Consider the following 142,629-nt stretch of genomic DNA (forward strand, 5'->3'; position numbering starts at 1 on the left):
TTCCCTGCCATGACAGACTGTGGTGGTTTGAAAGAAAATGGCCCTCAAAGGGACTGGCACTATTAGGAGGCGTGGCCTTGATGGAGGAAGTGAGTCACTGTGGAGTTTGAGGTTTCTTCTGCTCAAGTTTCCCTCTGTGTGACAGTCAGTCTACTTCCTGTTGCCTGCAAGATGCCGCACTCTCAGCTCCAGCACCACATCCGCCTGCAAGCTGCTACACTCCCCATCATGATGATAATGGACTGAGCCACCCCAATTAAATTTATAAGAGCTGCCATGGTCATGGTGTCCCTTCACAGCAATGAAAACCCTAACTTAAGACAGACTGTGCCCTCAAGCTGTCAGTCAAGACAGGCAATTCCTTTCTTCAGTTGCTTCTGTCAGACATTTTGTCACAGCAATGGGAAATAACTAACTCTGCAAGAATACACTGCTGCAACTCTTCTGTGGTGCATAGCAGGGCTGTGGATGAGCATTTACTAAGTTCACAGATGGTAGCTCTGGTAGAAGTGGTGTGAGCTGGGATGGCAAATGTACATCCAGAGCAAGTGTTAACTCCAGAAAGAATAAAGCATTGCCATAATGAAAGTGGGCCAAGGTAATCAACCTTACACTAGGGAGCTGGCCGAACCCCAAGCAATGGTAGAGAGACTTCTGTTGGCAGATGAGGTCCCCAGCAGTGGCTGTAGTCAGGTCAGCCTTGCTGAGTGGCGAGTCCATGAGTAACCTCCACTGTCACCACAGCCACTTTGTCCGTGAGCCATCTGCCTGCAGGAATGCCGACAAGAGGCTATCTGTTGTATGTGCATGGCATGGGTGTACACAGAGCAGAGGTAATCCTACATACTACACATTATTACATCCTATACACTCGATTATTTCAGTCTTACTTTATCCTTGGGTGGGAATTTACAAGGCATTCACACTCATGCTAGCTTCCTATATTGTCCTCAGATTTTGTCATTAGTATTCAGTTGTGTTTCTTCTAGGGCCTGGACTATCCAGTCAAATGAGGATTTGATAATGGTCCATTTTTCTATGCACCTCCTTTCAAGTGAGGTGAAGCTGGAACATGGTCCCAGGTTCTACCCTCTGGGAGAATGGCCATCTTTCAGGGCTGTCACAGAGGAAGGCTATGGCTGTGCATCTTCAGGTGATAAAAACCTGCCCAGGGTCAGGAATGTGTAAATCAAGCCTGAGAGTTGCCTTCTCCAGTGAACGGATCTCAGGGAATTCCCTATGAAGGCATGCTTTGGAGTAGAGCCAATGTAATAGACAATGCTGTGTCTTATGCAGTAACAAAATACCACAGATTGAGAGTTTATAATCAAGTTTCTTCTTGTATTCACTGTTGCAGAGTATTTGTTTACAGTGTGAAGATATGTCTTTGCCAAGGTGCCTTCTGATTGGTTTAATAAATTGGCCAATAGCTAGGCAGGAAGAAGTTAAGCGGGACTTCCAGGGACAGAGAGACCTTGAAACAAAAGGTGGGGGTCACCAGCCAGACACAGGGAAGCAGGATGTGCAGTATGGAGTAAAGGTAACGGATCCACATAAAAGAACGTAGTTTAAAAATATAAGGGTTAATTTAGAAGTTAGAAGAACTAGTTGGGAACAAGCCCTATGCTAAGCTCAAGCTTTCATAATTAATAATAAGTCTCCGTGTCATTATTTGTGAGCTGGAGGCCCAAAGAAAAATCTGTCTACAATTCACCCAAAGGCAATCCTAATAACTAAGCCATGAATGGCACTGATACATTCACGATGGGAACATTCTCAGGCCCTACCTCCCAAGACACTTACAGAGGAAGAACTTGACAGCATGAGCTTTAAAGGGGACATTCAAACCACAGCAAGCAGGAATGGGGGCATGAGCAATCTAGGCATTCAGCATAGGATCTCAAAGAAACTCACCTCCTTAGGCAAGGTTTGAAGTCGCCAACTTCCTTAGACTCTACCTATATGACCTTTCTCGGTATTTCTATTCTATTTGACTTTTTTTTTTTTTTTCCCAAATGCAGGGAATTGAGTCCAGAGTCTCACCTGTGTTAAACACACACTTGTGTACATCTAACTTTCAACAGACGAGACCCCCACAAAGCTGGCAATCCAATGTTTTCAATGACCCCAAAGAGAGGGTTTCAAGCTTACCTGTTCAGTTGTAGGTTTTCTTCTGGTTTTTCAGTTTCTTGTAGCCTTTGATATCCCAAAACTAGCTCTGTAGACCAGGCTGGACTCAATTCATAGAGATCTGCCTGCCTCTGCCTCAGGAGTGCGCCCCTACCGCCCAACATTTTATTTTAATTGTGTGTGTGTGTGTGTGTGTGTGTGTGTGTGTGTGTGTGTGTGTGTGTAGGTACCCACACAGGCCAGAGGTGATGGACCCCCTGAAGTTACTGGTAGTTGTGAGCATTCCTGACATAGATGCTGGGAATTGAACTCTGGTGTAGATCGAATTCTAATTGGTCTTAATGAGAAAAACCTGAAGTCAGATATTGGGGTAACTGCTGAAAGATCAGAGAAGTAAAGCAGCCAGCCACCAAGGTTCTTACCTCTGAAATCCTCAGAGTGAAAACAGGTGAGCTCCTGTCTCTGTCCACCTTACATTCCTCACTCCATCCAGCCATGTCACTTCCTGATTCCTCCTTCCTAGTGGTGGGATCAAAGGCCTGAGATCCCAAGTGCTGGGATTAAAGGTGTATGCCATCACTGCCTGGCCTCTATGGCAAGCTTTATTTGTTAGAGCATTAACACAATTTCACCACTCTGGTCCTTCTGGAAGAGCCAGCCATACATGCTCTTAACTGCTGAGCCATCTCTCCAGCCTAAGGGGATTTAAGCACAGGATAGGCCCTCAGAGAAAGGAAAACACACAGCTAGGGCTGCATGAGGGATCCTCAGGAGTTGCTTCTTTCCTTTAACAACAATACAAAGCAACGGCAGCAGAGAAAGGGAATGAATATGCAGGCTGGATCCAGTTAGGCTTCTAATGGTCCCTCCAAGGGGCACAAGAGACTTAAGGACAGTGAGCCCCAGGGAGAGGAGTCTGGCCACGGCACTCGGATAACATTGCTGGGATCTGTGAGGAAGCCCTCATGTTCCCCAGGCAGAGCGTGTTTGCTGTCCAAGATTGTCATGGAAGTTACCTGATCACTTACTCAGAACTCAAGTTCTCATCTTCTCATCTTCATTTTAAAGGAAGGTAGAAACCATTTGACCAAACATGTATCCTTCCACAAGTTTACCAGAGGGAAATGAAGTGTGCATAAAATGATTGGCTAGTAGGGTGACTCACCAGAGGGCCATCTACAATAGGGACAAACTAGAAACATTTGAGGGAAACAATTAAAAAGGTGCAATCACAAAGTAGAATTTTCAGCAGTCATTAAAAATATCACAGCACTTTATTGACAGGAAAAGAAGTGCAGGTTGTGTTGGTTCGTGAACAAAATAGAGAGCAAAACAGCATACAATATGGATTCCATTTTTGTAAAAATATATAGGTATATGTAGCAAATAAAAGACCTATAGGCGTAGACACTGAGTTGGCAGTTCAATGGGTGCTTGTTATTTTCTTTGTGTCGCTCCCATCCAGTGCAGGCTGGCTTTGAACTTGCAATGCAGCTGAGGACGATCTTAAACTTCTGATCTTCTTGCTTCTACCTCTCGAGTGCTGGAATTTACATGTGTTATCGTTTGCTTTTGTAATAAGAGGCCAATCCATTACAACCCTTCATTTTGATGAAATGAGTCTGGTTTTGAATATTCTATACACAGTAGAGCTGACTTCTAAGTTGACGTAGAAGCTATGGTCTTCCAATGTATAGGAGATGGCAGGAACCCCCGTAATCACATCCCACAGGAGAATCAGGGAAGAGCCTGAGACATTAGCACCTACTTCCTAGGCTCTGCTCCAGGGTTTGCAGGCTCGGCCAGCTCAGCTCAGGCGTCCTGCTCCTGATGAGTCACCAGCCTCAACATCTTCAGAGCCATTTCCCCTTGGTCAGCAGGAACCTAGAACCAAGAAGCATCTAAATTAGTGTTCCCCACATAACTACTGGGTCAAGGACAAGGGTAACTGACACCTACCTTTCTAGGGGAGATCTAGAAAGATCTGTGACAGCTGCCTGTAAAGAAAGCACTTCCTTGCTGGACCAAAGTTCTTCTGGGCACCCAACGTGTTGGGGCCTGAAGAAGCTGGCATTAAAGGGAGAGCCTCCTATTGCACTTGGGGGTGATCTGTTGGTTTTCCCTCACCTCTCTTTCCATGACCACTCCCCACTCCCCACTCCCTTCTTCCATCCCCTCCCACTTTTTAGCAAAGCGGGAAATCACATCTAGGGCCTCACACATGTTAGGCAAGTGTTTTACCATCCAGCCTGTAAGGTGTACGGTTTTTCCAACTGCCGCTGCTGGTCTTGTCCTGCCGCCGCGCCAGCCCCAATTAATACACTGAGACTCTGTATTAGATATAATCCTGTTGGCCAGTTACTTGTTTCTTATCAGCTAGCTCTATCTTAATTATTAACCCATTTCTATGTATTTCCACGTGGTCTTACCGAGAGCGGAGAAATGGCGGTTCTGTTCTCTCCAGACTCTCCATCTTGACCCCTCCTTACTACTTCCTATTTCCTCCTTGTCTCCTAGTCTCTCCTATCTTCCTTTCCTATTGGCCAACAGTGCTTTATTATTAACCAGTATGAGAAACATATACAGAATGACATCTCCCATCACCAGCCCTTGGTGACTTTCTCATGGTGGCTGTGTTTATGGTACCAGGACTTGGTCTATTTAAGAAAGAAGGAAGAAGATACGGAAAGAAGGGCTGAGGATGTAGCTCAGCTGGTAAAGCCACTGCCTGGAATGCGTAAAGTCCAGTGTTTCACCCACAGCTGAGAGGACACAAGCCTGTAAGACCAGCACTTGAGAGTGGAGGAGGCAGGGGGATCATGAATTCAAAACTGGACTTAGCAATATAGAAAGCCAGAAGACACCTTAGGCTAAATTATTAGACTCTGCCTCCTCAAAACAGAAAAGCAAAACAAACAAACAAAAACCCCAACAATGTATTTAAACAATGTTGGGGTGGCTGGAGAGACTGCTCATCAATTACGAGCACTGGCGGCTCTTCCAGAAAGAGGACCTGGGTTCAATTCCCAGAAACCATGTGGTGGCTCACAGCTGTCCAACGCCCTCACACAGACACACATGCAGGCAAAACACGAATGCACAAAGAATAAAAATGAACTAGTTAAAAAAAAAAAGTTCTTTCAATTTAAAAGTCCAGATGTGGTGGTGTGCATCCGTAACCCCAGTTCCCCCATGGTCAGACAAAAGGGGGAGACAGGAGAAACACCCAGAAATCTGTGGACGGGCACAGCAGGCACAGAGAGACCTCACCTTAAAAGGTGGGGGGAGAGAACCAACTGTAAGACATTCTCTGATGTCCATATACACTTCAAGGCATGTGCATTCCCACTCACACACACTAACAAATACAGAGAAGGAAGGGGACGTTAAACACTTGAAAGTGCTCCTTTTGCAGGAGGAAGGTCCTTGTCCAGGCTGGGGATGCGACAGAGAGGAGGCAGAGACAGAGTCTAAATGAAGACCTAAAACCCAATAGAAATGAACCCTTGCTCAGCTTGCATCCTGAAGCTTCCACTGTTTCTTTGATATCGGATTTTTAGAATAATTAAAAAAAAAACTATATAGGAAGTTTTGAAGAGATTTGAGTCTTTGGAAAAGGAACTAAGAGTTAGAAAATGCACCATTTGTATATACTTTTAGCAATAAACATAAGCTGAGAATGCACTGGGAAAAAAATATACAAGTAAAAACTCTTCCATACATCATTAAGTGAGGGAAGGTTGAAAGCCTTGGCTCCTTCTCCACTGGAAAAGCTTTGCGGTGGTCTCTAGGAGTGGTGGGTGGTATGAATAGGAGTGGCCCTGTGCTCCAGGCACCTGCACATGGTTCGTACTTAGGAAACACATTGGTGTTTGATGAGTGAGGTCTTGGGGGCCCTTCTGCCTTTTGCTATTCCCAGTCCCATCATTCATATGTGTGTCTGTTGTGGGACTGGGGGACACTTGGGATTAAGGCCCCTGTAATCTCTCTCAGCTCAAAGAAAGCAACATAACCCAAAAAGGAAATAGTCCATTCCCTCCACGGACATGGAAGTGCCCACAGCCTTGAGGCCTTCTTTATATCCAAAGCCTCTTCCAAACATGTCCCTGGGCCACCACTGCTTGGAGACACACCCCACCTTGTGTCATGCATACTATGACTAGTCTTCACAAAGCAGCCAGCATTTTTGTTTTGTTTTGAGACAGGGCCTTATGTAGTCCAGGCTCTGGAATTTACCATGTAGCCAAGGGCAGGCTTGAACTCCTTCCTGATCCTCCTGGTCTGTCTCCTGAGTGCTGGGATTATAGCAGGGTGTCACTGTGCTTAGATCAGCTACAAGTTTTACACAGTCACAGGAAGGTAATTCTCCCTTCTCCCCACAGGGTAAACTTAAGAGCAATGCATCCTATGCATTCATTTAAAACAAAGAACGGAGATTGGAGAGCCCAGCATACCTCTCCCAGAGAGAGTAAACTTTAGATTGAGTTTATGTTCAGCCTCAAAGAAACACTAACAGAGGCTGGGTAGCCCTTAGATGAAGTGCACAACACCAGGGTGCTTGAGATTTTTTTCTCCCAGATTCTGAAATACTTGCATATACACAACAAGAAATCTTGAGGCTGGGATCCAAGATGACTGTCACTCAATCTTACGGGATGAAGGTAATTTGTGTAATATTTTTAGTACATTGTATCTCGACTATGTCAGATGACTCGAGATCCAGCAGTGACCTTTCTTTCTCCTTGCAAAGTCATATTAATGTTTAAAAAAAAAGTTCCAGAGTTTAGATTTTTGGATCAGTAGTGCTCAACCTTAGTAAATTTTCACTTAAAAAAAAAAAAAAAAAAAAAAAATATATATATATATATTTATTTAAAACACAGATTAGGGGGATAAGTCAGCCTGTAAAGTTGCCTCAAAAGCTTGAGGACCTGAGTTCAGATCCTGTGAAAAGCCAGTCATGGCAGTCCACTCCTGTAATCTTAGCACTGGGGAGGCAGAGACAGGCAGACCCCAAGCTCACTGGCCAGCCAGCCTAGCTCAATTGGTGAGCTCCAAATTCAGTGAGACCCTTTCTCAAAACATAAGGTTGAGCCAGGTGTGGTGATATGTGCCTTTAATCCCAGCAGAGGCAGGAGAATCTTTGTGAGTTCAAAGTCAGCCTGGTCTATGGTGTACATAGTGAGTCCCAGGCTAGCCAAGGCGACAACGGGAAACCCTGCCTACAAACAAACAAGGTGATCAAAGAAGATTATACCCAGTATAACTCTGGCCTCCACATGCATACAAGAATATAAGACACACACACACACACACACACACACACACGCTGGAGCTCACACATGGTGGGGGTAAGTGTGTGGTAGGGGCCCGATACGGCACGGATGGGCACCAAATATTCCCAAGCCTGAAGTTTTCTTTGAAGGCCAGTCCAGGCGTTGGACATATGCATGAAACATTGTGGTTTCCCATACAGCACTATCCTCAAGTCTAGAATAAAAGTCTAGAACAGAGATCACTCACCATGTGACCTGCCCTTAAGATCCAGTAGAAGGCTAGGTTCTTGTAGGACTTCACGAAAGCAGATGTTTCCAGAGACTTAGGATTGCTGTACAGGGCCTTCCATTTCAGCTGGTTGAATTTGGACAGATATGGCCACTTCAGTTTCCGAAGCCAGGCTTCCTGACCTAGTGAGAGGGTCCAAGGAATGCGATTGGTATTAAGAGCTTACGGAGTCAGGAACAGAGAAAATAAAATCTAGGTCCTATAACTTAATGCTACCCAACTGTAATATGCATTAAACTCACTGGGATCTTGTCACAAGCAGTTCTTGGTGGGGCTTGTGAACCTCTTTTCTAGAAGTTCCCATTGATACTTGGACTGAGAAATCCAACAGCTATGAGCTGTCTTTGTTTTTTTGAGGGGGAGGTTGTTTTGTTTTTTTGTTTGTATTCTAACTTTTAAAATGTTTTTTATTGTTGTTGTTTTTTTGTTTGTTTGTTTTTAGAGAACATCTTGCCAAATTTCAAGTGTTCCAGGCTGGCCTTGAACTCACACTATTGCTCATCTAGATTTTAAGATTTGAATCATCCTGCTAGGCAGTGGTGGTGCACACATTTAATTGAAGCACTCAGGAGGCAGAGGCAGGTGGATCTCTGTGAGTCTGAGGACAGCCTGGTCTATGGAGTGAGTTCCAGGACTGGCTCCAAAGCTACAGAGAAACCCTGTCTGTCTCAAAAAAAAAAAAAAAAAAAAAAAAAAAAAAAAATCAATTATCCTTTATCCTGAGTCAGCTTCAGTAGCTATAATCACTGAAGGGACACTAGCCCACTAGCGCATGGGGCTCTGGCAGGCCTCGCCCTTCTCCCTAGTTCCCTCTGTCTTGTTAAAAACTTAGATTACATTCCTAAAGCTAGCCCCCAAGGTCTATTCCCTGATTTGGCCACTTCTGCCTCTTAAGGCTGACTACCAAGGAAGGTCCAGCTATCAAAGCATTGAAAGCTAGCAATCAGAACCCCTTTTGGTTCACCTAATTAACATTAGCACCTCATCCTAGCATGGGGTTCCCCCTTTACCTTTATAAGCTCCCATTTGCCTATGTGCCACATCTGTTTCCTCTCTACCCAGAGGGACGAATACCCTTGCCTCCTTTCCCTGGTTCCCTTCTCCCTCATCCTTTATCTCTTGTGTTTGTCTGTTATTCCCTGCCCTTTGTCCCTCTGGGGCAAAGAAATCTCCTTTGTGCTGAGACCTTGGTCTTGGGGGGTCCTGAGCCAATATTTTTCCTTCCAATCACAGGCCTAGGTCACTAGGCACAGCTTTACCTGTGGGTTCTAAGATCTGGTCTCTAAGCATCCACACACAGGACTCTACTGCCCTCAAAGAGCACATGGCTTTCAGACAAGAGAATGGGATCCTGCCTGAGGTCCTACAGAGACCAGTTCTCCTGAAGCCTTGGAAATAGAGTTGTTAGTGTTTAACGCCCTTCCCTCAATTAAGCAGTATCTTCAAGAGCCAGGAAGACTTTGGCAGGAGGAGGAGGCGGATATTATTCTTTTCTTTAACCATACCCAGGTACCCCAGAATTGCCTCATGTGTCACACCTCAACAGTCAAAATCAGGGGTTGAAGTATATCCATCAGGAAGTGATATTCCTCCTGGCATTAATGCCACCAACCCCAAGGCTAATGTATCCAAGGTCATTCCCTTCTAGCTTGACCCATGACTACTGCATCCATGTGTCCCTCGGAGTTGGTTCCTACCCATGGTGTCCACAATGAGATCCAGCTGTCCATTATACACAGTCACGTTGACCCCAGCTTCCAGCAACTCATCCACAATGTGGATGACAGGCTTCATGAAGTCACCCTCCATGCTTATGAAGACGTAAGATGACTGGGCTACAAAAGGAGGAGGAGAGACAGGTAGCAGGTTAGAATGGGCCAGATTAAGACGTATCTTTCAACCCAAGCATTCTAAGCTATGGTACCTAAAAGTCCCTAGGTAGCAAAGGCCGAGTGACAGGTGCTCCACAGAAGGACCAACTGGGCAGCAATAGCTGGGCGGAAAGGAGACAGAAACAGTACATATGGTCCCTTTGCTTGGGAGCTTGCCATGTGCAACAAGGAGCTGAAATCTGCAGAAGGAAACAGAGGCAGAGGACTCTTTTGGCTGGTCCACTTGGGAATATATTGTACTTTGAGCCACAGTTAGTTTGCTGCTAAGTAGTCTCAGGGCTGTGCTACCAGTAATTAACCTGAACGGGGGATTATCTAACCACAAACCAAACCAGATCTAAGTTACTTCAAAGCAGGTCTCCAGGAAAAATGGCTAAGAGGTACCAGTCGGACAATAGAAAGCAGATTCCTGATGCCTGACCATCTGCCCTACCATCATAGCTGGTGACAACATAACAGCCACTGCCATTTGTCTGACAAGCATGGGCTAGGTAAATATTACAGAGGCCATTTACTACGCTGGAAGATATGGAGCCTAGACGAAGTTCAAGTCAGTGAAGGTCAGAGAGGCTGTGGAACACAGCCAGATTAAAACAACCAGCCACTGGTGAGCTAAGACTCAAATTCGGGCCTGAATGACCAACTGTAACTCAGAGCCAAGGACAGCTTGTCCTTTTTATTTATTTGGATTTTTAAAAAGATTTCTTTTCTGTGTGTGTGTGTGTGTGTGTGTGTGTGTGTGTGTGTGTGTGTGTGTGTCTGTGTTAGGTACACCACATGCATGCAAAGCCTGTAGAGGCCAAAGAGGATACTGGGTCCCCTGAAACTGGAGTTACAGGTTGTAAGCGACCCAGTGTGAGTGCTGGGAACCAAACTCAGGTCCTCTACAAGAACATCCAGGGCATTAACCACTGAGCCATCTCCCTAGTCCTTATTTGATTTTATTTTTTTATTTTTTGAGACAAGGTCTCACTCTAGCTCAGACTGACCTAGAACTCACTGTGATACTCCTATCTCAGTGTCCTAAGTGCTGGGTTCACACATGTGAGACACTATACCTGGCTACTTTAAAGACAAGACCTTACTTTGTAGCCAGCCCATGCAGGCCTTGAACTCTCAATGGCTCTGCCTCAGCCTGTTGAGTCCTGGGACTACAGTTATCTGCCCCTATACGGAACCCCCTGCAGTGTCTAACACCACAGTCTGGCTTTTTATTGGATGCAAAGACATGAAGATACTAAGTTAGGAATGAGCTCCAGAGATACAGGTTGTGACAGAGTGACCCATGAATCCTAACAAAGTCAGGGCCAGGGTCAAAACATACTTCTCAACAGGCAGTGGTGGTGCACGCCTTTAATCCCAGGACTCAGGAGGCAGAGGCAAGTGGATCTCTTTGAGTTCGAGGCCAGCCTGATCTACAGAGTGAGTTCTAGGACAGAGAGGACTACTGCATAGAGAAACCCTGTCTGGAAAAAAAAAAAACAAAAACAAAAACAAAAACCAAAAAACAAAAGCCAAAATCAGAAAAGACAAAACAAAACAAAAGCCCAACCTACAGCTGTCAGCAGCTACGGGGGGTAGAGGGTAGGGGAGGTGTAGGGGTGTGTAACGAGTACGTTTTTTTTTTTGCCTGCCGTCGCTGGTCTTGTCTTGTTGTAGCGCCAGCCCCAAATAATACACAGAGACTCTGTATTTGATATTATACTGTTGGCCAGGTACTAGTTTTTTATTGGCTAGCTTTGTCTTAAGTATTAACCCATTTCTGCTGATCTATGTATTTTTACTTGGCCTTCTCTTACCAGGGAGTCGGCTGGCATCCAGCTCTCTCCAGACTCTCCATCCTGACTCCTCCTTATTACTTCCTCTTTCCTCCTTGTCTCCTAGTCCCTCCTATCTTCCTTTCCTATTGGCCAACAGTGCTTTATTATTAACCAGTATGAGAAACATATATACATAATGGCATCTCCCATCAGGGGTGATCAGAGAAAGGAGCCCCCTTGTAGTCCTGGATGCAAACAAATGCCATTTTGCTTGTTCAAAGGTCCTTGTGGGACTAAATACGAATTTATCCAAGATTCCCATCTGGCCTTGGTCTCAGAAGACTCCAATGTTTCCACATGGTGACATGGCAGACCAGAACACAGAAATGGCAGACCGTGTCTAACACCAGCATGTTCAAAAGGCCAGCATGGGAATAGGACAAACCCCACCCACTTACACAGACCATCTGAAGCCCTTCAAAGGACCTTTGGCTAGAAATTTCATGTGGCCAGCTGTGGAGTTTTTTTTTAAATAAAAATGTATCATTTTTAGCTGGGCGGTGGTGGTGCATGCCTTTGATCCCAGCACTGGGGAGGCAGAGGAAGAGGCAGGCGGATCTCTGTGAATTCGAGGCCAGTCTGGTCTACAAAGTGAGTTCAGGGACAGCATCCAAAGCTACAGAGAAACCCTGCCTTGAAAAAGCAAAAACCTAACCAAAACACACAAAAGAAGCAGCATTTTCATTATAATTTTAAAAATTCTAATATGTATTGATGGGGCGGGGGTAGAGGGGTGGGGAGGGTGGGGTTGTGGAGACATACATGCCCTGGGGTACATGTAGAGGCCAAAGGATAACTTCTGGGAGTCAGTTTTCTCCTTCCAGCAAACGAGTCCCAGAGACTGAAGTCAGGTCAACAGATTTGATGGCACGTGTTCAACCACTGAGCCATCTCCCCAGCCCTTTATTTTATTTCTTTAGAAACAGTGTTTTGCTGAGGCTGGCCTCAAATTTGTGGTTCTATGCCAGCCTCCTGAGAACTGGGAATTTCAGGTGTGTATTACCATATTCCTATCATTTCACTGTGTTACAGAGGTGAAGGGTCTAACAGTCCCCATGCGCCCATACTAGGCCTCGACAGTGACAGCAATCGAGTCACAACCAACCGCACACCACTTCCCACCCATTTCTCTGCCAGCTCCTTATTCTGATTCATTTTTGTCATGTGGCTGACTGATTCTACATCTGCTGCAGATGGTAAAATTATTTTACTTACAACAGACCGCCATCACCAAGGAAACCCAGTCTGCGAATTAAGGGCTCTGAACCTGCACACATCCCGGCTACGAATGGCACCTGATTAGGCCATTTAAGTACCTCCCCAGGAGCAATCCTCAGGAATGATTTTGAGCTTCTTTCTGATGGGGCCATTCATGAGTTGACTTAAGGTGTCTCCCTGTAGATTTCTCACGTGACGCTGACAAAGACGAACTGAAAGCAAACTGGTACACAGTGAGTCACAGGCCTGGGATCAGGACCCCGGAGACATCTTCCCCAAGCTACTGGGGGAGTTGGCAAAACGGTGGGAGGCTTTTTCCTGGTGAAGGAAATGGTGTCACTTTGATCTATGTGGAGGGGAGAAAGGAGCCCAGAAGCAGGTTGAAATCGGATTGGTTAGTATTGATAACTACAGTCTACGCACTATAGGGCCACTTCGATGACCCTGAACAGACAAAGGAAGTCAGCTGAGAAGAGGAATCAAGGAGCGGCCAGCTTACAGGGGTGGGGCGATGGTGGTGGTGGTGTTACAGGCACTCCGCAATCAAAGCCAAGCTGGACCAGCTGGGAGACCACTGAAGTCAGCCCTGCAGGGACCTGACACTGCAATTCCGTGAGCAGAAACTGCTTCCCCTGTGGTGTACACTGGCAGAGCATCCGCTCAGCGTGCACGAGGTCCTGGGTACCATTCCTAACTCTTCCTCATCAAAAGGCTTTAGTTTCCATTGCTCCTAGCCCTTTGGCTAAGATCAAGTTGCTTGCCAAATACAGGAACCAAAAAAAAAAAAAAAAAAAAAAAAAAAAAAAAAAGCAGATGTAAACACTACTGTGTGATTCGATTTATATCGAATGTTGAGAAAAACCAAAACCCAGAGAGAGAAAGAAAGTGGCTTAGTGATTGCCTGGGGCTGGGAGTGGGAAGAAGCGGCTGCAAACAGATGTGTGGGATCTTTTTGGGGTGATGGGAACATTCTAAAACTAGACTGAAGTGATGATTCTGCAACTCTGTGAATATACTTAAAAGCACTGAGAGCTACTTCTCTGTTATATAAATTGCACGTTAATTAACAGAACAGGTCTTCCTGGGCAGAGGCTGCGTAGGGGCTAGCAGCGGCAAGGTACACTCACCTAAGGGGCTCGGGAGGAACTCAAGGCTCGATTCCATAGAGGCCTCGGGAGTGCTTTTGGTTAAGATGTTGTAGAAGTTTACCCCGTCTGTGTTCTGAAATAAAGAGTACATTCAGGTAGTTTCTTTCTCTGTCCACCTTTAAAATCGCAAAACAGAAGTGCTCAGTTTTCCAAGGACAACTTTGAGCTTATAAATGCACTGGACTAGTATGAAAGCCTCTCTGAAGGTGTAGATGGCAGATGTGCCTGCCCATGAGTCTGTAGCACATAGCTCACGGAGCCCAGACACTGTGGCAGTGTACAGGGAGCCAGGTGGCAGAGTCCTCTTGGCCACTGTATTCTTTCCTTTGATCTCACTCAAGACAAGGATCCAAATAAAATATATGCCTTTAAAATACACATCCCTCGGGGCTGGAGAGATGGCTCAGAGGTTAAGAGCACCGGCTGCTCTTCCAGAGGTCCTGAGTTCAATTCTCAGCAACCACACGGTGGCTCACAGCTATCTGTAATGAGATCTGGTGCCCTCTTCTGGTGTAGGCATACATGCAGGCAGAACACTGTATACATAATAAATAAATCATAAAAAAAAAAAAAATACTACCAACAAAAGAAACCCACATTCCCCTGAGCATAGCAGTCTCTTTTCTCTGGTGATGGTGATTTGAGATGTTCTCTTATGTTGTACGGATTGGCCTCAAACAAGCTATGTAGCGAGGGATGAGCTGGAACCCTTGATCCTTCTACCTCACAAGTGCTGAATCACAGATGTGTGCACTTCCAACTGTGGTGGTTTGAAAGAAAATGGCCCCCAAAGGGAGTTACACTATTAGGAGGCGTGACCTTATTGAAGTAGATTGGCTTTGTTGGAGGAAGTGTGTCACTGTGGAGGTGGGCTTTAAGGTCTCATACATGATCAAGCTATGCAGTGAGACAGACCACTTCCTGTTGCCTGCACAAGATGTAGAACTCTCAACCATGTCTCCAGCACAATGTCTGCCTGTACACTGCCATGTCCCACCATGATGATATTGGACTAAATTTCTGAAACTGTTAAGTCACTGAATTAAATGTTTTCCTTATCGGAGTAGCCGTGGTCATGGTGTCTCTTCACAGCAATGGAAACCTTAACTAAGACACATACTAAGCCAACTGAATCACATTTTTTGTTTGTTGGCTTTTTTGTTGTTGTTGTTGTTGTTGTTGTTGTTGCTTTGTTTTTGAGTCAGGGTCTCATGTAGCATAAGCTGACCTTAAACTTACTATGTAGCTAAAGTGACCCTAAAATCTGATCCTCCTGACTCCACCTCCCAAATGCTGGGATATTACACAAATGCAACCACTCTGCTTGGCCACCACAGTACACAGTCTGTCTGTCTTGGAACTCATTCTGTAGACCAGGCTGGCCTCGAATTCAGACATCCACCTGCCTCTGCTTCCTGAGTTCTGGGAATAAAACTGTACACCACCACTGCTCACCTGAGACAGTCTTTCTTATAGAATCCAAACATTCAGTCAAGGACAAGGAGGTCTTTCAAGCCTAGGAGGCTTTCTGATCCTATAAAGGACCACTGTGTCATTGTTAAGACTGTCCAGATTATCACTCAGCATGCAAGCAGTTCTAAATTTGTAGGGAGGCCCAGGATAGGACTGATCATGACAAGGCCAACCATGGGTCCCATCTCCCAGGCAAAAAGCCGTGTCATGAGTGGCTCTTTACCTTTTCAATGATGGTTTCTGCTTTCCCCCACAGCTGAGTAGCCTCCTTGTAGAAGCCCTTGTTTATAGCATCGAGGACTTGCTCTGCAATGTCAGACACCTCAGCCAAGCCTTTGTCGTCAAGGAGAGACTGGAAGATAAATGGAGAACAAGAAGCCCACTTGAGCAGAGATTGTGAATCTGGTACTGCTGCAGTTAGTGAAGAGCAAGAGAAAGAAAGAAAATGGGAGCTTACCTAAAGAGGACATAGCCAGAGGCATCAGAGAGGTGCCGGGGAATCGAACCCAGCATCTTGTGCATTCTAGGCCATGTTCTACCACCGAGTTACATCCCCAGCCCCAAGTCACATACTTATTGATGGAAGACACAGGTAGACTGTTACATGAGTCAAGATTAAGTAGGCCCTTGAGGGTTTAGGTTTACTGTGACCTTTCAACTGTAGGGAGAGGAGTATCTGAAGAACAAGAGAATTCAAGACCATGTGTTGGGCTGGAATAGAGACAGAGGCAGATGGATCCCTGTGAGTTTTAGGTCATTTGGTCTACATGGGTTTGGGTGCTAGGGATGCAGCTCAATTGGTTGACTAGGCAAGAAGCTATAGAACACATGAGACCCTGCCTCCTGCCTCAGGAATAATAATAATAATAATAATAATAATAATAATAATAATAATAATAATAATTAATTAATAATATACTCTCTGGAGGCATAATAATAATGATAATAATAATAATAATTATAATATACTCTCTCTGGAGACCAAAGGAGATCAGAGCCCAAAGAAGTCAGTGGTGCGGTTTCCCAGGGAAAGCACAGAGTGGAGGACCCTCCTACTTACCATGCTGTACAGGTAAGGTCCCCAGGACAGCACTGAATCTAAAAGAAAACCAAGTAAGTACAAATTAGCTATGTCTTTCCAAAAGACCACCCCACTGGCTTCCCTTCAAAGTGCCAAGAGACAGGAAGAAGAAACCAGGAGTTCAGGGCCAGCATCAGCAAAAAAGCAACTCTGAGTCAGGTTAGAGTACACGAGAGCCTGTCTTGAGCAACCAATTGAGCAGAAGAGAAAACAATGTTAGGACAGCAGTTCCTGACTTAGGAGCCATTTAGTACCCAGAGGAATATCTGAAGATATCCCTGGTTGTCACACCGAGTGATCCTACTGTCACCTCATGACCAGAGGATGAGGATGCTAAAAACAAATGTCCAAAAAATGGGGTTCAGAGATGGCTCAGCAGGTAAGAGCACTTGCTGTAAAAGCATGAAGACCTGAGTTCAAATCCCAGATCTCACATGCAAAGCCAGGCTTAGTTGCATGCGTCTATTTGTTTCAGAACTATGCTGAGGCTTACTGGCTACCAGTCTAGTTCCAGGTTTAGGGAGCTGCCCTATCTCAAGAAATATGTTGGAGGACTGGAGAGATAGCTCAGCAGTTAAGAGCACTTGCTGCTCTTTCAGATAGCAAGTTGATTTGATCAGGTGGTTCACAGCCACCTGTAACTCAATTCCCAGAGGATCTGATGCCCTCTTCTGGCCCCTGTGGGCACTACATGCACATAGTACATAGATACACATGTAGGCAAACACCCACACAGGCCATAAAAATAAGCAAAATCTCAAAAAAAAAAAAAGTTGCTTGAAAGTAGAGAGTGATAGAGAGACATTTGATGTCCTCCTCTGGCTTATGCATGCATTCATGCAAGGGCACATACATTTGTACACATGTGTCAATTAATACACCACATGCATACATCTCACACATACCTCCCCCCCCCACTCAACAACAACAACAACAACAACAAAATGTCCTTAATACACAGAACCATTCCCTATAACAACACTACACTATTCCAAATAGCATTGGTGCTGAGGTTGAGGGAACCCAAGAGAGTTAACCTGGCCGAGATGACCACTTCAGCTGGAAGCCACACCTTGACTGTGTCTGAGATAGACTGCTCCAGTGTGTGCTTCCAAAGGATTACAAAAGTGCAGACCTCAGAGTTGCAAGACCTGATACCGATCTTGCCTCACCACCACTTCGAGTCACACATGGAAACTTCATTTGCATATGCTCTTCCAGCATCAGGATGCTAGAGGGGACAAGCTAGTGACACAGATTCGCCCTGTGCTGAGTCACACAGAACTGGGTCTCCTCTTTTCCAGGCCACTCACGCCGTCTGCGGGAGTTTTTCAACATCCCTGGGTGTTTACAGCCATCTCTTACTGTAAACTCTGATTCCTTCGCTGGGAAAACCACATCAGAGAACCCAGCTTGGTAGCAGAGGCTATGCAGATGACGACTCATCCCCACACATCTGGGATAGATGAACAGTTTCTGTGATCACTCCAAGAACCCAGACACTTCTGCTGTTGTCTTATTTCATCTGGACAGCATAGCCCTGTGGAGACGGCTGTTTCACCTAGGCTTGACATGGTCGCCACCACACAGCAGAGTGGCTGTGGTGACCTATCAAAGATCTTGAACTGTAGTCTAGACAACAAAACAAACAGAACTATACGATAGACCTCGAGGTCCATGATAATAGAACAATCAAGGGAGGAAAGGAGATCACAAGACTTGCACAAGACCCTTCCCTTTTGATTCCAAGCTCACTACTACCTGCCTGCCCCAATATACATATCTTACAAATACTAAAATATATGAGGTTAAAATTGTCTGGGGGGGATGGCTAGCAGGATGGCTTGGAGGGCAAAGGCATTTACTATACAAGTCCAGTGACTTGGATTAAATTTCCAGACCCTATATGAATACAGAAGGGAGGAATTAACTCCACAGAGTTGTCCTCTGACCTCTACATGGCAACCCCTGTTGTAATTTTTAAAAAGCAGCTTGAGAGAGAAAGACACTATGCAACAGAGTTCAAGCGGAGGGTTCTTTTTTTTTTTTTTTAATTAGGGGAAAAGGATCTTTAAAAGGAGGGAAGGGGGCGAACGGGACAACGACGACTGGCCTCTGGGGACAGGAACAGTGGGAGAGAGGAAAGGAGGGCAGACACACAGAGAGAGGGAGAGAAAGAGAGAAAGAAGGATGGGAGGTGGGTAAAACCCTTTTATAGTGGCAGCAGCTGAGGGCATATCCCGTCAGAATTCCAAAGGCAGGCCAGTACAAATGCCTAAATACCAACAACCGCCTCACTATATTACACACACACCATTACCATCATCATTATCATCAACACTGATTTTTAATATTGCGTAGGCCAGGTGTGGTGGCACATTCTTTTGATCCCAGCACTTCTGACAAGGTGGCAGGCAGATCTCTGAGTTTGAGGCCAGCCTGGTCTACATGATGAGTTTCAGGAAAGCCAGGGCTATGTAGAGACCATGTCTCAAAAAAAAAAACAAACCATTTTTAATTGTGGAAGGACAGGATCTTGCAGTACACAGCAAATCACCCAGGCTCCTGTAAGTCACACCCATAAACTCCCTGGCCCACCAAGCAGTTCTTGGATGGAACCCTTTACTCTGTTGGTGCTGGCAGCAAATAGACCTTTCATTATGTTTCTCCAGAAAAGTCACAAAATAAGTCCAAAGTCACAGAAGGGGACAGGGATGGGGAAAAAAGAGAGATGCCTAAAAATCGCATACTTACCCACAGGGGAGATCCAGGAGTCACCCAAGGCAACCCCGGAAAAGTTGCACTTGATGGTCCCTTGCTGAACAGCCTGAAAGAAGAGGTAAGAAATGCTCTGACTAAGGCCACCAAGGCCTCCATCCGTCCTCAGCACAGGTGCATTCTCATGGAGTCTCCTAACCCACACTCTTCAAGTGTCCCCAGGCATCAGAGGATCACATATGTGGTGGCAGCCCCTGCCCACCACCACTGGGAAACATGGGAGGGGCTGCTGAGTTTCTCTCTGCTTTACTCACGGGTGTCCCCAGGACAGGTATGGGATCTGTCCCTAGTTATCTTTGGAAGGCTGGGGATATCCATGTCCTGAAGTCTGGGAGCCCTCCAAGGTGCTCAGGAGTTCCTTGGGTATAGGTACCACTGCCAAGCAGCAGTCCTTGAGGGTGGGGGCCATTCACAGGACAGGAAGCCCATCCTTCTCTATACCAGTCCCAAGACAGAAGGCGGGACACAACCTAAACATGCACTAGAAAGATGGGCCACGCCAACCATCATACACGATAAAACTCAAGACAAAGCAGAAGGCTCCTTAGAAACCAAAGTGAAAAATATCCCCACCGCATATTACTGGACACTCAAAAAAGAACCTAAGCTGGTGTAGCAAATATGCTATCACGTGTATGGGTTACAGTTGTGTGTATCTGGCAAAATAAAGAGACTAGGAGGCTACCAAGGGGAGCAGGGCAAAAGCTAACTATTGTGACTATATGAGCTATTCAGAGACTTAAAACAAGAGAACAAGACCGGGCCTACGCTTGATGGAACAGACTTGTGATCCCAGCTCATCAGGAGGCTGAGGCAGGGGGACTGGATCGTCAGAGCCTGCTTGGGTCGCAGGATGAACTCAAGGCTAGCCCGGGCAACTCAGTGACTCTCAAAGCAGAAGCAAAGAGGGCAGGGGAACGGGGGCCTAGCACACATGAGGCCCTGGGTTCTTTAATCCTTAGTACAAAGAAGGGGAACGAGAGTAAGAGGGAGAAGTCAACGAGAAGGAGAGGGCAAAGGATGCAGCAAGAGAACAGATGAGTAAAACCAGGGCTGGGGCTCAGTGGGAGAGCATGTGCTCAGCCTCCATGAGGCCAGGAACTCAAATCTATAGAAGGAAGGAAAGAAAGGAGGAAGCTGGGGGGTGAGGGGGGAAGTCAGAACGCTGAAGCAGGAAGACTGTAACAAGTACAAGGCCAGGCTGCACTAGTAGCCGGTACCAGGCCAGCTAGGACTACACAGGAGGACTTTATTTCTACGGAAATAAATGTCACAGAGAATTAGACTGCGCTAGATGAAGAGCCCTTATCGACATCAAAGCCAGATGTCATTCGTCTGGACTGTGTGTTAGCTTGGACAAACTAGCTTAAAGGACACATTGGGAGCGCCGAAATGCGCTGCAGGAAAAAGGAGGGGACCCACCGATGGAGACAGGTCACAGTGCAACTGCACTTTGGTTAGGATTGTATGGATGTGAGCAGAAAGTATTACAAAGTGCTAAACAGCGGTGAGCGCCATCTGGTAAATGAGTTTTCTGTCTTTGAGACAGGGCGAAGCCCAGACTGGCTTCAAACTCACACCCTCCCTCCTCAGCCTCCTAGTGTCTGGACTACAGGTGTGCCACCACACCTAACTAGTTTATATTCTGACATTAAACAACAACAACAAAAGATGTAGGGGCCGGAGAGATGGCTCAGAGGTTAAGGACAATAGCTGCTATTCAAAGGACCTAGGTTCAATTCCCAGCACCCACATGGCAGCTCAACTGGATACATTTCCAGTTCCAGGGGATCCAGTACCCTCTTCTGGCCTCTGCAAGGACAACCATACATATACAAATACATGTCTGTGGTACACAGACATACATGCAGGCAAAGCAGTCATACACATAGAATTTTTTAAAAAGAAATCTTTTTTAAAAATGCATAGATTTTTTATTTTCTATGTACAAGTGTTTACCTGCAGGTGTGTGTTATCTGTGCAAGACGCCATTCCTGACAGCCTAATTTGATCCTCAGAACCCACGTCGAAGGAGAGAGCTCCTGAGAGTTACTCTCCACCTCTGGCCTCCACCCCCCCACCTCACCCATCCCACCCTCCACTGCCTCCCCCCACTGATGGGACCTGGCATTCTGTAAACATGTTTCTCGTATTGGTTAATGAATAAAGCCCTGTTGGCCAATAGGAAAGCAAGATAGACAGGACTAGGAGACAAGGAGGATTCAGGAAGAGGTAGGAGGAGATTCAACATGCAGGACCAAGAGAACAGAGGTCGGATCCTCTCTCCAGTAAGCCAAGACCAAATAGAAATACTTAGATTAATAGAAATGGATTAATATTTAAGACAGAGCTAGCCAATAAGAAACACTAGTAACAGGCCAACAGCATTATATCTAATAGTGTCTCTGTGTGTTATTTGGGGCTGCCATGGATATGGGACCAGGCTGATGGGAAATCTACCCCACCCCCCTGCACACATCATGGCATATGCACACACACACAATAATTTAAAAAAAAAATAAGATCTGTTCAGTATCAGGTAGGCTTATCTGACATTGAACACCATCACAACAAAGTAATCCTCCCATTTACCTTGTGAAGCTCTAGACTGATGCCAGCAGCCATTTTCCCTCCATAGGATTCTGAGAAAATGTAGAAAGGAACCGTCTAGCAAGAAAAAGAATTTAAGAAGAATTAAAACACCCTGATTGTTTTTTCAATTCACACAAACTGTCTTCAGATCTCCATAGTGTACAAGGGTAGATAAAACCAATCTGCTTGTCTTTGCCCTCTCTCTGACTAATGACATCTAGTTAGGTGACAGTAAGTCAGAGCCGCAACCCAGAAAGAACAGAGGAAGTCTCTGAAAAGCAGCTGCCACTGAACTCTTTGTTTTCAAGACAGGGTCTCCACGCAGTTCTGGCTGTCCCATGGCACTGAAGTTTTGGGAGAGCTTAGTATTCTGAAGAATTCCTTGTCCCTCCTGCTCATCTCCCACATCCACGCTGAAGAATTACCTGGAATTCTTTATGGCAATCAAAGAAGGATTTCAGGAGAACCATCATGTCCGAAGCCACCGTGTCCAGATCCTTTGCATAGGCATCGGTTGTGTTCACATAACTAAAGCCAGTGCCCACAGGGTTATCCACAAACAGGAGACTGGCAGACTGCAGCTGTAGCCACCCAGAAGAAGAAAACATTGCAACCAGTGATTAGTACCAGCTATCTTTCTAGCAAGCTGGCAAAACCACATCTATGATAACACCGGTGTGGTGATTTTATCTTATTCCTTAAAGTGATTTTAGGGGACTGGAGAAATGGCCCAGTTAGTCAAGTCCTCGCCTTAGGAGCAGAGTTCGATCACCAGAATCCATGTTTACACACACACACACACAAAGTTGGACAAGGCTGTGCACTCTTGTAACCCCAGTGCTTAGGAGGTGGAAACTGATATATTCCAGGTGTCACTCAGCAGTGTAGCCTAAACAGTGAGTTTCAGGCCAATAAGAGATCTTATTTCAAAACAATAGCAACCCAAGGTCTCTCTCTCTCTCTCTCTCTCTCTCTCTCACATACACACACACACACACACACACTCGACAAAATAAATGTAACAGATTGCTCTAAGGGGTCAGGAATATAAACTGTAATGAAGAAAGGAGAGACAAGATGAACACGTACACGGGAACAAAGACTTTATGCCACCATGTCCCACACACAGAAGCACAGGGAAGGTAACTGAGCAGGGAGAACCAGGCTGCATTAGTCTGAGCAGTAATCTGAAGGAATGAACATACACGCGGAATAGGGATATCATGGGCTGAGGATGTAGCTCAGTTGTTAGAATGTTTGCCTAGCATGCCTGAAGGGGGTTTGATCCCCAGCGCTGCATATCCTGGAGTGGTAGATCCTAGCACACAGAAAGTAGAGGCTGGAGGATCAGAAGTTCAAGGACATCGTGGCTACACAGTAAACTGGAAGCTGGCTTGGGCTTCATGAGACACCGTCTCAGCAAATATTTTAACAAGAAATATGGGTACCACATATCAGTCTTTTTCCAGGTGAATCTAATCTCCACATTGGCCCGTCTTCCCCTTTATACTGCAAGAACCTACTGTGTTCTCCTATGTTTTTCAAAGAGGCTGAGAATTCTAAATTGTGCCTCTGGAAGGACCCTTAGGGAGGAGTAGCCAGGCCCCTCACTGATCAGGAAACAGAAAGGGCCCAGGACTTGTGCAAGGTCACAAAATCACTCAGAGGACGGACAGCAGCATCAAGACCAGGACCCAGGCCCCTCACTCCTCATTCAGACTCTCTGTTCCTGTCTTTCTGCCTTTGGTTTCAGGTGTGGGAGCAAGGCCAGGGCGGGGAGTGATGACGCTCTCGGGCCACAGCAGCGAGATCAGAACTATTTCAGGCCAAGAGAAAACACCGCAGGAGGACAAGATGGGTTAGCTCCATATAGGAGGTTAGAAGAGCCCAAGGACACTGGGAAACGATCTCAGCACTGAGTGCTACCACAGGGCAGGGAGAAAGGCACGGTGCATGGGGGCAGCAGGGGCCAGGCTCAGCTAGTCAGCAGGATGGACTCAGCCAGGCTGTGAATGGAGAATGAAGTTGCTTATAGAAAGAAGTGATGGGTGTGGGACACAAAGAACTAGGAAGATACCGAAGGCAGGAGTGACGGGGACCAAGGGACTTGCAAACTTGATGAAGTCCAGATGTGAGAGGAAAGAGAAAGAAAAGAATGGAAAGTTCTAGCAGATGGCAGGAGTCAAGGTCTGGAGTTGCAGAAGGCCACCATATGGTTAAGCACAGTGTCAGCTGCAGGAAATTTCCATTTGGTGTTTATTGTTGTTGTTTTTTGAGACAAGGCTTCTCTGTGTAGCCCTAGCTGTCCTGGAACTCACTTTGTAGACCAGTCTGTACACCAACTCATAGATCCCCCTGCCTCTGCAACTGTCTCCCAAGCGCTGGGATAAAAGGCATGCCCCACCACCCAGACCAGTTTTGTTGGTTTTGAGTCAGGGTTTCAAGTAGCCTAGACTGGCCTTGAACTTGCTACATAGCCAAAGACTATCTTAGACTCTCACCCTTGAGCCTCTGTATCCTGTAAGCTGAGACTATAGATGTTCATCTTTAAGCCTTGTTTTTATAGTGCTGAGGTTTGACGCCAAGGCTCTGTGTGTGCGGGACAAGCATAGCACCCACTGAGCTGACCCCCAGCCCCCAGCTGTGGCAGAATTTTCTGAAGGAAAGTGAAGAAAGGTCACCAAGTTGGAAAGGGCAAGAGACATGGGAAAGCTGGGCCGGAAGAAGGCTGTAGGCAGGTGTCCAAGGTCTCAAGAAAGCCCACCAGGGTGGACTGCTAACTCTGCAGCCCTGCCCTGCCTGGGTGGAGCTATGGGGCCAGCCTCTCAGAGGATGCAGGGCAGGGATGGTTGAGGGCTGTCCTCACTCTCACTATACCCAGGTGGTATTCCGTGGCTTGAGATGGGTGTCAAGAGGCCCGATTTCCTCAAAGTTTCCAAATCCAGTGCTGGAACCCCCTGGACCACCCTGTGGAAGAGAGAGAAACAGACATTAGCCCAGAGAAAATGCAGCCAAGCCCTGGTTATTAAACAGTTATACACACCCAGGAAAACAGGACCTAGTAACGGCTGTATCACCCTGTACACTGGACTCATTTCCAGCTGGATGAGAAGGTGTATATCTATAATCTCAGCACTTAAGGGGATGGGACAGGGGGATCAGGAGCTCAAGGTCATCCGAAGCTACAAACAAAAATTTAAAAGCAAAGGACATGTTTTCCCCAGCTCGATGTTTTCCATGAGCTTCTGTGTCCACCAAACTCCTGTGGGAAGCAAGCAAGTCTCCCTTTGAAAGGATGGAGATGACTTAAGAGGTCCTAGGTGACCTTTCCTGCCTCTCGGTTGTCTGAACTTAACTTAGGCCTGCCCTGGGACTCACTGGTTCTAGCACTTAAGAAACCTTCAAAACACATCTCTAAACACATTTCAAAGAGCCTAAAGGCACAAAGAGGGACAGACTAGGCTAGCCCCCGGTCCCTAAGCAACTGCAGGCTCCACTGGAACTACAACTTGGGATTTTTGACTCTTTCCTTCCCCTCAACCCAAAGCTGAGAGACTCTCCTTTGGAGCCCAGTGGACGGCCAAGTACCAAGACTGAGGGGTGCTTTGGATAAGCCTAGTCTCTGTATACATCACAACCAATCAGGGTGGAAACATGTGACATCAAGGGGTTTACATGGCAGCAGAGGCAGGATTCTGAACTGAAGATTGATACCAGTATCCCCAAACTTCAAAAAACAAAAGTCTGTGTGCTCTGAAGGACTCATGGGGATCGGGGTGGGCAGAAGCAAGCAGGCAAAACGGGGCAGGTAAAGTGGGGCTGAGGATGGGGAGGGGGGGCGTCTTCTGGGAGACGGTCATGGAAAAGGAGGGAATTTTTCCTAGATAGATCTAGGGGTCCCAGATGGGCTGGAGGTAGGGATGAGGAAAGTACTATCAGCCAGTCAGAGACAAGCCCAGGGTACAAAGTCTCTCAGTGCATGGAAGGAGGGAGGGTTCAGAAGGGAGAGGGTAAAGGGAAGAATAAGATGGCACAGCAGAAGCCAGGGAAGTTTGCCCAGGGAAATCTAAAGAAAAGAAACTGACTGAGGTGTGACAGACACCTGTAATCCCTGCATTACATGCAAATGCAGGAGGACTATTGAGTTCAAGACTAGCTGGGGCAAGACCCTGCCCCTCCCAAAAAGAAGAGGCAGGATGAAGGGGAAGCAAGGTTGGCAGGACAAGGCAATATGCCCTCTCTGCGAAGCATCTCCCGTACTGACGTTTTGAACTGACACTTACCTTCTTGCTAAAAGTCAGAGGCTCAACTGCCCCGTGATTACATAAGCACTTTATGTATTAAGATTTCTTAATACAGTGGTAAAAAGTTTGCAAACCAGTTGGGAGATATTCATCACTGTGCCACTAATAGCACCAAGTCAGGGTGCAACTCAGATGTCCTGAGAAGCGGGCGAGGGCGAGGAACCACACCTGCAGGATGAATCATGCGGCCACTTAGAACCACAAACTGCAGAAGTGGTGTGGCTCTTAAATAAACACTAATGACCTGTGCACCCTCGAATGAAGGTGGGTCCTTTATTTCAGGGAGACTTGTCAGTACGGGCAAGATGGGGAAAAAAAAAAGTTGGCAGGAACACGACTATGAATTTAGGGGCCGGGCTGGAGAGATGGCTTGGCGGTTAAGAGAACTGGCTGCTCCTCCAGAGGTCCAGAGTTCAATTCCCAGCAACGACATGGTGGCTCACAACCATCTATAATGGGTTCTGATGCCCTCTTCTATCATGCAGGTGTACATGCAGACAGAGCACTCATATACGTAAAATAAATAAATAAATCTTAAAAGAAAAAAAGAAAGAATTTACGGGCCAGGGCCATTGTAGAATTTCTATTTCTGCTCCCTTTCCCAGTTGCTGGGAAAAAGTGACTGGACGATTCCTGTGTGTGTGTGTGTGTGTGTGTGTGAGAGAGAGTGTGTGTGTGTGTGTGTGTGTGTGTGTGTATGCACGCGCCTGTGCGCGCATGCAGAAGCCAGAGGTCACTTACTGAGTGTCTGCCTCAATAGCTCTCTATCTTATATTTTAAGGCAGGGTCTCTCGCTGAACCTGGAGTTCATGAGCTCTGCTACCTGGCTAGTGAGCTCCAGGGATCCTCCTGTCTCCACCTCCACAGCTCTGGGGTTACAAACTACTACTGCTGACTCGGTTTTTAGATGAGGGATGGGTATCTAAACTCAAATCTGCATGAATGCATAACAAACACTTTACAGACGGAGCCATATCCGAAGCTCCTGCTATTGGAATTGAGCTTACTGTCCCTGAAATAGCATCTTGCTATTCCACTCATGATACAACTTCAATTCTCAAAGAAGATTCCCCCCCCCCCGCCCTCCAAGAAGTTACTGCACGAGTCCTTGGAAAGCTGCTAAATAGACCTTTAGACCTTTTCACCTAAATGAACTGTTTCCTCCTTAATCGTATTTTATTCTTCTTCCTTAGGGCTCTTGGGAGACAGAGAAGAGCAGACTGGTATCTTCAGCTGTTAACCTTCATACAGCACCTCAGCTGGAGAGTTAACCTAACCAACCCCACACCAGACAGCCTCCAGAGCCAGGCAGACTCTAAGGGCAGACAGAACAAGAAAAACTCTGTGGTCAAGCAAAAGGTTGGCTTGCAACTTTGGTTTTTGTTTCATTTTGTGTTTTGAAGTGCTGGGGACAGAACCCGGCAGACAACCTCTCAATCAGCGAGCTAAATCCGCCTATGAAATTCAACGTTTTTTTCAAACTGGCTTTTAGAAAAAACAGAGAGTGCCCTGGGCATAGTTGGGGACAAAGAGGCAGCCACAAACCTGGGACTCAGCAGCCACTCTAGCCTTAGCACTTCTGCTTTCCTCCTCCACACACACTACTTTCATCTGAGCCTAAAAGTTCTGCTGATAAACAAAGAGTCTCAAAACCACCAGAATCTCCCCACTACGAACACTGACGTCCAGAGAAGGGAAGTGGCTAAAAGTGGCTAAAAGTGGAAGGAAGGTGCTGAAAACCCAGGGGTCCCCACCAGCAGGCCCAGGCTTTTCTACCCTCCGTCCTTCCGGAAAACCATGCCACACATCCGTCACCAGTTGCCAGACTGGGATGACCCCACGGATTCCACTCCCGATCATTTTCCAGCTATGCTATCCGGCTAAGACGCATTTCCAGTCCTCAACAGAAGCAGCTATAAAGATGCTACAACAGGCTCCCCCTCAAAACTGCTGTAAAGATCCTACAAAAGCCCTCACCCCAACTGCTTCACTTCAGTGACAAGCCTTGAGGCAAGGCCTCAGGTCCAGCAGGCATTTGAGATGAAAGCCTCACCCATATCCCACAGAGGTGAGTACCAGGGTGCCCTAATTACTGCTGAGACATCCAGAACCTCCAGGGACCTCAGCTCCTCCCTAGAGATTAGTCTTCCGGGTAGCCAAGGCCACCATAGGGCCATTAGAAGAATGTAGCAGGATCTCTGCCTATCCCTAAATAATTCACAAGGGGTTTTTGCCTTCAACACTAGAGGCAAAATTCAGGGTTAAAATGCAAACACACTAGAGGGAAGGGTATGACCTCATTTTCATGCTAGGGTACAAAAGACTGGCATGTGATATTCAGGAATACATATGTTTATACACATGCATGCAATAGCAATTAATGAAAAGAGAAGCCAAGACTGATAGCTGGGAAGCCAGCATGGGACTGACTCAGGCCCCCCTGAATATGGGTCTCAGCCAGAAGGACTGAGCAGTCTAAGGGACCTCAGACAGTGGAGCCAGGATGTATCCCTGGTACACAAAAGGACCTTGCGAACACATCCCCCATGGAGGGATAACTGCCTTAACCTAGAGACAGGAGAGAAGCCCTAGTCCCTACTTCAAATGACCTGTCAGATCTACATGACCCCAACTGGATGGCATTCCCCTACACATGGAATTGGGATGGGGGGATGGGAGGGTGTTTATAGTGCATGTGAGAGGGCAGAGAGGGTAAAAGGGAGGGAAGGAAGGAGGGAGGGATGGGGGAGAGGGAGGGAGGGAGGGAGGGAGAGGGAACTAGGATCGACATGTAAAATAATAAAATAAAAAAAATGCTTTGACTCCAAAATTTAAGTTGAAGGACAAGTTACTGGGGAAAAGGATTTCTATTTTTGTTTCCACAGAAAATGAAAAGATGTGGATTCCTTCCAGACTAATGTGGTTTGATCACGCCAGACCGCCTGAAACAGAATACAAGGTGATCCTACATTCAAAACAGCTGGACAAAGCAGCCTTACAGACTACAGCCAGGATTTCTGCATCTTCTTAGCCCATGACAGCGCCCCTTACCAGCAGGAAGTAGTTTGGAAAGAACGACGCCCAAATTCCCAAATATTGTGTATAAATGTTTGTTTTCATTTAATTGGACTTTGTTATATAAAATTAAATAAAATAATAATAGTAAAAGGAAAAAAATAATAAAAAAAAAAGAAAAGAAAAGAGAAGCCATGAGTTTGAAAGAGAGCAAGGAGGGGCATATGGGAGGGTCTGGAGGGAGGAAAGGGAAGACAGAAATGTTGTAATTATATCATAATCTCAAAAATTAAAAGTTAAAAAGAAGTTGGGGCCCAGGACTGTCTGGAGAGGGAGAAGGGAGTAGGGTTGGGTACCCCAACCTTTGGTTCAGAGCTTTTTAAATACTTTCTGTCAAAAGCCAACTGCAGGCAGCTTTCAATAACAGAAGCTGTCTGGACTCAATATAAAAAGACCCTGGAAAGTAAGGGATGGGCATGCACACCTATAGCTTCAGCACTTGAGGGGCAGAGGCAGGGGATTGCCACGAGTTCCAGGCCATACTGGGCAATATGGCAAGAGCCTGTATGAATGAATGAAATTAAGACCAAGGAAACAGGCCTTCCTTCGATACACACTTGCTTCAGGTTGTCTCAGAAGCTTGAGAGGACCTCCCAGGACTGGCTGGACCAAAATGACATCATTGCTAAGCTGGTTACTCTTAAGAACCAAGCAGAGAGATAAAAGGAGGCCTGACGCAAAGAAGTTACTTTACCTGAAGCCACATGACCAGGGGCAGTTCTGAAAAGTTCTTGCAAGGGTTGGTGGCATAATAGAGCCACCAGAACATATGGGCATCTTTTCGGACGGTCACATAATCCCATGCTTCCTTGCCTTCTTGTGCTGGCCAGTCGATGGCAGCTCCTAAAACAGAAGCTCAATGTCACTTTCTGAGGAATATCTAACACCCAGTGAGTTCCAAGCCCGGCAGAGATGGTCATTCAGGCTAGAGATGATGCTGTACACGTTAGGTGATTCACCTACATCAGTATAAGTGCCAATAAGGAAAAACAAAGATAAGAAGGAAGGAAGAAAGGATACCCCTTTAATTCCAGCATTTGAGAGGTAGAGGCAGGTGGATCTCTGTACATTCGATACCAGTTTGGTCTACGAAGTGAGTTCCAGGGCAGCCAGGGCTACAAAGTGAGACCCTATCTCAAAAACAGAAAATTAAACAAAGACCCACAATAGCTCAGCTATGGAAAAGAGAAACCAAACACTCCTCTCTTGGGCAACACGGGGAGACCATTTGTAAAAGAAAAAAGGCTGAGAGTGAAGCTCATTGGCATGACTTGTGCCAGGTCCTAGGTTCAATTCCCAGTCAAGCTGGGTGGGATGGGGTGGGGGGTGGGGCGGGAGACTCTGGAGGGAAGAAGCCCGGGGAGGCTTCTGCTTTTTGCTGCCTCCTCCTTCCTGCTTTAGAACCTCCTCAGCAAGTAAATGAACAAAAACGGGGAAGAGATGGAAGTGGATAAAAAGATGATGCTGTCTTGTGGCTAGGTCCATAATCTTATCACTGGGGAGATGGAAGACAGCAGGATCAGGAGTCCATGTCCAGCCTAAGCACACACTGAGTTTGAGGCCATTTAGGGCAACAATAAACTCTCACTTAAAACATACATATACATTTATGTAAAGAATAAAATAAAATAAATAGAGGACAAAGGAGAAGATTAAGAAAACAAAAAAGTGGAGCGGAGGAAATTGGTTGGCAAACACAAAGATCAGAGTTCAGTCTCTCACTGAATGAGGCTTGTGCTTATAATTCCAGGGCTGGAGCTGGAGACAGGTGAATCCTGAGGCCTGCTGGCCAGCCAGCCTAGCCTACTTGGAGAGTTTTGAGCCAGTGAGAATCCTTATCTTCAAAAAAAGGTGGCTAGTCCCTGAGAAACAATACCTTTGCTTTTCTTCTGACCTCCATAAACACTTGTACACATTCCCTGAAACACACACACACACACACACACACACACACACACACACAGTGGCGCATGCATACCCCTCCCACATTTACCAAACAATTTTTTTTTAATGCCAAAAAAAAGGAAATAAAAAAAGGTTGGCAAGATGGCTCAGCTGGTAAAAGCACTGTCTGCTTTTCTTGAGGACCTGGATTCAATTCTCAGCATCCACAAAGCAGCTCACAACCTTCTGTAACTCCAGTTCCAGGAGACCCAATGCCTCTTCTAACCCCCAAGAGCACCAGGCATATACACAGTACACAGAAATACATGCAGGCAAAACAAAATAAAAAATGTTTTTGCAGCGTGGTGGTTGTGTTCACCTTTAATCCCAGCACTTGGGAGGCAGAAGCAGGAGGGTCGCTGAGAGTTCAAAGCCAGCCAGGTCTACAGAGCTAGTTCTAGGACAGCCAGGGCTACAAAGAGAAATCCTATCTCAGGGGGAAAAAAATGAATAGAGTCAATTTCTAAATTATTCCACAAAACACAAATATGCTTTTTTCCCCATACAGGCCATTGGAGTCAGCTGATATTTTTCTGTTCTAACCCAGTTGGGGACGGACATTGTTTCAAAGCAACACCCCACTGGTAGGATTTGCATGGGTCTCTTTGGCCTCTGATCACAGCTCAATCAAATTACCCTACAACGTCACTTAGGCAGCAACCGAGCAGAAAGGGGAGGTGGCCTTTAGACCGTAAAGCGCACTCATCAGCAGTTTCCTGAAACGATCCGTTTTTGTAAAACCACCTCTACCTCCGTGTAGAGGAATCACTCAGAAACAGAAAAGAGCAGGAAAGGAACTTTGAATTAGAACATAAATAAAAATTAAGAGGTTCAAGAGCGATATAAATTATGCAAAGGAAAAACCGGTTGGGGGAAATGTGTTATTTTAAACAACACGAATCTACTAACAAATTCCAGAAGGAAGCACCCATTGCTGGTACGTCTTTCTCGGGCACCTACCTGCACTGAGGCCCAGGAGGAGCGACTGCAACAACAGCCACACTGAGACCGGACAGACCCGCCATGCCAGCTCCATGGTGAATACAGCGCCGGAGCATCTGCAACAGGCTGGACCCTGACGGCCAGCACGTGACGGCGGTGGGTGGGGACAGGGCGGGGCCTGGGCGGAGTCGGGGCGGGGCCTAAATGGTCCCTGAGGCGCCCGGTGTTCGGCGCGCCCTCTGTTGGTCGGACCCACCCAGGACCTCTGGCCAGGGCTCTCCAGATGATTGGGCCAAATTAGGTCACTCTACCGTTTAGGGAGGTATTGTGAGAAGGAGGCAGTTAATGTATCATTTGATTTTGGTTACAAAGTAGGGGAGGATTGAGAAACTACAGCTGGATAACCACCATCCTCCCTAACCTGCCCGTGTTTGTCTTTTCCAACAAAAGGCCAAGTATTTTATCTTGTAAGACTTGTTTTTATTAGTGTGTGTGTGTGTGTGTGTGTGTGTGTGTGTGTGTGTGTGTGTGTGTGTGTGTGCACATATGCCACCTGTGTGGGGTTATGCAAAAGAAGGTGTGGAGTTGGAATTCCAGGCGGCTATGAGTGACTCGGTGTAGATGCTGGGAACTGAACTTGGATCTTCTGGAAAAGCAACAGGTGCTCTTAACTATTGAGCCATCTCTCCTAGCATTAACACTGCATTTGTGTCCAGTCAGGTTAAGTCAGAGCATGAACCAGCAGGTCATTTAAAACTAGATTCCATTTGTAGAAATATGTTTCTAAAACCATCATTCTGGAGTGATGGCTCGGAGGTAAAGAACATTCACTGTTCTTCCGGAAGACCTGAGTTCGGCTCCCAGTACCCACATGGTGGCTCATAAACATCCATAACTCCATATTTCATATTGCAAGGGATCTGGCATCTTCTTCCTCAGTCACACATCTGATGCACATACAAGCATGCAGGTGAAACACTCATATATATATATATATATATGTATATATATATATATATAATAAAATGAATCTAAAAATCATTTTAAAATTACATGTATCATGAATATATTAGAAATCCACACCAAAAAAAAAATAGGTTATATGCAACCATTTGCCCATACACTTTGGTTGTATCTTCTTAAACACAGTAAAAAATGTAATTTTTTTCTCTCTTGGTAACATGTGATCAACATCTTACATATAAAAAAAAAAAAACCAAAAAAACAAGCCTCCAGTCAAGGCAGAGGCAAATTGTAAATATAATTGCCAAAGGTCACAACAGGAAAATATCAGAGATGAAATATTCTAGAGACCGTTGTTTGCAAGGAAACCCACAGAGACTAGGGTATCTGGGGCTCTATTCTTCCCCTGCAGTTTTCCAGATGGCTAGCTTAATGAACCTTTCCAAATGACATGCTTTTTATTGGTTGCTTTACTCCAAGTGGCACTTCAAGCTGTCATGCCTATGTCACAGGTAACCCAAAAGATGTGTGATAATTAGCTGGGCGTTGGTGGCGCACACCTTTAGTCCCAGCACTCGGGAGGCAGAGGCAGGCAGATCTCTGTGAGTTCAAGGCCAGTCTGGTCTACAGAGCTAGTTCCAGGACAGGCTCCAAAGCTACAGAGAAACCCTTTCTCAAAAAAACAAAACAACAAAAGATGTGTGATGATGGACTGCTAGAGGCAGAGGTGGTTTGGAGTCCTGGTTTCAACTTCAGCATCTAAATTTAAATTGCTGTAGGCATGATAACAAGAATAGTAAATTTACCTTTAGATGTAGGTACACCCAAATGCAGTTTAGTTGTTGCATTTCCAAACTCAGAAGAGCGTAAACCAGGCCCCAGAGGCGAATGACTTCACTGCAGCCCATTTGCACATAGTAGCCAGAATGAAACCCAGAGCAAGACACTTCTGCCACCAGCCAGCAGTGTAGTGATGCACACCCATCCACTATGTTCAGTCCTGGTGAATGAGCACTTATTTTGTCTTTAGCTACTTATTGTAAAGTTGCCAGGCTGAGCCTGGTGTACAGAGTGAGTTCCAGAACAGGCTCCAAACCCACAGGGAAACCCTGTGTCAAAAAAAAAAAAAAAAAAAAAAAAAAAAAAAAGCTGCCAGGCCCCATGGGGGACATTTCTCAGTGGTAGAGTGCTTGCGCAGTACATGCAAGGCTCTGTGTTCAGTCACTAGCATTGCAAAATAAGCAAATGGTGTTGCCAAAAAAAAAAAAAAAATCATTGCACAGGAGTCTGTGCACGTAGCTTAACACCTGTGACTCGAGGTAGGATAGACAGAGCACACGCACTGATATAGTTTAGACAGAGGTTGCCAAGTACAGCATGACAGGTATGTGCCAAGTCGTTTGAAAAAAGAGATAGAGGCAAATGGAGGCAGGAGGATCAGGAATTCAGGCTCATCTAAGCAATATAACAGGTCCAAAGCCAGTTCAGGCTACACAACACCATGTCTCAAAAAAAAAAAAAAGTTTGGGTTTTTTTTTGTTTGTTTGTTTGTTTTTTTTTTTTTGGTGGTGGTGGTGGGGGCTTGTGCTGGGAGAATGTGCTAGAGAGATGGCTTGGCAGTTAAGAGCTTTTACTGGTCTGGCTAGATCCAGGTTTGGTTTCTAGCACCCACACAGTGGCTTACAATCATTTTGTATTTTTAACTCCAGTTCCAAGGGGACCTGATGCCCTCTTCTAGTGTTCCAGGCAGGCGCCAGGCATATATGTGACACCTGTCTTTCTTTCTCTTACACACACACACACACACACACACACACACACACACACACACACGAATACACATAACATATAAGTGTGTCTAGGAACGACAGTGTATGCTTTTAATCCCAGCACTAGGAAGGCAGAGGCAAATGGATCTTAGTGAGTTCAAGGCCATCCAGGGCTACATAGTGAAACAATTTCATAAAGAATGGCAAAGGCAGGCATTTCTCTGTGAGTTCGAGGCCAGCCTGGTCTACAGAGTGAGTTCCGGGACAACCAGGGCTACATAGAAAAACCCCTGTCTCAGAAAATATAACAAAATTAGGAAGAAAAAATAATTTTAATTGAATTTGTTTATTGTGTGTGTGTGAGGATGTGCATACCATGACACTTGTGGAAGTCAGAGGACAGCTTGCAGGAGCTAATCCCTCTCCTACCATGTGAGTCCCAGGGACCCGCCTGAGGCTGCCAAGCTTGGCAGTAAACATTCTCAACCTTGAAGCCATCTCCCCAGCCCCCAGGCCTTTGTTTTCAACACGAGGTGAGACTCTGCCCCTGCCACCAGGGTTTTCATAGAGGCCAGAAGGTGAGGATGAAAGTCAAGCTCTGAGAGGGGCGGTCTCATCCACAAGAAAGGGTGGGGGAAATGGGGTCACGAAAGCCACAAGAGCCTGGAGGAGATGTAGGATTATGGGCAAATCCAGGGGGAAGACTGGAGAAGAGGGCAGGAAGGGGCACAGTAGCCCAGTTGGGCCTAAGAAAACTACAGGATTGCAGCTCGGAGGGTGGTGAGATGGGGTCAGGTGAAGAGGGCCAGCTGTAACCTTAAAGAACATGGATAGGGTACCTCAGCCTCCAAGAGTACCAGAGGGTGCCAGGGTTAACAGTCACTTCCTCGGGGACATGTTTACACTGACCAAAGGAGAAACCTACCCAATCGCCACTGGTGAGCGATTGCCGAGCTGGAAGGTGAATTTGTTGTGGATGGACTGGAGATGAGGGATAGGATCCCAGTACATCTCAGATGACGAGGGGGAACGTAGGCGCCAGAAGAGCCTATCCAACCGGGACACCAAATGTTAGCAGCGTTGCAGTTCTGATGGGAAGGCATCCATCAGATACAGTCGGGAGCCAAGGGATACACAAAGTCACTGTAATTGTCGCATCTCACAGCTCTGCTTGCTCCAGGGAAAGGTTTCCCCAGCGGGAGTGTAACAAGTCTGTCTCCCCCCAGCAAAAGCCTTACAGTTCTGCTCTGCTCTGGCAAAAGTGTCCCACCCAACAACCTAATAACAAACCTCACTCAAGAGATTTATTTATTGGGAAGGAAAAATCCAGGAGGGTGGCTGCCTTTAGAATAAGAAGCACTCACAAACTGAACAGAATACAGAGCTTATGTAGGGTCTCTTGGATGGGGGAATGACATAGCTTTCCAGGGTGGCTTGCGATTGGTGACCTGACTCTGGAGCACGCACAATGATTGGTGACATTTTAAGTCCTTGGTCCTGGCCTTGGGGTCAAGTCAGAGTCAGGGTGTTTTTTCTTGGCCCCTTCCCCATCATCTTCCTCTATCACCTCATCCTAGCCCATTTAAACACAGACCTCTAATTTTTTTTTTCTTCTCTTAAAAGCAAAGGTCATTTGCTGCTGTTTTTCTGCCTGACTCAGAGAGCAGATCTTTTAACTTTTCTTTCCCGTTTAATAAAGGATCTCATTGTGAAAACGGGTGTTGTGTGTGGTTTGTGCCTAATCTGAGGTCCAGGAGGGAGCCCCCTTGTGTCCATTTCACTTTCTCTGCTTAAGTATTGTGTGATTAGAATCAGAGAAAACTTTTTTTTTTCAGTGTGCCTCCTGACTGCCAAGTCCGAACCATTCACGGGTCTAATGCCGTTGAGGGAAGTTGCTTAACTTCTCTGAACATTAAATTTTTTTGAACATTAAATTTTTTTAAATTTTCCAAATAATAATAAGAGGTCCTAACTTAAACCTTTGTGGTGGGTCTGAAGCCCAGGCCACATACACGTTAGGAAATCACTCTCTCAACCGTGCTATATTCCCACCTCAAGGTTACTGTTTGGTTTTTGTTGTTGTTTTTAGAGGACAAGCCTTGATTTAATTATTTTACAAAGCTTCATATTTACTTAACTTTCTGATTCTCCAACCGTGCCTTAACACTTTCGATTTTTCTGTCTTAAGATAAGGAAAGCACGCTTGACTTGGTCACCGCCACACAGAGCCTCTGAGGCTTCAAGGATGTGTGCTTTTGTATGTTTTAGACATTCTCAGGAGAACGTTAGAACCCCTCTGTGGATTTTGTGTTTTTGTGACCTTATTGGTATGAAGGTAAAAACCCTATTACAGAGTTTTTGGGGTCAAGCTGCTTACTATTTTTACAGGCCCTATTTTTGTTTTCCCATACATCGTGGCTGATGCTTGCATATATATATTCAGACCTCAGTAAGAATAGAGTAGCTAGAGCTCATGATGGGAGCCTGCAGTACACACTTGCGCCTCTAGGCGGCGCGCGCTAACGGCCGGGGGGAGCGGCCCGCCGCCCGAGCTCTCCTCTCCTTAGCCTCTGGAACCTCTCGGCTTCCGTTGAGCATGAACAAGATGGCAGCCTCCGAGACGGTTAGGCTACGGCTTCAATTTGACTACCCGCCGCCGGCCACGCCGCACTGCACGGTCTTCTGGCTCCTGGTGGACCTGAACAGATGCCGAGTTGTCACGGATCTCATCAGTCTCATCCGCCAGCGCTTCGGCTTCAGTTCCGGGGCGCTCCTGGGCCTCTACCTGGAAGGGGGCCTCCTGCCCCCCGCCGAGAGCGCGCGCCTGGTGAGAGACAACGACTGCCTGAGGTGTGCGGGAGCGCGCGGCGCGGGGGCGGCGGGGGGGGCTGTGCGGGCGGGGGCGCGCTTGCTGCACCGCGCGACCGCGGCCTCGGGGGCCGAGCTAACTGCTGCAAGGCACACGCCAGAGATCCCGAGTGGTCCAGCCCGGACCACTGAGTGGAGGGAGCATCCTTCCCTGGGACGCTTCTCCTTCCAGGCAGGGCTACCAGACTTGCAGCAGCCCCGAAGCTCAAGGGCAGGGCCAGTGGTCACTCCCCCAGGCTCTCTGTGTGCTGTGCGCCTGGCACAGATGCGCCACAAACCCTCCTCCTCTGGGCTTGCACTTGGTGCAGGAGTCCAAAGCAGGAAGAAAGGATTTCTTAAAGCGTGGAATGCCGGAAGAAGGCAACAGGCTGGGCGGTAGTGGCTCACACCTTTAATCCCAGCATTTAGGAGGCAGAGGCAGGTGGATCTCTGTGGGTTCGAGACTAGCCTGTTCTTCAAGAGCTAGTTGCAGGACAGGCTCCAAAGCTACACAGAGGAAACCCTGTCTCAAAAAAAAAGGGGGGGGGCATCAGATTGTTGTGAGCCACCATGTGGTTGCTGGGATTTGAACTCAGGACCTCAGGAAGATCAGGCAGTGCTCTTAACTGCTAAACCATCTCTGACTCACTACAGTCCCAGGAGGATCTGACAACCCTCTTCTGGCCACCATGGATACTGCACACACACATGGTGCACAAACATACATGCGGTCAAAACACTCAAACAAAAAAGTAATAAATAAAATCTCAAAATTTTTTAATTTAATGAAAAGCAACTAAATGTGAAGGTTAGGGGTTTTATTGTTTGTTTGTGTCTTACTCCTTATAATTGTCTTCCCTGACAGATTCATTGTGTGTATATATATGTCTGTGTCTTTTTTGTGTGTGTGCATGCATTTGTGTAAATTTATGCAGAGGTTGATGCCTAGTGCCTTACTCAATTACGATTTACTCTGTTTTTCTGAGACAAGGTCTCTCACTGATCCTGGAGCCAGGCTAGGCTTGCCTGGCCAGTGAGCTACAGGGATCTGCCTGCCTCTGTCCACCTGTGTTTTCCCAGTGCTATGACTGATCACAGATACACACATCTAGGTTATCGTGCTTGTACAGCAGGCACTCTATTGACTGAGGCATTGGGGAGAGGATTTATTTTACTTAGTCCTGTTTGTTTCTAATAGACCCTTCCTTGGGGAGGGGTGGGGTCTCATTGACTCCCTTGGATGAAATGTTGAGAGGGTCAGTCCAGTATAACTTTTGACATACCACTTCCTACGACGAGTTTGTGAGTACAATGCTGCACATCTACCCTTGGCTTTGTGTTATTTCTCCCCTCTTTGATGTGTCCTGAGTCTTGGAGGGGGTGATATAAAAGTATGGAATGCTTCACAAATGTGTGTGTTATCCTTGTGCAGGGGCCATGTGAATTTTCTCTGTGTCACTGTAGTTTTAGAAGATATACTACCGAATGAGCGTACTAGCAGTTTATTGAGTCAGAGCTAAGTCCACCAGCTCACCATTACAAAGAGTGACCAGTTAGGACAGTGACGAACGGCAAGTGAAATAGACTGAGAAGAAGAGGGACTGGGGAGACGGCTCAGCCCCTCAGAGCTCTGGCTGCTCTGTAGACTTGAGTTTGGTTCCCAGTGGCCATGCACAGTGACTCACAGCCACCTGTATGTCCATCTGTAGAGATCCAACAGTCTCTTCTGGTCCTGGAGTGCTCCAGTGCGCATGCATGTGTGTGTGTGCGCGCACGTGCACACACACACACACACACACACTCAAATACCTCTTTAGAAATGAGAGAGAAGTAGAGTCACCAGATGATGGTGGCGCATGCCTTTTCATCCCGTGCATGCCTTTTCATCCCAGCACTTGGGAGACAGAAACAAGCCAATCTCTTAGCTGGAGGCCAGCCTGGTCTACAGAATGAGTTCCAGGACAGCCAGGGCTACACAAAGAAATCCTGTCTTGAAAACAATAACGAACGGAAGAAAGAAAGAAAGAAAGAAAGAAAGAAAGGAGAAAGAGAGAGAGAGAGTCATAGGTACCTGCAGCAGAGAGAGCAGAGAGGGGTCTTGAAACAAGCAGCCCTTTATTCAGTCTTGAGATTTCAGTGGGAATCTCATCCAGAAATTCAGACAAGCCATAGACACAGTGTCTGAGGTGAGCACCCCATAGCCTTGCCAGGTGGATATAAAATTAACCATTACAAACTGCCATGGATCACATGGATAGCTGTAACTATTCAGAATCTAAGTAAAAATAGGAAAAGACTTTTTTATTATTTTAAATGTTTATTACCATAAAGTTACTTTATATATTTGTAAGGTATAGCACTCAGGTAGCAGAGAGAGGTAAATCTCTTGAGTCCAAGGTCAACCTGGTCTGCATATCGAGGTAAAGCTACCCAAAGCTACCAGTGTTGTCAAAAAAGAAAGAAAGAAAGAAAGAAAGGAAGAAAGAAAGAAAGAAAGAAAGAAAGAAAGAAAGTGAAAAAGAGAAAATTCTCTCTTGTAGTTCTTTGGTGATAGTTAATTGTTATCCACCACTGTAGTCCTATATTATGCAGGAACATTAGAATTTAGTCTTTCTATCAGTATACATGTTTGTTTCAATTTCCCCTACAACTTCCTTAGGTTCCTATTCTACTTTTTACTTCTTTGAGAGCTTTTATTTTAAAGTCTTCATATAAATGAACATGTGTGGCATTTGTCTTTCTGTAGTTGATTTCCTTATTTACTTAACTGTTAGTAGACACTCATGTTCAGTTTGTTTTTACTCATCCTAAAGCAAAACTTAGAATGGCTAACACACACGTAGTAGAAAGATTGTGAATTAAGACAAAGGGGGCATGAAGCTGGAGGTGTCTGAGAAAAGTTGGAAGTTAGTGTTTATGTGTGAATGTGATTGAAATAAATTGTATGTGTATATGAAATTGTCAATAAATAAATACTATCTTGTTAAAAAAAAAAAAAAAAGATTGAGTTTTGAAGATAGGCAAACCAAGGTTGGGATATCCTACTACTGCTTACCAGCTGTGAATCTTGGGCAGGTACCTGTTTGAGTTTTAGGACCTCCGAAATGAAAGATTACCTAATTTGTTGGTGATGTTTAATTTAGAAAAAAATGTGTGGGTCACAGTAGCTATTGCTACTAAAACTAGCCACAGTGAGCCAGGCATTATGATTCCATCTTTAATCCCAGCACTCAGGAAGAAGAGGCAGTTGAGCTCTGTGAGTTGGAGACCAGCCTGTTCGCCATAGCAAGTTCCAGGCCATCGAAGGTGATGATCTCAAAACAACAAAGATAAAACAAAACTAGCCAATGAAAGAGTCGTGGTCATTTTGTGTCGTCCTTCATCCTTAAGCTACATAACAGTCTGCAGTCTTGGCCACATGTAACTGCTTGCTGTCTTCTCTTGACAGGGTTAAGTTAGAAGATGGCGAACTCCTTGAGAATTTCATAGTAAGCAATGGTGGCAACTCTAATTTTCTACCCAGAAAAGCAAAGAAGCGGGCTTTTAAGTTGGTGGAGGATGAAGAAATGGACCTGGGCTCCAAGTGCTCCAAGAAGCACTGGAAGAAGCTGGAGGACAGCAGCTATAAAGAGAAGGCCTTGGACCTGGAAACAAACCCTGTTCCGGATGAGGAGGGGAGGACGAAAGGCAAGAGAAAAAGCAAAGTGACAGGCAGCCCAGCAGAGGAGGAAGAAGAGGCCAGAAAGAAGCCTCTAAAGAGAAAGGAGAAATGTGAACATAAGAAGCACACCAAGGCCCACAAGTCTCCCAAAATGCAGGCGCCCAAGGAGTGGAGCCCACAGAACTGCGGTTCCCCCAAGGGCTCGCCCAAGGGCTCCCCCAAGAACTCCCCCAAAAACTCCCCCAGAAGCAGCCTCACTAAAGCCCGGAGGAAAAGCAGCACAGGGCCAAAAGGGGGCCCAGGCTACCTGTCAGAGTCTGATTCTTGTCTAGAGTCCGTCAGCGATGTCCACTGCGATGTCACAGGGCAAGGGGTCACCTTTTCAGAGAAGCTCTCAGCTGAGCTGTTGAAGGATGGTCCTGCTGCAAAAAGTCCAGCTGCCCACAGACAAGCCTCAAAGCCTGCCTTTCCCTTCAGCTTCGGCAAGGGCAAGGGCAGCAGAACCTCTTCATCCAGTTCAGACTCCAGTTCAGAGTCGGAAGCCCAGTTCGTGGTCTCCAAGAACATCTCTGAGGGTGCCTCAGACTTCTTAAAGACAGCTGGCCTCTTTGCAGAGCAAGGGTGTCCAGGGCTGACGTTGCAGACTCCAGGTGTTATGGACTGGAAACCCTCTGACTCAAGTAGAGGCAGGCAAGCTTCTGGTCCTCCTCCCAGTGTGCCTGTCCCCAACAGTTTGGGAAGAGGATGGGGTCGAGGAGAAGACTTGTTTTTGGGGAAGGGTCTGAGGGGCCGGGGTGTACGGGGCCGAGGTCGAGGCCGAGGGCATGCTATCTCCTGTATCTTAAATAGAAGTTCTGAGAGTCAGAAGCAGAAACAGTTAAATGACATCCTAACGAACTCATCCACTGTGATCCAGGTAACTATTCATTGTTTGTGAATTGGCCTTCTCCCTTTCCCCATGGATTGTATCTCAGCTCTCTGGCATGGCATGGGTTCTTCTTTTCTCACCAGTTAACCGAGTCACGTGACTGTTTTCCAGAATCCTGTAGAGACACACAAGAAGGACTATAGTCTATTGCCACTGTTGGCAGCTGCCCCTCAAGTTGGCGAAAAGATTGCATTTAAGGTAAATGTTGAAACAGCACCAACTATAACAAAGGCAAGATTCCCATCCTCCCACAAACATACAGAACTTAGTGAATCTGACTAAGTAATATCTACAAAAACTGTCTGCCGTTGTCAGAAGTCATGGTGGGTGGTGGTGTGCTCCTCTGGGTGGCTACTGTTCCTGGGCTAGGAGGGAACAAGAGAGTGAGGGTCTGGGGGGAGGGGGGTTCGTGGACTCGTAGGATTTCTCTTCTTTTTTAGCTTTTGGAACTCACGTCGGACTACTCTCCTGATGTCTCTGATTACAAGGTAAGACTTTCTATGAATATAATGAAGTTAGCTGTGTGGTGGGGTGTACCTGTTGTTTATCTTACTCAGGAGGCTGAGGCAGGATATCCTCTGAGCCTGGGAGTTCACATTTAGTTCATTAAAAAGAAAAAATGAAAGATTAAATTGTCACCGTCAGAAACTTGTTCAGTGTAGTGGCACTTGCCTTTAACCCTGGCACTCAGGAAGCTGAGGCGGCAGAATTTTGAATCTGAAGCAAACTGGGCTGACATAGGGAGATCCTGTTTCCAAATATTTTTAAACAGATGAAGTATGGGGCTGGAGAGATGGCTCAGTGGTTAAGAGCACTGGCTGCTCTTCCAGAGGTCCTGAGTTCAGTTCCCAGCGACCACATGGTGCTCACAACCATCTGTAATGGGATCTGATGCTGTCTCCTGGCATGCAGGGATACATGCAGATAGAGCATTCATACATAAAAAATACTTTAAAAAATGAAGTACTGATAAATTTGAATAGCACTCGCATGGATAATAATAGACATTTTTGGTAAGTAATGCCATAAAGGAGGATGAGAGTCCTATGGACATTTTACAAGTGTCACTGTGATGTCTCCTGGTCTTCTGTTGCTGACCCTTGTGAAGAACAGGATGATAATGATGAGCTCCTGAGGTTCAAACCCTGGGCCTATTTCAAAAATAAATAAATGGCTATACAAAGACAAGTAAATAAATAAAAACACACCTCTTGTCTGTGCCCAGAGAGAAAGGGTGTGTACTGAGTGGTGGCACTGGAGGGACTGCTCAGCAATGAGCAGTTACCTGGGCAATGGCAGCTCACGCCTTTATAATTCCAACACTCGGAAGGCAGATGCAGGCGGATCCCAGCCTGGTCTACAAATCAAGTTCCAGATCAGCCAGGGTTTTTACACAAAGAAACTTTGTCTTATAACAACAGCAAAAAAAAAAAAAAAAAAAAAAAAAAAAAAAAAAGTGATGGGAGATGCCATTATGTATATATGTTGCTCATACTGGTTAATGAATAAAGCACTGTTGGCCAATAGGAAAGGAAGATAGGCGGGACTAGAAGATAAGGAGGAAGGAGGAAGTGGTAAGCAGGGCCAAAGATGGAGAGACTGGGGAGACCAGACGCCTGCCCCACTCTCCGGTAAGAGAAGACCATGTGAAAATACATAGATCAGCAGAAATAGGTTAATACTTAAGACAGAGCTAGCCCATAAGAAACTAGTACCTGGCCAACAGAATTACATCAGATACAGAGTCTCTGTGTGTTATTCGGGGCTAGCAGGCGGAAAAACCGTACTCCTTACAAATGGTGCTCATCGTTGGCCTCGGTGTGTGGCTCCGCAGCTGCCCATTTGTCTCACCATTGCCACCATTTGGTCAGAGCAGTGGGTCCTCTTTTTAAGTTTTTGTTTGTTTTTGGAGACAAGGTTTCTTTGTGTAGCACCACCTGTCTTGGAACTCACTACATAATCAAGGCTGGCTTTAAACTCAGAGATTCCCCCTGCCTCTGCCTTCCAAGTGCTAGGATTAAAGGTTATACCACTATGCCTGGTTTAAGTTTTTTTTTTTTTTTTTAATGATTTATTTATTCTTATTTTATGTGTTTTGGTGTTTGATATGTTTCTGCCATTGCAAAAGCCCAGATCAGGCCAGATTAAGAGCAGATAAATGCATGGCTTATTGGGTGTTGTTTTCAGGTGGGTTCGTGGATCCCAGCGAACAGGGCCAGAGAAGTCATGTGCCTGAGCTAACTAGAGAGAAGTCGTGGGGGGTGCTCTATAGGTGAGGGTTGATGAAGCGCCAGCCAGGTGCTGGGATTGTGTCCAAGTAGGATCAGAAGCTAAGCCTCTGGGCAGACATTTGGATGGGCTGGTCACGTCAGAAAGTTGGGTTGCATGAGCTGCCAGAAATGGGTCATTGGACTTTTGGTGACATCCCTTTGTTCAGAATATTCTCAGTGCCTGGGGGTGGGGTAGGGTGGGGTGCTGGGGAAGTAGGGCAGACCAGGTCTCCTGGCTTGTGCAGGGGTGAGTAGGGGTTCCAACCAGTGTTTTGCCTGCATGTATGTTGTGTGAGGCTGTTGAAGCCCTTGAAGCTGGAGTTAACAGACCGTTGTGAATTACCATATGGGTGCTGGGAATTGAACCCAAGTCCTCTGGAAGAGCAAACAGTACTCTTAACCACTGAGTTATCTCTCCAGCTGCCCCCCCCAACGCCTTTTAAATTTTTGAGGGGCAGTGTCTTAGCTAGCCTCAAACTCATAACCCTTGGATCATCTGCCTCTGGAGTGCTTGGATTCAGGGCACGCACCATCACACCCAGCTTCAATACATCTCCATGCATCTGGGAGCCAGCTTAAACCTGAGATCTGGGAGGAAGCAGCTTGAGACCCTTTAAATGACAAAGTGGCTTCCTGTTCCTGCTCTAGAGTTGTGCACATGCTTTAGAGTAGCCCCAGCAATGCTAGGAACCAAAGCACTTCTGTTTATGTGTACCTCTCAATGAAAGCTGTGATGATAGTCCTCTCTTGAATGCTTTCATCCCCTCACCCATCAATTTTGGGGATCTACTATAATTTTTCCCTTTTGCCAAGTGCTGTAGGTATCTGTCAGTCATGACTAATATTTTACCTCTAACAATATCTGTGCATATTCAGGTAGAGTGCTCATCACTCCATTGCTTGTTTTTAGTTCCCTCTCTGTTGATATGTTGAGATAAATTTATAATACATAAAAGTCGCCATTTTACAATCTTCTTACTGTCCTTTAGTACAATGCTTTGACTTGCTCTTTTATTTTTGGAAGGAAGGAAAAATTTTAAGCCATGACCCAGAGACCCAGCAAGTGGATATAGAAGTCCTGTCATCCTTACCAGGTGAGTCCTTAGAAACGGATGTGGGGCCGAGGAGCCCAAACCACTGCGTTCTGAGCAGTCTCACAGCTAGAGCTGTGCTCTTCTTGGCCTTCACTAGCCCGACCCCAGGATTAAGTGCCATTCTCTGCCCTCTGCTACCTGTCAGCACACTGTAGCCCTGGTGACCTGTGCACTTTCTCCTTGGATGGAGACATTGGGCTGGTTCTTATCATTGTCATTATATACTCTGGCAGGAGATTGTAAGTACTAGTGCACATGGACTGCAAAAACAGTTATGTCAAGGAAACCTAAACTGACTCAGGGAGGTTAAAGAAAAGCTGCCATTCAGATGTTTGCACAAATCAGCTATAAAAGATCAAAAGGAAGCTGGGTGCTGGTGCATGCCTTTAATCCCAGCACTCGGGAGGCAGAGGCAGGCTATTCTGATGATGGGAAGCTCATCTCCGATAAATGATAAGAAAATCCTATTGCTGGCACAGGGCCGTGCCTTCCATAGAGGTATGCCATACTTTCCTATTTGACCCCAGCCTTCACACCAGTGCCTGTGGTTTGAAATCCCCATGAGAGTAACCATGGAGAAATGGTTTACTGTTTTCCTACCTTCTGGTTTCAGCTTTAAAAGAACCTGGGAAGTTTGATTTGGTTTATCACAATGAAAACGGAACCGAGGTGGTGGAGTACGCTGTGACACAAGAGAGGAGGGTAGGTGTGCTGGTCTTAAAACTTTTGACTGATTGGGGGAGGGGGTGTGCACCACAGGTGACATTGCAGCTTCCTGGAACTGCTTGTGTTAAAACCTGGGAGGATCAGGTCTCTGCAGAGAGCTGCCAGGGACCTCCTAGAGCCCGTGTCCTTATGTAAAAGCATAGTGTAGATGAAAATTCTAGTTGTGGAGATTCCCATAGGAGAGGGGCATGTGTCAGACTTTATATTACCAAATACCCTGAGAGCCATTGCTGCTGTCCCTCAGGTTCCCCAGTCCTGACCTGAATAGTCTGATATTTTATTTTAATGTTTAAGTTCATTTACTTAGTGTGTGTGTGTACATGTGTATGTGTGCCGCCACATGCGTGTGGAGCTCAGAAGCCAACTTTCAGTTGTCTGTTCTCTCCTTCCACCATGGGAGTCCTGGGGACTGAACTCAGGCTGCCGGACTTGACAGCAGGTGCTCTTACCTGTGAGCCATCTTGCCAGCTCTAACTTACTTATTTGAGAGCACATGGCCTGTGTGTTCCCCTGTTCAGAGCCAGCAGTCAGTTGCTGGCAGTAGCTTCTTGGCCTGATTATAGTTAAGACAATGCTTCCTCTTTGGGCTCATATTTGAGACGTTTTGCTTATTTTGCTATTACATTTCAGTGTTGAAAGTTCTTGTTTTATCTGAACTCTGAGCTTACAGAGACCCAACCAGACTGTGTGCTGCCCATGTCTTCTAAGGTAGAAGAGCCTCTTGGGATTTTTTCCTTGAAACATATTCTTAAGGGTTTGTGACAGTGTCATCTCCTATAGGTCTATGTTTGCAATATTTAAATTGTATGGGGTTTTTTGTTGTTAAAATATGTTCCTGGAAAAACTGCAAGCAGAAAACCTGTAGTGTCCCTTTTTTGACACTAGATGGCTCTCACCACTCACCCTGGCCAAGTGCTTGAGGCATCTCTATTGGTAAATTGTGTGATAGTTCGTATCTAAGGCAGATTAGGGTAAGAACTTCAGAAAGAAGAGCAGCCACCTAGTACTGGCTTTTAGACCCCACCTAGCTCCCAGAGCTGCCTGTCTATAAGACAAATCCTTCTGATACCTCATAGCCTCCTTCTCATCACCCAGTCCCTACTCTAAACCAAAGGCTGAATGAAATATGCTTAATGTAAAACTTAGCTGCATTCTGAATAATTAAAGTCAGTTTGCTGTATTGAAGTTATTCTTACTATTCAGCCATTCTGCAGAGAAATTTACTAACAAACCTCCAATTTTTAGCTTAACATTTATGTGATGTCAGAATGAATTGATGAAATTGGATGTTTTGTGTTTTTTCTCAGATCACTGTGCTCTGGAAAGAGTTGATTGATCCAAGACTGATTATTGACTCCTCAAGTAGCATTCCAAGTAAAGAGCATGTCTGCACATAACCTCTGACCTTATCGCCTCGCAGTCCCTAAGTGTTGTCTGTGACCGTGACCATAGCCTAAAGTTTTAAAAAGAAGATTGAATGTTATTTGGACTTTCTGATACTTTCACTTTACCATACTAGAAAAAAAAATCTACCTCATCGTTTAGAGTAACATGGGTGTTAATTTGTGGATCTTTATTTCCTTCAGGCTAAGTTCAATAACCCAATAGAAAACATGACCGGTATAGTATGCAGTGTGTTTGCTCTCTCTCTCCTCTGGGAGCACCAGTAGCAATCGGCAGTAGGCGGTTACAGTGCCACGTGCAAGATCGTGCTGTGCATCTTGTTTGTTTTTTCAGTCATATTTAAAATACTAAGGCATGTTTCTTGACTTAATTTTTTAACATGTGAGTTGTTCTGATAAGCCTGGAGCATCTCACGAATCCAGAGCATTTTATACTTGTCATTCTCAAGACTTAGTGCAGTTGGATTTGTTGCAGGTGATGAGTTAAGGAATCCTTCCACATTTTTTTCCAGCTGTAAAATATAGGATTCTCAGGGCCCTGTGTAGAGGACAATGGGAAGACAACTTTGTTGTATTGCCTGAGGACAGCTGGCCATGAACCTCAGATCAGGGGGCAAGTGACCTTGCCACGGGATACCAAGAGCCTGGTTTAGCACGCGGAAGTGAGGATCTTGAACAGAAACTTCCTTTTCTGTTATTATTCAGCAAAAGCTAAAGACTGAATATAAACTGTGAAAATTGCTTTCTTTTAACAAAAAAAAAAAATGTAGATCCCTCTTTCAGCTTTGCAAATTTTTAAATAAAATCATATTGAACTCAATTCCCATGCTGAGTTATCATGTTTGAGTCCAGCAAATAGTCATCTTGGTTTATGATCATTTTCATAACAAGGCGGCTTGCTTTGCACCTGGGAGGCCAAAGACAGGCAGTTTAAGCTGGGAGGTGGTGGTGCACGCTTTTGATCCCAGCACTTGGGAGGCAGAGGCAGGAGGATCTCTGTGAGTTCAAGACTAGCCTGGTCTACAGAATGAGTTCCAGGACAGGCTCCAAAACTACAGAGACACCTTGTCTGGAAAAAAAAAATGACAGATGCTGTTTAATTAGTCTATTTAATAGGAAAGTATATTAAAGTATGTGTGTGTGCTGATTTGTAGTTATGTTTTACTTTAAGAGGTCAACTCAGCCCTAAGTGGAGGGACTTTGACAGCGGGGCTGGCTCTGTCTGGAAAACAGATTGAGATAAGTGGTCAGTATTGACTGGGCTCAGGAGTGTTGTCTTCAGGGTGTGTTTTCAGATGTAATCAGAGTATGAATTGCCCTTCTGTCTATACTGGTAAATAGAGTTCACAGAAAGATGATAAAATCACTTTAGGGTTCATAAGCTGCCCTCTGAAAAAATATAAGAGTTTATAAAAATAAGTATATCATGTCCAATGAATTAAAATTTGTTTTATGAACCTTTTGCTTTATGTGTACATTTACAGCCTCATGTGGACTGGTTCCCTTGTGAAGTATCTGTGTGTTTCTTTATAAAGGGCTGGGAAAATGACTCAGTGCGTAAGAACACATACTGCTTTCACAGAGGATCTGAGTTAATCCCTAGTACCTGTGTGATGCCTTGAGCACCCCTCATGAATATTTGCCCCCACACAAATATACACACAACTTAAAATAAATCTTTAAAAAAAAAAAAAAAAACATTTTTGATACAAGGTCTAGCTATATAGCCCCAACTGGTCTGAAACTCTTGCATTGTAGATCAAACTGGCCTTAAATTCACAGAGATCTGCTCACCTCTGCCTCCTAAACACTGGGATTAAAGTTGTGAGCCATCATGCCTGGCTGAAAATAAACATCAAAATAAAGTGGAGAGGAATGACAGCCTGGAGACCTCTGGCCTTTTTATGCACTCATGCACACACATATTCACGCATACAGAAAGAATCATTTTTATGATAAATGAATTATTTCTCGGTTAAAAAAAAATAACAGCATGACAAGATTGCAGCCCCGTGCCAATATTTGTATTAATATAAAGGAAATTAACAAATCCCTTGAAAAACACAATAAAAGGGACAAATTAAAAATCTGATTTTTTTTATAATTTATTTTTATTTCATGTGCATTGATGTTTTTGGCTACGTTCATGTCTGCATGAGGGTCCCCTGGTACTGGAATTACAGACAGTTGTGAGCTGCCATGTGGGTGCTGGGAATTGAACCCAGGTTCTCTGAAAGAGCAGCCAGTGCTCTTAACCTCTGAGCCATATCTCCAGCCCCTGATTTTTTTTTTAACATGTATGGACATTTTGTTTGCATGTATATCTATGCAGCATGTACATGTGTTGTACCCAGAGTCCAGAATTGGGCACCGTATCTCTTGGGACTGGAGTAACAAAACAGCTGTGAGCTGCCATGTGGGTGCTGAGAATTGAACTCCAGGTTCTCTGCAAGAGCAACAGCACTCTTAACCACTGAGCTAAGTCTCCAGCTCCAAATCCACCCCACCCCCAGCTGCCCGCCCCCCCAAGACAAGGTTTCTCAGTATAGCTTTGGAGGCTGTCCTGGAACTAGCTTTGTAGACCAGGCCGGCCTCAAACTCTCTTGAACCCTGCAGGTCTCTGCCTCCTGAGAACTGAAGAGTGCTGAGATTAAAGGCCCAGTTTCCAGCTCCAAATTCTGAGTATTGTTACAGTGGCTGGACAGACTGAATTCTCAGAGCTGGGGAGGTGGATGGCTCAGCTGTTAAGAGCACCTGTAACTCCAGTTCCAGGAAATCCAGTGCCCTCTTCTGACCTCCGTGGACACAGGTTATACATGTGGCTCACATACACGAAGGCAGAACAGTCATATGCATAAAGTAAATTGAATTCACAATTCAGAACAAGTGGCATTCTCAACTCCTCTCTATGAAGGTGACAGGTCCCAGATAGCACCACCCACCCGGCATAGATATTTTAATGAGTTTATAGACCACCATCCCTTTTGACATTTAGCATTCAGCACCCATGTGTTAAAGGTTTGTGTCCACAAGGTGGTGCTGTTGAGAGGACCCTTTGAAGAACTAGTGTCACCTAGGGAGGGTGCTCTAATCAATCCTGACAGGCTCTGCCAGACATTCCTGCCAATACATGCTTCTACACCACAGGTTCAAGGAAAAGGGACTGATTGATCATAAAGTAGAACCCCGAACAGAATCAAGGTTCACCCTTTCCGGCTATTGTGTCATCGCTGGTATTTCATCACCACGAGGAGATGCTGACTACCACAACATCTGTAAGACATAGTCGCAAATCCTGGCTGTGGTTCAATCTAGTGCTTGCCCAAACACACAGAGCCCTAGATTACATCCTCAAACCACATAACTTGGATACCTATAATTAGTACATTGGAGGTGGAGACAGGAGGATCAGATGTTCAAGGGGAGAGAGAGAGAGAGAGAGAAGGAAGAAGGAAGAGGAGGAAGAGGAGAAGAAAGAAAGAAAAAATATGGGGCCTACAAGATGGTTCATCAGATAAAGGTGATTGCAGCCAAGCTGACAACATGAGTTCTATCCATGGAATCTACATTGTCAAAGAGAAGAACCTTCTCCCTCAAGTTGTCCTCTGACCTTTGCATGCATGCTGTGGCCTGCTCATGCTGTAACAAGCACATACTCCTGTGAGGACACACCCACACACACACACACACACAATTTAAAAAAATTTGTTTGTTTTGTTTTTGGAGACAGAGTTCCCTGGCTGTCCTGGAACTCACTCTGTAGACAAGGCCTCCAAGTCACAGAGATCCGCCTGCCTCTGCCTCCCAAGTACTGGGATCAAAGGTGTGTGCCACCACTGCCCAGCCTCACAATTTAAAATTTTAAAGACAAAAATTAGCAAATTAAGTCCAGCGATATATAAAATGATAATACTTCATGCCAGGAGTGAGTGTTCCATTATATCTGTACAGCTCGGACCACTAACCACATAAGGTTAAATAGCCACTGCTAAGTGTTAACAAATGAGAGTTCCTCTATCAAAACATGACCAGGGTCTGGGAATAAAACAAGAACTTTGGTAGAAGTCTTCCCACTTATTTTATGGTTAAGAATTAACTTCGGTGGAAGCAGGAGGGATTTGAGGCCAGCCTGGACTACACATTTTCTTTTTCAAAAACTGAGAAGGCTGGGAGTTTGCTTTTAAATGTCTGGGGGACATGGACATGACAGCACATTTAAAGAACAAAAACAAAGAAACCTAAGCTAAGAGACCTAAGATTCTGGGACCTCCCTCTCACCGTTCAGAGTCCAGTCTGTTACATGCCTAGATCACTTAGGTCTTTGTCATGTCATTTAAGCTTCTCTGGCATTTTTTTGTTGTTGTTGTTCCTCTCTTAACCTTTGTTCACGTTAGCTACCCATCCTAGCACTAAGTTACATCCCCAGCCTCTCTGGCTGTCTTTAAGTGAGAATCAGTGTCCTTCACAAGAGTTTGAGGATTCAAAGGTATGCGTTCAAACCACAGCTGAAGTTTCATGAGGATTGCACTAGTGGGAATAACGATGTTGTATTTGCAGGAGACTGAGACCTCTTCACCGACTTCTCCCGACTTCTAGATACAGAGCAGGGATTCTATCATGGTTGCTAGGCATTACCTGGATGGGGCCATATGGTTCGCTCTTGACCAACTGGGCCCCATTTGACCTTGGAACATTGCCGGACTGAAGATACCAGCTACTGTGATAAACAAACACACCCTGCCTGGCAGGAGCAGTCCCTGGCCTCCCATCAATCAGCCCCATTGCAAAGGTTAAAGATTCAGGGTGCTCGTTATCGCCTACATCCTATGTGTTTACACATCATCTGTACTAAAAGGCTCTGAGATATTTGGGTCTCCCAGCTTCACAGATGAGGAATCCATGTCATTAAGAGGAGCTGGCCTCTAGGGACACTCCTGTTCACTGCTACCTGTATTAGAAGGCAGACTGCTACAAGCTCTCCTGAGTGAATTGGGAGCACAGGGTGTATGGGGGAGGATGGAAGGGGAGAGGGGAGGAGGAAAGGGGAGGGGGGAATGTATAGCTCAATAAAAACAAGGTAAACAAAATTTAAAAAAGAAGTTATTAAAAAAAGAAGAAGGCAGAGCTCTTTGCCTGGTACCCCTCCGGTTCTCACTCCGTGGCGTGCCTGTTGTGTAGTAGGTCTTCATGACTCTCCCTCTTGGAGTTTGGTAAATATGGAGTAGGGCTCTCCCGATCTTCATTGTCCAATCAGCCTTTTTAACCACTCAGCCTAGAAAGAGAATCCCACATTCTGCCATGAATCACCAGACTCCTCCACCCACGATAATTAGGTTAGAGGTGGATTTTATAATGTTTGTTTCCTGGAAACTGCTTTGCACCTCCCTTGGGAGGCAGCCTTTTGTAGTAGGAAATACTTGCCTTCTGGAACCCAGATAGGCCCCATGCCAGTGTCCATTGTTTTAGCTGGACTGTTGTTTTTCTGTAACATGGGATGATTTTACCACCTTCAGAGGTTATTGTAATCTGTCTCAGCATCTCAGCCAGCACCCTTTTGTCTTCTTTTTCCATGCAGACAACTACCACCAGAATACAAATTAGAGTAGACAGGATGGTAGGTCCTGGAGAAATAGAAAGCTGAGTGTATAAATTAGGGGAACCAGCATTAAGAATGTCCCAAGTTCGAATCCCAGCTCTGTTGTGACAATGCCTTGACCTTCACTGAGTCCTGGGGCTTTGTAAAGATTTTTCCCATAATCTTTATTTGTCTGGCACACAGTAGGGGCTTCATAATCAGCAGCTGTCGGAGACCATGGGATATTTACCTTGTCTTCGTGGCTGCCAAACCTGGTTATCTAAGGTAAACTTGCATAATTCCTCCAAAAAACTTCTATTTGCCATCATGGAATTCCCAAATGAACACTCCTGTCCACCCATGTGTTCTGCTCTCAGCCCGTAATGGGGGGACCCACAGAGCTAAAAACAAAGTAAGCCTAAATGAATGATTTTGAGGAAAAAAAAAAGTTTGAAGTTCCAATACTGTGTGTGCACACATAAAAGAGAAAACATTTGTTAGGTTTGGGGCTCCCCAAATCCCAAATAAGTAAAAATTGATATTTTTTTAGTACTGAAAATTGAACTTGGAGACTCACACATGCTATGCAAGGGACACTACCACTAATCTATATCCTCTTATTATGTAAAAAAGGGGGGTCTTGCTATGTAACCCAGGCGGGCCTTGAACTTGAGATCCTCCTGCTTCAGTCTCCCTAGAGAGAGTTCTGGGATTATAGGTATGTTGCACCTCACCCGGTTTAGAAATACTGTAAACAGTCTGGCCCAAGTGAAGAGATTTAAAGAGACCCTTGTGTCTCTCAGTCTGTCAAATTATTGAAACAATGGACCCCAAAGAAATGGGATTTTCTCCAGAATCTCATTTTTTGGGAGAAACCCAAGGAAGCCTGTTCTCCCAGAAAGAGATTTCACACAGAAAATTCAAACTGCTTATGAGGCTAGCTTACAAACACTGAACCCAGTGCTGGGCTAGACCTGATGTGGACTGGGACTGATTAGATATGTGGGTTTTTGCCTTCTCTTTTAACTTCAATTTCACTTCAGAACCTGGAAGGTGGACTTGAGGAGTTTGCTGGGTCCTTTTGTGGCCACAGTGATTAAATCTTTTCCTGCTGTCCTTTTTTAATTTGTCTCTTTTTATTGTCTTGAGGACCAGTAGCTGGAGCTGACTGATGCACAGGATGTGACACCCAACTTTTGTGATAGTAGTCGTGAACCATCAATGAACAAAATTGCCAGATCTGTGTGTGAGAGACTATGGATCCTGCCTTTGGGGCTTGTCTGGTGATATGGTGATAAGTCAGAGCCCAAGACCAGCAAAGAAGTGGGAATTGAACAGAAAGGAAAGGGAGTGTGGCCATATAATTGTTTTCCTTATTTATTATGTGTTTGGTATGTGGTGGGGGAGGCCGGTGGTGAACTTTTTCGTGAACCCTTTTTTTAAACTCTTCATGACAGGGTTTCTCTGTAGACCAGGCTGGACTCGAACTCATAGAGCTCTGCCTGCTTTTGCCTCCGGATTAAAAGGCATGTGCCACCATTGCCCAGCATTTTCGTGGAGTCTTAACCAGGGTTTCAGTAACTGAATTTAGGCCCCTCAGCCTCACACTGCAAGTTCTCTAGCCCAGACATCTTCTCAACCTATTTTAGATGTTGAGACAGTCACTCACGGTGTAGCCTAGGTTGGTGTCAACTCATGGCAATCCTCCCGCCTCAGCCTTCCAAGTGATGGAATTACAGACAGGAGCCACTGTGCTCTGCATCTACAGTATTCTGTTCTGTTTTGCTGTGATTTTCATGACGATAATATGACCCTTCTTGTTCTCAGGGGGCGGTTGAGACACCCAGGGCACGGATGAATCTTCTCCAAAGTGGTGCTGAACTCAGGTAGGACGTAGGCCCCGACTAGGGGAATAGGAATACCCCAACTCGTGACACAGTTCATCTGCCTCGTGGCCCTGAAACTGTACTTGGTGGTGCTGAGATCTCTCAGGCCCGTGAGGGGCCATCAGGACTCTGCTTGTCACCCCACCTTCATTTCCCAGGCCTCCCGCCCGCCACCCCCCTTCCTGCACCCACGTGACTTCCTGAAAGTCCAGGGCGCCACCCCTCCTGTGCAGTTTCGATTCCTTCCCTGCTTCTCGAGCGCACCGCGCACGGTGTTGTCTATCGCTGCCCCTACGCGTCCCGTCGGGTACCCCCAGGAGCGCGATGGCCGAGCTGTTTCCTCTGGCCGAGGAGCTGTCGTGCTCCATTTGCTTGGAGCCCTTCAAGGAGCCCGTCACTACCCCATGCGGCCACAATTTCTGCAGGTCGTGCCTGGATGAGACGTGGGTCGTCCAGGGCCCGCCGTATCGGTGCCCGCAGTGCCGCACGGTGTACCAGGTGTGCCCGCAGCTGCACAAAAACACGGTGCTGTGCGCGGTGGTGGAGCAGTTCCTGCAGGCGGAGCAGGCACGGACGCCGGCGGACGACTGGATCCCCCCTGCCCGTTCCGGTGCTTCCAGCTCAGCCACCGAGGTGGCCTGTGACCACTGCCTGAAGCAGCTCGCGGTGAAGACATGCCTAGTGTGTATGGCTTCTTTCTGCCAGGAGCACTTGAGACCGCACTTCGACAGTCCCGCCTTCCAGGACCACCCCCTGCAGCCACCCGTCCGTGACCTGCTGCGCCGCAAATGTCCCCAGCACAACCGCCTCCGGGAATTGTTTTGTCCCGAGCATGGCGAGTGTATCTGCCATATCTGCGTGGTAGAGCACAAGACCTGCTCCCCTATGCTCCTAAGCCAGGCCAGCGCCGACCTGGAGGTAGGGATGGCTACTGAGGGTATAGAGGACATCCCGGGCCAGCAGAATTGTTGAGAGAGCCCATCCTGGGTGCCTTGTCCAGTGGTTTGCCTGAGGCTTTACTGGACCAGAGACGCCCTTCACATAACCTCATGGCCCTAGGCTCCATAGGTCACTGTCTGTGAGTTGGGCAATGTGTGTGTGTGTGTGAGGGGGTGGGGGTGTCATTCCCACTGACCAAGCAGAGAGCAGGGAAATTATATAGCGCCTCCCCTTACCCATCGCCTTCTTTCCCCAACCCTCTCATGTGTGTTTTACATAGCAGACAGACGAAGGAACCAGTTAAGGGTGCCTGCCCCCAAGGCTGCGTTTGTCAGCCGGCGTTTAGTAGTTTTGAATATTAACTATGAACCCTGGGGCTTATCTCTCTCCCTCCCCCAGATCTTGGCCTCATGTAAGAACTGTGTGCTCTTAGTTCCTTCCGCAGTTCTGGAAAAGAGGCCCAGAGATGTTAACTTAGCAATGCTAATGCAGTCAGTGTCCAAACCATCAGAGCAGAGAAACTGCTGCTTTGACTCACAATTCTGGTTTCCTGTCCCCCTGTAGGCCATGTCTGCTGAGTACAGAGCAGGGAGCTTGTAAGCAGAGGCCTGTGTTGATCCGGAGAGTTCTAATGGACAGGGAGGGTGGGCAGAGCCCCAGGAACCCCTGCATGTGGCCTTCAGGGAAAGCCAGTTGTGCCGTGGTGTAGTCCCTTGCTTGCTTCCTTCCTTCCTTTTCTCCTTCCTTCCTTTTTTCTTTTTGAGACAGGGTCTCACTATGTAGTTAATCTTGGATGTCCTGGAATTCACAATATAGACCAGATAGACCAGGCTGGCTTTGAACTCACAGAAATACCATCTGTCTCTGCTTCCCAAATGCTGGGACTAAAGGTGTGTCCCACCATGCCTGGCTAGTGTAGTCATTCTTTTTTTCTTTCTTTCTTTTCTTTTTCTTTTTTTTTTCCCCCCTTTGGTTTTCGAGACCTGGTTTCTCTGTATTGCTTTGGAGCCTGTCCTGGAACTCCCTCTGTAGACCAGGCTGGCCTCGAACTCACAGAGATCCGCCTGCCTCTGCCTCCTGGTGCTGGGATTAAAGGCATGTGCCACCAACACCCAGCCTAGTGTAGTCATTCTTGCTGTGTGAAGTTGAGCAAGGGTTTAACCTCCGTACCTGGGTCCACTTAGATAAAGAAGGAGGGGGGGAGGACACGGACAGGACAGAGTTCCCGAGGGCCTTTCAGGGTTGCGATGATTTTAGGAGCTTTAGGATTAGAGGCTCCTATCTTCCCCCAGTGGACTCTGCAGAAGCTGCCCCTCTGCCACATTTGTCGAAGTGTGGTCTGATCTCCTTCTACCATCAAATGTCTGGGAAGTTGAGACCTGTCCCAGTGTTGTGAAAGGAATTATAAGCCTGGGTGAGGTTGGCAGGCTTTGCAATCGATGCCAGGACCAGGATCCCAGCTCTGCCAGGATCTGCTCCCTCTTGCCACAGCCCTTCCCTGACTTTGCTTGGGTCTTAGCCAGGTTCCTCAGGATATTCCCCACCCCCAACCTTGGCAATTGAACTTAAAGGTATATTCTTTGAGTTCACCTCCGTACACCCTATGAGGGTATGGACACCTCCGAGTCTTATGTGTTCTAGAAGAAAGTCTGCCCAGCCTTTGGAGCCTTGGGCACTGCTTTGCCCCACAGAGCTTTTTGGCTTAAGGCAAGTCACTGCAGATCTCTGGGAAGTGCTTTGGAGGCAGGATCCGTGACAGAAGACCTGGCACCTATGAGGTTCCTACTAGATTCAGTGCCAAGATCTGGGTTTAAATCCTGACACCGCTTATAGCATCTAGATGCAAAATGATAAAATGGGGGGCACAGAGGTGCTGGTCTCAGGTTAGAGTGAACAGAGGGTGAAGCTGGTGTGGTGGCTCAAGCCTGTAATTCCAGTATTTGGGAAGCTTCCACAGGAAGATCCACCATGAGTTTGAGGCCAGCCTGGAGCTACATAGTTTCAGGTCAACTCCAGGGTGAGACTCTTGTTTCAAAACAACAACAAATGGCCATTGAGATGGCTCAGCTGGTAAAGCCACTTGTTACCAAGGCTGTGACTTGAGTTCCATCCCAGTGACCTGTATAGTAGAAATAGAGCCATCAAGTTGTCCTTTAAATTGACATCTATATGCAAGAGATCATGCATGTGTGTGAACGGATACCCACAAATAAATAAATGTAATAAAAAATTAAGGAAAAAAAAAACAATAAAAATAAGGGAGAAGGTAGTCGAGGCAGTCTATAAAAAACAACTTTCTGCAAAATCTCCATATAGGCTACTACCGCTTTCCTTATTGGGCCTGAATGGATGAGGCATCCTATAACTCTGGGGCAGCCCCAGACAGAACACACTATCCTGATGGTCTCTGTCTCGGTCAAGATGACTTGCCAGTAACCTGGCTTCCAAGGAGGGCACTTTTAGAAATACCTGTTCACCAAGGCGGAAGGGGCCTGCCTAGCCTGGCCTGAGCCTCTGCTCTCTTGAAGCCTTTTTGCTTAGAGCTCGAGTGAGTGGCCATTCTCGCTATCTCTTTGAATCCTGATAGCAGGATTCCCCTGCCGAACCCGTGTCTTTTTCAACCCCGCTGCTGCACTTGCTGTTTCAATGTCGGTCCCTGACAAGCACTGCCCAGTCTTGGGTATCCCTGCTGCCAGTTTGGGGGTGCATTCTCTCCGGTGAGGAGGACCCAGGTCCTTTGTCTACAACAAGCACTCCCAAACTTCAAAAAGGTCTCAGTGGACTATATCATCACCTGAGCCCTGGGGCTGCTTCTCTTTGGTTTGAAGTAGGGTGGAGTGGACCCCTATGCACACGAGGGGACTGTTATCTGGTTTGATGAATAGTGGCTAACTCTTTCAGCAGGGAGGGCTCCCGGTGACATGCATTTCTGGAAGTGAGCCAGTTACTAGCACCCATGTGTTCTCTTCCAGCTGGGGAAGGCACGATCTGCTTTCGTTTGCCCTTTGGCCCAAATCTATCTCAGCCACTGTTGGAGACCAGGGGGGTAAGGGCTGTGTCACAGAGGTTGAGTCAGACATCACTGACCTGGGCTTTCTGGCTAGAGTTTGTGTAGCCTTGATCTCTGTATCCAGCCCTCACATGTGACAGTTGTGACCTGGAGGATGGTTGAAATCCAGCCTCCAGGTCAGGTCCAGCTCCAAGGGACTCTAATGGAGTGAGTAGAGGAAACAGGAAGGTAGAAGAGAGGGCGGCAGGGTGTTGAGCTAGTTGGTTAGGGGAAGAAAATGTTTGTTTGTTTGTTTTCCCTAGAAATTCCTAGCATACACAGTTTGGTCACTTGTCTATAAGTTTACTTCTAGAACCTTAGCTATGCCAGTTACTAAAACTGTGGTTTTGGGTGAGTCACCGGAGTCCTCTGTATCTCCATATCCCTTCTAGGCATTGCTTTTCGCTTTAAGAAGCGATTAGGTGTCAGGCGCTAGGAGAGTGCCTGGCGTGTGTAAGCACTTCATAACATCCCTCGTTATGGTGTCTTCTCGTCTCTGTACATCACCGTTCCATCTGAGCAGGGACAGAGGAGACCATGCTTCTGCAGTTGGCTAAGAGCCAGGTGGTTTTGAATCAGCTTAGCTGTTTCAGGCCTGGGTGACCAGCTTATCCTGATTCCCAGGCTTTAGTGGCCCCAGTCTGGGGTGGCCAAGTACAGTTTGATATTTGTTCTTGCTTTGCTGCCTAGCTTCCTTTCCTTCTGCAGTTGGGAGGAGCCTCTGGGCATGGCAGCCTTGAATGTTGGGCTCCTTTGCTGGGTTCCCTTTTCCTGGAAACTCCACTGTTCTCCGGCATCTTGTAGCGTATCTTTACTTTGATAGTTTGTCTGCTTTCAAGTGTGTTTGCTGTGGTAGGGTGAGTGACCTCATCTGCCATTACAGAAACAGTTGTCCCAGATCGTTACGTCTCAGTGAGCGCCCACTCACTATCCCCTTGCTTGGCTTTCATGAGCTGTAAAATGAGTAGTAGGAAAGAAATGTATTAGAATAGAAGATGAGTTAGTGTGGTCTTAGGCAAAGCCAGACTGTGCTCTGAGCATGGGACTTGCGTTGGTTAGTCTTCCTGATAGCCCCTGTAGGCGGCCACAGTGGTATCTGTTCATGACCAAGGAAATAGAGCAAAGACACATAGCTGGGACCAGGATTTGGAACAGTCCTTTTGGTTCCAAGTCTTAACGTTTCTATATTGTCTGCCTAAAGGAGAAAAGGTGGGCATCAAATACAAGCATCCCAGGGTAGGCAGAAGTACCAGTGGGTGGATGGTGAGAATGGCCCTCAGTGTGGGGAGGCTTGGAGGCTAAAGAGGGGACCTCTCACCCTGTGTTTCCTCTACAGAACAAACTGAGGCATAAGCTTGCCGTCATGTACAGTCACATCAATGGGGCAACCAGAGCACTGGAGGATGTGAGAGCCAAACAGCATAGTGTGCAGGTAGGTGAATCCTCCACCGCAGCCTGGAAACGCCAAAACACCATCCATCCTTCAGAGAGGACAGACATAGTGGTGACCTGGGCGTGACTAGGAGCATAGCTCTGTTGGTAGAGTGCTTGTGTAGCTCCCTTGGAGCCTTGGGTTCCATCCCAGTACCACAGAAACTGTGGGGCAGTAGGATCAGAAGTTCAAGGTCATCTTCAGTTACATAGTGAGTTCCAGATCAGCCTGGGTCTCACTGTGTAGTCTTGGCTATCCTGGAACTCACTATGTGGACTAGTCTGACCTCAAAAATCACAGAGATCTGCCCATCTCTGCCTCCTGAGTGCTGGAATTAGAGGCGTGTACCCCCATGCCCAACATGAAACTCTCTTAAAAACACAACAACAATAACACCGGGCAGTGGTGGTGCTCTCCTTTAATGCCAGGAATTTCAGCTCTTGGGGGGGGGGGTTAGGGGGTGGGGGGAGCAGAGGCAGGCTGATCTCTATGAGTTTGAGGTCAGACTGATCAACAAGGTGAGTTCTAGGACAGCCAAGGCAACACAAAGAAACTCTGTCTTGGGGGAGGGGGTCTTCCGTTCAAAAACTACATATCCAAGAAAATTATCTGTTCAGCCCAGCCTTGGGAGAATCACTAAAAATTAAGGGTAAGGGGCCTAGAAAGATGGCTTAGCTTGTAAAGGTGATTGTTGTGTAAGCCTGACACCCTGAATTCAATCCCTGGATCCAAGCCAAGGTGGAAGGAGAGAGCCAACTCCACAAAGTTGACCTCTCACCTCCAGTGTCACATGCCTCCCCCTAATAGTAAATAAAAATTGAGGATAAATAAATAGGCCAGTCATGGTGATGCACACCTTTAATTCCAGCAGTCAGGACCTAAAGACAGTCGGATCTCTGTGAGTTTTAGGCTAGCCAGGACTACATAGTGAGACCTGATCTTAGAAGGGGGTAGGTGCTAAAGAGATGGCTCAGTGGTTAAGAACAGTGACTGCTCTCCTAGAGGTAATGAGTTCAGTTCCCAGCTAACCGCATGGTGGCTCACAACCACCTGTAATGAGATTTGGTGCCCTCCTCTGACCTGCAGGAACACATGTAGTCAATACACTGTATATACATAATAAATAAATAAATAGTTTTTAAAAAAGAGAAGGAGGAGGAAGAAGAGGAAGGAGGAGGAAGAAGAGGAAGAAAAAGACGGAAATGTGTCCTGAGGAGAATTTTCCCTGCCTCTTCCAGCTTCTGGAAGCTCAGGTCTTGTCTTGTGGCCGCCTCCATATTTCCCTCCTATACCTTTTCTTCCACTCAACACCCACCTGGCTAACTCAAGATGATCTCACTCTTAATTTAACTACATTTGCAAAGATCCTTGTTCTAACAGAGGCCGTATTCACCGGCTCTAGGATGTAGGTAGATATTTTGGCTGTCTGACATTAATAGAAAAAAAAAAAAAACTAAGAAGGAAATATCATAGGCTAGCAGTGGACATGTTGCCATGTTAAATCAATGGCAGATCCATTTTACATTTAAAAAAATTAAATTAGCCTGGTATGGAGGCATATGCCTTTAATCACAGCACTCAGGATGCAGAGGCAGGTAGATCTCTGTGAGTTCGAGGCCAGCCTGGGCTACAGAGCCAGTTCCAGGACAGGTTCCAAAATAATACAGAGACCCTGTCTCAAAAAACAAAACAAAAAATGTAATTTATGTCTATGGGTATTTTGCCTGTTTGTATGTGTGTACCACATGCGTGCTGGTGCCTCTGGAGATCAGAAGAGTGTGTCAGGTCCCCTGGGACTGGAGTTACAGATGGTCCAGAGCCTGCATCTGAGTGCTAAGAATCAAACTGTCCTGTGGAAGAGCAGGCAGTGTTCTTAACCACTGAGCCATCTCTCCAGTGCCACATTACCCCTAGATTGAAAGAAAGAAGCTGGAATTTTAAGAATACCATTGCTGAGCTGCAGCAACTGTGCAGTTGAGGTCTGGATTCTGATACCAGCTCAGGGACTGGCTTGTGTGGCTTCAGTTGTGTTGGTGGAAGCGCAACTTCCAACCCCTCCACACCCACAATGCAACCACAACTCCTCTGAGGAGGTAGTGAGACCTACAGGGTGAAGGTAGAATTATGAATTTTGGTGGGAGGGCAGGCTAACCTCCTAGGATGAGGATCCATTCAAAGACAGAGACTTCAATAAAGTGGTTAATTTTGCTTGGTTTAACAGCCTAAGCCCACACAAGAGTAACTCTGCCCTACTACTCCACAGTGTGATGCTCTTATGTCTTTGAAGCTGGATTTTTTTTTTTTTAAGCCAAAGACTATTATAGAAACTGGCTGTCAAGTCAGAAGATACTGAAGAACAGAGATGCTGGCAGATCTAGGATTGCACAGGCTGTAATATATTAAGAATTTATTGGCAGCAGGATATGTTAAGTAGTGACAAGAGGGTCCCTGTGCCCCAAGGTAGGAGGAAATAGTTTATGTGCTAAGATAGGCCCATGGCCAACTGGAATGTATCTAGCTTTTATAAAATAATAACAATAACAGCAACTATTATCATGTCCTGTAGGGTTTGGGATTTCTGTTAGGGTCATCTGGCAGTTAACAAACTGTTGTGCCTGTTGTGCCCAGACTCTGAACCTGCACCCCACAAAAACCACCAGGAGTAGTGCAAAAGATGCAAAAGAAAGAGTCTTTAATTTTATGTGTTAACTTGGGTTCCCCCATCCATCAGACACAGCAGGAGAAACAAAAGGACCTTGAGCAGCAGTGGGGCAGGGAATATATTGGAGTAGAACAAGGGGAGTGTCTGGGGGTCCTCTACTTTCATAGCAACAGTCTTAGGATTGGTGCACATCTGGGTTTGGGCAACCTGGCCTGTGTTGATTGGTCAGCTGCAGAAAGGAAGAGGCCATTCCTCTGCATTCCACTATTATCAGTAAAGCACATCCAGAGCCCACCAGCTGACTTCTGATTGGTTCCTTGCCACATGGAGGGTATCTGGCTTCCTAGTGATTAGGGCAAGGTCAGGAGCCTAGCACATGTTGCTTAGTCAGGGGTCTACATCTTGCTGGGTCTTTTCTGCAGCCTGTGATGACTGCCAAAGCAGGGAGCTGGATGAGGGTTTGGGCCCTTTAGAAAAACATGGCAAAATTTATGTCAAGCTGGGTCCTTACTCTGGGTCACCTTTACCTGCTTGCTCGAGCCTGGGAAAAGGGGAACAAAATGGATGATACCAGCAACAAGCAATTTCCTTTTAAGCAATCAATGTGATGTTGCACATACCACTTCTAGCCTTGACTCACGGGAGAAAATTTAACTACTTAGCCACCCTGGCCAAGCCCAGTTGCAGGGTATTCTGGGAAATGTAGTCTGAGACGCTGTAGACCCACTTGACACTCCTGGGGTGTTCTCTTAATAAAGAACAAAGGAGGAAATGAACACCGAAGGGCGCTGGTGTTCACAGAGAGGTGGAATGAAGGGCTGGAGTGAGAGTTGAGGCTCAGTGAAATGGCTCGGTGGGTAAAGGGGCTTGATGCCCAAGAACAGTGGGAGAGGAGAACACCTCCTGAAAGTTGCCCTCTGACCTCCTGGGGGCATGTGCACACAACAACAAAATAATAATGATTAATAATAAAGGTAACAGTTTTTTTAAAAGTTGAATTCCACTCTTTTGGTGTACAGTATTTTGGTTTGTCAGGTTTGATTCTAAACTATTGAGGTTACCCAAGAAGTCTGTTAAAAAAATACAACTGTTGAAGCAACACTGTCTACCAGAAACATTCCAGACATCTCTGATTTTCTTGTTTTGTTTTATTTGTTTTTTTGTTTTTTCCAAGACTGGGTTTCTCTGTGTAATAGCCCCAGCTGTCCTTGAACTCCCTTTGTAGACCAGGATGGCCTTGAACTCACAGAGATCTGCCTGCCTTTACCTCCCGAGTATTGGGTGGTATCAAGACTTTGACATCGTGTCTACTCAGTCATGATACAGCTCTTCTTGAACTTGACACATTTCAAATGCTCAGAAGCCATGTGTAACACTCAAAAGGAGAGTTTTAGGGAATAATCCTCTTTAGGGAGTTTCTGAAATTGTTTCATGCCTCTGGGTGGACAGGGCATTGCCAAGTGGCTGGCCAGAGTGGTGCCATGAAGTGTCTGTCATACAGTTCCCGGTGCTCCTTCTTCCCGACACGCAGGAGTGCGGCGGCCTTAGCACCCCCCCCCACCCCCCACCCCCACCCCCACCCCCACCCCCGTCTGACAGGAGCCCCGTCGGCCTTAGCATTTCCCCCGTCTGACAGGGCCCGTCATGTCATCTTGCCCTTGCAGGACTCTATGAACAGGAAGATGGAACAACTGAGACAAGAGTATATGGAAATGAAGGCTGTCATTGATTCAGCAGAGACCAGCTCCACACGCAAGCTGAAGGAGGAGGAGAAGAGGGTCTACGGAAAGCTGGACACCATCTACCAGGTTCTTGTCAAGAAGAAAAATGAGATGCAGAGCCTGAAGGCGGAGGTTGAGCTCACCCTGGCCAAAGGGGACGAGTTTGAGTTTCTGGAGGTGAGTCGTGACGAGGGTGCTGCTATGTGTGCGAGTACCCCAGAGTTGATAGTAGTCTGGGCAGCCTGGAGTTGGGGCTGGAAGTGTCCCGGAGATGCGTTCTATTTCTATGCTCTGCAATAGCTTACCTGAGTTTGGGGGCTTTAGAGAACATCTGATTATTGTCCCGCTGTTCCCTTAGCTCGGTATCTGGGTGTGGCTCCCCGATTGTTGACATGGCATCAGCAGTCTAGATGCAGGCTGGGCTGTTTTCCAAGCGCACCTGGCTACAGGCACAGTTTAAGTTCCTTGGGGTTACAGGTCAAGTGTACACTTTCTAGCTGGCTGGCTGCTGAGGCCGTCTTTCAACTTGACGGTATCTGCTTCCCCGTGCCAGCAGGAACATTCTTCCCTCTAGGAAGGCCCACTTTCTCTATTGAGGTCTTTTACCCAATTAAGTATCCTGCTCCCTCCCCCCCCAGGATAATCACCCTTTTGATTAATTATGTCCTTTTTCCAGGGCCACCCCTTGAGTCCCGCTGTTACACATTATTAGTGTGGCAGAGTATGTCCCACTCTGCCATCACCACAGCACTAACAATGTCATTTCAGATGTGCTTGTTTCTGTGTATCCTTTGGCTGTAAGCTGCATCTTGTCACTATTCCCTTCTCCCTTGCCTGTCCAGTGCAGGGCCCAGATCTCTGTGATCTACCTGGTTTGGTCCCCCAAGGACCCAGATCCCCTGCTCTCAATACAGGAGTAATGGAGCTTGCTCTGTGTGATGCCTGCTGGTGCCTTGGTGGAGGTTTTATGCTGCCCTTGGGAGCTCATTCCTGTGCCTAAAAACTGCTGAGTTCTCTGGGAAAAGATTCAAAGTCCTTGTCTGAGACCCCCTCATTCTAGAGGACTCAAATTAGTGAAATAACTTTGCAATTTCAATGACATCCCCATCCCAACCCCCATAGAAGATTTCCTAGATCAACCTTGTATGCCATGAGAATTCCTGCCCATTCCCATTATCAGACCTTCGGTTAGGGCTTCATTGGGTGGAGGGTTATGTATTTCTTGGGAGGAGAGGAGGAGCTCCAGAGAATGGGACCATCATATTTGTGCCTCTCATTGGAACAGTTTCTGGCAAGCCACTTGCCATGTCTAGATCTCTTTCCTGATTTGTAGGATAAGTGATCTCTGAGGTCCTTCCAGTTTTGTTTTGTTTTGTTTTGTTTTTTTGTTTGTTTTTAATGTATGAGCCTTGACAAATGTACCTCTTGGAGTTGGTGGGGAGGCGCCACCTACAGCCAGCCAGAAGAGGGCATTAGATTCCATTATAGGTGGTTGTGAACCACCATGTTGGTTACTGGGAACTGAACTCGGGACCTCTGGAAGAGCAACCACTGCTCTTAACCACTAAGCTGCCTCTCCAAACCCCAGCTCCAGCTCTTAAAGGAACACTTCAATTGCTGGTGACCTTGGATTTGTGATTGAAGCAGGCTGCTGGACTCATTGTTGACAAAGGAAATATCTTATGGGATTAGTGAGGATGGAGCCCAGGCCCTGGCATCCTGCAAATTGCCTGTACTTAACACCTTGACTTGTTCCAGAAAGCGGCGAAATTGCAAGGAATGTCAACAAAACCAGTCTACATCCCCAAGATAGACCCAGACCATGAGTTGATAAAGGGCATCTACCAGAGTGCCCTGAACCTCAAGAGTGAGCTGAAGCGCTCCCTCAAGCAGCTACAGGAGAAGAAGGCTGAGGAGCCCATTGCCTCAGGTAACTACAGTGACCCAACCTTGATGGTCCCTTTGGTGTCTTAGGGTGTGATCCAGATCATCAAGGCTTGAATTTCAGGGGTCCTGAAACTGCTTTCTCCCTTGGATGTGCCTCTGCTTTGTCCTGACATCACAGCTATCCTTCCAAAAAGAGGTGTGGAGCTTGGTGTTCTGGTTGGCTCTGGAGACTAGCTTGAATGGGTTTTGGGTGACCCTCGACTACCAGCATGTTTGGTGGATAGAGACATATGGCTAGTTCCAGGATCGGAGAAACCTGAAATTCCTCCTTGACACACCTTTCCTTTCTTTCCTTGACATCTGAGTCATCATCTTGTTTCACTGCTTTACACACATACAGCACTCTATTCTGGGGACTGATCCCAATGTATGCTAGGCAAGCACTCCACCACAGACCTGGTTGTTTGAAACAAGATCTCTTCATGTGGCCCAGGCCATCTGCTACCTCCCAAGTACTGGGATTACAGGTGTGTACCACCACACCTAGTCATCAAGTTTTTTTGTTTTGTTTTGTTTTTTGTTTTTTGTTTTTCTGCCTCTTCCCTCTATGAGGCTGGGGTTGTTGTCTGCTGTCAAAAGCTGTCCCGCAGTGCTGAGGAGAGGGTTTGACATATTTTTAAGAACCCTGTTGAGTAACACAGGGAGGCACCTTGTGGAAGGTTCTGGAAGTACTTCACATAGGGTAAATCTGTGAGTGACAAGCCTGCAGAGAGAGGGAAGAAAGAACTAATGGACAAGAAACTGACATTGGCCTGGTCAGCAGACACCTTGACCTCATTCCGGGATCCCATCAGTCATCATCAAGTTATCGTTCTCCTTGATGGATGGCCAAAGAAACCAAATCTCAGAGAAGTCTCAGAATTGGGTGCTGAGGAGGAGATTTCACCCCCAGTTGCCTTGTAAGCAGAGAAGAGAAGGAACAAATTGGTCCTTCTAGCATTTTATTTCTGTCTCTTGAAAGTGACTGGATGGTCAGTGGGAGGGCTGTGTTGGTGTTCTGTCCACAGCCTTGACAAATGTACCTCTTGGAGTTGGCGGGGGAGGAGCCACCTACAGCCAGCCCCTTTTCTCTGGCACAGGTGACATGGGAGAGCATGGTTCAGAGTCTACACCCAAATATACACGCCCTGCGAAGAAGACCCCACGTAAGTAGCCTCCTCCCATCTCTCTGGTGTCACTGTGGCTGCTTGGCTGAAAACATCCCATAGGGCACTGCAGCCTCCAGACAGTCACAACCCACCCCAAGTTTTACTCCAAAACAGGTCCCATATAACAGTTGGTGCAGGGCCAGGCAGGCACTCTCCTGGGGCTGTGTAGGATAGCAAAGTCACCGAACCTGTCATGTATTTGAGAAACACTTGATACTCCAAGCCCGGCTAATAAGTGTGCTCTCTCCCCAACTGGCTTTAATGCACACCATTGCTGTTCCAACAACTTTCCTGTGTGAGTGTGGACACGTAGTGCAAGTGTGAAAGTCAGAACTCAACTTTGTTTGAGACAGGGTCTTTCGTTTGCCATGACATAAGCCAGACTCACTGGTCTGAAAGCTCCTGGGATTCTCCTGTGTCCATATGACATCTTGCCATGAGAGTTCTGGGACAGATTCATGCCACCCCAGCTAGCATTATCTGGGGTCTGAAGATCTGAACTCGGGCCCTTGTGATTGCATAGCAAGTGCTTTTTGCCCACTGAGCCAATTCCCCAGCCTCATGTTTCTCACGATTTTCCTCTATTGAGCTCTCCCACTGAGCCATAGAAAATGTTTTCCTAATTGTGCCCACCAGTGAAAATTTGATTTTCCACATGGGCAGTATATTGGTTTATTTATAAAAAGAGCAAGCAGTAAGTAGGGCATGGTGATACACTCCTTTAATTCCAGCACCTGTGAGTTTGAGACCAACCTGCTTTACATAGTGAGTTTAGGACACCCAGGGCTATGTAGAAAGACCGTCTCAAAAAAGGAAAAAAGAAAAAGGAAGGAAAGAAATAAACCTTTTTTTTTTTTTTTTTTAATGAGACAGATATATGTATCAGCTATATGTAACAGCTCTGGCTGTCCTAGAACTTGTTTTATAGACCAGGCCGGCCTTGAACTCACAGAGACCCCCCTTGCCTCTGCCTCCCAATTGTTGGGATTAAAGGTGTGTGCCACCACTGCCTGGCAAAAGAACACTTTTCACACCCCACACGTCAAGTGTTAGATCTTTAGCCCTGTTCCCCGCCTCCATCAGGGATGGTGTCTCTGTCATTGGGAATGTGGACATTGGGCTGGAGAAGAATAGTATGAATCTCCTTGCCCCTCACATTTGGAGAATCATGACAGTTGAGCCTGTGGGGTGAAGGCAGGTGAGGTTCCCATGCAACACTCTGATTGCGAGAGCTCTTTATGGTCCTTTTAAACAAGCTAGCTGTAACTTTTTCCCCCAGGTCAGTGTGAAAAGACGTTGAGATACCCGCTGCTGCTGGTGTCCGGGGTGTAAGAGGACTCTGGGTGCACTTTACTGCTTGTTGCTTGTTTGTAATGTGTGAGTTGTCTTTAGCATTGGTCTCCCTGTGGACTGGAACACCTAGTGACAGGGCGTGCTTGGAAGAGCCCTGGGGAAGGCAGGATGTTTTTTAAGCACTATTGTGATACTTCACCAGACTATTTTTTCCTGACTTCCTCTTTTTTTTTTTTTTTCCTTTCTTTCTCTTGCAAAGCTCTGATCTGCTGTAGCAAAATGTACAGACCCTAAATGTATAGTTAAATACGTTTTTGACACATGGGTCCCAGCTTATCATTATCCAAACCAACATAAACATTTCCTAGAAAATTCCTTCCTATTTCCTAATAGTCAGTCCCCATGACCCTTGTGGGGTTCCTGTTCTTGTAGATGTGTGTTTGCCAGCCACCACCTTATACTTCAAGTTAGGCCAGCCTTCCTTAGTTTGTGTGTGTCAAGCACATGCTGAGGAATGTTACTATGGTCTTTTGTGAATGGCAGTGTGCTTTAAAATTCCTTAATCCTAAAATGTTTCTTTTTTAGAGGAAAAGAAGACCAAGAAAGCAAGTAAGTTGTACATTTGTGTATCTCTTGGTTCCCATGACTTGTTTGAGACTAGAGCTAACATTGAGAGCAACAGCTGAACTGCTTTAACAAGGGTTCTGCCATAGCCCTGTCCTAACAAATGTACGCTGTGAAGGCAGGCAGGCCTGAGCAGGGAAGGGAAGACCACTGCAAATGAGTAAGACAGATAACGAGTCTTATCTGGAATCACTTGTATGGCCCTGGCTGCTCAGGGGTGTTTGTGGAAGTTGACAGCTGTCTTAGAAGGGAGGAGAGGTCATCCGGTCCTCTGTGTCATATTGCTGTCTCATGTTTGTCTTCCCTCAACTCTCAGCTGCTGCTACTGGCTCCATTCCCAGCTCTCCCTCATCCAACAAGCTTCCTACCTTTGGAGCTCCTGGACAGTCAATGGACTTTAATACAACTGCCCCTGATGGTGAGTTGTTGTGACCGAGTGCCTGGGAAATATCTACCATTTGTCCCAAGCTTGTCTTGAATACCTCTGTTTCCTCTTCTAGCCACACCCAAAGTCAACACCCCACAGCCAAACTCTACTGCACTCAAAGCTAAGGTGCTAGAAAACTTCTTAAGCAAATCTAGAGCGGAGCTTCTGGAATGTGAGTAGCTTGGCTATGTGGATAGAAAAGTGGGTGGGCAAATACATGCATAAATGGGTAGATGGTTAAGTGGGTGGATGAACAGACAGATAAATGGGTGGTTAATATATCGGTGAGTGGGTAGTTGAATGGGTTGATAGATGATGCGTGTATCTGAGTGGGTGTTTGAAGAGATAAATGGCTAGTTGGATGGATGGGTGGGTGGATGGGTAGATGGATAGGTGTATGTGATTGAGTAAATGGATGGATGGGTAGATTGTGTGTATGATTGGGTAGATGGATAGATGGTTAGATGAGTGGGTGGATGAGTGAATGGATGGATGAATGGATGAAGTGTCGATAGATGGATAGATAGATAGATAGATAGATAGATGGGTATGTGGATATGTAGATGGGTAGGTGGATACAATAAATGTTTAGATGGGGAAGGGTTTAAAAGTGAAAGTATCTTGGGCCTCTTGTCATTGATTCCCCCCGGGGATGTTTTCTCAGATTCTGTTAAAGTCGTCTTTGACTACAATACTGCCCACAACAAAGTGGCTCTGTCAGACAGCTACACCACCGCCTCTGTGGCTGATGTACTTCAGCAGTACCGGTCCCATCCCCAGAGGTTCACCTACTGCTCTCAGGTTCTGGGGCTGCAATGCTATAAGAAAGGCATTCACTACTGGGAGGTTGAGCTACAGAAGAACAACTTCTGCGGTGTAGGCATCTGCTACGGCAGCATGGAGCGGCAGGGCCCTGAGAGCCGGCTGGGCCGGAATGCCAACTCGTGGTGTGTGGAATGGTTCAATAACAAGATCTCTGCCTGGCACAACAACGTGGAGAAAACCCTGCCCTCCACCAAAGCCACTCGAGTTGGTGTGCTTCTCAGCTGTGACCATGGCTTTGTCATTTTTTTTGCTGTCACTGAAAAGGTCTATGTGTTGTATAAGTACAAGGTGGACTTTACTGAAGCCCTGTACCCAGCCTTCTGGGTATTCTCTTCAGGTACCACACTTTCCATCTGCTCCTCCTCCAAGTAGGCAGGCCACTAGGCCAGCCTCAGACACTCGGACTTGCTGGGAAACATGCAAGACTGGTTAAAAAAAAAGGGGGGGGTGTATGTAGGTGGGATTCTCCTTGGCAAACTTTTGAGTCCCCAACAGATAGGAGATTGGAAGGCGAGCTGAGGGAGAGGCTGAGAGAATAAAATGGGGAGTTCTGGATCAGAAAGGGGTGGGGTGATTGTCTTGCGGGTGGGGAAGCATATCTACCTCCCGGTACCCTTGAGGGCAGGATGACCTCCTCCCAGTGTTCTGGGAAATCTTGGGCTGCTAGCCACTTGGGCAGAGCTTCAGAGAGGAAAAATCGTTAATGCTTCTTGTTGTCTTACAGAAAATCTGTAGCTATGTTTTTTTTTTTTTCCCTTGGGTGATGGATGTCCACTCTCTGTGGTAGCCTTCAGACCTTTGTGTTTTGATTATGCTCTAGATTTAAAAAACAATAACAACAGAAAAGCCAGGTATGGTGGTGCATGCCTTTAATCCCAGCACTTGGAGACAACAGAAGCAGGTGGATATCTATGAGTTCCAGGCCAGCCTGGTCTACATAGTGAATTTCAGGATAGCCAGTTACATAGTGTAACCCTGTCTCATAAAAACAAAAATCCAGTCTGAGTTCAGTGTATATATTATCTCTTTGGAGCTAGGTATTGAATCTAGAGCCTTTATATGCCCTACTACTGAGATTCATCCTACTCTGAACTGCCATATAACCCTTCCTTCAAGGAACCTTTTGTAAATAAGGCTTCAAACTCTCATCTGAACCAGCTTGTGTCGATTTTTGTGAAGGCAACCCTGATCTAGTTGAGGCAGACTCTCTTTCTCTCCAAGGGGTGTCTCACCAGGGCCATGTTGATTGTGGCCACAGAGCTAGAGAAAGGGCTTTCTTCCCATAGCTTGTGCTGGGAGTTGGGATAGGGGAGCAGAACCCTGGCTGGATTAATATTAGCCTGATGGCTTTGCTCTTTCTTACTAATGTCTTGTCTTGACAGCAGTCTTCATAAGTAATGCCGCCCTTTCTTTGGATTGTAGATACTGGGCTGTGGCTATAAAGGCCACTTTTTGCCTTCCGGGGCTACCACAGTTAAATGACCATCCACACCACATTACCATACTCTACCGTCGTGCAGATGGACTATACATGGTTGCTTCAGGAACCATGCTAGATCATCCACTGAGGTGACTGCCTATGGTGTGAGGGACCTGTGGGAGACAGACGTATTCCTGTTTTTCCCTAGCCACAGACTACAGGCCCAGTGATGTGTCTGAGACCCATCACCTAACCTGGCCTGTTCTTCTGTCTTCCTTATTTGAGCCAATTCCGGGTGCTCATATAGACCGAACTGTAGGTTAGGAAGACCTTAAAGGATAAGAAAAAAAACCAAGGAGGGTCTGGCCACGGGCTGTTTTTTCTGTGGTCTTTCATGCAGTGAAAATGGCCCAGGCCACTAAAGGGCAGGGATGGATGACTGGAATCTCCCTATCCTCCTTCTGTACTGATGTCAAATCCAGAACATGTGAGGATTTGGCCTCTGTGACAGGAGTCCAGCTCCCTTTCCTAAGTGGGGAGCTCCCTCTTATAAGCCTTCCTATGAAGAGCGGTCACCATAGGGAAGGTAGGGCCCCTAGACCTTTCATATGGAAGGATGTTTGAGAACATAACACATCTCAGGTCTTGTAATGGAATTCCAGGGCTCTTACTTAGCATTGACATTACTGACAGATGTGTGATCTGTGTCCTCTCCCAGAGGAATATTCTGTTCTCTGGGAGCATCTTTGCAGAGAACATGTCCCTGTAGATGATGTGTGGCCTTTGAAAGGTTATTTTTCCTTTGCTACACAAGTTCTTTGGTGATTCTTCTCTGAATTTGAAGATGCAGATCTTCTGGAACAAAGCCTTGTTTGAAACCAAGTCAGACTTGGGAAAACATCTCTAGGTTTAGAGAAGCAGAATAACTGAGGAGTCCTGCTTGAACTCTTCTACAGAAATGAAACTGACAGTCAGGACTCTTCCCAGGTTATGTGCAGCTCAGGCTAGGAAGGCATGTATCCCTCGGTTTATGAGAGAGCCAAGCAGTCAACCAAAGCCCAGAGCGGTTCCAGGTGCTTTGGAGCTGCAAGGGGAAGAATGTATGTATCCGTGCTGTCTGGTACCTTTCTGTTTGTAATGGCAAGACCTCACCTTTACCATACACGTTTCTGGAATCCTGTACCATAGGGTCCTTTGCAGAACCAGGCAGGTGGGAAGGTGGTGGATGGCTCTGTTCAGCACTCTTGTCATTCCAACATGGAAGAGACATCTAACACAGGTGACAGGAAAAGACTGGGGCCCTGTGGACATATAGAATTTGCCAGAAACGTATGTAAAATCCTATCCTAGACCCAGGTGCTGGGTACTGTCTCAGTAACTCTGGTATGATAAACTAAAGGTCAAGTCCTTGTATTATCCAGGACTGGCTGGCTAGTCTTATTACTTGGAGAGTGATTTTTCGATCTATTACTACTATCGATATGTTATCTTTTACACCATTTACCTCCCTCTATTGATTTTAGTTAATTACTAATGTTCTAGCTAATGACTTCTTGAACTAAGTGTTTTAGAAGTGGTTCATTAAGATAATCATCATAAGCAGGGCAAAGATGATTGTTGTACCTTACTTTGAATACAGTGAAGCAGAATTCGGTGTCCCTTCTGGATTGAGGTGTGGGTAGAAGATGTTGTCACTCAAGCTGAAACCCACTGATAGCTCACCTCCTGATAGCTACTACCCAGGGTCTCTGGGTGCTCAGGTCCACTCCAGCCTTATGATCCCTTGAACCCCACCATAGTGTAGCCACCATTGCAGGGAGCTTTGAGTAAAAAATACTCAGAGAGAGGCTATGTAAGCCTACCTTCAGGACAGTGCCAGGATATATTGATGACAACTAAACCTCACTTCAGTAACCAGCAAGGAGAGGTGGGAACCCGGGCCTTGTTTTCTTATTCTTCCTACAGATGCATATGCTTCAGCATTTCCATCATGAAAAATTAAATAGTGATATGGAAAATGGCCCAGACCAGAGATGAAAAGCATGCTCATGATCTTTTCTACAGAGGAATAGGTGTCTTGGGAAGTGTAGATATTTTGTTGGCCGTTAAAGGATTTAGCTGGCCTTTGTTCCTAGTTTGGGGTGTGTGTGTTTGTGTGTGGGGGGGTGTTAAGTCCTTGGAATTTCCTGAGAGGATGGAGTGTCATTATTATTTGTCTGCCTTGTGGGTCATAGTGGAATTTTTGTCAAGAGGGGGGATGACCCAGGATGGCAGCTGGCCACTATAAAGACCAGGTTGGTGATTGGTTCGATTGAGGCACTGAGCTCAAAGGACCCCTGCAGGGAGAAGAGGGAACTGGGGATTGGAGTCAGTCAGAAACCTCTGGGAATCCTGCTGGTAAATGGTGGTTCAAATCCAGCTCTGGTGGAGACCTAGTGCAGTTTCTGTGCAGATGAACACATACATGGCTGCTGTGCTTCAGGCTGATATATTCTTGTCCTGTAACGGACAGCAGGACAAGGAAGCTCTGCTCCAGATCCTTCCAGACCTTGCCCTGTTTGTGTTTCTATGTGACTGCTTCTGATTATTTTCATTTAAATAAAGTTCAAATCATAAATACAATGCTGTCCTGCCTTCTGTGAATTCTAGCAAATGACCAAACCATAGGCAGGTCACAGCCACTCCCTCCCAGGATTTGCAGTTACTCAGAAGTGCCACCAAAGTGATGCTGGTGTCTGAGGCCAGGCAGGGGCGGGGTGGGAGAACTGTGTCCCTTAACTTGGGGTGCCACATCTGACTCTTGGTGGCGCCCATGGCCCCTGTGTGCAGTAAGTACAGCAGTTGCTATTGGAACAGAGGTGATGGACCTGTAAGCTTTGATTCAGTCCCACGGGGTAGCCTGTCGCATCAAAACACATATTCTTTTGACAGACTATGTCATTTTAGATTCGTTTCATCAACTTACCCTGGGAATACCCGCAATGTCAGTCAGAGGCTTTTTGGAGATGCCACTTTGTCCCCAAACATTGCCGTTCAGATAACAGTCAGACTGGCAAGCCATGTGTGTGAGTGTGGGCATGCACAGAGTAAGTGCAGGTGCTGTTGCAGTCCAGAAGAGGGCTGGGGTGATTATGAGCCCCACCACCCAAGTGCTGGGGAGAGAAGGAGGAAGTAAGTTTAACCACCGAGCTAGCTCTCCAGCCCCAGAGTCAAGGTGGTTTCTGTTCATAACAGAATTTCATTTAACCCAGGCTTGATTGTCTAAAGCTGAGTGAGAGTGGCCTTCAATTCCTGATCCTCCTGTTTCTGCCTCCCAAATGCTGGGAACAATGTTAAGGTGGTCTGGGGTCTAGTGGAGTGACCCCTAGCCGAAACTGTGTAATGGTGGAAATAAGCCTATGTTACAATGAATGCTGAAGGTGAATGAGAAGCCTTGCAGCTGGGTATGGAACAGCCAAGCTGATCTGATAGCAAGAGGAAGGGCGGGTTAGGGGGAAACAACAAGGCTGGTAGTGGGTGGCAGGCTCCAACTGCCTGCGGAAGCCCCACATTCAGCAAGGCACCTTTGCCCTTTCCCATATTCTCCTAGGATATGGAATTGCAACAGACAGAACTGTGTGTAAGAACACCTTCTAAGGAAAACCCTACCATTCCAGAGAGGAGATAGACTGGAGAAAGCCAAGGACCGCTACAGCCACTTCTTGAGACCTATGTCGATAGTCAGAATGACCCTTAGCGGTTAAACACCCTTGCAGTCATAGATAGGCTCAGCACTGTTACATCATTTACATTGTGGTTTCGGTACCCATTCTCTGTAGAGATAGATCATGGGAAGAAATTCCCTCGAAAGGAAGATCTGGTTCACCATAATTTCAGACAGGAAAAAGGGCTACCATGAGTTGCTGCCCACCTCATGAATATTCAAAAGCAAACAGTTTCTTTAAAGGGCTAGTACAATGGCTAAGAGAGTAAATAAAGGTGCTTGCTTTCAAGCCTAAATTACCCGAGTCCAATCCCCCTGGGACCCATGAGGCTGCAATCCCTGGGACCCATGAGGCGGAAGGAGAGAACTACCTCCTGCAAGATTGTCCTCTGACCCCCACATGTGCACTCATACAAACTGAATGAATAAATGCCAAAAACATCTTTAAAACCCTCAACACACTGAACTGACTAAGCTGCTGAGTCTTTTTTTTTTTTTTTTTTTTTTTTTTGAGACAGGGTTTCTCTGTTGTGTAGCTTTGTAGAACAAGCTGGCCTCAAACTCACAGAGATCCACCTGCCTCTGTCCCCCAAGTACTGGCATTAAAGGCATGCACCACCACCGCCTGGCTGCTTCTGAATCTTTGGGCACTCCAGTCAGCCCTTGGAGGATTCGCTTAGCTTTCTACTATGTCTGTTCACAGATTGAATGAGCTTGTAGAAAACCAGAGTTCAATTCCAGCACCCACAGGGGCTCACAAGCACCAATATCTCCAGGTTCAGGGGCCCAGTATCTTCTGTATAAATGTGTGGTGCACATACACACATTCAGGCATCCTCACATACACATAAAACACTAAGTCAAGGCATGCACCACTACCATCCAATCACAAGACCATCTTTTAAAAAAATGTTTCTATTGTAAAGTTAAATATACCTTGGCTGGGCATTGGTGATGCGTGCCTTTGATTCCAGCACTTGGGAGACAGAGGCAGGTGGATCTATGTGAGTTTGATGACAGCCTGGTATATAGAGGGAGTGCCAGGGGAAGCTCCAAAGTTACACAGAGAAACCCTGCCTAGAAAAACAAAACAAAACAAATTAAATATACCTTTCACAGGCTACGCAAATGACTCCTATAGCAGAAGCTTTCCGTTAACCCTTAATATTGTGTATGTGCCTGTGGATTGTGAGTGTGAGTATATGATGGGTGATGGCTCCATGGTTAAGAGCACTTGATTGCTCTTCCTGAGTTCAGTTCCTACCAACCACATTGGTGACTCACAACCATCTGTAATAGGATCAGATTCCTTCTGGTGTGCATGAAGACATATCACTCATATGCATAAAATACTTAAGTCTTAAAAAAAACACTGCATAAGTCTTTAAAAAAAAACTTAAGCAGAAAAAAATCTTTTAAGCACAGGCAGGCATGAGTAGGGAGAGGATGCCTTGAAAAGAACAGTACACGCCTGGGGTGAGTGTCTCCAGGGTGACCTGTGCATATGTGTCACAGCAACCAGGTGCATGCTTGTGGTGGCGTCAGCAGCTAGATTGTTCGAAGTGTTTCTATGTGTCACAGCAACCAGGTGTATGCTTGTGGTGGCGTCAGCAGCTAGATTGTTCGAAGTGTTTCTAAGGAACCTGTTATATTTAGTAGGTCAGAGCATAGGGAAATCCTGAAGTGCGCTGGGCAGGATTACCAGAGGTAAGACAAACAATAAATCAGTCACAGCAAGTCCCTTGCTGTGTATGTCACCAGGAATTGTAAACAAAGTTTATGAGAGTCTAAGGAAGTTAAATGGCAGCTTTTCAGATCAAAACATGCTGGGGTCCGGTGGCGGCGGCGGCGGCGGCGGCGGCGGCACTCGACTTTAATCCTAACACAAGGGAGACCGAGGCAGACAGACCTCTGGGGGTTCGATGCCAGCCTGGTTTAAGAGTGGGTCCTGAGACAGTCAGGGCTACACAGAGCAACCCTGTTCTGGGAGGGCCATTGAGATGGATCAGTGGGTAAAGGTACTTGCTGTTGAACTTGCCCACCTCTTTAGGTCCCTGGGACCCACCTGGCTAGTGAGAATTGACTTCTAACTTCCATGCATGTCCCATGATTCACATGCATCCGCATTCATATATGTAAACACACACAGCCTTGACTGCCTGGTAAGAGCTATCAAAAAGCAGAGGGGTAGGGGGCAGAGGTGGGAGAGTGAGGGTGGGGAGGGCAGAAGGGAGAGAGAGAGAGAGAGAGAGAGAGAGAGAGAGAGAGAGAGAGCATTCACATGCAGGCAGGCAAGGAAAACAAGGGTGGGGGTAGCCCATTTAGCAGCAGTCTCACAAAATAATAAATATTTAATCTCAAGCTTAATTTAAAAAAAAATCTGGTTTGTAGCTAGACATTAGACCTCTCTTATCAGAACAAAGCATGTAGATAGACCCCATACATGTATGCACACACACAATCCACAGGCACACACACAATGTTAGGGGTTAACGAAAAGCTTCTGGTATTTGTGTAGTCCATAAAAGGCATGTTTAATTTTACAATAGAAACTTTTTTTTTTTAAATGGGCTGTGGCTGGATGGTGGTGGCGCATGCCTTTAATCCCAGCACTCAGGAGGCAGAGACAGGAGGATCTCTGAGTTCGAGGCCAGCCTGGTCTTCAGAGTGAGTTCCTGGACAGCCAGGGCTACACAGAGAAACCCAGTCTTGAAAAATAAAAATAAAAAAATAAATAAACAAACATGGGCTTGCTATACACTATGTTGTAGCCTCAAACTCATTATCTTCCTTCAACTTCCCAAGTGCTGGGACATTCAGTTCCTGTCATCTATAGTGGTTTGAATAAGAATTGTCCCCAGAGGCTCATATATTTGAATAAATGTTCAGTGGATGGGGAGCAGAACTATTTGACAGAGTAGAAGGATTAGGAGGTGTGGCCTTGTTGGAGGAAGGATGTCACTTTAAGATTTCAAAAACCGGTACCTGGCCCAGTCTCTGTCTGTCTCTCTCCCTGCTGAGCAGGATGTAACTCAGATACTGCACCAGGACCATGCTCCCTATGCATTCTGTCATGGGGATAATGGAAGGTCCTGAAACTATAAGCAAGCCTGCGATTAAATGCTATTATAAGAGTAGCTGTGGTCACAGTGCCTCTTCACAGCAACAGAACACTGACTAAGACACCGTTCCACTAGGCTAGCATAACTTTACTGGCAAAATTCCAAGACAACTCAGGGCACATGTCTTTAATCCCAGCACTCAGGAGGCAGAAACAGGTCGATCTCTGTGATTTCAAGGCTGGCCTGGTCTACAGAGTGAGTTCCAGGACAGCCAGGGCTACACAGGGAAACCCTGTCTTGAAAAAAAAAAAAATCACAGAAACTAAATTCATAAAGTACAAAAATTAATCAGTGATTCTTTAACAGAAAAAAGACCAGTCCTTTTTGGGCAGCTCACAAAAGTCTGTAACCTCAACTCCAAGCAATCTGAAGCCCTAATCTGGCTTCCCAGGGCAACTGCATGGACCCTCACACAGCTGTGTGTACACAGATGTACAAGCATGTACACAACCTAAAATTTTTTTATAAGGTTGACAGCAATTTCTGCTGTGGTTTTTCTCTTGGGATACAAACATACACACCTAAATTTACTAAAGAAGTAGGAAGGGTCAACTGGGCAGTCTTGCATAGAGTAACACACTTCAAGAAATGTAAACAGAAAGGTTGGCCTGGTCTTAGATGGTTGTGAATGCTGTGTAACTTTGAACTTTGTCCCCTGAACGCAGTGGCACCTGCTGGCTGGGTGGGTCAGTTTCTAGTTCCTGATTTTTCCCCCTTCCTGGTGACTCAGAATGGGTCTGTTTAATAGGCCTCAAGACAGATTTCTTTAAGGCACACTCTAGCAGTGCAGGGTGGTGGCCTCTCATCTGTCACTTGTCTGGAAGGCAGCCAACGAATCAGTAGGACTGACTGTCACTGTTAGAAGCTGGCAGTCTATCCTGGGGGAGGGGCATTCAGTGTAGGTCAGAAGTCACTGCTAGCATTAAGCATTCATCTCACAGATGCTTCTTCCTTTTTTTTTTTTTTTTCCTTTTCCTCCCTTGGCCATATTGGTGTTTGAAACTAGAGACTTGGACACGTTAGGCAAGCAGGCTGTATTATTGAATGACATCCGGAGGGATGTTTTATTTTTGAGACAGATTCTCACTAAACTTTTCAGGCTGGACTTGAACTCCCCTCACTCTGTAGTCCAGGCAGGTTGTGGACTTGTGAACTTCCTGCCTCAGCTTCCAGAATTGCAGGATGACGGGCCTATTTCACCAGACCTCATTCTTCCTTTTGTATTTTTGATTTCTCCCTTCTCATCAGCTAACTCCTTCTCCCTGCTGCTAATGATGGCTCTGGCACGAGGAGGTTTGTCACTGGGGATAGGCTCTGAGGTTTCAAAAAAGACCACACTACTGCGATTATCCTCCCCCCACTCCCAATCCCGTTTTCAGATCGGGATGTAGCTCTCAGTTACATGCTCCGCACCATGATGATAAAGGACTGACCCCCTGAAACTGACCCCAATTAAATGCTTTCTTTTATAAGAGCTGCCATGGCCATGGTGTGTCTTCCCAGCAAGAGAACAGTGGCTAAGACAATGATCCTCTATTCCTTCCTAATACAACGCGGCTAGGAGGATATCCCAGCCCACTGTCTGCAGCTGGCTCTGTTAAGAACAGCTGCTTCTCCATGTCACACTTGTCCTGCCTGCCTGGCCAGTCTTTGTGAGCCCCTGCTGTGAACTCTGCCTTTGTCTCTTCTCACAGGATGCCACAAGCATCAGAAGAGTGACTTTCTCATCCAGTAAATTTGTCTGGCAGGGTGGTTGGTGTCACACGCCTTTGATCCCAGTGCTTGAGCAGCAGAGGCAGGCGGGTCTCTGTGGATTTGATGCCAGCCTGGTCTACAGAGCTGGTTCCAAGACAGGCTCCAAATTGAGACAGAGAAACCCTGTCTCAAAAAACAAAACAAACAAAAAGTTTGTTTGGAGGACTGCCATATGCCAGGCACTGTAATCCTTTACCCCAAATCCATGCCTGGGGGTGGGATGGGGTTCTATATCCTACAGGGGACATGTAGAGAAAGGGGGCTGTAAAGAAAACAAGCAAAACCATAGCATAATAAATAGACGTTGTGTGTTGCTCTAGCTAAGGCATTGGAGTGACCCCTTTGCTGGGGTGGGCTCTTTAGTCCCCAGAAGGCAAAGGTGTGGGAGAACATGAAGGCTTGGAAGTGAGGGATGTGTGTGTGCATGTTAAGCCTGAGCTGTGGGCTGGAGAGATGGCTTATCTGTTAGAGTGTTTCCTGTTCTTGTAGAGAACTGGATGTTTAGTTCTCAGTATCCACACCCTACAGCTCAAAACCACCTGTGCCTCCAGCTCCAGGGGATCCACCCAACACTTTCTTGGCCTTCAGGGATGACTGTACTCCCGTGGACACACACACACACACACACACACACACACACACACACACACACACAGAGAGAGAGAGAGAGAGAGAGAAAGAGAGAGAGAAAGAGAGAGAGAGAGAATCATCCTCATCTTTAAAACTTGAGCTGAGTATGGTAGTCCATGATGAAATCACAGCACTCCCCAGGCTGAGACGGGGGTCTTGGATCAAGGTCCACCTGAATTACATGGTGAGATCCTGTTTCAAACATTAACCATTCTGATGCTAACTATGACTCTACCCAGCATCCTATGAAAAAGAAGTTAAGGTTCTCCCTGGAGTCGCCAGCCCACGGGCCAGACTCCCTGTCCTGCATCCTCTCTCCAATGACGCTGCTTGGGGAGGTCGCTGCTTTCAGTTTCTTGCAGAGAAAGATCTTCCCTCTCCAGGTGTCATGCTGCTTTACCAACAGGGGTCATACTTGCTGAGGATTTACTGTCCTCCACACCGTCAAGGCCTTTCCCAAGGCCTCTCAGAGGCCCTGGAAGCAAATTCCCCCACTGTTCAGGGTTTCAGTGACTGAATCACAGCAGTGATTCCCTCTCCACCCACAGCATCTCTGATGTCACAGTGTCTGAGAACTGCACTTAAGAATTGTGTGGCAGAGGACAGCAGATTCCATAGTGTCACCCATGTCTCCCCTGAGGACTCTTTGAGGTGAGGGAAGAGTGTATGGATGGCGGCGTTTGCCCTGACCATGATTCCTTGCTAGTTGATGTTCACAACTCCTTGGTGTGCATCCCGATTGATTTTTGCTTTCTTTTTATTGGTGGTCATTTTACCTTCCGGCCACCTGACCTGTCACCCCCACGGTGTGGGGTCATCTCCACTGCTGTCGTTTTCACCGTACCACTGTGGTTCCCACCTCGTATAATAGCAGTACCTGGAAATGCCTTTCCTCTTTGTGTTCACGAGCCAGCACTCTGCATAAAGCATGGTGCCAGGGTGCTCCCTTTGGTAATGAGCCCATCTCCCCTTTTAGTTATTATTTTATGTGGATCCATGTTTTAGCTGCATGGATGTCTGTTCACCACATACACTACTGTTGCCTGCAGAGGCCAGAAAAGGGTTTCGGAGCCCCTAAAACTGGAGTTATGGATGGTTGTGGGCCACTGTGTAGGTGTTGGAGATCGAATCCAGGTCCTCTGCAAGAGTAGCCAGTGCTTTTGAATGCCATGCCAGTTCTCCAGACTTCCCCTCCTTAGATTCTTTTTTTAAAAAGGTTTTTTTTTTTTGTTTTTGTTTTTGTTTTTGTTTTTGTTTTGGTTTTTCGAGACAGGGTTTCTCTGTATTGCTTTGGAAACTGTCCTGGGACTAGCTCTGTAGACCAGGCTGGCCTGGAACTCACAAAGATCTGCCTGCCTCTGCCTCCCAAGTGCTGGGGTTAAAAGCATTTGCCACCGCCTCCCTTGAGATGCTTGCTGTCTTACCTGGTAGTCGTAGCTGGCTTTGAACTGTAATTTAAGACAACCCTCCTGACTTAGTCTCCTGTTTGCTGGGATTACAGCCATGAGCCACCATGCCTTGCTTGCAAACCCAACTTTTAAAAAAATGAGGAAATGTTTCCTCTCAAGAACTCCCAGTCTGGAGGCAGGAAGTTGCTGTATGGATCCAGCCTGTGTCAACTCTATGTAACAAAACAAACTTGGAGAAGAAAACATGTGTATTCACTTCCTGAACCTTCTATGTGTGTACAGTTTGGGCGGGACAGCTCATTTCTGTTCCACTTGACATCTGTTGGAGTAGCATGAAGGCTGGAGGCTGGATCTGCCCTTAACCTGATCCTGTGCATCAGTCATTAACATGAACTGGGACCCACCCATTCATCTGTTTGCTCTTTTTTGCAGCAGGGAGATTTTGCTTGTATGAGACTGAAGAAAGGACAGGGATCCAAGGGCCATGTTCTCAGCAGAATCAGGCAGAGGCTGGACCACCTTTTACTACAGAACCTCAGGCTACCTAGTGCCACATTGGCTGCATTTTCCTCATTGGAAGTAGCCAAAGTAGGGCTGGGGGTGTGACTCAGTCAGCATTTGCTTAACAAGTATGAAGTCCTGGGTTCCGTCCCCAGCACAGTGTAAACTGGGCAAGGTGGTACAAACCTGTAATCTGGGGGTAGAAACGGGAGGACCGGAAGTTCAAGGTCATCCTCAGCCATGTAGCTAGTTTGACATCAACTTGGGCTGTGTGAGACCCTGCTGAGAAAGAAAGTGTTCAGTTGGAACCCCCAGCTAGCTCCTGCAGCTGAGCCTGAAGAGCCCCATTCCTATTTCTCCAAACCCCGCCCTCTCAGAGAATCTCCAACAAAGGGAGAGCACCAAAACGCCCAGGCCCACATTCTTGGTGGCTATGGTAGCTCCTTCCCTGAAGTTGCCAGCAGCCCAAGTCTCTGCCTTAAGGCCTCAGCTTTTGACCATGCTTGGGGCACAAACCCGGTTTGTTTGTCATCACCCCCTGCCCACAAGCTATATAAGCTCCCTGCTTTAGTTCAGTGGGTGCTTTCTCCAGCTTCCGTCTCTGGGACTTGAGACAACTCCCCCAACCCTCGCAAATTGTTTTCCTCAAATAAACCTGTTCTTTATTGATTTATTTATTTTCAATTTGGCTCAATCTCAATCTGGCTTACAGTGTCTGAAGAGAAACCTATTATCAGGGTACAGAAAACTTATCATAGACAAGGGAATTAGATTCTGATGGGAGTTGTGTCAACACCATGCTAGGTAGGCTTTGTACATAACAGGCTCCAGTAGTTTTTTGTTTGTTTGTTTGTTTTGTTTTGTTTTGTTTTTTTATCTTGAAACATTATGTGAAAGGACAGATACCTTATGGCTCCTGTATTTATTATTTTTCTAGTTTCTGTGACAAAACAGACAGATGACACTTCCAAGAAGGACTTATTTAGGCACATGGTTCCAGAAGTTTACTTCATCATGGTGATGAGGCTTGGCAGTTCCTCCAACACAACAGGAGAGCATCACTTTAGCCCCTCAAACCCAGGTAGACTCTGGGAACTCAGTTGTGAAACAGGGCTGGGCTACAATGTTCAAAATCCTTAGCCATGGTGACCTGCAGCCACCAGCTTTGTCATCTTCCCCAAAGGTGTTATAATCTCCAAGAACAGCCAGAAGCCGGAGATATGTTCAGACACATGGGCCTCTGGGGGACATTTCAAACCTTGACAGTCCCCTTTAGATGAGGTGCCTGGAACAGCAACCTCATACAGCCAGAAAGCTGGATGATAGATTCAGGGAGGAGTGGGAATAGGGAGCCATTGTTCGATGAGTACATAGTCCTGATTGGGATTTAGAAAAGTTCTAGAAACGGATGGCGGTGATATTTGCCAAATTTTGTGGACTTACTGCAAGCAATTGTTTTATACATCTTGAAATAATTAAAACAGGGCCAGGGAGAGGTAAAGGCCCTTGCTGCCAACCCTGATGACCCGAGCTCGGTCCCCGGGACCTACAAGGGTGGAAGGGGAGGGCTGACTCTGGCATGTTGCCTTCCCACTTCCACACATGCAGGCACATGTGAAAATCACCGTACCGCCCCCCTCCGAACATAACTACTAAGTTTTCAGGTAACTAATAACACACTCCTTGTATCGTTACTTTGGTGTTACTGTGACAAAATGCCTATCATTAACAACTTCCAGGAGGGTTTGCTTTGGCTTACGGTTTCAGAGGGGATCAGTTCAGGAAGGCCCAGAAGGCATGGAGGAATTCATCATGGATGGATCCTGTAGAGAAGCCTCATATCATGGCAGAGAAGGAATCAGAGAGACCTGGACTTCAAAGGCTTGCCTCTAGTGACTTCCTCTAATGGTTTCAGTGTCCCCAAAAAAGTGACACAAGCTAGAGAGCAAGCATTCAACACATGACCATGTGGGGTGACATCTCGGAAGGAAACCACAACAGGTGTCATAGAAGCAAGACCTCGGGGCTAGAGATGGCTCTCCGCCAGTGAGCGCTACCAACTGCACACAGTTGGCCTACACATTCAGTTCTGCCCAGCCCCAGGCTCTTCCCCATAAATGTCCACATTATCTGTACAGTCTAACTAAAACCAAGCTTATCTCCCCTTGTGTGGGGAGGGCTTCACCATGGCATCATTGCGAATTTGAAAGGCAGCTTCACCCAAGTCTTGGCAGAACATCCTGTGCTCTTCCTGAATGTGGGAACTGCCCAGAGTCCTTCTGCTAACTGTCATATCTGTCTGGAGATGCTATCAGACAGGTTCTCATTTCTCACGGCTTCTGGGGAGGTGGGAGGAAGTGGCGACGCTTCATGCCCAGCCCCTTCACAGCAAAGCCCAGAAGCAGCTTCTTAAGTCACTGCTCAACTACCAACACTGTGGGCTTCAGGCCCCTTGAATTTCAGTACTGCATTTTCTGGAGTGTGAGACAAAAATCAAGGGAATCTGGAACCTTCTGTTTAGTTTTGTGTAGGCAGGGTCTCTCAGGAAGCCCAATATAGCCTCAAACTCTGTTAAGTAGCTGAGGATGACCTTGAACTTCTGATTCTCCTGCCTCCCTCCCGCTTTCTCTGCTGGATTATAGCAATGTGCCACTATATCTGGCATACTCATCTACTAAGCTACACCCCCAGACTTGGGTTATTCTTTTTGCTATCTATATAAATAATAGTATATTTTTATCATTACATTTCTTTTTATTGTATTGATTTACTAATTGCGTATGCATGGGCCTATGCATTCATGTGGAAGTCAGAGGACACATTTTGGGAGCTGGTTCATGCCTTTGGTTTTGATTTTAGAGATAGGGTTTCTGTGTGTAACACCCCTGGCTATCCTGGAACCCTACATGATCTGTAGACCATGGCTGGCTTCAAACTCAGATCTGCCTGCCTTTGTCTCCCAAGTGCTAGGATTAAAGGTGTGTGCCCCCCCCCCCAGCTTAGTTCTTACCTTTGTAATAGTCTTACTCTATTACTGTATGTGAGTCCTTGGGATAGAATTCAGGCCATTAGGCTTGGTGGCAAGCACCTTTATTTGCTGAACTGTGTCACTAGTCATGGTTTAAAACTCCGAGTGGCTCCTTGTAAGCCTACTGATTCAATCAGCCAGAAGTTGGCCTTGGCCTGTTTGTGTGAGCTGGCATTCTGTGCTTCTGTTTCTGCTACCCACATAAGAGTGTTCACAAGAGTCATTGGATACATTCATTCTTCCAAGGCTCAAAGTACCCCTCCCACCAACTCCCCCTTGCAGACAAGGTCTCAAGTAGCCAAAGCTGTCTTCAAAGTTACTGTGCAGGTGAGGATGAAACTGAACTTCTGAATTCTTGCCCCTACCTCTCCAGTGCTGAGATCACAGGCACTGTAGCACACATGTCCTCCTCAATGAATAACTGAGTGAATGAATGTGTCAGGGGCCACGTGAGGCAGCACTGAAACTCACAGAACATGGTTTGGCAGACAGCAAATCTTCAAGGGCGCCTTGGAGAGGCAGATGCCTGAGGACTCATGTCCTGAGGACCTCATGCTGTTATGGAGCATAGCACTGCTTACTGCCACCATGGCCCTCATAATCTATGGGCTGTGTGAAAACTCTCAGGGGGTTTCTAGCCCCTCACTGGGCAGAGTCACTGGTACTTAAAATAATAGTGACTGGCTTTTCCCAAGCATTGCTGCTGGGACAGATTAATGATTCAACCACCACCCTTAGAAAGAATTCAGACCTGTGTTAGTGAGGTTAGATTAAGGTGTTTTTGTTAATGGATCTGAGGTGGAAAATCTTGAGGAACAATTTAGTCTAGAAAGGCACACTTGATAGTTGAGCTGTGGACTCAGTGAGGTTAAGGAGCAAGTTCAAAGGCAGCCTGGTTATTACTAGCCGTCATGTTTTTCTTGCTAACGATGGGTCAGTGATCAAAGCTGCAGATGATTAGTTCCTTATACCCATTTTTGCCCTCAACTTCCTGATATGATTTAATATTGTTGATGACACTCTGGGGACTTAAAGTAGAGATGGCTGTTTCTCATATATAAAAGTTTAGATTTGTTAATTCTAAGATTTTTTTGTTTTTATAAGATTACCTTTTGGCATAAATGAAATGATTGATTCTTGCCTTGTAACCTCAAAATGCAGTTCTTTCAGTAAAAGAACCGGCTGAGAAAAATACACTTCATTAATCTATAACACGTTGCTTGGACATGAACTTATGTGGATCCTTGGGAATAATTTGTTTTTCACCTGTAATGCATAAAATCTTTAATCATGTAAGGGAAATGAGAAACATGTTTTTTACTTGTATTCATTATAAATTATTCACTTGAAAAATAGAATGTTATCACATTGTGATTTTTATACTGCTTGAAAGAGTCTGATGGGATATATAAGCTATAAGGGAAAACAAAAATAGAAGATGATAGACTCTGAAGGTGTGGTGTGTGTGTTTCCCTTTTTTTGCTAGTCCCAGAGAATTGAGTTTTACTTCCTCAGATTAAAAAAAGTCAGTTGAGTGATTAGTCCGCTGACTCTGCATGTCTCCCCTTCAGTTCTTGAGCTGCTTGCTGAGAGCTGGTCTTTACAGCAGCATGAATGTGAAAACGTTCTCTTCCCTAGTCGTTTGCTAATTCTCCAAATCCATCTTCCATTGATGCTCTGCTAGCACCCTTTTCTTCCGGTTGTCTTGCCCAGCATGACATCTTTGAATTTGAATTTATTAGTTTGTCATCTCTTTCCAGGCTCAGTTTCTTTTTCCTGCTAACTCTTCTGAACCTGTAGGCCGGAAGATTGAGTCAGAGCAGAAGCTGGCCAGTCCAAACAAGTCTACTGCACTGCTGGTACCTACTGGCCATGTGTGGCACCCCAGCTAGAACTACTGAGGTTTTCTTTGTTTGTGTTTGTTTTTGAGACTGTTACCTGGCCTGGAACTTGCTATATAGACCAGGCTGACCTCAAACTCAAAGAAATTCATCTGCCTCTAGGTGAGGTGGGATTAAATGTGTGTACTATAACGCCAGGCTATGAAAATCTATATTTTTCACATTTGTGTGTGTGTACCACAGCACACACGTGGAAATCAGGCAGAATACCACTTATAGGGGCCATCAGTCTTGGCAACAAACGTCTTTCCCCTGCTGAGTCATCTTGCCAGGCCAGTTCCAAAGAAGTCCCTGCAAGACTTTGCTTTCTGGTGTGGGGAGATTATCCCAGTTGGTAAAGTGCCTGTCATGTGAACCTGAAGATATGAGTTCCATGCCCTCCCCAACACCCATGTGAAAAAGCTGGATGTGGTGGCATACAGTTAACCCAGCTCTGGGAAGTGGAGACAACAGATCCCTCAGGCTTGCTGGCTAGTCAGCCTGGCCTATCTGGTGAGCCGCGCCGCGGCGCCCCCCCCCCCTCCCGTTAGTGACAGAGCCTATCTCAAATGACAAGTGGGCTGTGCCTGAGGAAGGGTACCTAAGACTGAGGTTACCGTTTCCTACACCCCACACACACACCCTTGCATATAGGATGCACATGCACACACACACACACACACACACACACACACACACACACACACGAAACGTGCAGGCATACATACAGACACAAATTTCTGCTTTGTGGCACAGCTGTGACAGTGGAAGGAGGGAAAAGGAGTCTATTACTGTCTCAGTTAACCTTAAAAAACAAATTGTATGTGTGTGCATGGCTTTGTACACATGAGTGCAGAGCCTTTGGAGCCCAGAATGGGCATTGGATCCCCTGGTTACAGGCAATTTTGTGCTACCTAATCTGAGTGCTGGGAACCGAACTCTGGTCCTCTGCAAGTTCCTGCTCTTAATGGCTGAGCCATCTCTTGAGCCCATGTGAGGGAATGTCCAGGTGGGGTTGGTCTGTGAGCATGTCTGGGGGGAGTTTCTTGATTATTGATGTGGGAGGGCTCAGTGGTACCACCCCCAGGCAGGTGGTCCTGACCTGTATAAGAAAGCTATCTAAGACGGTCTGTGGGCAATCTGGAAAGTACCTCTTCCCTGTTCCATGATCTCTGCTATATTTATTAGGCTGTTAAGTGAGTTCTTTGACTGGGGGTGATGTTGTGTTGGACAACAGCAGGCCTACCTCCAAGTTCTTGCTTAAGTTCTCTTAAAAAAAAAAAAAAAGATTTGTTTTTATTTTATGTGCATTGGTATTTTGCCTGCATGTATGTCTGTGTAAGGGTGTCAAATCTCCTGGGACTGGAGTTATAGACAGCTGTGTGCCATTTGGGTGTTTGGAATTGAACCCAGGTTCTCTGGAAGAGCAGCCAGTGCTTTTAAAGTCACTGAGGCATCTCTCTAGCTCCTTGCTTAAGTCCCTGCCCTGAATCCCAACAATGAATTCCATCCTGCAAGTGGAAATAAACTCTGTCCTTTTCTCTGGTCAAAACAAACAGAATGAAACCATAGCACTTACAACAGCCAACTGTACAGGGAAGTCTGCCTATGACTCAATGAAAGCTAGAAACCCCTCACCGACCAGAAGATTAGTTGGGGAAAGGGAGGCCCAAACCCATTGGATTTCAGAGTTATAAGACTGTGGGTTGGGGTCCTCAATCTGCATCACTGCCAATGGAAAAAATCCACATGGGAAAGATATGGACCACCACTCCAATTAAACCAATACTTTCAAGATTGAGTCTTTTAAGTTTTTGGAGTGTGATCAAGAGCAGGTCAATACCTCAGTGTTTCTTGGTGTTGGAGCTCCAGGGCAATGTTTTTAAAAGCAAAATGGCACAATTACATCAATCTTAGACAAGGGTCAGAGTAACCCCGATAGAACCTAATTATTCCAGACACAACATAACAATTAATTTTGATTTATACCTTTTCTGTTATTTTAGTTTGTTTTGTTTGTATAATCATTACTTATTTTTTGGTTAATACATCTGGACCATGGTCAGGGTTATGGAAATCCCAAATGTGTTGTCAAGACAGACCTGCCGTCATGGGGCAGGGAGTAGTGTGCAGACTTAGAAATGGAGTCAGGGCAGCTCAGCATGCCGTTAACTTTTCTGAGTGTCATGATTTGGGAAACAGAAATTATATCTGTTCTGTTGATTTAATTGACTTTTTTGAAAAGAAAAAATAAAATACTCCATTGAAATTGCTTTATGAATGACAGATGCACAACAGTTGTTATTGTGCCACTTAACTGGGACACATGGTGTGTTTTATATGATCCAGTTCATATAGTACCCTACTTATCTGGGTATAACAATTTTTCTTTGTTGAGATAGGGTAGCACTTTGTAGCCCTGGCTGGTCTGCAACTCATTATATAGACCAGGCTGGACTTGAACTCGGACTGTAGGGTAAAAGGGTCAGCTAAAGACCCCCATACTGGCCCTGAAACCAGAGCCAGTGAAAGAAAACCACCTTGACTCTTAACCCAGAGACAGTGAAACACGTTAGTCCTGAACCCAGAACCACAGAAACACACCCTGACCCTGTAACCAGAGCCAAAGAAACACACTTTGGCCCTGGAACCAGAGTCCGTGGGAAGAAAAAAAACAAAAAACAAAAAAAAAAAAAAAAAAAAAAAAAAAAAACCCCAACAACAAAAAACATCCTGGCTCTGAAACCAGAGCCAAAAGGTTAAAAAGGGCCAGTGAAAGAAACACTTTGACCTTAAAAACCAGAGCCACATCTGCCACTGACCAATTGAACATGAAACCAACCAATCCCTGAGTTTGTCTAAGCTTAAGGGGACCAAAATCTGACCAATTCCTTCCCTAGAAAAACTCCACCCCTAAGAAGCCCTATGTAAACCCCTCTGCCTGTTGTCAGCAGTTCTCATCCACCCTAGCAGAAGCAGCCACTCTCCTGGATTCCTCCTTCGCAAAAAATCTCTCTCTGGAAAGAGTTTTGAGTGAAGAAGACCTTCTGCCAGCAGGGAGCAGACCCTCTGCTGGAACCTTCCTTAGCAGGGCAGAGCAGAAGAAACCAATACCTCTACTGGGAAACTCCCTTTGGAGGTGAGCAGAAGTAACTCTTTGCAGGAGCTGGAGTAGATAGATTGCTACATATCTGCAGGGGTTGCAGCTTTAGCAGAATGAAGCAGAAGTAGGTGTCCAGAAAACCTTCCCTTCACAGCTGTAGGTGTAGCCTGACTTCCTGACACCTTTCCCTCCAGAGCACTTGCAGAGACCCCTCCCTCTGCTTCCTAAATGCTAGGATTAAAGGCATGCACCACCATGTGTGGCCCTGTTTTGTCTTCCCTAGGTTGGAAGTCAGCTAACTCCAGGATCCTTTTGTCTCATTTCCTGGTGGCTGAGGTTACAGGAATTTAAGAGACCACACAGCAGGCGGTTAGCTAGGTACTAGGATTCGAACTCAGCTTCTCATGGTTGTGCAGCAAGCAAGTGCTCTTAAAGAAGAGCCATCTCTTCAATGCATTTTGATTATAAATCCAATGGGAGAGGAGTGAAGGCATGGCAGCAGGACAACTGAGAGCTCCCATCTCAAACCCTAAGCAGGAGGCAGAGTATACTGGGGAGGCAGGGAGTCCTTTGAAAGCTCAGAGCCCACACCCCCTCCAAGGCCACACCTCCCCACAGTTTCCACCGACTGGGACCAAATATTAAAACATGAGTCTATGGAGGCCATTCTTATAGGAATTACCACAAGGAGTATGTCACCATAACCACAGGCATGATAAACTTTCCATTTTTCCTTGCATTCAAAAATGTATGACTTAGAACTTGCTACCAAAGTATGTTTGCCCTGCTGAAGACCAATGGCTATTTGCTAGAGACTCACAGCTTCTTTTGTCATTGTCTGACAACTATGCACCCACCACTTTTTAAGTACTCCACTTTAAATTTTATTTTAAAACAAGCAAACATATTTTCAACATATCAATTATGCTTTCATTTATATTTCTGTTTGTAGGCATTGACGACAGGATGCAGACCCAACCCAGCGAAAGTACTTAACAGTGGTAGATGTCAGTCCTGTGGTCAGAGTGGCCACAAGGTGAGAGAGGTCAGCTGGCTGTCCAGGTGGTCACTGCATCTTCAATGCGGAGGATTCAGAGGTATGAGTTCTCTTGTGAGAGCATTGAGGACCCAGCCAGGCCGCCCTGAACTTGCACAGAACACAATCACAGAGCAGAGGGCTAATCTATTAGTTCATAGGGACCATTTAAGTGGATCAAGTTGTTGTTTAGCAGAACCCTGAATTTAGAGGAAAAGATGAATGGGGTGGTCACCATCCAAGAGCATGCCGTGCTGTGTCTAGCCCTGTCAAATCTGTCCATCCAATCAGGGTGCTATCTTGCTTGGACAATGCCAGAAAACACTAGGAAAATAACCTAACACTCCTAGTTTCAACATTTTGTGTTGGTCACCAAAGAGATCAGGGTTCCTTTCCTGTTCAGAGCATTCTATGCTGGATCTCCTTTAATGTGGGTACCCTTAACATCCAGATTACCTTTATGAATACTGAGGAAATATCCTAGGTCTAGTATCTCCATCATGATTACAAACTTTCTGGGTAGATTATATTCTATAGGTATTTGCAGAAGAGCACTAAATCTTGCCAATGTCTGTAATAAAACCTTGGAATCTTGGGATATACCCTTTTGAGGACAGTAAGCCTCATCATATTCACTACACAGCTAGGGCCATCAGAGTAAACACACATGTGTATATTTACATAGAGTAACCAAATACAATTTCCACACTATGATCACAACACAAGGGATAGACACTAAGTTTGGTATTTTACTATGCAACAAAACTGTCACTGAAAGGTGAGACAGCCAAGGGACTATGCTCCAAGTGGCAACTGAGTCCCCCAAGAGTATTTTCAGAAAACTATGAGGGTTTGCTGGAGTACATAAAAAACATTAGAAAATCAACCATGTGACAGATTCTTCAAAGAAAGTACTTTTCAAATCCTTAAACAACAAAAACAAAACAAATCAAAAAGACCCTTGATGCCAGGTAGTGGTGCCAGAGGCAGAGGCTGGTGGATCTCTGTGAGTTCCAGGACAGGCTTTAAAGCTACAGAGAAACCCTGCCTCAAAAAACCAACAAAACAAGACAACAACAAAAACCAACAACTCCTTTGAGCTGGAGAGATGCCTCAGCTTAGTGGTGAAGAGCACTGGCTGTTCTTCCAGAGGACTCGAGATCAACTCCCAATACTGACATTGCTGCTCATCCCACACCATCTTCTGGCCTACCATGGTGTAGACATACATGCAGACAAAAGGTCCATATACATAAGACCAAATTGTTAAAACCAAAAACAACCCCCCCCCTTCTTTGAGGCAGGGTTTATATAGTGCTATCTGTCTGAGATGCCAGGCATTGCTGCTGTGCTCAATTGAGAGTTGTTTTGTAAATAGTGTAAATACTTTACAATCTGCAGTCCTATGACTCACTCTTCCTAGTTCAGTGCAGCGCAGGTTAGAACAGTCTCATATGCTGCACTGCCTGAGGCAGAAGGCAGGTGCCTCCCTCGCCTCGCCTCACCTCACCTCACCTGCCCACTCTGCTCCACCAGCTCTCCCTGTACCGTGGCCTAAAGACTGCATTCACAACAGGAGCTACCAATTTGTATGTTAATAGTCAGCTCACCAATTAGGTTAGAATGCAAGCTGTTGTTTGAGAGGAGGTGCTCATACTAGCCAGGCTGGCCTAGAACTGTGCCTCCAGGGGTTGGGATTGTAACAGCATACACTGCCAACCTAGTACAAACAAGGGTTAGTAAAGAGGTTCCTCTGTCCCATGAGACCATGACTGTGCTGCAAACTCATCCCTCAGTCACACCCCTCGTTCTGAGAGAAGCTCCGAGATGCAGCAGCTAGGCCTGAGGCTTCTAGAACATGGGGCATGCTCTGTGAGGTGAGGCTAAGCAAGAGGACTGGGAGGAAGCAAGGAAACCGAGGCTGGGCGGCCATGCCTTTAGATCCAGAGACGAGGATCTGTGAGTTGAGACCAACCTGATGTACAGAGTGAGCTCCAGGACAGGCTCCCTGTCTCAAAAACAGAACAAAAAAATTTCTAGATGATAAATGCAAAACAAAATAAAAAAACCACAAAGCAAAACAAGTTAACCCAAACAAGAAAAAATTCTAAATAATAATAAAATCTCCTTAACATTCCCTGTCCTAAACTGTACAGAAGTTTAAAAAAAGTAAAAAAAACCCAAAAAACAAATTACAAATTAATCCCCATCCCACCCCCAAAAAGGACCCCCCCCCACCACATTCCTGAATATAAAGTGCTGGTTTCTTGCTTCAGTTTTGAACAAAAGTATCACAAAACCATCATCTATTCTATTGACCTTTCTGGTCAGATCATGTATTTGGGTCCACATTGATGTGCAAATTAACATAACCTTTCAAGTTTTCTAGCTAGTGCAAATGAAACCCCCATAGTGTACATTAGGGATATTTGATTTATATTACAGATGAGAATTGCTTTCTGACATGCTGGTGGAAGAACTCAGCTTACAGCACAAATAGGAACTTTTCTGAGTCAGGCTATGCTACACCCGGGTACACAAATGTTCAAAAGGCAACTACTACAGACTTTCATACTCTAAAAAAATAAAATAAATAGTTTCACTATAAAATTCTTATAAATATCAGCTACATTACAGGTTCACAGCTGAGAGTCACAGAAAATTTAAGACATTTAAATTCAGTGACCTTACTACTGGACAACTTCTATTCTAGATAGAAGTACCTCTGACTCTACTAAATATAACAAAGCACTGGAAACTACCTGTCTAAGACCTAAAGGAGCTGCCGGGTATTTGGTGTTGAAGTCACTAAGTTCATGAGGCATAAGGGATGTATAAGGGCAGAAAAAGACAAGAGATGCAAAAGCAGATGGTTCATAGTTTTTCCTGAGAACATGTAAGTTATGTTGCTGTTGAGACAACTTTAAACAGGGTAGACGATCTTGTGGTGAACCAGGGTATAATTATGGACACCTGGTAATGTAAGCTACTACTCTCTAATATATAACTTGCAAATGCCAAGTCTTACAAACTGTATTCAAACAAGGCACATGCCTATACATTTACTTGGAATGCAGGATGAACTAGTGTCTAAAAGTGTGAGCTATAGTAAAACAATACTGCTATGTTTTGTGATGCGGTATTATGAAAACTACAGAATAAAAATCTGGTGAGTAAGGCATCAGAAAAACAACACGGTATGTCGGGGGTGGGGGGGTGGGGGAAGGGACATAGCCTGCTCTAACTAGAGTATCTCTGAAATTACCCTAATTATTTTGATTGATAGCCCCAAATTAATGATTTACTTCCACTACAAATGAGCACTATGAACTATAGGTAAATTTAAGAGTGTGCCTCAGGGATGACATCTTAACAACCCTGACCATGAATCCAAGGATGAATTTCATTACGCTCCAAACAGGATTCACTCCCAAGGGAAAGCTGCAAACTCCTGCACCCTAGGCTGCAATTATCCAGTGTAAAGGCCTATGAGCAAGCTGCGACAGACCCATGGAGCATCTGTCAGTGGTACAATTTGGCATCACCTGGGAACAGGTAGAAGAGGTTAATGTAGCAGTGAAAAATTATTTTACTGCATTGTCCTTTCAAAAACATGGCCTAGCCTGAGGTGATTCAGACTGGTTTATGGCAATTCACTGACTGTAGATTCATAATAAAACATTAAAAGGGAGATAAATGGTGGTTTTGGGACTAGATTCTAGTCTTGTAAAAATTAATTCATGCAAGACCACCAAGTGCAAATATGCCCTTTGTCAGAAGCACATGGGACTAGATGCCCACTGGGTGTGGCTAACTGTAGAGGCAGGCCACTGACAACAGCGGCAGAGCACCCTCTAATGGAAAGCCGTGGAACTGCCTTCTACTTTGCAACAGAGGGTGGAGGTGCAGTGAAACAAAGCTTTGTGACCCCAAGTTCATCATGTGCCCCCCCTTTCCAAGTCTGAGGAATGATCCCAGTGAGTATATATGCCATGGAAACCAAGGGAGAGTTCTCTGTGACTGTGATCACAGACTTATGTGACCACTTCAGTAGACAGAACTGTACACTACAGTGTAAACACTAACACAAGGATCATGCCACCAGGTTAATAATAAGTTAAAATGGGTATCTTTCTCACTCTGAAAATAAATATGATAAACATCTCAGCAAAGCTTCCCTCTCCAAGGGTGATGCTGTCAGACCCACAGCGTTTCACAACCCAAGACCACTCACCTGACCCAAAAGCAGTCAGCCTAGACTTTTTTTTTTGTAATTAAACTAACTCGGAAGTTTCCCTTATGTCTATTTTTTCCCCACTATCTTTTAATCAGTAGAGAAGCTGGCAAATTATAGAGCTTTCAATCCAAAATGTTCTTAATCTTACCTTAGACCCATCTATGTATGTATGGTGCTGGGAGTATAGTTCATTGGTAGAACATTCATCTAGACTTTCTCTCAGAGGACCTAGGTTCAATCCCTACTACTGCCCAAACAAAAACAATTAAAAAGATTTTTGCATTTCAGCTCAATATGGCCATAAAATACCCAGAAGCCTAAAAATGACGACAGAAATTACACTACTGTGAAAATTCTCAGTATAGTCTCTCCTCAGGGGCTCCTAGAAATCAGGATGTAGGGTCCATTTGGTTTGAGGTGTGGGAAATCTTAGGAAGCACACTGCAGGAGTAAGCTCAGCGTTAACTACAGCAGTTCAAAAAGCAAGTTAATTTTTAACATGTTATGTTGTCTCTGTATCAAAAACTAAGAGGGAAATGATTTTCTTCATCTACACCCTGTATGTCAAATATGTCACTTAGGACAGTGCATACTGCAGAGTAAGCCCCAGTCTTGAAACATTCAGTCAGGAGAAACATTTCATCTTCTTGCAACCTTTTGTGTTTTTTTTCCCAAGATCAGAGAGGATCTTGCTGATAAGAGTATGTGTCTGTGAGACCGAGGTCTAGCTGTGGAAACCTCTGCATAAGCTCACACCATTATACGAGGAATGAAATGAAGACTGGCGTGCTAACAGTACTTCCTGTGGGCGACCATGTGTCTACTGGCGTGGGCAGATGCCGTGGCAGCTTGTCCCTCCCTCTACTCGGTGTCCTTTAGGTCCTCCTGATCTGAAGCGCTTGAGATGTCATCATCCGACTGCTCTCCAGAGAAGTAGAGCATCAAAGCGTGTGTCTTGTGCGTTATGGTGACAGTACAGGGTCCCTGGGCCCATGGCTCCCCATCCACCTGCATCGGCATCATTGAGCACTTCAAAATCAGCTGAATTAAGAAATAATTAGAAGAATGTCAGTGCTAGAAACTGGCAGGTATTTCTATCCCCCACTATCTCCCATGGGTCCTTTAACCTTTGACATTAAACAAAAACTCATGTGAATGTATTGATGGGAGATGTCTTTCTGTATATGTTTCTCATACTGGTTAATGAATAAAGCACTGTTGGCCAATAGGAAAGCTAGATAGGCGGGATTAGGAGACAAGGAGGAAAGAGGAAGTAGTAAGGGGGAGTCAAGATGGAAGACAGGGAGAGAACGCTGGCGGGCTCTCCGGTAGGTAAGATAAGACCACGTGGAGATTAATAGAAATAGATAAGAAACTAGTACTTGGCCAACAGCATTATATCTAATACAGAGTCTCTGTGTGTTATTTGGGGCAAGGCAGCAGGACAAGACTAGCAGCCAGTGGAAAAACCTACTCCTTACAAGGTATCAAAAGACTATTTAGGGAGTCTCTGCAGTGGGCGTTTTATTTAACTGGCCAGCTTCCTACAAGCTCCTGCTATAGTCTATAGAGATGAGAGGAAGTGACAGGTACATGCTGCTTCTCCATATCCATGGCTTGGAAACAGCCGGTTACCTACCCGCACTGTATGTGCTTGTCCTATTCGAAAAGGATTTGCCAGTTTCACTTGGATTTGAGCACAGTGGAAAGACCCATACACTCCAACGACTTCCAGTAAACCATCATCATGCCTAAGATTGGAACAAGAAAATATGGCTTACAGAATGTGTAAAATCAAATTATCCATGGAAAGCAAAGCAATTACTCTTTTAAGTGGGCCATCTATTTATTTACTTACTCATTTGTGTTTATTCATTTATTTACTTATATATGTGATTAAAGGCATAAAGCCCACCACACCCTATTCCACCAACTTATTACTGTCCATGTTAACATGTATAGGAGTGAAAACTGGAGGGAAATATGAAAGTTTACAAAACAAAACAAAAACCCAAAACAAAAAATCCCAAACCTAAAAACCCAGAAGACTGGGTGTAGTGACCCACATCTTTAATCCCAGTACTTCAAAGCAGAAGCTATGAGTTCAAAGCCAGCTTGGCCTATCAGGTGAGTGTCGGGATACCAGAGCTACATAGAAACAAAACAAAACAAAAAACCCAAAACCGACAAAAAACTGAGCCCTTTAAAGCCATGTGGAACCCAGACTGCAGCTCTAGGGAGGCTGCAGTGGGAAGACCCAGCTCCAGCTCAAGGCTAACAAGGTTCACACAGTGAGACCTTATATCAAAACCAAACACTTCCAAACCAATCAGTCAACTATACTACAAACGTACATACCTGGCTAAAGGGTAAGTCTCGTCTCCCATTCCTTCCCACAGTCTGCAGCCTCCACCCCAGTATCCAATGTTCAGAACGATAATACCTTCCAAATTAGGCAGTTCAACTCGCTCACCATCCAGTTCTAGCTTTAAAGAAATGTAAGCAGTTAGTTACTACTGGGCACCCTATTTCCACATCTATCTATTTACTTAGAACTCAGACTTCAATATGCATATTCACAGCTGTGAGACATGTCTGAGGGGAAGACAACTCCTCATACTCAAGGTAATCTGGCTGTTCCTACTCTTTAGCACTATGGACTAAAAAAGATTTATTTATTCACATATTTTATGTATTTTAGTGCTGTCTTCACATACACCAAAAAAGGGAATCAGATTCCATTACAGATGGTTGTGAGCCACCATGTGGTTGCTGGGAATTGAACTCAGGATCTCTGCAAGAGCAGTCAAGTGCTTTTAATCACTGGACTCTCTCTCCAGCCCATGGAATCAATTCTTAATTAGTTTATTCCTGGTGTATGTGTGTACAAACACATGTGCTGAGGTCCATCTCGGGTATCACTCCCTAGGCTATCCACCTTGGGTTTTGAAAGTGTCTGGCTCTTATTATCTTTTTAACTTGGGTTCTGGAGATTACTTTACGGTCCTCACTTGCACTATAAGTCCTTTAACAACTGAGCTATCTTCTCAGTCCCAAGTGGAACAGTTTTTATCAAGTTATCAACAACATCCCTTTGTCCTAATCTTTACTACCCTGCCATTTTTTTTTAAAAAGATTCATATATTTTAAAAAGTTTATGTGTAGCCGGGTGGTGCTAGCCCACACCTTTGATCCCAGTACTCAGGAAGCAGAGGCAGGCAGATATCTGTAGGTTTGAGGCCAGCCTGGTCTACAAAGCGAATTCCAGGACAATTCCAGACCCTGTTCTGAAAAACCAAAAAAATCAAAACAAAATAGAACTTTATGTGTAGTGTGAATTCCGACACATGTCTATTCCACCTACATGACTGCTGCCCAGGGAGGCCAGAAGAGGGCTTCAGACACCCCTGGACTAGTTACTTGTGCTTACTCTGTACAAAATCGTCAGAGAAAACACAAGGAAGACACCTTACGTTCCTAAACCAGGAGGCTGGCACTATCTGCACTGTGTTCCCACTGCAATCAAGGGGAAATCACAGGGCACTGCCGGTCTTGCATTCCTGACAGTATTTTGTGGAAACTACCACCTCCCCTGCAAATGTTTCTAACAGGCCATGAACTTGGCCTCACTCCTGTCTCATGTACCCTATACATCACCTGGCACCACCAACACATCACTCCCTCATTATAGCCTTCACTGGCTTGCTTATCCTGGCACCTGAGGCAAAATTCAAGTTCCAAGCAGGCTGCTATGATAACCCCTGGGTTGGCCTCTGTCTGGGTGCCGTTAGCCTTGGCTCTCGCCCTCTTCCTCCCTGCAAGCCATGTTTTACATTGAAGCTCTTATAAGCATCTGGGCTCTGTAGGCTCTGGGTCTCACCTCCAGCACTACATTCAATAAAACTTTCATAGACAGTCTTGTAATCCCTTCCCTGCTGGGTGGCTTCTTGGAAGGGTTTATTGGATGGCAGCGTCTTTCTGGGCTAGTGTATCAGGATTCTTACTGCATGCTCATGCTATCCATTCTTTCTCCTTATTTTACAAGCGTTTTGGGTTTCTCTGACTAATGTCTTTATTGTTGTTATTAACATTACAGATTCTTTCTAGAAGCAAGCAAGATAACAAGATTACTATATGTGAGGTCAGGAGCCTGTAGCAGCACACAATCAACAGATGAGCCAGCACTGTGTTAGGAACTTTGAATTTGCTATCAGTCAGCTTACCAGTTGAATAGATTCTGGAAACAAACCAGGGTCCCAGTTGTGACTACTAGTTCCTGTGGCCATGAATTATGTCACTTAGGAATTACTTAATTTCAAATGGTTTTGCTTTCTCTGGGAATATAGGAATGCTTGACATATATGTCTGCATTGAAATTTAGAGGAGTAATGAGTATAAAGAATTTAGTCAAGCAGAGGCCATCAAGAGATAGCTCCCTGGTTAAGAGCAACTGCTACTCTCATGAAAAACCCAGGTTCAGTTCCCAGGCACTCATATGGCAGCTTACAACTGTCCTGAACTCTAGCTAAGGGGATCCGGTGCCCTCTTCGAGTCACTAAAGTTACCAGGCACACAAGTGGTGCATTTACATTTATGCAGGTGAAACACTCATATACATAAAAAACAAATAACAAACAGCTTAGGCAAATGTATGGCAAAGGAATGGGCACTTTACATCCATGATCAAAGTATGTTTACAGAAAACTCAGCATTTGTTAAAGAACTTCAGAATCCAGACAACACACATGCCTTTAGAAAAGACACTAGTAGCTTACCTCAATTTTTTTATTCAAATCTTTACACTCTTGCACTAAACAATCTTTAGTTCCATAGAATAAATAAACAGCCTATGAAAAGAGACAAAATACAACATTAAAACATCAAGAAGACACTATAACAAAGCTCCTACTATGCTGTAAGCCATTGCTTCCCATGTGGCCTGGATACTAAAGAACAGAAAAAAATGGAGATGCCTCTGGCACACAACCCCATTTCATACCCTTTCAACTCAGCATCTCATTTTATCATGCAACTGTGGTAGGAGAATTCTAGATGAACTCTGGCTGGGACAAATAAACTGTTAACTGCTTCTCTCTTTGGAGACAGGGTCTCAGGTAGCCCAGGCTGGCCTAGAATTTGATACATAGCTTGAACTCCTAATCCTCCTGCCTCTGCCTCTTGGGTACTGAAATTACAGTTGGTTGACTGTCACCATACCTGGTTTCATGAGGTTTTGGGGATTAAACCTAGGGCTATATGCATACCACACAAGGGTTCGACAAACTGAGCAGCACTTCCAAACCCTCTCTTTTTCTCTGATAGGGTCTTGCTATGTAATCCAGACTGATCTTGAATCTGTGGTGATTCTCCTGCCTCAGGTCTCCCATTCTGTAAGAATTACAGAATGGTCCTTCTCTTTAGAAGGTGACAATAAAATCCATTATTTTTTGGTTTAACTAGTGTTTTTCAGAGGAAATGTGGGATATGGTTGGGATGGTTTTTAAATAGCATAGACTCTTGAATTATCCAAAAAGTATGTTTTACAAGACTATGTTGAAGAAAATTCTACTTTTTCTCAGTACTCCAAATAATTAAAGGAAAATGCATATAAATCTAGCAAACATTGCATAAACACTTTTGGATGTAGAAGGGTTGATAGAAGAAATGAAGTTGCCAACTGTATAAATAGCAATCTTTATTGTCTTAGTAATATCATTAAAAAAATTTATTTTATATGTGTGGGTGTTTTGCCTTCAATGTATGTCTATGCACCACATGTGTGCTTAGTATCTACAGAAATCAAACAGGGCATCTGATTCTGTGGAACTAGAGTTAAAGATCATGAGCTGTCATGTGGGTGCTGGGAATCAAATCTTGGTCCTCTGCAAGAGCATTCAGTCATCTCTACTGCCCCATCCTGACTTAGTAATATTATTAATAAAATGGAACTATTGTCTGTGAAGGAAAGCTCTCCCTGAAAACTGTGATAATTTTTTTTTTTTTTTTTTTTTTTTTTTGCAGCTATTGGATCCTGTAATGGTTGCTGCTACAATGTCTTCTTCTTCTTTTTTTTTTTAAATTACCAGTCCCACCAGTGATTACTGGAATACAAAGAGAGATTTCAAAATGGCCTGTATGATTAGTATAACTACTAATACAATAGCAAAAATATCAGCAGAAGTTAATCAAGCAATGGGCAAATCAGTTTTAGAAAGTATAGCAACTATAGATTATTCTTGCTCAAGCATAATCTTGGTGCCAATAATTTCTGGTGTGTGCTGCTTTAATGTGTCAGATTTCTCTTATACTATCAATGGCTAAATTGATGATCTGCATAAACTATGATGGGTAATGGTGGCTCATGCCTTTAACCTCAGCACTCAGGAGGCAGACAGGTGGATCTCTGTGAGTTTGAGGCCAGCATGGTCTACAGAGCGAGTTCCAGGTCAGCCAGGGCTGTTACACAGAGAAACCCTGTCTTGAAAAAACAAACAAATGAAAAACCAAAAAAAAAAAAAAAAAAAAAAAAAAAAAGAGAAACAAAATCTCCCAAGTGACCTCTGAATGACTATCACAGTTAAGATAGCTTCTTCCTTTCCTTGGTCCTTTGCTAGCTATTCTTACAATTCTGTTATGCTTGCCCATAATGGCTAGAGTAGCAATGTAGGTATTGCATTCAGTCTTGAACTCTATTATAGCCATAATTTTCTCTTTAAAAAATAAAGAGGGGCTTCATCAGGCATGGAGGTCTCTGTGTTCATAGACATCCAAACAGGTTTGTCCCCTCAGGGGAAGGAATATAAAACCTGTTCTTTGCCCAGAAGGCCGAAGCTTTCTAGCCTGGTGACCTTTGCTCTACCAGATTTTCTGGCCCCAGATCCTCCCCCAGACCCTATCATAAGCATGTTTTTCTCAGTCAATCTACAGAACCCATCTTCATGGACTTCACACAGAGTTTCAGTGGAGTCACATTTGATGTAATTTAGCTTACTTTGTTCCTCAAGGATATGTATGTATGCTTTGTTGTGCATGAGGGATTGAGTTAATCATCACCAGAACAGTTTTCACCAAATTGTGCTGTGGTTAACTATGCCTAAAACAAACCACTTGGGGTCAGACTCCTGAAGTTTGAACCAACACGGGCTGCTGAGTTGTGCTGAGAAGAACTACCTTCTTGCCTCACAAAGTTCATATCTCTGCTGTCCATGAAGGTTGCAACGACACCCGCTCCTCAACTGCAACCTAGTATGAAATTTCAACTATTTGTAAAGCAGAAATAAGGACACAACTAATAAGTTCAAGGCCAGCCCAGTCTACATGGTGAGTTTCAGAGCTACAGAGAGACCCTGTCTCAAAAAGAAAAAAAAAAAAAATCCAGAAGTAAGAATAACAACAATAAACCAAACAAAAACAAAAATAGCCAGGTGAGGGTAATGAATGCCTTTAATCCCAGGACTCAGGAAGACAGAGGCAGGTGGATCTCTGGGAATTTGAGGCTAGGCTGGTCTACAAAGTGAGTTCTAGGACAGTCAAAGCTGTTATACAGAGAAATTCTGTCCCAAAAAACAACCAAACCAAATAAAACCACACCAAATACTACTTCTGTCAAAGGAATCAGCTATGCTAGGAACTGGAGTGATGACTTTTGCAAGAGCCATGTGAACAAATGACCCTTTCCTTAACTCATTTGCCTTGTGTGTCTTTCCTAAGCCAACAGAATTTATTTCTCTATTAGTAACTTAACCAAAAATTTATTTTCCATAGAATTTCTTTCAGCTATTTAAGATATACTTTGACATATTTCAATTAACTACCACCTTAAGTAAAATATCCCAACCTCTAATTTTGAAACTCTTGTTATAGTTAACAAAATATATTTATGGATTTTAATTTGAAATCCTACACAAAACAGAGCATGTAAATGTTCCTGTAAGTCTGTCTGATCTGAATCTAAGAGTGTTAAATAGAATTGAACTATTGATTTTTACTGTACCTTCGTGATAAGCAGGAAATGTTATTTTATCCCACACACCTTGTTAAGAATTCTGCTGGAAAACAGAGACGGTGCCTTCTCACGATGAGCATGAAAATTGAGAGCCATGAGGGCATCAGGTCCAATAGAGAAGTAGTTGTTCATTGTGAATTCCTGCGAGAGAGGAACCGACAATGACTCTACTAGCTGGGCCCACCCATTGGTCAATCTTAGTCTTGCATTCTTCTTGGAAATAGAATACTTTCTGTATTTACTTTTCACAGACTATCATACACTGCCAGTGAAGTTGTGAGCTATTAACTACAGATATGACTCCCACTTCTTTCCATTTCTACTCATCATGCCACATCTCAGACATGGTTCTGCATTTCCTTCTTCCTTCCTCCCTCCCTCCCTCCCTTTGTTGTTTTGAGACAGGGTTTCTATGTGTAACAACAGCCCTGGTTGTCCTGGATCTCACTCTGTAGACCAGGCCTGGCCTTGAACTCAGAGATCCACTTGCCTCTGCCTCCTGACTGCTGGGATAAAAGGCATGCATCATCACCCAGGATCTGCATTTCCTACACAGGCTTTTTTCACTCCTGCGTTCTCATGGTACTTGTTCTGCATCTTTCAGAACTTTCAGGTTCTGTTGGTCTTAAGTCTTTATTCTCTTAGTTTGTACTTTCCCAATTCAGTCTAAATTCTTCAGTTTACATGTCTAGCTATGATCTCTCTCCCAGCCAACAGCACAAATCTCCAGCCTCTTATTCAATAACTCATCCTGCAGTCATTTGAGTGGCCATGCCAAGTAATTCATTTTACTCCAAGCACCAAATTCCTTAATTTTATTTTCTTGGTTAACACCATTTCCATATATCTAATCATAAAAGTTAGAAATCTAGTATCTATGTATTTGCTTTCTTCCTTTTGTGGCCATCAGTTGCCAAGTCTTGATCAGTCTAACTTTAAAATGTCTTTAAACTGAAAATAAAGTTTCCAAATTGTCCTCAAGGCTCCCCTTGTAACTGTGGGCTATGGTCACACTATCTCAAAATATTTTCTTAAAACACAGATTGGGATTGTGGATACCTCAGTGGCAGAATACATGGGCAGCATGTGTGAAGTCCTACCTTTAATGCTCAATAAATAAATATTCTCTGTTATCTCTGTATTGTTTGCTATTTGCTGACATGCCTCACCCGTGTGTGGGAAAATCCTGCACTCTTTTGCTGATCCAAATTAGGCTGACACACCAGGGTGGAACTAAGTGCACTTGGGCAATGTTTTGTTCCAAAGCACATTTTAGAGTCTAGCTTGGGGGCTAGGGATGTGGTTCAGTGGCAGAGGATTCATCTAGCACCTCCCAAAATACAAGCCAACAGAAACAAAACAAAACAAAGAAAACCCCAAAACAACCAAACCTAACAGTTCTGTGAGTAAGGCAGGCACTTGGGTGTTCTGCTTTGTACCCAGCTCCCTTGAGATACCAGACTCTTCATCCTAGCAGCCTGGAATCATAGACACTCTGTGCATTCGCTAAATTGTTTACAACTGAAGCACTAAAAACATACCTTGGGTTTTCTTAAATTGTAGTATCCTTTATTTGTTACCTGCACTTTCCATCTAAAAAAAAGAAGTTAAAAAAAAATCTATATTCTAGGTGAATTGACATATAAAAATTCCAATGCTATTTTAAAGTATTTGAGACAGTACCCACATCTAAGTAAGTGTGCGAATACTGGCATAATTTATAACTGAAGTATTTATAACATCAAGAACAAGACACCAGAATCAATTAATATAGTTTTCATTTAAATTATATGTACTTGTTTTTGGTTTCTCGAGACGTCTCGATGGCCCAGGTTGGCCTCAAATTCATGGCAATTCTCTCCTGCTTCAGTCCCCCAAATGCTGGGATTACAGATACAAGTAACCATGCCTGACCAACTTCACTGAATTTTATAGCTACACAAGTCTTCGTTTGTACAAATAATATCCCTAAGCTCAAATAACAGACTTGCTAGCACAGTGTAACTTACCGGTCTAGTTTGATTCCATCTGCTTCCATTACATTTCTTAAGACCTGTGCAACTGGGATTTCTCCAGCATAGCCTGTACCCCAACCCAGGGTATTGGACAGATCATTGCCTGTTCCCAGAGGTAAGACTGCAACCTGTGGAATGTACTTTTCTTGTCCCTAGAATACAGAAGATGTACTGCAGATTTTTCTCTTTAGATTATCTGTAGTTTAATAGTATTTTGTAAAATTTAAAGAATAAAGCAACAAAGACAAAATTATAACTGTAGGTTGTGTTAAGTACTTAATCATAGTGTTGCATTTCTAATTATCCAAACTGGCTTCATCTTCCCTTTTCGTTCTTTTCAAGGGGTGGTGCTAGGGACTGAACCTACACATGCTAGGCAAGTGCTCTACTACTGAGCTGTATCATTAGCCCATTACAGTAGTTCTTAAGGACAGATACCTTAATCTTCATTTCATCAACTGCATCGAGGACCCAGCCCACAGTCCCGTCCCCTCCACAAACAAGGACTCGAACCGAGCGATAAGGAAGAAGCGTGCATAGCTGCAGGGCTTTGATCGGGGGTGTTTTCGTTACATCAAATACCTAAAAATAAAAGAATAAGAAAGAGATTATGTTTGCCCCGCTGTCCTTCACCTGTGGATGACGGCCTTCTGCATGAACAGAGGCATGGCCGAGCAGCAGGTACTCGCTATTATGTATTTTCCTCTGACAGTTCCTGGAGACTGGACCAGAACTCACTGAGGCTCACCCAGTATTCTGACCTACAAAGGATGAACCAGCATCATTCTACTGACTAGGCCCAGGTGGGCAGACCAGCCTGCCATTCTGCAGAAAGTCTAAGTCTACAACACCATTTGACTCCCTTCAATTCACATCAAACTACAGTGTGCTAGGCTCATCTTTAGCTAGTGTTCTGTACTTTATGCTTTAAAAACAGAACTAGTACCAATTTCTAGAAAATAACTTTGAAAAATACACACTGACCTAAAATGTAAGGACTCTGAATATCTATAAATATTTACTGATACAGGAAAACACTTAAGAGACTACCTTCTGTATATGCGACTTCTGTGGTATATACAGTTAATAGTAATCCAAGTGCAAGGACAATCTCAATTGGACACATATCATCACATATCTGTTAAGTTACTTTAGTCACCAGGTTTGTAATTATGAGGCTATATTCCAAAGGTAGAAAATATTTACATCATCGAGGAAGTGCAAATTTGCATATCTTACTGTTAATGGCACTTTCCCTCATGTGGGCCTGGGTCTGGGGTCTTACATGTTAAGCAATTACTTTATCACTGGGTTACTACAATTTACTACATTTATACTTTCTTTACTTCCTTCCTTTATTTTTTTTCCCTCCAGACAGGGTTTCTCTGTAGCTTTTGAGGCTCTCCAAGAAATTGCTCAGTAGACCAGGATGGCCTCCAACTCACAGAGATCCACATGTTTTTGCCTCCCAAGTGCTGGGATTAAAGGTGAGCACCACCACAGCCTGGCTAAAACATTATATATTTTTTTTACATTTTACATTTACAAAAGGAAAAGCAATTACATTTCTAATTACTGCAAAATGGATCTTTACCTGTTAGCACATTCTCACAACCTTTTTTTTTTTTTTAAAAAATGTGATTTTGAGCTGGGTGGTGGTAGCTCATACCTTTAATCCCAGCACCCTAGGAAGCAGAGGAAGGTGGATCTCTGTGAGTTCGAGGTCTACAGAGCCTGTTCTACAGAGTGAATTGCAGGACAGCCAGGGATGTTACACAGAGAAACCCTGTCTCAAAAAACAAACAAACAAACAAAAATAAAACAAAACAAAAAAACCAAAAAACAAGAAAAAAATTGTGTTTTTGAGAGAGGATCTTAGAGTGAAGACCAGACTGACTTCAAATTTTAAGAGATCTACCTGCTTTTGGCTCCTGTGTACTGGGATTATAGGAGTGTGCCATTACACCTGGATTATATACATTCAATTTTAATGGCATGTCTCTCCCCATTAAAAAAAATAATCAAGTTATAATTTATTCATCAAAAAATTCCTCTCTAAAAATGAAAAAGTAGTTGATTTTAGTTTGTGCAACTACTATCATAATCTAGTTTATAATTTTTTTTTAATGGGATGCTTCGGGTCCCTTTATAGTCACTTGCTATTTCACCAGCTCCAGGCAACCAAAAGGCTATATTCTCTGATCTATTGATTTCTGGATAGGTCACACAAATGCAATTACACAGTATGATTGATCCCATCAGCCTTGATTGATTTAGCAGTGTTTTTTTTAAAGTTCACTTACTACCACATATAGTTTGTTTCTTTCATTCACTGAAAAGTATTCTACTTTATAAATATACAATTTGTTTACCCACTCACCAGCAGACAGAAAATTCAGCTGTGACATTTTTAGGCAATTATGGATAATACTTATTTGCACCCAATATCTGTGCGATATAAGACTTTGTTTCCCTTGAAATGGGATTGCTAGGTGATATGTTTTACTGTATATTTGAAAGGTGCAAGTCTTTTATAGTTATTATTCTTTACTGTGACTAGGTAGTGATTTAAGGCATCAGTAACCATTGCATTTCAGGAGACTTAGAAAGCAAGGTTCTCTTTAGTTACCTGGACTGGATTTAACAGGATCCTAAACTCTCCCAACAGTCCTTCTCCCATGTTCGTCCCACTACGAGAGTTGGCCAGGATTATCAATGGGGTCCACTGCTTTCCAAACTTAGAAGCTAGCTATAAAATAACATGAACAAAAGGGGGTTAATGTCTGAGAGATGGCAAATACGGTAACAGTGCTATAATTTGCTGAAATAACAATTATACCAGCACAATGAACACAATAATGAAAAACAAGCCCAAGAATGGCAGGACCTTATAGCTTGACCTTTCACTCAATGCAGACTTCTTATGTGCCTATGTTTCCACGTAAAAGTGAGACAAGCCGCTCCTTCCCTTCTGCAATTTTGAGACAGAGCCTTGATGGCCCTGGAACTCATCAAGATCAACCCACCCCTGCCACCTAAGTGCTGGGATGAGAGGTGTTGACCATATCCCCACCCAGAGAGGCTATCATTCTTGAAATAAGGTCTCCGGATGGGTCTTGGGACTTGCCAGTTATGGCAGGCTGGCTAGCCTTCCTAAGGCAGGGATTACAGAGATACTACCATGTTCTCAGTCTTTTACAGATGCTGAAAACTGAGTTTAGGACCTCATGCTTGCATGCCAAGTACTTACTGACCAAGCCACTTTCCCAATCTCCACAGTATTCTTCCCATGCCATCCCTTTTTTTTTTTAAATTTACTTAAGTTAATTTTTATTTAAATTAAAACAATCTCATTTTACACACCAATCCCAGTTCCCTCTCCTTCCTATCCTCTCATCCCATCCCACCCCTCACCCACTTCTCAGTGATCATCAAAGTCTGTCACATCATTTGGGGCAGGTCATGTCATCCTTTTCAAGAAATTAAACTTAATCAATTTTTAATATATTTTAAATTTATTTTTATGTGTGTGAATGTTTTGTTTGCATGTAGTATCCTCAGAAGCTGGAGGGTGTCAGATAATCTGGAGGTGGAGTTAGGTGTGAGCTGTTATGTGGTAGCTGGGAACTGAACCTGGGTCCTCTGAAAGAGCAGCCAGTGCTCTTCCTGCCAAGCCATCTCTTCAGCCCCTTTATCATTCTTTAAATAATATTCTCACGAGGCTCTTGGGAACCTGCTTCAGGTAGCTCACAACAACCCAGCAGAAGTCCTTTTGAATATGAGTATCTAAGCATATCCTAACGATTTGCGACGAATACTTGTGGTGTCATGGTAACACCTAAAATTCTGGATTTTCTATGTTGGGTCAGGGATGTTCAACCTTAACATTTATGAGTCTGTTTCCAGTTAATACAGTTCATGTTCTTTTAGCCATTGATAAGAGTGGATTTTGATCTTCTCTGATCTCATTTGTTTTTCTGGATGTATTTCAGAATATATTAGCTTGCAAGCTTTTGCTGTTTGTGATTCCTAGAGAGCTGTCTGCCTCCTGCCCCTGCCTATTAAGTACTATGATCAAAGGCTCTTTTATTATTTTATATGTATGGGTGTTTTGGCTGCATTTATGCCTGTGTACTATATGAAAGTAATGCCCAGAGGCCAGAAGGGGTGTTGGATTCCTTGATACTGGGGTTATAACTGGTTCTGAGTCTCTATGTGGGTGCTGGGAATTGAACCCAGGCCCTCTGAAAGAACAGCTAGTGCTCTTAACTGCTGAGCCATCTCTCCAGCCCCTGGTTCTAGAACTTTCTATATAGACTAAGCTGACCTTAAACTTTTGGTCCTACTGCCTTTACATCCAGTGTGTTACTATTAAAGTTGTTCACTATCATGAGGGTCCTTGGGTAAGGTTTTATGGCTTACCATAGTGAAATTTTAAACCCCTTAACCTTTTATTTACTTAATTCTCAAATATACAGTTTAAGTAAATAAATTTATAAGAAAACAAATTATTACCGCTTCATAATCTGTCTTTTTGGTTTTACGCATCTGGTTAATGGAAGTTAAATAACCTGGTGGGATGATGAGATTTTTGAATTCTCCAAAATCACACTTTTCATTCTTTAAGCTACTTTTCATGCACTCATCATGAACTGTTTTCTGGCACCAAATGCACCTGAGGAAAGAAGAAACAGCTGTCAATTAGTTTTAAACCAATGTTTAAACTAATCCACAAACCACATTTCTGTGAAGAGTTAAAACTGTATCCACACACAAATAAATGTAATAAAACATTGTACAAAAATATACTGCCTATGATCATACTTTTAAAAATGCGTAAATAGGACTGTGGTGGTTGTGCACGCCTTTAATCCCAGCACTTGGGAGGTAGAGGCAGGCAGATCTCTGTGAGTTTAAGGCCAGCCTGGTCTACAGAGCTAGCTAGTTCCAGGTCAGCCAGAGCTGTTAAACAGAAAAGCCCTGTCTCAAAAACAAAAACAAAACAAAACAAAAACAACAACAAAAAAACAAACAAAAATCACAAATAATTTCTCAGGGCAATTTTTTTAGACTAATAAACAGTTCCTTTTCTGCTTTGGAAATAAAGATAGAATGTGTATATTCTGATTTGCCTCTGTATTGGGTACCAGTGCCAAAGACAGGCAGGGAACAGTGTTGGCAAGACTTAGGCTTTCTATTATTAATCTGCTAAGCTATTTAATCCACTCAGATAAGACAGGGCACAAGAGAAGGACAGAATTAACTGATTTAAAAAGAAGGGAATAAACACTTTCCTGGCAGATGTTAACTTTTGGCCTTCTATTTTAAACATTTTTTTTTTCCCCTTTTGGATGTTGAGGTTTGTCAAGTAATTACTGTTTACTCAAGAGTTCTATTGATGGCTAAAAATAGATACCTGTACAATGTGTTAGAGACAATTATAACACAACTTGCTCATGCCATTTATAAATACTGGCTTTTAATACCAGAAACTGTAATAGATGGTTATACTGCTGATGTGAATACATCCATCTACCGATGGCCTAGAGCTAATTACTACTGTATATGTTATTGTTTTTGAGATAAAATGCTGCTATTTGATCCTCTCTGACCTTGATCCTCAGGTTCCAACAAGCCTGGCTTGGGTAATTTCATTCCTCTAATGCTGGAGATGGAACCCAGGACTTGTTCACCATAGTCACATGTTCCATTACCTACTACATCTATCTACATTTCCAGCTCAGCTAACGCTACCCTACTATATTATATTTAGTTTTCCTCATATCCCACCACATTTGTGGGGAAAAGGATCAAATTTCACAGCCAGTTTTTAAACTAGGTAAGACTATAAGATACTGGTTGACTTAACTTCCTGATTTCACACCAGCACAGTTAATCAGATCTGGCATGTAAATTGTCACCACCACAGAGATAAGCCTAAGGGACACATAGTTTCCCATTCTGAAGTGCTGTTCTTGTATCAAACAAACAAGCAAGCAAGCAAGCAAGCAAGCAAGCAAACAACCCCCATTCCTCCCCTCCAAAAAAACAAAAACAAAAACAAAAAACCAAAAACTACAGTGTTGGAAAACAAGGGGAGGAGCTGGGGAGGTGGTTCAGCAATTAAGAACATTTGTTACTCTTGCACAGGACCTGGGTTAGATTCCCAGTAACCACATGGCAGCTCACAAGTATCTGTAATTCTAGTTCCAGGGCCTCTGACATCCTCTTCTGATCTGGGAGCAGCAGACACACATGTGGTACATAGACATACATGAAGGCAGAACATCACATATAAAATAAACCTAACCCCTTGAAGAACTCCCAAACAAAGGCAGGGCCTAGGTTCCACCTCCTGGCACAGATTCACACATGATGGTGGCCTTATAAAAGAGAATAACCTAAAATAGTATATTATTATTGAACATAATCTGCAGGATACCTACTGAAGTATTTCCTAATAACTTCCCCTGGGAAGAAGAGTATCTAGTTTTGTGTGTATATTACTTAAGTTTTTAAAAACTAGGATATATTCCTGAATTTCTTTAATAAAGTTTTTTTTTAAACTTATGCTTGAAAATTTAGAAATGTTAAAAAGGTATAAATAATGCCATCTAGACTCAGTTCTTCTGGAGCACTTATTCCCAGTTTTATAGTGCAAAAAATGTTTTTCAAGTAGGAACATGATCTATATGTCCTAGAGTCTGCATTTCTTGCTAGTTGGTATCATACATATATTCCTAAGCTATATTTTTTAAAAACATGGTTTAGAAAGAAATGTGCATTGTTACATTATATGTAGTTTCATAACTTGTTCAATTTTTTTTTCTGTTAAAACCTTTTCTTTTTAGCCATGCAGTATGGTGCATGCCTTTATTCCTGGTACCTGGGAGGCTGAGGCACTCAGATCTCTGAGTTCTCAGCTAGTCTGGTCTACAGAGCTAGTTCCAGGACAGCCAGGGCTACACAGAGAAATCCTGTCTCAAAACAAAAACAAAACAAAACAAATAAAAAAAAATAAAAAAACAAAAAAACAAAAAACTTTAGGATTTTATATATTCTGGGCTGGCCTCAAACTCCATATCTGGCCAAGGATGACCTTGAACTGTGTATGACCCTCCTGCCTCCAGCTCAGGTGTTGAGATTATAGGTGTGCAGGACCAGAGGAATGCATGTGGTACTGGGAATAGAACATGGGGCTTCATGCATGCTAGGCAGGTATTCTACCAACTAAGTTACATCCCCAGTTCCTAAAAGCATTTAAGTACTATTCATCAGTACCTAAAAACTTGTATTGATAAAAAAAAAAAAAAAGATGCACTATTGTTTTAATTCAGGGGTCTTTGATAACTGGGCAAACTGGCTGTTTTTGCCTCTTTTTTTTTTTTTTTTTTGTGAACTTAGTATCCATTTTTTTCTTCTTTTGAGACAGGGTCTTACCATATAGCTTTGTCCACATCCATCTTTCATTAGTTTTTAAAAACTTTCATATATCTATGTATCTACTACCTATCTTCTAACATATCACTTATGTGTTTGTTAGAGGGGCATAATGTATCACTTACATGTTAGAGGGGCATGTCACAGCACATGTGGAGGTCAGAGGAACACTTTTGAGAGTTTGTTTTCTCCTCCTATCATGTGGGACCTGGAGACTGAACTCAGGCTGTAAGACTTGGTGGCAAGAGTCTACCCAACGAGCCATCCTGATGACCCTTTCATTAGGCTTTTTTGTTGTTGTTTTTGAGACAGGGTTTCTCTGTGGCTTTGGGGGCTGTCCTGGAGCTAGCTCTTGTAGACCAGGCTGGTCTCAAACTCACAGACATCCACCTGCCTCTGCCTCCTGGTCACTGGAATTAAAGGCGAGCACCACCATCACCACCACCTGGCTCATTAGGGGTTTTTATTTTATTTTGTTTTTGTTTTTTCAAGACAGGGTTTCTCTGTAGCTTTGGAGCCTGTCCTGGAACTCACTTTGTACACCAGGCTAGCCTCAAACTCAGAGATCAACCTGTCTCTGCCTCCCAAGTGATGGGATTAAAAGGGTGCGCCTCTTCGGATACTAAGCACATGTGACACACAGATACAGACACAGACAAAAGACCCATATATGTACAATTAAAATAAAATCTTTAAAAAATTAAGTCAGATTTAGGAATATGGTGACTGACCACATGTCTTAGCTTGGTTGTGAATATCTTGATTTAAGCTTATTGCTCTCTTTTCAATGTGTTCCAGTGTGAACAATAAATTCATATATAACAAGAATTTTAGAAAGGCAGTGGTGATACATGCCTTTAATGCAGCTCTTTGAAGGCAGAGGCAGGTGGATCGCTTGAGTTTGAGGCCAGCCTGGTCTATATAGAGCAAATTCCAAGACAGCCAAGGCTACAAAGAAAAACCCTGTCTCAGAAAACAAACAAAAAGTTTTTTTTTTTTTTTTAAAAGAGAGGATGGGAGAGACGGATCAACATTTAAGAATGTATACTGTTCTTGAAAAGCACCCAAGTTGGGTTCCCAACACCCATATTGGGAAGCTTACAGTGTGTGTGTGTGTGTGTGTGTGTGTTCCTATGTTTGTGTCACCCTCTTGTGGTCTCGGTATTCATGTGTACATACCCCCACACACAGACACACAGTAGCTCCAAAGCTAGTACCACCTTTCTGCTCCAGCTCTTGAAAAACGTGTGTGTTGTGACTTTCTATTCATTGGAAATAAATCCTGTTACATAGTGAAAGCCAGACAAGGCTCTGGCTAGGCTAGGTGTTAGAAACCTTGGGAACCAGTCCTATTTTATCCTCAACTTTCCTCGAGTGTTAAAACAAGTGAGAGTAAGCGATCTGCAAGGCATCGTCCCACCAACCTCCAACACAGAAGCCTATTTCAGACAGCATTCCCCAGGCAAATTTCACTCTTCAGTATAGATGCTGAAGCCATAAAAATATCCTCAGTTTAACTCGGGTGACTCATGGGAGACATTAGTCCTGAAGGATCTGACTACAGAAATATTCCTCTCGGGGCTGGCGAGGCCCAACAGCCTGACGACTTGTTAAGAGTCACAGGACTCCATGCAGTGGAAGGGAACTCATTCCACAAAGTTCTGTCTTCTGACCTCCACATACACAACTCTCATAATGTGCACCCCTATCATAAATAAACAGATGGAAAACACAAAGGAAATACTCCTCTTTTTGACTTGTGTGTCAAACACTTCACTATGACACCAAGAGCTGTCTGTGTTAGTGAAAGAAATCCAAAGTGCTGCTTTGGGATGGCCCTTGTTTTCATAGTTCCAAACCAAGAACCAGTTAATTTGTGACTGTCGTAAAGTTATTTTGTGTACCCTTCATTTCCCCTTACATAAAACTGGGTGCTACAGAGCAGCCACAAGAAAGGCAGCCATTAAGAGGTCTTTGATGAAAATTAAGAACCCTGGCAGGGGTGGGAAGGTAGGGGATGGTGGTGGAGTTCGGTTGGCAGAGTGCTTGAGTAATATGTCAGGGTCTTTTGAGCTGGATCCCCAACATCCCATTAACTGGCCTGTAATCTCAGCATGGGGGAGAAGGCAGAAGGATCAAAAGTCTAAGGTCATCCTCTGCTATCCAGTGAGTCTGAGGCCAGCCTGGGCTATAGGAGACTCTGTCTCCAAAACGGGGGGGGGGGGTGAGGAGGACCCAAAACATCTAAAAGGGAACTGCCATGAGCGCCAAGGATGCTTGTGAGTGAGCGGTTTATGCAATTTGCTGCATCTGATTTTAAGTCTCTCGACCCAGAGTTTGCAATCCTGCTCCCCCACAAAGACCATACCTGTAATCGCAGAGCTTAGGCTGGCTGCCACACTGCTGCTTGCAGACGACACAGTAAGAGCACAGGGGCACGTTACCGCGGATCCAGTGGTGAGGCATGGCATCTGCGGCCCGGCTGTCGTTCTTGAGCATGATCTCCTTGCACGGGAAGCGCTTGTCAGCCCTCTTGAGGCAGCCCTCGTCCACGCGGAGCCCGCAGCAGTCGCAGAAGGCTCCCTGGAGGATGTGCTGCGCGCACACGCAGCAGTAGGTGGGGTGGCTGAACAGGTCGGTGTCACGCCAGCCGTGCTTGCTCTTGCGGAAGATGTCCCTGCGATGCAGTTGCCGGCGTGACCGCTGAAGGCTGCACCAGAAGGTGATGAACACCGGCAGCAGCACGGAACACAGCGTCCATAAGACCAAGTGGCCATCGGGAAGCAGGCTCTGTGTAGGCGGACTGGTCCGCCGGTCCCCCTCCATCTTCCCAGGCTGGGGCGTGGCCTAGGGAGCGGCCGCGGCCAGCGGGCTTGCCTTGAGGACTCTCAGCGTGGGTTGCGGCTCGCCTTCGCTGCGCGCGGCCTCGGCCCCCGGATCTCCGCACCCGCGGGCTCCGTCCAGCTCAGGCCAGGCCCGCACCACCGCGCTCACAACGGCCGTCCCTAGGGGCCTCGGGCGCCCGCGCCCCTCTCGCGAGCTCCCTGGAGACCTCGGTCCGCTCGCGCGGCCCCAGGTTCTACCTGCAGCCAAGCCTGCGGTCACCGTGCCACCCTCACGCTGCGAGACCTGCCGGCCTGGGGTTAGGAGGCCGCGCTGACGGCGCGCACCTGCGCAGTCCGCACGCTGGCCCACCACGGCGAGGGGTGGGCGGGGCCTGACGCTCACAAGAGCGTGGGCGGGGTCGGGTAGGACCAGGCCTATGGCGGCACATTCCGCTGGTGGGCGGGGTTAGAGAAAGGCGGGGCCTGCGCGGATGAAGCCCATTTATAAGCGAAAGAGCTGTAGGGCGGGGCCCGCGTCTGCGCTCCCCCCTTGGGTGGGCGTGGCCAGGTATGAGGTCGGGGTCAGATCTGGGGGGCGAGGCGGAGACTGGAGGTGGTCAGGAATGTTAAAGGACTATGGATCTGGAGCATAGGAAAGGATGAGCACCTTGGAAGTTGAGGGAAATAAGAAGGCGGAGTAATATTGAGGATGTTAATGTAGATGGTTGATCGACAAAACCACACGAAGTTCTACCACGAACAGTTTACAGTATTCGATCTTCAGCCTTAGCCACTTCCTCACACGTGGAGGTGGAACTGACATGGTTATGAATGCCATAACCATGGAGAAAACTGTCTCTCTTGGAAGTGTAACGTTCTGAATGACACAAGTAAAAGGTTTCCAAAAGTCACCAGTTCTCTTTCTGTCCATATTACTTATTTACATATCGGTGCTGAGGATGGAACTCAGATAACACCATACTGAGCTATTCTTCTTACTGGCATTATTACACATATGCTGGATGATTGCTAGGTGCCAATTACTATGTGGGAAATTCCAGCTCTCAGAGGGAATCAGGCCTGTAGAAACTCGTCTAACAAGAATTACCAAGGGGTGGTTGGTGGTACCTGTCTTTAATCCCAGCACTGGAGATCAGAGGCAGGCAGATCTCTGAGTCTGGGGCCAGCCTTTGTAGATAGAGTTACTGCCTGCCTGGTCCTGTTGCTGTTTAGTACCAAATAAACACACAGAGGCTTCTATTAATTATAAACTGTTTGGCTGATGGCTCAGGCTTCTTACTGGCTAGTTCTCTCTTAAGTATTAACCCATTTCTATTAAATTATATATTGCCACAAGGCTGTGGCTTACCCATAATGCTCTGGTATGTTACTCCTCCAGTGGCTACATGGCATCTCTCAGGCAACTCCTCTGAGTTCCTCTTTCCAATCTTCTCCTAGTCTGGTAGCCCCGCCTATATGTTCTGCCTGGCTATATCCTACCTGTCTACAGAGTGAGTTCCAGGGTGGCCAGGGCTACACAGAAAATCTCTATCTCGAAGACTCAAAGAAGAACAACAACAACAAAAAAAAAAAAAAAAAAAAAAGGAGAAAAAGAATTATTAAGGGCTGTGGAGAGATAGAGATGGTTCAGAGGTTAAGAGCTCTTCTAGAGGAATTGAATTTGGTTCTCAGCATCAGTGTCTGATAGCAAGCATTACAACTCAAGCTCCTGGGGATCAGACACCTTCTTCTGGCCTTCTCTGAAACCTGAATGTATATGGCACAAAATAAAATAGCTGGGCATGGTGGCCTGCAGAGGAGGAGGGATCTCTGTGAGTTCAGGACCAGCCTGAACTACATAGCAAGATCAACCCTGTCCATAACAGCTTATCACATCCCAGATCCCTTTGTTTTGCTTTGGCCATCCATGAGCCAGTGAGACCATTCTGCAGGAATCAGTTCTCTTCTACCTGTGGGTTCCAAGAATCAAACAGGTTGTCAGGCTTGGCAGTAGGTGCTAGAGAAGGAGCTGACTGAGGCTGCATCTTCTGATGCTCTCTGAAACCCAAGAGAATTAGCCAGCCCCTCCTCTTCCTTATAAGCATCAGGCCTGCACACCTGAAGCCACTCCCATAGGGAGGAGCCACCATCTCGGGTTCACTGGCAAGATGCTACTACATGAAGGGATTAACACTTATGAAAAAGTTTTAATGACCAGTTTCCTGAATGTTTTCTCACCGGGAGCCAGAGGCAGGAGGTTTTCTTCAAGTTTGAGGCCAGTCTAGGCTTCATAGTGATATCAAGACCAGTTTGAACCCTGTCTCAATCAAACAAAAATAGTCCCTCTGGTAAGTCAATATTACCTGATAATTTTGCCTAAATAGGAAAAGTTTCACAGCAACTTCCAGCTCTGAGAAATCTTATTCTATTCCTCCTGTGAGATTGAAGTCAGAGCCTCCTGCATGCTAAGCCTATGCACAACCACTGAACTGCACGCTAGTCCATAACGATTATCACCATAGACAATTGTTGATCACTGTGTAGACACTGCAGATTCACCGTTCTCAGTATATATGCAAAGGAATTTCATTTGGTATTACACAGCTCCAGTCAACTGAATGGGGGCTTTGACCCCCATTTGTCTCATAACAAAGCTAACAAAGCCATGATGCTCTGAACCCAGCTAGATTTTTTTTTTTAATTGAAGGCTACCTAATACCATCTAAAAATTCAGGTTGCCTGGCTCCTGCCTAGGCCCCCTCAATTAAATTGTGGTGGCAATAGGCATCTTCCTTCCCCGCAAGACTTCCAGGTTACTCTTTGATTGATTTATTTAAAATTGATATCTAATTTTGAAATCTCTTGTATATCAGAGTTTAAAACTACGTCTCCAGAAGCTGGAGAGGAATCTCAGAGGAGAAAGTGCCTAGTGTGCATTTAATTCCCAGGATGCACATAAAAAGCTGATTGTTGGGACTGGAGAGATGGTTCAGCAGTTAAAAACGGACTGCTCTTCCAGAGGGACAGTGTAGGGACTTGAGAGAAAGTCCAGGCCCTCTCTCCAGTAAGATAAGACCAAGTGGAAACACTTAGATTAATGGAAATGGGTTAATATTTAAGACAGAGCTGTCCCATAAGAAACACTAGTAACAGGCCGACAGCTTTATATCTAATATACCATCTCTGAGTGTTATTTGGGGTTGATGCAGCTGTGGGACTAGGCTGGCAGGAAAACTGCTTGTAACAAAATGGTGCCTATAACATGGGTACTAAGAACTTCCACTTAAAACTTAACAAAAGCTTAAAAAGGGATTTTAGAAACAAACAAACAAACAAACAAACAAAAAAAAAAAACAGAGACAAGCAAGTCTTCTTGGTAGCAGCATTGTTCTCGGGTGGGCTCTTTTTTGCTTGAGGGCCCTTTAAGGGAGGTTTCCTGACTTGGCATAAGCAAAGGAAAAAAATAAAATAAAACAAAACCACCCAGCTCTTTTTTTTTAAGAGTCCCTGCTAAAAACTGAATGGTGTGTATGAGAGCTTGCAATGGCAGTGACCACATCTCCAAGCCGGCACCATAGACCAAGGCAGTGAGCACAGCTCTTAGTGCAGGCGGTAAACATACCCCCACCATCTGGATAGATGGCTAAAACAGGTATGGCTTTCATTTTAGCAATGTTGTTTAGCAGATAAAAGACTTGTGGCCAGAAGAAGATAAAGATTTATAGAAAGACAGATTTAGATTAAGAAAAACCTCCAAAGGTTTACAGTATGTTTTAAAATATATATATAGGCTTGGGAGAGAAAAAGAAACAGGATAAAGTGGTTTAAAAAAAAAAAACAGAAAGAGAGTATCTGAGTGTGGTGGTGCACACCTTTAATCCCAGCACTCTGGAGGCCGAGGCAAGCATATCTCTGTGATTTCAAAGTGTGCAGAGTGAATTCCAGGGCAGCCAAAGTTACACAGAGAAACCTTGTCTCAATAAATAGAAATAAAAGAAATAGAGTAATAAAAAACACATAAAAATAGAAAAAACACAGAGGATCTGGATACTGAATTCTATTGTATTGTCTTTGAATTGCTCAATTGCTAAGGAAGGAATAACTGCTAAAATACACTTGATTATCAGTGCTGCTCAATTAATCCAATTTATATATTTTTAAAATGCTTTGACTTTAGAATTTAAGTCTAAGGACAGGTTACTGGAGGAAAGGTTTTCTATTTTTGTTTCCACAGAGAATGAAAAGCTATGGATTCCTTCCAGACTAACATGATTTAATCAAGCAAGACCCCCTGAAGCAGTGTCCCAGGTGATCCAACATTCAAAACAGCTGGGACAAGGCAGCCATGCAGATCACTACAGCCAGGATTTCTGTGTCTTCTTAGGATCTCCAAGACAGCGCCCCTTACCAGCAGGATGCAGTTTGGAAAGAATGACGCCCAAATTCCCAAATATTGTCTGTAAATGTTTGTTTTCATTTAAATGGGGTTGGGTATAAATGGTTACTGATCACAACCAATCTCTTTTTAAAGGTAAAAAGGGGATTATGGTATACATATGAATACTTTGTTTTGGAATGGATTTTCATTTATCGATACAAATTTAATGTCAATTTTGTAATGTGTACATTTCTCCTCTTGTTTAGATATTGTGTTTATATAGCTCATTTAAAAATGTAATGTATAATTAAGTACAGATTGTGGATAGTTACCTATAATAGTCAAAACTTATAGTTAAGTTAGTTAGGTTTGCTAGATATACAGAAATATATTTCAAATGAATAGGCATTCTTCAAACCTTTCAAAGACCTACAGAATATGGCATTTAAAATGGTTTAGGAGTTTTCTTAACAGTGAGACATAACTGCTCCTGGCAATACCACCTGCTTCAGAAAGGAAGATGAACATCAAAGGAATTTGTTATGGAGTTTACTTCCAATATGGCAAGACTAGCCATTTGGGTAAGATATTGCTCTTGTCTTGACTTGTCTTGACTGTTTGACTTTATGCTGTATAAACTGGACATGTGGGACCCACAGGAAAGTGACTGCTGATACAAGGTGGGCATTCGCTACAGAGTTTCTGCTTCATGGAAGTGTCTGCCAGACATTCTGCAGGACACAGAGAAAAGTGACTGACAAACTGCCAATACAGGTGGACAGTTTGAAATTTCCTGCTTTGCTGAGAAGTCTGCCAGACACACTATGGTCTATAGGCTGAAGATAGAACATTACAGAAGAACTTTGGATGACTGACCAGGCAAGTTGTCTCTGTGATTTCTAGAGTTTATATATTATCCTTCTGTGGCCTTTGAGGGAGTTGAAGACAGATAGTTATGGTTATAGTTTTCCTCAGTTAGGATTAAAGATAAGTTACGTATAAGACTTTAGACTCACAAAGATAGGATAGATTATGGAATATTTTCTTTAAATCTTGCTAAATGTTAATGGACTAAATAGTTCTTATTTGATATTTGTTATATATTTTACTATGTTAAAGTTAAAACCCTTCTTTTTATATAGACAGTGGAGATGATGGGAGGTGTCATTCTGTAAATATGTTCCTTTTATTGGTTAATGAATAAAGCACTGTTGGCAAATAGGAAGGCAAGATAGGCGGGACTAGGAGACAAGGAGGATTCTGGGATATATAGTAGAGGAGAGTCAAGATGTAGGGACTTGAGGAAGAGGTTCGGACCCTCTCTCTGGTAAGATAAGACCATGTGGAAACACTTAGATTGATAGAAATGGGTTAATATTTAAGAGCTAGCCAATAAGAAATGCCAGTAACAAGCCAACAACTTTGTGTTATTTGGGGTTGATGAGGCTGTGGGACCAGGCTGCTGGGAAAACTGATCATAACAGGACCAGGGTTCAATTCCCTGGAGCCACATGGCAACTCACAACAGTCTGTAACTCCATTCCCAGAGAAGAATAGTGCCCTCTTTTGGCCTTTTAGGGCACTGCATGTGCATGGTGTACAAGCATATGCAGGCAAAATGCCCATGCACATAAAATAAAATAACGGGTAAAGATGTTTTTAATGTAAAAAGGAAAGGAAAGGAAATCTGAGTGTAATGAATTGGGCTTGCAATCCCAACTCCTGGGAGGTGAAGATGAGAAAATTCTTGGGGCTGTCTGGCTAGTTGGACAGTGCCAGAGGAACAACACCCAAGGTTTATCTCTGGTCTCCACATATGTGAGTATGAGAAGCGTGCACACATACACTCCATGCATACAGCTTGGAAAGTCACAATAGAATACATACCTGTGAATCTTCTACGCAGATGGGCATATTGTATACTCAGAGCAGTTCTGTGTGTGTGTGTGTGTTGTCTCTCTCTCCCCTATCACAAGAAATGCCTGTCCTGAACTTGAGGTCATCATTTCCTTGATCATCTTTAGTTAACCACTCCCAAGAACATCCCTAAACAATGTAGCTTTGTTTTTAAAAACTAAAACAAGCCCCAATTTAGCCCTATCCAGAAAGAGCAGTTAAGTCCTATGTTTGGTTGGAGCTTCCTGCTCACCCTTGCATGTTCTGGGAAGCCCCACCCCAGCCCCGCCCACTCAGAGAGTCTCATAGCAAAGGAAAGGTGACAAAAGGCCATTTCTGCATTCTTGGTGGCTGCTGTAGTTTCCTCCCCCAAAGTTGCCAGTCTCTGCCCAAGACCCTGCCTAAGCACTCAGCTTTTGACCATACTTGGGCACAAACCCAGCTTGTGATGGGCATGTCATCACCCCTCACCTACAGTCTATAATACTTTCCTATCTTAGCTTTAGCATACAACTTCTCTGGCATTGTTCCAGGAGGCCAGTGAACCCACCAGGGAATTGCTTTGCTCAATGTACTTGTTATACTTTTTCAGTTTGGCTTGATCTGGCTTACTGCATTGGTGGAGAAACTTATTATGGGATGGAGGTGGGGGCAGAAACCTATTACCTTCTATATGAAGGTCACCAGGGGGATTTAAGCTGAGTGTCTTAGGGACAGAGCATGGATTCTGCTTCCCTGAGAAGACCCAGGCCTGAGAAATCAGTGGGCAAGGTCTTGGGAAGATATTTCATCATGGTGGGAAATTTCCAGGCAGGGCGATAGTTTGATCATCTGGCAAACATATGCTCTCAGAAGGAGGGTGCTGTGGGGTAATGAGTATGATGTTCATGTGACCCAGGTAATAGGGTGTGGTGGTGGGCTGCAGGACCTTCACAGCTCTGGGTGTCCAGATGGATGGTGGTACCCAGCATACTAGGTGCTCTGGCTTCAGCCTGCTTTCTTTCACTTACAATTAAAATGTCCTTTTTCTTTGTTATGTTTTCTCCCCAGATCATTTGTCCCTTTGCCTCAAGGAAGGACATCTTGATGGTTGCCAGGTTTGGGCCATGATGAATAAAGTCTCTGTGAACATCCCTGTGCTGCTTTTCATGTGGGCATGGTTTTCAACGCGTTTGGACAAATGCCTTTTCTTTTAAACATATTTTTCTTGTTTTCTTAAGCCTTACTGTCATCCTTGATTTATTTTAAAAATATTTCTTCAGTTTTCCCTTAAATCTTTTTTTATTAAGTTTGCAATTTCTGCTTGTGTGCTAAGAAAGTTTTAGCTTTGTGTGTGTGTGTGTGTGTGTGTGTGTGTGTGTGTGTGTGTGTGTGTGTGGTGTATGCATGCATGCTGCAATGACAGCATGTAGGTCATGGGATATATTTCAGGACTTGGCTCTCTTCTTCCTACATAGGTATGGTGATCAAAATCAAGCCCGGGGCTCTTATTTGCTAAGCCATTTCACTAGCCCTCTTCTTTAATTTCCAGAATTTTCTTTCATTTCTTTTTCCCCTCTCTGTCTCCTTTTTTTTTTTTTTTTTGAGATGTGGTCTCTCATTGTGTTGCTCAAGCAGTCCTCCTGCTGAAGGAGCTGGCACTATGGCATGAACTATCACACCCTGCTTAGAATTTTGTTTCTTTATTGATTTGTTTGCCATTTTTTTTTCCTTTTTCCACCAGCATCCTGTTCCTACTGCTTTTGAGCAAAAATGTTCTCTTACCTCTCAGAAGATACTAATATTATGTTCATTTTCTCTTTTTACACTTGCTGATTCCCCCCAGGGTTTGTTGATTTATTCATCAATTTGGAGACAATCTATTGCTGTGAAGCTCAGGTTAGCCTTGAACTCTCTCTCAGTTTTATTGTCTTAGCCCCTTGATCACTGAGATTACAGGTATGCCAGCGTACCTGACCCAGGTTCTTTTTCTGTTTTCCTTTTATTTTATTATTATTTTTTGATCTTCTGCATCAGAACTCCCCAGAGGCTGGAGAAGCACCGATGGGGGCCCTCTGGTCTTGGAAGTTTTGTTGGCCTGACTGAGATAAGGGCAGTATTTTTCTCAGAATCGATGTTGTGTCTTCCAGTCCCAGGCTGGCACTGTTCCTGAATGCTACAGGATAGGACTGTAGCCCTCACAGTGTACCCACATGTGGCTGTCCTCTCCTGCCAGCACTCTGCATTCCTGTCCCTCTGCCCATGTGCCTCTCCTTCCTGTTTAGGTTGGACAGTAGGCTGGCTCTGGCCACCAGAACAGTGGCTTGACCTTGGCTGTCCTCACCTGCTGGGCAGACACAAATTGAGGGCAACATCCCTGGACCCAGAAGAGAAATTAAAGTCCATTTGTGGAAGCATTCAGTAGACCAGAAGGCTTCTGTCCAAGGCCAAAGCATCTCACCATTGTTTTGCAGTTCCAAACAGGAAGGGAAGGGTGAACTTGTGCAAAGCCCCGAGGGAAGGGAAGGGAAGGGAAAGGAAGGAAAGGGAAGCCAAGGTGGATGTGTGAGTGGGGTAAGCAATCTCACATTAAAAAGGGGCCACAGCCTCTCCTAATAAACGATGTAGAAAGTTCTGTATCCTGATATGCGTGACTAACTAAGCTCGGCATCTTTTGTCCTCTGAAACCGTTTCACAGACTCATTTTTTTTCCCCTTCTGTTTTTAAAGGCAGGGTCTCATGTTGTTCAAGATGGCTTTGAACTTCCTATGGAGCAAAGGGTGACCTCGACCTCCTGTTTCCTCCTTCCTAATGCTAGGATTACGAATACAGCACACACTGGCACGCCTGACTTGGTTTAAGACTTTCAATCCTGTGTCTGAGAACGGGTGTGTGTGCAAAATCAAATACCCTCCCCGCCGTGTGTGTGTGTGTGTGTGTGTGTGTGTGTGTGTGTGTGTGTGTGTGTGTTGGAGACAAGATCACAGTCTACATACTCCCAGCTGGCCCCAAACCTGCCAATCTCCTGCCTCCATGTCCTAATCGCTGGGATTATAGTTAGACAATACACCCAACTATCCCAGCTTGGGTGACAATTCCAGAGCCCACAATTGCAGCCATTCTACTGCCCTACCTACACGGAGACGTTCACTTGGTTTTGAATGGCCATTAATAACTTAAATATACGGCGAGGCTTGCAGGTTTGGGCAGGTTGACTGACCCAGGTAGATGGCCTTGAATGACTAACTTCACAAACACACTGCACACCCCATCTGTGCCACATCTGCTGCTGTCCTCTTGCTGAAAGAGAGTCACCTTCTCCCAGATCTTAGCTTGTCACAGCAGGAGCTGCGACCCTATCCCAGTGTTGGCTGGTGGAATATTTGGTGGCAGTAAAAGGTTTCTGAGTGCACAACAACCAAAGCCCAATTCAGAACCAAAGGTATAATTAATTCAAGGCCTCCCTGCCTGCGCTTCCATGTGCTTCAAGGGTTCGGCTTTACTGCAAACTCAGTTTTAAACACAAACATGTATCATGCCTTGTGACACTAAGGAGTTCTGCTCTTTGTGATTGGGTAGAACAAAGAGCAGAAGAAATGAAAAAGAAAAGTATCTGCAAAAAACAAAACAAAACAAACAAACAAACAAAAAAACAAAAACAAAACCCAAGATGCCACGGTTCTCTGGAAGAGGAGCTGGGAATATTATTTTAACGGTCAAAGATGTGTTACATTTGTTTACGCTGCCTTTGTTAATGATGTAAAGATATGTTATATTTGTTTATGCTGCATTTGTCTAAATATGTAAAGATGTATTGCTCTTTTACTTCGCCTGCCTAAGGCACCTTATTGGTTTACTAAAAAAGGTGAATGGCCAATAGCTAGGAAGAAGAGGGTTAGGCAGAGTTGATGGGCAGAGAGAATAAATAGGAGATGAGAATGAGAGAGGAGAAGAGAAGAGAATGAGGGGGAAAGAGAGGGACATGCCTGGGGCCAGAAGCCAGCCAGACACTGGAGGAAGCAGGAAATTAAGACATACAGAAAGAGAGGTAAAAAAGCCCTGAGGCAAAATGTAGACGAAAAGAAATAGGTTAATTTAAGTTAAAGAAACAAAGGCTAGCCAGAAATGAACACAGTTTAAAGCTGAGCATTCATAACTAATAAGAAGTCTCTGTGTCCTGACTTGGGAGCTGGGTGGTGGCCCAAAAAGAAAAAGCCTGGTACAAGGCTTCTAACCACTGAGCCATCTTCGAGGTTCTTGAGAACTATATTAAACAGAAGGATGCTAGCAGCAGCTGTACTCCTAAAACCAAACCCCATGTTTTGAGAAATGAATGGGTAACTGCATGTGGGGTCTCACAACTTTAATCCCATCCTGCAGGAAGCAGGTGGATCTCTGTGGGTTTGAGGCCAGCCTGGTCTACAGAATGAGTTCCAGGACAGCCAGGGCTACACAGTGAGACCCTATCTCTAAGAGGGAGACACGGGTGTGTATGTGTGGGGGAAGCATTTGAAGACTCTTCTACTGACCATGCATGTCCCTGTTTGCAGTCTGCTAGAAATGCCAACCCAGTGGCCAGAATATTTCAATTTTAAATTTTGTTTATTTTTCTTCTTCCTTTTCTTTTTGAGGACATTTCAGTTTCATATCAGTTACCCAGCATTAGAATAAACTCCAACAACTTTGGGTCAGGTTCTGTTTTCTTTGGAGCTGGCAAAGTGACCACAGGACAGCAGCTCATTACTCTGAATGGAGAGATTTATACAAGAAAAGCCACATCCTTTCTAGCTATAATTTGTTATGTATCTAATGATTTCTTCATGTAATACCTACTGATGGACCTCAGAACTTCAGCAGCGTGTTGGACTCTCCTCCTCTTCAGTTGAGATTCAGGGTTGCACTGAATTTCCTTTCTGGGAAGAGGCAAAAGCACCTTGCCCCGTGCTGCCATTTTGACTTCAGATTCCATTTTACCTGTTTGATGAAACAAAGTTCAGTTACCCAAGCCCCAGGGGAGCTGAGAGCTTTGTCATAGCTGACCTACCTCCTCCTTAAACCATAGAAACATTGTAGCTGTTCTAAACAGATGAATCTGATAGGCTGGACTGAAATTTTACATTGTATCTGCAACGGTTGACAACCGTGGAACATTCAAGGAAGTCCCCATCTTTAAGTCATGATCCCTGAAACTTGTAACGGTAACCTGGCAACAAATGCTTGTGATCTTTGTGCTTAAATAGTTGCTTCAATTGGCATTTGGTGTCCTGATCCAATCACCTCCCCTTCCTAGCTTCTTTTGTGCTGTCCTGCATTAAATCTTGCCTCTAGGTAACTAATGACTTGTGTCTGCTTGGGTTGTTTCAGAGTCTTGAACCACAACATTATCTGGTGGAGAGTACCTTGAATTCTCCTGGTCCTTCTTCTACTCAGCAGAAGCTGGGGTTCCTGTAGTGTGCCACCACACCCTGCAGGGTTACTTACCTTTGTGAAAATACCCTCAAGTCTGGTGAGGGCTGCTTGTGGTCTTCCTGATATCTCCCCAAGTCATGTACAGGAAGGGGTGTGTTATGAGTGAGTTAGTCAGATTTATGTTCCTGTGATGCAATATCTGAGATCGTTTTTTTTTTTTTTTTTTTTTTTTTTTTTTTGTCCTGGCACTCTGTAGACCAGGCTGGCCTCACAGAGATCCACCTGTCTCTGTATCCCGAGTGCTGGGATTAAAGCACGTGCCGCCACCACCTGGCTTGGAGAAGATCAATTTTTAAAGACAAAAAGTTTCTTTAAAAAAGTTTTAAGATTATAAAGTAATTACACTTCCCCCTTCCCTTTTTTCCCCTCCAAATCCTGTGTACCCTCCCACCTTGCTCTCTTTCCAATTCATGGCTTCTTTTCCTTAAGAGACATTTTAGATTTATTTTACTTTGTATATGGATGTTTTGCCTGGATGCATGCATGTGTAGCATATGTGTGCTTGACTGGAGTTATGGATATGGGTACTGGGAACTGAATCTGGGGTCTTCCCAAGAACAGCAGGTGCTCTTAATTGCCGAGATATTGCTCCAGTCTTGAGAAAGATTTTTTTTTGCCAGTTTATAGCGGTAGTTCTCAACCTGTGAGTTTCGATCCTTTTTTGGGGGGGGGTCAAATGGCTCTTTCACAGGGGTTAGATGTCAGATATTTACATCACTTGCAAAATCATAGTTATGAAGTAGCAACAAAATAATTCTGTGGGTCTGGGTCACCACAACCTGAGGAACTGTTTTAAAGGCTGAGGACATTCGGAAGGTTTAGGGGGTTCTAGCACATGACTCTTTGGGCCTATGGTGAGGTGGCATATTACAGCAGGAGCACAGAGTGGATAGGATAGATCAAGTGATCCAGGAGCAAAAGCGAACGAGGAACAGAACCAGGCCCCACAATCCCCAATCAAGGACAAGTTCCTAAGTGACCTTAGGACTTCCCTTGTAGCCTCCACATTTTTCTGTTTTGTTGTTTTCCAAGACAAGGTTTCTCCGTGTAACCCTGAATATCTTGAAACTCACTCTGTAGACCAGGCTGGCCTTGAACTCACAGAGATCCACCTGCCTCTGCTTCCAGAGTGCTCAGAGTGTGGGGATTAAAGATGTGTGCCACTACTGCCTAGCTTTTTTTTTTTTTTTTTGGACAGAGTCTATCTACATAGCTCTGGCTGTCCTAAAACTCTATGTAGATCAGGCTGACCTCCAACTCACGGAGGTCTGATGGGGGTTGTCCTTCTGTGAATATGTTTCTCTTATTGATTGATGAATAAAACACTGTGTGGCTAGTGGCCAGGCAGGAAGGATAGGCAGGGCTACCAGAGGAGGAGAATTCTGGGATGTGTAGGCAGTCAGCAGATGCAATGTGAGATGGGGAAGGCAGGACACACCAGACCCTTCTCTAATAAGATAAGACCATATGGAAAAATACTTAGAGTAATAGGAATGGGTTAATGATTAAGACAGCTAGCTAATAAAAAGCCCAAACCATCAGCTAACAGTTTCATAACTAATATAGCGTCTATGTGTTCATTTGGGGCAAGGTGGCTGCAGAGATTAAAGTATGTACCACTTATTATATCTGGGCTAGATTCCACATCTTAAAGGGAGTTCCCCCAAGTCTGGCATTTTGGGGGTTACGTCTTTAACACAGGGATCTTTATAGACAGTATGCATCTAAGGTGTGGCTTGGAGCATAATGAGAACACACAGGGTAAGTGTGGAGACGGATTTAGATTCTCCCCAGTATGCATGTGTGAACTTGGACTCGGTTTCCCATCTCTAGATCTCAGTTTTCTCAATTTTAAGAAAGAGAAGGCAGAGAGTGAGTGGTCACAGCTGCTGTGAGTTCATGCATGTCTCCAGTGTTTCACCACGCCCACAAAGTGGGGTTTGCTGCTTCCTTCTCTGAGAAGAAGTTAAATGACTTACCAGCGTACCTAAAGGAGGAGCAGTGAGTGAATGAGAGATAGATAGATGGATAGATAATAGAGAGAAAGGTAAAGTCATAATTCAAAGGGTGGTCTTTTTGGCTCCAAACCCAGAGAGAAAATCTTTTTATTCTCTTCATTATGCTCCTTGCTTATCTACCTCTGAAATTATCAGGGTGCATGTGTGTGTGTATGTGTGTGTGTGTGTGTGTGTGTGTGTGTGATGAACTTAGATTTATAACATTTTCCCAAAATCCACTAATGAAATATGCAAATATAAGAGAGGATTGTGGCTGGTGAGATATGTAGGTAAAGGAGCTTGCTGCCAAGCCTGACAACCTTTGATGACCTGAGTTCAACCCCCAGGACCTACACAGTGGAAGGAGAGAACTGACTCCTACATGTTGGCCCCTGACTCCATACTTGTTCAGAGCCATGTGAACACCCATGTACCCACACCCATACACACAAAATAACCAGATGTCAAAAAAGGAATGAGTGCTACCCGTAGAACAGAAAATAAGCCAAGGCTTTAGAGAAATATTCAGAAATGTTGCAGAATGTACTAGATAGATCTGTTTACAGGAAATGGATATTCTCAAAACCACACTCAGGAGGTCACATTACAGAGGGATCATTTCCTGTCTCAGGATGAAAAGTCACAGGAATTTGGAGGGAAATAGTTTAACAGTCATTATTATGAACTCCGAGTCAGATACGCTCAGCATCACGTGGCAAACGGTGTTAGTGAGTCTACACGGCATTGGGACTGATGGGACCTCTTTAAGAAGAGTCCGGAGTGTTCAGTCAGGGGAGAGGAGCCTGGCATCATGGAAAAGCGGTTTGTGTTGGTCCTTGTTCTCACTCTGCTGGTCTTCTCCTCAGGTAGGTTCTCTCCCCAAGGACATGGCTTACTTTTGCACTGACGTGATCATACATAGTGTATATTGATATTTTGATGCACTTTCTTTTTGTAAGAGCAAGCTTCTAGAATTTCTACTATTTAAAAGGGAGGCAAATCACTTTCTTTGAAAAGTCTTAGGATGTGTTTGAGTACTATCTTCAAAAATGCTGATGAGCCTTCAATTACATCTTCTTTATGATTATAGTTGATCACAGAAGCTTGATATTCTTTTATTATGCTAATGCCTTTTAATGTCTCAATGAGCCTCCCTCACCATTAGCAATTTTATGATCATAACTTCTGGGTGGAATGTGTGAAGACTGAATTAAACATAGACAAAAGGATGAGAAAAACATGTTTCTTTAAAGCCACATTCAGGGCTGGAGATAGCTCAGTTGGCAGAGCACTTGCCTAGCATGTGTGAAGAAGTCCCGTGTTTAGTGCCAGGACCATGTTAATGGGTTGTGGTGGCAAACCACTGTAATTCTAGCATTCGGAGGATCAGAAGTTCAAGGCCAGCCCAACTAGACATTGAGTTTAAGGCCAGCTAGCCAAAAGACCTTGCCTTAAAACAATCAAAAACAAACAAGCAACACCCCCCCACACACACACTCACATTACATAAATGTCCACTTTAAATAGATTTAAATCCTGAAGCTTTTGACACATCCTTCGGGACAGTTTCCTCTTTGTGTTTTAACCAAGACCGAACTTGTAAATCCTCTCTGGAGTGCTGAGATGGAGTGTAGACTCCTGGGTTGGGAATCTCTCAAGTCTCTTCCTGATTCTTTTCAGAAGCCTCTCCAATTCTGACAGAAAAGCAAGCCAAACAGCTGCTGAGGTCCCGGCGACAGGACAGACCCAGCAAACCCGGATTCCCAGACGAGCCCATTCGGGTGAGCGCTTAGCCCTGGCAATTTTATAGCCTACATTGACTTCTGAATGGGCATCCGTTCTGAAATTAATCCAGTGCTGGTCACTGGGTGGTTTGTGAGATGGGGGTTCTATTACAGACACAGGAGTAAGGCATGTGTGATCTTCTTCACTCATGGAGACGCTGGCTCTATTCACCTACTCAGGACAGGGTACTTAAAACAGAAATAGCAGGGTCTATGGGATATGCTGTGTGTATCCCCACATCCGAGGGGGCTGCTCAGCATCTTCCTCCTCTGCTCTGCTTGCTTATCAGCTGCTCCCTTTGCCTGATGCCAACCCACTGTCTGCCTCTTGGACCCCAGGCAGACTGCATTAGCATCCTTAGCTAGCCATGGCCACCTTGGGTATAGTCTTGGTACCAGCTGCTTCTGATTACGGCCTTTGTCCTCAGCTCTGCCCTGTGGGTTATAGTTTTCACCCGCCTAGTCTTTCTGAACCAGGGCACCTATGATAGCAAATATTGATTGTTTGCAAAACAGGATCTAGAATCAGTTTCCAAGACAAGCCTCTTGGCATGTAGGCAGCACCAGTCTATGGACTGGGTTCCAGATTGCATTTAAAATGAGAAAGCAAGCTGGGCATTAGCTTTCGGTTTTTAATATAATTACAGATTCCCCACTTCCTTTTCCTCTCACCAGCCCCTCTGAAGTGATCCTCTTTCTCTCTCTCAAACTCATTACCTCCTTTTCTTTGTTATATTCTCTCTCTCTCTCCTAAATACATAAACACTACCTGCTTAGTCCATATGTTACCTGCATGTATATGGTCTCAGGGTTGACAACTTGGCATTAGATAACTAACTGGGGGGCTCTTCCCTAGGAAAGACCATGTCTCCCCCTCTCAGCACTTCCCAGTTGCCCACAGTTCTTTGTCTAGGGTTGAAGCCTTGCGAGCTTTCCCTCTTCCACGTTGGCAATGTCTACTGTTGTTATCCTTGTTTAAGTCTTGGTGAGGCAGCCATGTTGATAATAATTCATGGATGCAGTCTCTCTGACATTTCTAGGAGACACAATCTCACAGCACACTTCCCATGCCTCAGTGAGCATAATTTGATTTTTAAAAGATATTTATTGGGCCGGGAATGTAGCTCAATGGTACAATGCTCACCTGGAATGCACAAGGCCCTAGATTTGATCCCCAGCATAGAACAAACAAACAAACAGCAAAAAAACAGAAAAAAAAAAAGCAATTGATGCTAAAAGCTGATGATTCAGGTCAGACTGGATTGAATCTTTCTATTTAATTAGTTTCTTCTCTCATTCTGTCCTTGCTTTACATTTGCTTATTTAGTGGTGTGTGCATGCATGTGGAGGCCAGAGGACCACTTGTGACATTTGATTCTCTCCTTGTATTGTGTGAAACCCAGGGGCTGAACTCAGATTGTCAGGGTTGTCAGCAAGCACTTTTACCCACTGAGCCCCCCCTCCCCCCAGCCTGAATCTCTACCCACTTTCTAACTGTGTGTGTGTGTGAAGTTTTCTTACATTACTGTCCATCATTGCTCTCTGCTTTCTTCCCTGCACAGAGGGCAAACATCTGTGGTTCAGCTCTTGCCCAGCCTTTGAGGTTTTATCTGGCAGTGCCTGCACCTGGCTGTTTTGAGCTCTGTGCGGGAACGGCCCTGGCCCTTGCTGAAGACTGTGGACCCTCCACCTGCAGGTGTTTGGACCGTTGACACTCAGTTTCCTGTCTTCTGCGAATGTGCTGCCAGCATAGGAACTTCCGAGGGTACTCCTTTACTGTTACTGTGCCTATTCTTGGCTTGGGGCCATTGTCGCCCCTGAGACTCGTGTGGCCCTCTTTCCCAGCTTATGAACTTCCGAGGGTACTCCTTTACTGTTACTGTTCCTATTCTTGGCTTGGGGCCATCGTCACCCCTGAGACTACGCACAGCCAGATCTGAGTGCAAATCTTGGTAGCCCTGTGCTTACCAGCATGTCTTGGGATGTCAGTGAGGTCCTGTCTTTGGCCAGGCAGAGTCAAGAGCATCACAGAGGGTGGACATCTTCAAAGGACCCTTGGCCCCTGAAGAGCCATGCTTCCTCCCCCCTGCCCCCCTCTCCCCACCTCTCAGCAGGGTTGGCTGTCCTGGAACTCACTATGTAGATTAGGCTGGCCTTGAACTCACAGAGATCCACCTGCCTCTGCCTCTGGAGCGCTTAGCTTAAAGGTGTGGGCCACCCTGTCTGACCTATACTTGTATGTTTTGAAAAAGGCTTTGCAAAATATTGTGTCAGACTATCTGAAACCCTTCTTCCATGTCCATCTTTGGGTCTTGACTTGAGCCCCTGGGCTACTTGGAATGAAGCCAGTGAAAGGCTGTCTCAGGGTTTGGTAGGACATCCCCTGGACATCATTGTAACATGGTTGGGTTTTGTGCTGTATATACACACTGTGGAACCATCCAGGGATTCTAAGCAGGGCACTGATCTAATTAGGCTAGCTTGTCATGGACCATTTAGAGGTTTAGGGTACAAAGCCTCTTAGATGCTGGCCTTCCAACCCTGCTGTACATGGGAAACAGGCAGTGACACTATTGACATATTATCCATCTCCTTGTTGTGGTACAGTTGCCAGCTTTTGGTGGGGGAAGGCATGTGCCCTTGGTAAGTAAGCCTGGAGACCCATGTGCTTACTACCAATGTAACTAACTGAGATGTTAGCTAGTGCAATGGTTTTATTTTGTTTCTCACTAAGTGATTGGAAGACAGAAAACTGGTTCAGAAAACAGAGAAGCCATGGACAAGGGTGATGGGTGGTTTTTGGGGGAAGTGTTAATTCAAAATGAAAGCACAAATGGAGACTTGCAGTCTGTCTTCATGAAGATCTGTTGTGTGATGTTTTTCATCTTGACACTTGGCTTAAGCATGGAAGAGGCTGGCTTCTGCAAGAGTCACCAGCTTGTTGGAAACAAGTTCAAACAAACTCTGCCCAGACACACAGGGCCTTGACTGGTTGAAAGAGTTCCTGTCTACTTTGTACACCTAATGTGTTTGTGATGATCAGGCTGGCATCTGTCCTGGGGGAGCAGGGAGAACAGGACTATTGATGAGGAAGTTGTGGCCTAGAGGGAAACAGATGGCTCTAGGGAAGAAGCGGGAAGGACTTTGAATGTAGGAGGCAGCCAGGAAGCAAGAGGGTGAGGCCCAATATGTGTGGAAGATAGAAAGAGAGGCCAGAGGAAGGGAGATAGATGAAGCCCAAGGAGGCATTCTGAAACTCCCTGCTCCAGGAAACCTCCGATGCATGCATGTATCTGGACACTTGACGTTGGGTTTGCAGTTGCTTTTTCTGCATGCTGTTTTATCCTCTGAAACCCCCAGCCATACACAACCATCTGTGTTAGTAGTTTTCTATTAGGAATGATGACGGGCAGGTGGTACACAGTGGGGTGATCGTGGCTGCTGTGCTAGAGAAACTGGCTGTGACAGTCATTTATAATTAACTTGGCTCCAGGTTTTCAGAGATTCTGGAGAGTAGGGTCTGGATTTCCTGGAAATGGGATGAGAGTTTCCCAAAGTCTGGCATTCAGTTAGGGACCTGCCATGTGGGAGACAGGTAGATTTTACTGAGTTGTCAAAGGGACTCTATTGTGTCAGAGCACTTGTAGGTCTAATGAAGCCAAAGCAAGCTCACAGAGGCCGAGACCATCCAAATAATCCAACCTGGTTTGGAGATGGGGCTCTAGGAAGAGAAGGCAGAATGGAAAGCTGTTTGAAGCTGAAATGTTGACAGGCTCATGTTTTGAGTATTTGTTTCTCAGCTGGCGCTGGGGCCTGTCTGGGGGAAGTGGGCTAGAAGGAATTCACCACTGAAAGTTGTACCTGATGGCCCCTGGTTCTTGCCCTATTCTCTCTGATCCTTGGTTTACCATGATGTGAACAGTCACATACTCTGGCTGACTTGAATTGCGATCTCTACCATGCCTTCCTTACCATGATAGACTAAATAAACTCTAAAACCATGAGCCAAAAAAAAAAAAAATCTTTTCTAAATCTTAAAAAAAAAATTAATCCTTCCTCTCGTAGCCCTGCCTATACTTCCTGCCTGGCTACTGGCCAATCAGTGTTTTATTCATCAACCAATAAGAGAAACATATATACAGAAGGACATCTACCATCACAACCTTGTCTGAAAAAACAAATTCTGTCACAGAAAAAAAAAGCAACACACACACACACACACACAAACACACACACACACATATGTGTGCATGCGTGTTTTCTGAGATAGGGTTTCTCTGTGTAACATCCCAGCTGTCCTCGAACTTACTCTGTAGACCAGGCTAGCATTGAACTCACAGAGACCCATCTGCCTCTGCCTCCCTATTGCTGGAATTAAAGGCATGCACCACCACTGACAGGTTTATTTATATTTTCAGTGGTTTATATTTTCATGTATCTGTGTGGGGATTATATTAATGTGGATGCAGGTACCCAAAGAGGTCAGAAGTAACAGATTCCCTTGGAGCTGGAGTAACAGGTGGTTGAGAGCCACCCAACCTGGGTGCTGGGAACTGAACTCTGATTCTCTACAGCCTGAAGCTTCTACTCCTATGTCGTTTCTGACAGGTACTGAGGTTTCAGTGGTTTGAAAGTAACCAACACAAAATGATCCTGAACTCCCCCAGAAGAGCCCCTCAGCCGTGGGAATACGTGTCTCTATCTTCAGGGCTGGATGTCAGTTCTTGCTGCCCAGTGTGGTCCCTAGAGGGCGGCTCAGGCTTGCTTCATCTGAGCTCATCTGACAGGCAGAACCCAGGCTGCTTTTCACACTGCCTAAACATGGCCCATGTCTGTTCAAGACCCAGCAACCGCTAGGCACCTTCGAGTTAGGAAGTGCAGCTCTGGAGAAGGCCATGGCTTCATTTCAGTTCCCGTAGGAAAGGGGCTATAGCCCTGTTGGCTTTTTTCGGCACACTTGGCCTCTCTGTTTGGCTCTGGGCAACCTGATTGCTTGGTTTCTTAGGTTCTTCATCTCCTCCAGCTCCTGTTTCTCCTTCTGTTTCATACATCTGCAGCTGTGTTTCCTTGGCCTGAGTCTTAGCCTTTGAAGCTGCTTAAATGTCAGAGCATCCCTGGGCGCTGCCCTCCCCGTTCTTCTAGCCCCGTTGGCTTGAAGCTTACTTCTACCAATGGCTGCCCACTTCTGCACTTGCCTGACCTCTTTCAAGAGCTCTGGACTGGTTAACTCAACTGTCAACTATTTATGCTTGAATATTTATTAAGCACCTCTGATCTAATGGCTCAGAAAGGTATTCCTGACTTTACATTCACAATGGCTGCTGTTCTTGTCTTCCACCTTGGGGCACATGGCACTACCTCAATTCCAGAGCCCGGCCACTTCTAACCCTCCATTGTCCTTGTGACAGCTGAGTAGAGTGAGCAGTAACCCCACTGGTATTCCTGCCTGTGAACTGCCATCATCTATTTCCAGGCCTTAGTCCTTTTTATCTACAGGCACTAGAGGCCTATTTTGACCCCATCATCTCACTGTCCTGCCTCTGCTCCAGGCTTGCTGGCCTCTGTACTGTGTCTCCAGCACGTCAGGTGAAGGGCACTCCCCCTCCAGCTCACCAGCCTGTGGGGCTGGTAAGTAGCATCCTGTGTACGATTTTTCTGCAATGTGATTGTTTCCACAGTTCAACGGAATGTATTCCAACTTGCCATTATTATTATTATTTTGGGTTTTTGAGACGGGGTTTCTCTGTAGCTTTGGAGCCTGTCCTAAAACTCCCTCTGTAGACCAGGCTGGCCTCAAACTCATGGAGTTCTGCCTGTCTGGGATTAAAGGTGTGTACCACCACCGCCCTGCCCAACTTGTCATTATTAGATGGTGCATATTAGAACTGTATTACAACTTACTTGCCCTTTTACTGAGCAATGGGCATTTTAGGTATTAGCCATATATGATAACAATCCTCACACCTGGGGCTGGAGAAATGGCTCAGAGGTTAAGAGCACTCCCTTGCTGTCTGTAACTGTTTCCCCGGGGCATCTGCTGCCATCTTCTGGCCTCTGAGGACACAAGGCATGTACATGGGGCATGAACATAAATGCAGGTAAATACTCATACACATAAACTAATAATAAAACACCAGACCTCGCATAACATGAATGTTTCTCAGATTCAGTGAACACAATGAAATTTCTCAGAGTTTCAAGTTATACTGGAACTTGGTACTGCCAAATTCTACCAAGGCCTACCCTCAGTGTGTTTAAGAATATTTAGTCTCAGCTGGGCAGTGGTGGCACACACCTTTAATCCCAGCACTTGGGAACAGAGGAAGGTGGATCTCTATGAGTTCCAGGCCAGCCTGGTCTACAAATTCAGTTCCAGGCCAGCCAGAACTGTTACAAGAGAAACCCTGTCTAGAAAAACAAGCAAATAACAAAACAAAACAAAGGTCTCCTTTCTCTCTGTCTTGCCTCTGTCTCTCTCTGCCTCTTTGCCTCTCTCTCCCTGCCAGGGTCTCACTATGTAGCTCTGGCTGGCTTGGGAGTCACTGAGTATATCAGGCTGGTCTCAAACTCAGAAATATACCTGTGTTTGCCTTCAGAGTGCTGAGACTAAAGGTGTGCACTATGATGTCCAGCATCCTATATGCCTTTAAAAACTATTATTTTTGTATTTTTGTACTTGTGTGTGACGAGTGTCTGTGGGAGCATGTACCACTGTGTGCATGGGTAGGTTAGGGAACAACTTTATGGAGTTGGCTCTCTTCCACCTTTCTGCGGATTCCAGGGATTGCAATCTGGCCATCAAACTTAATAAGGCAAGTACTTTCCCCCTCTACAGAGGTGCCCTGGTAGTTCAGTTCTCTGTACTCTTGGTAAAACTTGCAATAAACTTCTGATTGTACAACTTTCAAAATGGAGAGGTAGTTTTGAAGGTAAACTTGGCCTACCCATATTTATGTGGGTACCATATGAATATGTGTGTATGGTGCAAAAGGGACGATGTTTCTGAGTGATGAGAAGCAAGATTTTACTGCCACCCTCCATCCTCTATGTGGTTTATGTGTTTTCATTTATGAGGGCCGCCGAAATGGACTGTGACGTTTAGAACAGTAGTACTCTATTATCTTTCAGCTCCGGAGATTGGAGTTTGAGCCAAGCATTGGTGGAGTGAGTTTCTGGAAGAGCGGAACAACAGCCTGTTACCTGTCCCTCCACTGCCTCCTAGTGGTGGCTTGTGGTTCTTACCGTTTCTTAACACCTGACTGCGATACCTCACGTGGCCTTCTTCCTTGTGCGATGCATTGTCTACACTTGCCCCCGTTCAGTGGGAATGCTCTAGTTCTGTCTCTGGTTGCTGTGCTGAAAAATGGAATTTAGGGGAGGAGGGGTTTATTTAAGCTCACACTTCCTGGTTGCAGCCCGTTACTGTGGAGAGGTTAAGGGAGCAGGAACCGGAAACAGTTCATCATGTGCTGATTCAACCCATATGTGCTAAGAAAGTGCCTGGCCACTGAACTATCACCCCAGTCTCTCACATTTCCTTCTTCGAAGGACACCAGTCTTTGGATAGGAGCCACCTGAGTCCCATATGATGTCATCTCTAATTGGTGATATTGATAAAGATCAAATTTACAAGGCAAAGGCTTACCCTAATATAAGTGGGTATGAATTTAGAGGGCATACTATTTAAATAACCACTAAAAAAATTAAATGACCCTATGTATGATTTCCACAAGATCATGTAGTTCATAGCGAGTGACAGCTCCTCTGCATCTCTGTTCACTACTGATTGACTGTCCTATCTTGGCCAAATTGTTTAAACTCCGCAAGTCTCAGCATTCACTGCTGGGAAATGAGGAAATAATAACTGCCTATTAGGCTCATTGTGAGGCTGGAATGGGAGGATGTGTGTGAGCATTCAGCATAGTGATATCGAGGGGTGATTAAAACAAAACAGCTCAGTAAATAATACTCCTTAAAGCCTTTGTGATGGCTAGTTTTGCGTCAACTTGGCACAAACTTGGCACAAAGTCATCAGAGAGGAGGGAGCCTCAGCTGGGGAGATGTCTCTACAGGGTCAGCTGGAGGGCATTTTCTTAATTAGTGATTGATGGGGGAAAGCCCAGCCCATTGTGGGTGGTGCCATCCTTGGGCTGGTGGTCCTGGGGTTCAATAAGAAAGCGGGCTGAGGACCAAGCCAGTAAGCAGCATCCCTCCATGGCCTCTGCATCAGCTCCTGCCTCCAGGTTCCTGCCCTGTTTGAGTCCCTGCCCTCACTGTTCTTGATGATGAACTGTAATATGGAATTGAGTGAAATAATCCCTTTCCTCCCCAAGTTGCTTTTGGTCACCGCGTTCCATCACTGGCAATAGTAACCTTAATTGAGAAAGCCTTCTGCCTCCTTTTTGCTTGTGGAGAAAAGTTAGTGTGCTCTGGCCTGGGGACATGTTAGCCCCAAGCCATCCCTGGGTTCCCTGCCACCCTTCCAAGGTAACTGATGTTCAATTACCCAGATCTTCTCATTCAGATGGAACCTTCCCACAGGTGCGTCCATCTGCCTGCGAGGTCCTCAGCTCTTCTGGTACCCTTCTCTTCCTTCCGAATGTCACAGTGTTTCTTTCTGTCCTAGCTGCCCTTCCGGGATGCTCACACTTCCTTATTTGCATGTTTGCTTTCTTAAGCCTCTACGATGATTCATGGTCTCCCTGATTCGACAGATGTTAAATGGGAAATTCTAGCAAGAAACAACGCATAAAATTAAAATTGTGCACCGTTTAGGGGAGGGTGACTAGATCTTGCACTGTCTTGCTTCATCTTGCCTGGGGTGGGGGTGTCTAGTGTGTCCACATTCTCTACAAGTCACCTGTCACTTAGTCTCCGCATCTACAAAACCATGTTGTACATTGCACAAACACACCGCCTCAATGTGGATTTCTAGAAAAAGGTCCAGAGGGATATAATGGGTTCACTTCCAGCCCTGCCATCTCACTGGGGGCCAAAGGTGGTGTTTTGGTGAACTTTATAGTTAATGCTTACATTTTTATTTATTAAAAATGATTCCCCTTTATTTTTAATTATGCATTTGTGTGTGGGTATGTATCCTTGTGTGTGCAGGTATCTGTGGAGTTCGGAAGAGGGAGTTGGATTCCCTAGAGCAGTAGTTAAGGCAGTTGTGATCTGCCCAATATGAGTGTGGGGAACTGAACTTGGATCCTTTGCACAGACTGTATGTGTTTTTCACATTGGGGGCCATCTCTCCAGCCCCCAATTTTGATATTTTTATGTCTGGCCTCTTCGATTGTTCTAAATGGCTTGAGGAGAAGGACAGTTTGTTTTGCTTCTGGGTCTCTAGCACCAAACCAATGATTGGCATTTACTAAATTCTAGTTATGTCTAGGTGCTTCCTGAGGTGGGTGGGGATGTGGGGACTCAGCTGGATAGAACTCCACCATGAAACCTGGAGTTTACTTCAAGAAAATCTCTCCTATTGCCTCATTAACCTCATTAAGCTTCTCTTAATTGTTGGAGATTTTAGGGAAGAATTCGTTTGCCATTTGCCAGGGAGAATGATGCAAATTCTTTAAGAAAGATGACATTCAGGTTTCAATGATGTCTTCTGTGGCCATGTTCACAAGCACTCCTGTACCCAGGAGATTTGCCTTTTTTGGAAGTTGGGCCATTTTGGTTTGCGTTCTATTCAGGCATGTTCTTACTGGGTGCAGATAAATCATGCTAGCTTTATGCTAAGTAGCCTTTGTAGATATGCTTTCACATTTAGCCCTGTGACAAATGTCCTAGGAACTCCATTAGCCTTTTGTTCCCATGGTCTTAAAGATGGTTTAGAACTACTGAGCTGTCTGTCAGTTGTA

The 142,629-nt window shown here is 45.0% G+C and overlaps 5 protein-coding genes and 1 non-coding gene across 6 annotated transcripts in view; 3 read left to right on the forward strand and 3 right to left on the reverse strand.

The window, feature by feature from the left end:
• Window positions 1–3,385: 3,385 nt before the first annotated feature.
• On the reverse strand, window positions 3,386–32,101 carry Scpep1 (serine carboxypeptidase 1). Its single transcript, XM_051193151.1, has 13 exons — window positions 31,981–32,101; window positions 29,771–29,919; window positions 24,575–24,664; window positions 22,123–22,278; window positions 21,698–21,772; window positions 19,082–19,154; window positions 16,307–16,344; window positions 15,470–15,598; window positions 13,753–13,846; window positions 12,724–12,837; window positions 9,393–9,530; window positions 7,654–7,817; window positions 3,386–4,014 (listed from the first exon to the last, which is right to left on the reverse strand). The coding sequence occupies exons 1-13, from the start codon at window positions 32,054–32,056 to the stop codon at window positions 3,943–3,945; spliced, it is 1,368 nt and encodes a 455-aa protein (XP_051049108.1). The 5' UTR covers window positions 32,057–32,101; the 3' UTR covers window positions 3,386–3,942.
• Window positions 32,102–37,271: 5,170 nt separating this feature from the next.
• Coil (coilin) lies at window positions 37,272–48,443 on the forward strand. The gene is made up of 7 exons (XM_051192892.1): window positions 37,272–37,544; window positions 40,990–42,118; window positions 42,242–42,328; window positions 42,571–42,618; window positions 45,425–45,494; window positions 46,108–46,196; window positions 47,528–48,443. Exons 1-7 carry the CDS (start codon window positions 37,291–37,293, stop codon window positions 47,615–47,617), a joined length of 1,767 nt encoding a protein of 588 aa, XP_051048849.1. The 5' UTR covers window positions 37,272–37,290; the 3' UTR covers window positions 47,618–48,443.
• On the reverse strand, window positions 38,929–39,034 carry LOC127221831 (U6 spliceosomal RNA). Its single transcript, XR_007834504.1, has one exon. It is a non-coding gene; the product is annotated as a U6 spliceosomal RNA (small nuclear RNA).
• A 6,904-nt stretch (window positions 48,444–55,347) lies between the features above and the next one.
• Trim25 (tripartite motif containing 25) lies at window positions 55,348–75,193 on the forward strand. The gene is made up of 9 exons (XM_051192766.1): window positions 55,348–56,002; window positions 60,409–60,504; window positions 64,831–65,064; window positions 66,646–66,817; window positions 67,914–67,979; window positions 69,861–69,884; window positions 70,216–70,317; window positions 70,400–70,498; window positions 70,991–75,193. The coding sequence occupies exons 1-9, from the start codon at window positions 55,409–55,411 to the stop codon at window positions 71,521–71,523; spliced, it is 1,920 nt and encodes a 639-aa protein (XP_051048723.1). The 5' UTR covers window positions 55,348–55,408; the 3' UTR covers window positions 71,524–75,193.
• Window positions 75,194–95,045: 19,852 nt separating this feature from the next.
• On the reverse strand, window positions 95,046–117,528 carry Dgke (diacylglycerol kinase epsilon). Its single transcript, XM_051193024.1, has 11 exons — window positions 116,804–117,528; window positions 111,511–111,670; window positions 109,625–109,744; window positions 107,434–107,577; window positions 106,990–107,147; window positions 106,522–106,573; window positions 105,008–105,121; window positions 101,751–101,822; window positions 99,334–99,461; window positions 98,615–98,726; window positions 95,046–98,016 (listed from the first exon to the last, which is right to left on the reverse strand). The coding sequence occupies exons 1-11, from the start codon at window positions 117,259–117,261 to the stop codon at window positions 97,837–97,839; spliced, it is 1,698 nt and encodes a 565-aa protein (XP_051048981.1). The 5' UTR covers window positions 117,262–117,528; the 3' UTR covers window positions 95,046–97,836.
• A 14,220-nt stretch (window positions 117,529–131,748) lies between these two features.
• The window catches only part of CUNH17orf67 (chromosome unknown C17orf67 homolog), a 15,220-nt gene continuing 4,339 nt past the window's right edge, over window positions 131,749–142,629 (forward strand). Inside the window, exons 1-2 of the mRNA XM_051194707.1 lie at window positions 131,749–131,845; window positions 132,660–132,760. Of these exons, the coding sequence (XP_051050664.1) occupies window positions 131,791–131,845; window positions 132,660–132,760 (156 nt within the window). The 5' untranslated portion in view covers window positions 131,749–131,790. The remainder of the gene's footprint in view (window positions 131,846–132,659; window positions 132,761–142,629) is intronic.

Source organism: Phodopus roborovskii, unplaced genomic scaffold, assembly GCF_943737965.1.
Source record: "Phodopus roborovskii unplaced genomic scaffold, PHOROB, whole genome shotgun sequence".
Classification (NCBI taxonomy): Eukaryota; Metazoa; Chordata; class Mammalia; order Rodentia; family Cricetidae; genus Phodopus; species Phodopus roborovskii.

Bases quoted from the DNA above. Each gene is read 5' to 3' on its own strand.
- Scpep1 (XM_051193151.1), bottom strand. From the start codon at position 32,056: ATGGAGCTGGCATGGCGGGTCTGTCCGGTCTCAGTGTGGCTGTTGTTG. The intron at 21,773-22,122 runs GTAATTCTTCAG...TTTTCTTGCTAG, and splicing joins ATTGCCATAAAGAATTCCAG to ACGGTTCCTTTCTACATTTT. The intron at 9,531-12,723 runs GTACTTAAATGG...CTCCTTTTGTAG, and splicing joins TGAGGATTGCTCCTGGGGAG to CCCAGTCATCTTACGTCTTC.
- Coil (XM_051192892.1), top strand. From the start codon at position 37,291: ATGAACAAGATGGCAGCCTCCGAGACGGTTAGGCTACGGCTTCAATTT. The intron at 45,495-46,107 runs GTGAGTCCTTAG...TTCTGGTTTCAG, and splicing joins AGTCCTGTCATCCTTACCAG to CTTTAAAAGAACCTGGGAAG. The intron at 46,197-47,527 runs GTAGGTGTGCTG...GTTTTTTCTCAG, and splicing joins CTGTGACACAAGAGAGGAGG to ATCACTGTGCTCTGGAAAGA.
- Trim25 (XM_051192766.1), top strand. From the start codon at position 55,409: ATGGCCGAGCTGTTTCCTCTGGCCGAGGAGCTGTCGTGCTCCATTTGC. The intron at 56,003-60,408 runs GTAGGGATGGCT...TTTCCTCTACAG, and splicing joins AGGCCAGCGCCGACCTGGAG to AACAAACTGAGGCATAAGCT. The intron at 70,318-70,399 runs GTGAGTTGTTGT...TTCCTCTTCTAG, and splicing joins TAATACAACTGCCCCTGATG to CCACACCCAAAGTCAACACC.
- Dgke (XM_051193024.1), bottom strand. From the start codon at position 117,261: ATGGAGGGGGACCGGCGGACCAGTCCGCCTACACAGAGCCTGCTTCCC. The intron at 111,671-116,803 runs GTATGGTCTTTG...TTCTTTCCTCAG, and splicing joins CCTAAGCTCTGCGATTACAG to GTGCATTTGGTGCCAGAAAA. The intron at 101,823-105,007 runs GTGTGTGGGATA...CTCTTTTCATAG, and splicing joins CCAGCAGAATTCTTAACAAG to GCTGTTTATTTATTCTATGG.